Genomic DNA, 144,179 nt, shown 5'->3' on the forward strand with positions numbered 1-144,179 from the left:
GTAGTGTGTAATTAATATCTGCATGTAAACTTTGTCTGATTCTGGCTGCGTGTAAATATATGTATATAATGTATTTAGAGGAGAACTTCTTGCAAACAGATCGATTTTGACATTAATGAAGTGTAGAATTTTAAGTGTTTTTATTTCGTTTGCTTAAGGATGTATTATGTCTCTTTAGTTTGGTAACAATTAAAATATACCATGTGCAAAATTGATCTTATGTAACAGGTTATGAAAACCTGAGTGCAGTTGCCATGGCGATAGCCGGGTACCAAGAGGAGCAGCAGACAATGTGGCGCCGTACATGTGGGTCCCTGATCCAAACGGTCCACGACCCCTACCTCCGTGCAATGTTCTGTTTCCTCTCGAGTGATAAGGAGAACTATGATGAAATTCTGGTACAACTTTTGCTATATATATATTTTTATTTTATTACCGGAGGGCAGGATAATATACACTAGAATTGGTGTTGCTGAGTTAGATGTTGTGGCAACTATTTCAAAGCGTTCACTACTTTTTTGAACATTTATTTTGATGTATTTGAATAAACCTGCAAATTAATCACAGGCATAGGCTGCCAATATCTGTGTTTGAACTCCATCATTAAAGACAAGATTTTAAGAAGTCTACAGCTGTTTAGAGATTATAAATATTGATGGGTGTATTTTATATTGCTTATGGTATTCTTGTTTAGGGGTGCTATAAAAATAAAGAAGGGATTTACTGAAATATATATGAATCTCTCGAGACATTGTCATAGGAAAAGGGTGCTCAATTTAAATAAAAGCTGTTGTTGGAATGCTTTCGGACTGAATCATAATTATATGAATCACAAATTTAGGACTTCTGTCATACAGATGTACTGACCATAAATTATGAAATTTGAACGGATTCCTATCAGTACTTATAGCCTGTGTTTGGTTATTAGCATACATTTTGATGTATCTGTTAGAATGTGAAGTAATTTTCAAAGTTAAAACACCTAGCAGATACATGAAAATAAGCTTTTGACAAATATTGCGTTACAGCGATTTATTTAATTTCTGTATTGCGATACGATACATCCTGACTTCGTACAGTTAACACAGGAGTGATTTTTCTTCACCTTCTAACCGATATTGGGACCTAAGAGCAGTTCCTTAACTCCATGTCAAGACGGCGTGGTACATTGTACATGTATTTCTCTATATCTGGCAGATTTAGAGATATATCGTATGTGGTGTGCAATGTACCACAACATATATTGTGACAGGCCTTCTCAATTTTGTCATCAGTCTGTGTTTCAAGTGTTAATAAATAGGTCTAGGGCTGCAAATATATAGCCAATACCATACAGAGATATCTGATTATGAAAGTAGTTATAATGACACTGGCTGACCGCCCCTTTGGTTGTTTGTTGCAGGGTGACCACAACTGTATGCCGGTGGCTGACAGAATAGCTTTTGCCTGTATATACCTCTCTGACCAAAAGGTAAGTTTTCTTCAAATATTGACTGGATTGTTCTGTCAAAAAGGGCTTTGTAAATCCTGGTCAACCATAAATTTCAAACTTTAATATCTGAAAGCAAGTACTCTCAGTGGTATTTGTACTTCAGCTAGTAATGAAGGTACCATGTATAGAGGTTTTTTTACAGATGTTCATCATGGTCTTAAAACTGCTAGCATTCCTTGGGGGTGAAATTGGTGTAAAGGATCATGGGTAAAAAACAAATTTTGCCATTTCACACTGCCAGTAAAACACACAAAATAAAAAACTTCAACAAGGCTAACATACATATTGCTGTGCTTTCATTGTTAACTGAAATCTTAAAACATGTTGTTTGAAGTACAATCACTTAAAAACAGGTACCGTGGGTATTCCAGATTCATTGCTTGTAATACATGTGTACCTGTAATAAGGTGGAGACTGTTACTGTTAACATTGTTGTTTGTTTCTACAGTTAAAGGAGTACGTGGACAACTTGAGCAGTATGATGAAGGACGAGGGATGTTTGGACGGCTTACTTCTCACTGGTATGTAATTAATTAACATGCTATCTCCTATAAACACATGGAATATTACAATTAATTTATATTCTTATACTGGGTAAGATTTGTATTTGGGCTGGATAAAATTCACCTTCGATTTGTGTGGGTAAATTTGACTTTTTTGTGCTGGGTAAAAGTAGCGAATAGATGAGATTGAAGTAGATACAATCCTGTTTGTCCTCTGAACCTACTTGAGGACTTATATGGAGGTACTTTGTAGTTGTAATTCTATATATCATCTCTCCCTACCCCAGGGCTGACATTGGATGGCGTGGAACTACTACAGAATTATGTGGATAGGACCGGCGATATCCAGACTGCCGCCCTCGCTGCCGTCTTCACATTTCCTTGTGAGATGTCACACAACGAAAAGGTCATCACCTGGATAGAAAGGTCAGATATGTATACTACTCCCCGTGGATAGAAAGGTCTAATATGTATACTACTCCCTGTGGATAGAAAGGTCAGATATGTATACTACTCCCTGTGGATAGAAAGGTCAGATATGTGTACTTCTCCCCGTGGATAGAAAGGTCAGATATGTATACTACTCCCCGTGGATAGAAAGGTCTAATATGTATACTACTCCCCGTGGATAGAAAGGTCTAATATGTATACTACTCCCTGTGGATAGAAAGGTCAGATATGTATACTACTCCCTGTGGATAGAAAGGTCAGATATGTGTACTTCTCCCCGTGGATAGAAAGGTCAGATATGTATACTACTCCCCGTGGATAGAAAGGTCTAATATGTATACTACTCCCCGTGGATAGAAAGGTCTAATATGTATACTACTCCCTGTGGATAGAAAGGTCAGATATGTATACTACTCCCTGTGGATAGAAAGGTTAGATATGTATACTTCTCCCTGTGGATAGAAATGTAAGATATGTATACTGCTCTCTGTGGATAGAAAGGTCAAATATGTATACTTCTCCCTGTGGATAGAAAGGTCAGATATGTATACTACTCCCTGTGGATAGAAAGGTCAGATATGTATACTGCTTTCTGTTGATAGAAAGGTCAGATATGTATACTACTCCCTGGGTGTGGATAGAAAGGTCAGATATGTGTACTGCTCCCCGTGGATAGAAAGGTCTAATATGTATACTACTCCCTGTGGATAGAAAGGTAAGATATGTATACTGCTCTCTGTGGATAGAAAGGTCAGATATGTATACAACTCCCTGTGGATAGAAAGGTCAGATATGTATACTGCTCCCTGTGGATAGAAAGGTAAGATATGTATACTACTCCCTGTGGGTAGAAAGGTCAGATATGTATACTACTTCCTGTGGATAGAAAGGTCAGATATGTGCACTGCTCTCTGTGGATAGAAAGGTCAGATATGTATGCTACTCCCTGTGGATAGAAAGGTAAGATATGTATACTACTCCCTGTGGGTAGAAAGGTCAGATATGTATACTACTTCCTGTGGATAGAAAGGTCAGATATGTGTACTGCTCTCTGTGGATAGAAAGGTCAGATATGTATGCTACTCCCTGTGGATAGAAAGGTAAGATATGTATACTACTCCCTGTGGGTAGAAAGGTCAGATATGTATACTACTTCCTGTGGATAGAAAGGTCAGATATGTATACTACTCCCTGTGGATAGAAAGGTCAGATATGTGTACTGCTCTCTGTGGATAGAAAGGTCAGATATGTATACTGCTCCCTGTGGATGGAAAGGTCAGATATGTATACTACTTCCTGTGGATAGAAAGGTCAGATATGTGTACTGCTCCCTGTGGATAGAAAGGTCAGATATGTATACAACTCCCAAGGTCAGATATGTATACTTCTCCCTGTGGATAGAAAGGTAAGATATGTATACTACTCCCTGTGGATAGAAAGGTCAGATATGTATATTACTCCCTGTGGATGGAAAGGTCAGATATTAAAGTATCAAGGCCTTTGGAATTCCCCATTAATTCCCCATTAGAATTAGAACTTGTTCATGTATGCATTTTTAGGTCACCTGAGACAAAGTCTCAAGTGACCTATTGCGATCGCCTTTTGACCGGCGGCGTCGTCTTTGTGCGTCCGTAAACAATTTACATTTTCGACTTCTTCTCCAAAATCCCTGAACCAATTTCAATGAAATTTTGCAGAAACCTTCCATGGCCAAAGGTCAACTAAAATTGTGAATTATATGGTCCCCAGCCCCCAGGGGCCTGAGGGGCGGGGCCAAAAAGGGTAAAATTGACTAAAATTTCAAAAATCTTCTTCTCAAGATCCAGATATGGTAGAATCAAATTGTGAATTTCTTGACCCTGGGGTCTCACGTTTCCCCCTGGGGAGGGGGTAAACTTTACTATAGTTTATATAGGGAAATCACATTTTGGACCAACATTTGTTTAATTGCCATTGGAAGTAATTCAATTTGGGTAAGCATTATCAGTATTGGATAGCAGTTTGATGGTATGCACATATCAGCCCTGACTGACCCCCAGGGGCTGATGGGTGGGGCAAAAAAGGATTGAAATGACTGAAATTTCAAAATCTCTTGTATAATTTAGCAGTAGGCAGTTCCTCTAATAATAAGGTCAAATAATAAGTGCTAAGTTAAAGATATCCTGATAAAACTTGCAGTACATCTGCATCACCCACAGATGTACAGTGCACTTTTTAAACTGTTAAAGGAGAGACATAACTTTTTATTCACAAAAACACATCTTTAATGTCATGCATATATAACTATAATTTTGTTTTCTCAGAAATGCTTAAAATACTATTTCTTAATGTGTTCAATGGTTTGTGTATTGCAGCTATAGGGAACTTCTAGACCGGTGGAAACTCTGGCACCAAAGGTAAATAACATTGTTAAACTTATGGAGTCATCAATGTTAGTAATACCTGAAATCTACGAAGAAGATATTTAAAACCATGTTTACGAAATAGTAATAGCTGGGTCTACAACTAAAAAGAAACTTTATTCATTTACAACAATTCTAAAACAAATTACATAACTTATATTAATCACTCTTGTTGGACGGATGTTAGCTTGTAGGGGTGGGTCTTCATGTGGGAGGAAACTGGAGTATCAGGAGAAAACCCATGGTAATTGACCCCATACCTTTTCACATCTAATCGGGGAACCAAACCCTGGACGTTTTGGTGAAAAGTGAGTGTGTTATACACTGTGCCACCCAACCGACCTAACTATAAGTCGGCATTGTTCTTAGTTACTGGAAAGGGAAAGAACTAAGCTATTAGTCTTTTTCATAACACCAGTCTGATAGCATTTAAATTCTGTAATACCATGCTTTAGATATCTCCTCTAATCAAGGTTTTACATGGGAACCACTAGTACTACATGGGCAAAACAATTGTTTCTTTGGAAGTGTATACCCGAATGTTTAGATTTGTTTCGATAATGTATTTGACCGTTGTGCTTTTTTCTACGCTACAGAGCAGAATTTGACATCATACGTCACTCCAGTGATAGTCACAGCTCAATGCGACACAATCGGCCCCAGGCGTATGTTAGCTGTAACTTCTGTGGGAAGTCCATAGCCTGTAACACGCAGGCTCCTTTCCGTCTCATGTCACGCTCCATGATGTCCATGTCTGCCAACAAACCAAAGGTATATAACACACCTGTATTGTCTACTGTACAGACGGTTTCAAGATTTAAGCTATTTTTAAGTAGTTATGTGTATGTCTCAGAAGTCAAAATACCTATACCTGATACAAGTAACAAGTAACTGTCTTTTTAACAGATTTGTATGCATAACAATTTCCATTTTTTGAATATTNTAAAAAAAAATAAAAACTGGTTTGTCATCTGAATACAAGCTGTACACATTTTTGAAAAGGATATATTTTTCATATTTTTGCACATCATTTTTCACTCTCAGATAAGCTGTTGTCCAGGCTGTAGGAAGCCTCTCCCAAGGTGTGCAGTGTGTTTGACTAACTTAGGGACTCCCTCAGGATCCACACTGTGTCAACAGATAGAACATAAAGGTCAGTCACAGCTACAACATAAAAGTCGGTCTCACTACAACATAAAGGTCAGTCTCAGCTACAACATAAAGGTCAGTCTCGGCTACAACATAAAGGTCAGTCTCACCTACAACATCAAGGTCAGTCTCGACTACAACATAAATGTCAGTCTCAGCTACAATATAAAGGTCGATCTCACTACAACATAAAGGTCAGTCTCAGCTACAACATAAAGGTCAGTCTCGACTACAACATAAAGGTCAGTTTCGGCTACAACATTAAGGTCAGTCTCGGCTGCAACATTAAGGTCAGTCTCGACTACAGCATAAACGTCAGTCTCAGCTACAACATAAAGGTCAGTCTCAGCTACAACATAAAGGTCAGTCTCGACTACAACATAAAGGTCAGTCTCGGCTACAACATAAAGGTCAGTCTCGGCTACAACATAAAGGTCAGTCTCGACTACAGCATAAAGGTCAGTCTCGACTACAACATAAAAGTCAGTCTCACCTACAACATAAAGGTCAGTCTCAACTACAACATAAAGGTCAGTCTCGACTACAACATAAAGGTCAGTCTCGACTACAGCATAAAGGTCAGTCTCGATTACAGCATAAAGGTCAGTCTCAGCTACAACATTACAGTCAGCCTGAGCATAAATTTCTGTCTTTCTGTCTGCAACTTAAAGTTCAGTCTGACATCATAGAGGTCGGTCTCATAGAACTTGAATTTCATGTTCTCAAAATATGACATAGCAAGTAAAAAAAAATGGAGAAAAGCAACTCCTGAATCAAGTATAACTGTAAAGATACTGGTCCTGATTAGTGTTGGTCTGCGAGGCAGGATGTCCTCAGAGCACAGCTATTTGGTGACAGCTACATGGTGATGACAGAGTAGCATGCTAGGCCGGCCGTGGTCAGACCACAGCTATTTGGTGATTATATCAGTCCAAAACCAGTCCACACCAGTATCAATGTAGTTATGGAAACCTGGATTCACAAGTTGCTTCTTTCTTTTATCTACTTGCTTTGCTTTACTTAACCCTTTCACCACTGTAGACCATAATGGACTCGTCCATATCAATGCATGGACGAGTTTACTAAAGTTACATAGGGGTGAAAGGGTTAAATATGGCTAGACAATAAGAGTAGCCCAATAGTCTGAGACTAGTGAAATCTCCAGCTAAAAATCACTAGCCCTATAAACAAGTCAACTTGATATCGCTCATCTTGTTGAATAATATTGGGTTAGTGGAATTTGTACAAGGACTAGTAAAAATTGGAAACTACTACCCCAATTGACTAATGGTATTTAAAATTAGTTTCTAGCCCTGCTTTAAGAGGGTTTCTGTATATCATCAGGTATCCTCCTAAAACTTAGAAGATGCAGACTTTTTCTACACTTATTAGATGTTGGTTCTTCACTCCTGAAATATGGAAAATAACACATAGTACAATTTTGCATTTCTCATTACAACTTGTGTAATTTAACAGTTTTAAGTTGTTAAACATTTGTTTCAGACTTGGAGAACAAGTTGACCCCATTAGACGACTGGTTTACCTGGTGTCAAACTTGTCGCCATGGCGGCCATGCCTCACACATCACTTCTTGGTTCAAGGATCACCCACAATGCCCTGTAACAGGATGTGACTGTAAATGTGCAACTTTAGATCCTATTGGACGACTGAAAGCTACTTCACCACTAGTGCCTGCTGGGAAGGCTTGACCTTACATTGCTCTAAGAATTGATATCCAGAGTATTCGACAAGATGTGCAATACAAAGTTCCGTAAACTGTTCAATATGTCTGTTGATATCCTATATGTCTCTCTTCCGATTTAGGTCAGACGGCTATATATGGGTGTCATGGCCCAATATGGAAATTGTAGTGAACATGGCGGCATCTTTAGTAATACTTTATTTGGCCATGCAGCCATATATAGAAAGGATAATTGAGATTACATCACACGTGATCTGTCATGGCAGTCATTTCTAAAAAAAATCCAAGACGGACTTGACTAATTTTGTGAAAGAGTTTTTTTATTGGTAAGGATTAGTTTTACAACAATTATGCAATTTTAAACCTGTGTCATTTCATTTTAGTAATTTCCATGTGCGAAGTGTCAATATTTCCTTTACCAATTGATTATTTGAAAATACATGTACCCTGAAATGATTGTTCAATAGTTTTAGTTCCGTTATCAATAAGTTATGTACAACCAGCTGCGTTCTAATGAGTTCTGCAACGCGTATAACTTTGGGAGAGCTGAAACACATTTTTTTTCTTGCTGTTTTTTTTCCGCCTAATTAAGTGATTAAACAAAGCATACATACATGAGAATGTAAATCTGAATTGTCACATCAATCTTATTCAAACATTTTAAAGGGAAATAACTCTAAACACAAATCGACATGGTAGCATATGTATTTTAATTGTAAATTGACCAAAGAAATTTGCTGTTATGTATTATTTCTGACCATAGTCCTAGCAGATTACTTACTGGACCTGCTGACCATTTATCAACGTTTAGTTGACATCCTCAGTTGTTGTACCTTTATAACAGTTATACCTAATAACAGCTGTTATATACCTTTATAACAGCTGTTATACATTTATAACAGTTGTTTTACCTTATAACAGTTGTTGTACCTTTATAACAGTTGTTATTATATCTTTACAACAGCTGTTGTACCTTTATAACAGTTGTTATACCTTTATAACAGTTGTTATACCTTTATAACAGCTGTTATACCTTTATAACAGTTGTTATACCTTTATTACAGCTGTTATACCTTTATAACAGCTGTTGTACCTTTATTACAGTACAGTTGTTATACCTTTATAACAGTTGTTTTACCTTTATAACAGCTGTTATACCTTTATAACAGCTGTTATACCTTTATTACAGTTGTTATACCTTTATAACAGCTGTTGTACCTTTGTTACAGTTGTTATACCTTTATAACAGCTGTTATACCTTTATAACAGTTGTTATACCTTTATAACAGCTGTTATACCTTTATAACAGCTGTTATACCTTTATTACAGCTGTTATACCTTTATAACAGCTGTTATACCTTTATTACAGTTGTTATACCTTTATAACAGCTGTTGTACCTTTGTTACAGTTGTTATACCTTTATAACAGCTGTTATACCTTTATAACAGTTGTTATACCTTTATAACAGCTGTTATACCTTTATAACAGCTGTTATACCTTTATTACAGCTGTTATACCTTTATAACAGCTGTTATACCTTTATTACAGTTGTTATACCTTTATAACAGCTGTTGTACCTTTGTTACAGTTGTTATACCTTTATAACAGCTGTTATACCTTTATAACAGTTGTTATACCTTTATAACAGCTGTTATACCTTTATAACAGCTGTTATACCTTTATTACAGCTGATATACCTTTAGAACAGCTGTTATACATTTATAACAGTTGTTTTACCTTTATAACAGCTGTTATACCTTTATTACAGCTGATATACCTTTAGAACAGCTGTTATACCTTTATAACAGCTGTTTTACCTTTATAACAGCTGGTATACCTTTATAACAGTTGGTATACCTTTATAACAGTAGGTATACCTTTATAACAGTTGTTATACCTTTATAACAGTTGTTATACCTTTATAACAGTTGTTTTACCTCTATAACAGTTGTTATACATTTATAACAGTTGTTGTACCCTTATAACAGTTATACATTTATAATAGCTGCTATACCTTTATAACAGTTGTTATATCTTTATAACAGTTGTTATACCTTTATAAAATGCTCATTCCTATGGAAAATAATGCAACATTTCAACATGTTTTTGTTTTCAAATAATGGCATCATCAAATAGTTGAAGTTTCCTTTTCGGGCCTCATATTGAGTTTGCCAAATGTGACGTAATAAATGTTGTTACCTCGACCTCTTAGGTGCAGTCAGTAATGACTTACCGGTATGTAAAAAATATTCAGGATTTGTAAGAGCACCAACATGATATTTATGTAGCTAATAGATTTTAAAAGGTATTGCAGAGTATTTACGACAGGTTTTGTTTCGTGGGACCCTTCACCAAATACTTTTTGGTTTAACAATACATATTTTACCCTCAACCTTCATCAATAATATCACATAATAACCACTTGTAAAAATATGTATCTTTATGCGTAATGATCAAATCATTTTTTGATTTTTTTCTTCTTATCTATACTGATTATAAATGACATTTGGGTTGTTGTTGATGGCACACAGTGGGTACCTCAACAGGGACATGCAACATGAATCACCTTCCCTGTTATATAACAGATAAGATTTTATCTGTAAAATTCAAATACGTTATACAATGCTACAATCCTGTTCTCCCTATCTTTGTCAAACAAATAAGGGTGAATGAAGTTTTAATGTCCTGTATTAACAGCACAAAAATTGGTAAACCAAAATCAGAGACAGATGAGTTATGGTGTACATAACACACAGCCAGCTATTTGTCTGTGGCTGGAGTTTGTGTATGCCATCTTGGCCCTAATTTAGAGTTTAATATTCCATGTTTAAAAATTCCCAACCAAATATAGTACAAAAAATAAAGGTAATGCTAATCTCACCCACCACACCCACCACACCAAAGTGTGTAATGTTATATCATATTCCATACAGTAACTTTGTACCCTTTTATAACATCATTGTAAGTTTAACGATAGTTTTGAACAACCGGGCCCAGATCATCCGATTAATAAGTCTGTCATCACAAGCAGCTTTTCATATGATTTAAGTCGTAAACTCACCTCATTCAAGAAATATTTTTTACAGCTATGCAAAAGTTACACTTTAAACCCGTGTCATTTCATTTTCTTAATTTCCATGTGCGAAGTGTTAATATTTCCTTTAACAATGGATTATTTGAAAATACATGGACTTTTAAATGATTGGTCAAAGTTTTTAGTTTTGTTATCACAAAGTTATGTACAACCATCGTTCTAATGAGTCCTGCAACTCGTATTACTGTAGCAGTTAGGACAGGACACTTGTGTAGACCAGGTAGCTCAATGGGTTAGAGCGGAAATATTACCATGTGAAGTGACTCTCGTTGATTCCTTTTGTTTATTTCATCTTCATTATTTCTCATAGAAGTCCCACAAGGTATGGTTTTCTTTAATTTTCAGAAATGATTTATCAAAGCTATAGTCATGTCGAAAAACACAATCTCCATTACATATGGTAAAACCCCGTTGTAATGCCACCCGTTAAACCTCCAAACCTGCATACCGCCATTAATTTACTCAGAACCGATTTCCCCAACGTTAATGCACCCAGTTGTAACGCCAAACTTGCATTCCGCCATCATATTTCCAACACAAATGGTTAAAATCACACTAATTTGACCTCGTTAAATACCACCAATTTGAGTCAAGTACAGGTATATCCTGATGAAAGGAATGTTACGTACGTGTGTACATTGTATTGTTACACGTGACTGTCGACTGACCAGGTAATCAGCTGTATGTTTTGCATGCTCAATAATTTACATTAAATTACATTTTTGGAAAAACAACGTATTCTGAAGTAAATTATTATTTTTTTAAAGCTTAAGTTCAGTTGATGTGTGAACACTTGGGTTTAAAACTGTACACCTGATATACCGCCAAACTTGATATACTGCCAAAATCACAGAGGACAGAAGGTGTCGGTATAACAAGGTATAACGAGGTTTTACTGTAGTTCGATTTTATGGGGTACTACGGTATACATGAAAGTCCACATAGCAAATGTAAAGTTATTTCATAATTCTCCACATGCATGTATCATGTTTACAGAATCATTTAAAGTAAAACCGTCTGATATTGACCACTCCCAAGGCAGGTTAAATTTGTTAAATATTGACTGATAAGTGTGAGATGGAAAGGAAGTTTCATATTACAAAAGCTTTTGTTTAAGTTATTTTAGCGACTTACAGGTCTGTATGTATGCACAATGATATTTAATCACAATCATAATTGAAGTGCTTTATGTCCGAGGATTTTTAAGCAAATTCAAATCTACCTATTGCTATAAGTGTAATTGTGGGTAAAATGTGTCCAAATGCTAGGTGTGTGTGTGGGTGTAACAGCTGTGATATTGATTAATTATTTGTTGCTGTGTGATCAAGGCCAAATGTATTTGCTGTGTAATTTATGTGAATGTATAAACAGTGAATAATCTTTTGTGGTTGTTTTATTTTCTTGATACAATACATATACACCTATACCTTTCACATAAATACTCGCAGACAAAAATAAGGGTAAAAATAAATCAAATGTTTGTGAACTTCCAGCCAATATTTGCACAAGTTTTTAATAGATTTTTTAACAAATTACAAACATGGATGTATCATGACGATGTATAACATATATAACTCTTGGACCTGTACCCCACATGTCAGGAATACAGCAAGGGATCAACGGTCAAATCTTATAGATTCCTATATCGGGGCTATACCTTTTACAGGTTAAACATTTTCTTTTGAATACTGTATAACACGAAATATTCGTGGATACTTTCCTTCGTGGTTCGACGCCATTTAGATTGACGTTTCGTGGTACAAACTTTCGTGGATATCCTTTATTATCAAACAGTAGACACCTTATCATTCAAATTTGTTGTATTTATGTTCGTGGTTCCATAGCAACCATGAAAACCACGACTGTTTATACACAACGAACATTTCATGTTATACAGTATGAAACATCATATAATAACATAGTATCATCAAATATTTAACTAGGACTTCTGGTTTTAAAATTTCTTTGAAGGAAAAGTGGACAGATGTCACACCACAGCATAATAAGTTCACAAGAAATTTAAGGAGTGTTCAAAATTGCTTCTTTGAAAGAGGTACACATGTGTATGTACTCAATGAAAAGTAAAAATAATATCCTGTTAAGAAATAAGTTTATTTACAAAGTAGACACCTTATCATTCAAATTTGTTCCATAGCAACCAAGAAAACCACGAATGTTTATACACAACGAACATTTCATGTTATACAGTCTAGTATGAAACATCATATAATAAGACAGTATCATCATTATTTAACTAGGGACTTTGGTTCTAAAAGTGGACAGATGTCACACCACAGCATAATAAGTTCACAAGAACTTTAAGGGGTGTTCAAAATTGCTTCTTTGAAAGAGGTACATATGTGTACTCAATGAAAAGTAAAAATAATGTCCTGTTAAAAAATAAGTTTATTTACACAATAGTTACAAATGTAATGAAAAAACACTGCTCTTAAACTGTACAAACACATCATATCAAATTGTATCTGTTCTCTTTTTCACTGTTCCAACGAACTCTTTGTCCAGCAAATCACAAAGTGTGTTGATATTCAGTCCATAATAATTACTAGCACATGTTATTTTTCAAGATTTGTTTTACACATCTAATTATTGTAACTGGTACAAACGAGTGTTTTTTTGTGAAGCCATTCACAGAAGGACAATCTCTGTAGTGATGTGTCGGGCAGTTGATCTGATCACCTCGATGAAACAGTATCTATGTGGGTCCACCGGTCATACTTATTCTTGTACACCTACGATGTAGTGATGTGGTAATGTGTCAGGCAGTTGATCTGATCACCTCCATGAAACAGTATCTATGTTAGTCCACCGGTCATACTTATCCCTGTACACCTACGATGTAGTGATTAGAAAATCGGGCACTAAGTTCAACAGCATTGTTGTACAGCTTCATATCTGAAACAAACAGAATTTCAATCACAAATCATTCATGTTGAAAGCTTTGTTATAGTAACTTACATTTTTATAAGATAAATACCTAACGTAAGTGGTGATGCCTCAGAATTCCAATAAATTACTGCAAGTTTATGCAAATTTACATAGGCTAACTGATGAATAACGGCTTTGGCCAAATGAAACATAAACTTGTTCATGATATTCTCATACTTCACCAATAATATCATATTCTGATTTATAACAGTATATCCTGACCCTTTCACCCCTATGTAACTTTAGTCAACTCTTGCATGCTTTGATCTGGATGAGTCTATTATGGTCTACAATGGTTAAAGGGTTCATTTACATTGCACAGATCAAGTCATTTACATATTACGAGTGGCATTAGTAAACTATCCAGTTATCAAAAGGGGTCGGCGGAACTGAATATTCAAAAATATTTAGTCACTTCCAGTAGCTAGTTACCTGCATACATATGTAACAATAGGTAATAAATATATTATAGACATGAACAATTACCAAATGCGTCGGAGGTTTCCTGGGGGAAGGTGATGTAGTTTTGACAGGAAATGGCATTGTTAGACACAACCTGACCTTCGACCTCTGTCAGGCCAGCAACATATTCACTCAACTGAAAGAAAGAACAAACTTTAATAGTCAAAATAGTGGGGCAGGATGATAAATGTTGATGCCCGAGTCTGTGTTTGAAATTATATTTTCTCATGGAAACCCTTTTTTACAGGAAAGCGCATCATCAGTACTCGGAGTTGTGCTCACTTACATTGTAGGCTTTCTTCACTAATGGAATATGTAATTGAAGGCACAGAGCTGGGCATCTGATTGGTCTAAAGCGAAAAAACAACCTGACCGATCAGTAGGCGGACACCCGTCATTTGAAGATTACAGAGGCACAACGCAGTATATATATTGACACCTCTCTTCAAAGTTGGTCAATTTGACCATAGCATCGTCAAAGAATTCTTTTGAAAGTCATACATGTAGTTCTAGAAGTTTTTATTACCCTAAACTGAAGAACACTTTTGATGAACAGCAAAGGATCAAACTAGTCTTCTTGTATCATCAACAAGGTTATGCATACCAATCGCGATCCTTCAATTTATTTGTCACATATTCAGAGGTGCAGAGAGTGTAGATGAGCGAAGTGGTATATATATTGATAGTGCCCACTCTGATTTCTTTACTAACCCCCCAAATTTTGTTTAAAAAAAAAACACTTGAGAAAACAGCGTCACCATACGCCAAAAGGTAGATCTATATATAGAGGTTTAACACTTTTGACAAATGCCATTGGCATAATCAGACACATCCGATAAAAAATAACTGATCAGCGGCACCTTGTGTTGTTACTCCAACAATGTTAGAGGTTTAACACGGCGAGATACTGTTGACAGGCGACGCGTAACCTCTAACTGCCCGTAGCTGATTTTCCCCGATGCTGACGATCAAATTTTCACAGTTCGGATTTAGAAAAAGTATAGCGTGTTTACATACATTAAAATGTTCAACAGGGTCAAATAAATATTACTTTTCATATCCATTGCCATGATTAAATGAAAATAATTTCATGTCAAAGGCAGTGATTTCCCAGTTAATACAAAAGTGGATTGCATGCAATGTTAACAAGCGGAAAACAAACAAACTCGGTATCATTTCATTCCGTTTGAAATCCCCTCTTCCTTTTTGTATCAACCCAAGAAGCCATATATTGTAAAAGTAGGTCAGAGAAGTGATACATCGACATTGACATGAATTTTGAGTGTTCTATTTCGTAATATACTATATATTTGTGACTATGGCATACATATGGGACAACTATTATATAAACCATGAGTAGACATCGTTGTCATGAACTGTGAACCACTTAAGAGAGTTTTTCAAGCCGGATTTCGGGCGGAATCTGCATTAACCCTTATCCCGCCATTCACTCATGTGTATACACACCACTGCTGTGTATACAATTTGTGGTATACCTCCCACTGCCAAATAAACAACAGCTATATTAATCAAAATTAATTATCTGATTAAACCAACAATAACTTTTTATCTTTATAGAATCCAAGAAAATATATATTAAGTGTTTTGTTCAGGAAGACTTCTTCTTTTCATATCAAAAGTAATTTTGGATATCTCGCTTACCTTTCCCGAACTACAGGTTAAAAAGCTGAGTTTTGTGTGTATTTTGTATGTAATAAAGATGATTTACATCTAATAAACAGTTTATTTATTACCATTACCTGAAAAACAATTCCAAGTTTCATAATCAAAAGTACTTAGTATTCTGTCGTAAGAGTCGTCCGTATATTGACGTCAAAAAGAAGAGAGAGAAAAATGAATAGGGTCGCCGTCACCTGGAATATCTTTGTTCAAACCGGGCCGTCCCGTGAATGGGGCATTTTTGGAGGTACGCTGTGTTGTCGTCGTCTTCAGGAATGTCCACGTCTTTATATGATCAAAGTCAATATCTTGTACGATTTCTGCCTCACGTAGTAAATCTTCAGGTCCGAATCCCTAAAAGTCATTGTCAAATATATCGCTGATAATCTACAGTCGTTCGATTCGTCTTCTGTCAGTTTGTCGTCCGCCATTTTTCCGCGCTGTCAACAAAACCTTGAATCTATGCTCTCGCGGTCATGGTGGCTTAGTTTATAAATAAACTGTGGGTATCACGTAGTCAGCCAATGAAATTAAGGTATAAACGAATACGTCATCATTTCTATGTAAAGCTAGCAGTGATTTTCTCAACGCAGTTCCGTACTTAAAACGGCAATCCCAGAATCGACATATGCCGCGATCGGCAGTGGAAGGCATGTTTTGCGGAACGACATATGCCGCGCTTGGCAGTGGGAAACGGGTTTATAAAAACGACATATGCTGCACTTGGCGGGATAAGGGTTAAAGAATTAGTGCTTTGGAAATAAGCAATCGGCAAAATCATATCCGATATAAAAAAGACCGACCAGCGGAATACTTGTGTTATAGGAGTAAGTCCGAATTATTTTGACGTTTTATCATTTTATCATATCGGTCTGTCGTCGATTAACGTCATAACTCCGGCCCTCAATAATATGCGGGAAATATGCGACCCGCGTCCGGAGCGCACTTCAAACTGATATTTTAGAAACAAATCGTCACTTTCACACACATGTCGCACATGGATCGAAAGATCTATTCTTCTATCTAATCCAATATGGCCACCACGGCCGCCATTTTGAAAAACTATTTCAAACTTAAAGTCAAGTTCTGTTGGCCCGATTGAACTGAAACTTGATAGGAATGATCGACTCATGGTCTTAACAAAGTGTTGTTATTTTTCGGGTCAATCACAAATCCAATATGGCCGCCACGGCCGCCATTTTGAAAAACTATTTCAAACTTAAAGGCAAGTTCTGCTAGGCTGATTAAACTGAAACTTTGTAGGAATGATCGACTCATGGTCCTGACAAAGTGTTGTTATTTTTCGGGTCGATCAGAAATACAATTTGGATGCCATGGCCACTATTTTGAAAATACCTATTTCATACTTAATTATTTCCTCTTCTTTATCATTTCTGTCCACAGGCCACACCATTTACTCATAAAACATCAAATTCCTTTGATCTGTTGGCAATTTATGGAAATTTATGCCAAATTAGTCAATATCGGATCCTTTTCACTATTCTCAACTAGTATATATATAGTTGACAACAAATGCAGGACAGACATCTCCCTGCAGGGTACAGTATAAACTTTCTATTATCTTTCTTTTAATGGAAAGCATTTATCATTTATTTATAACAAAAGAACAAAAGCCTTGTTTCGACATACATGATTAAAGATGATGACAAACTGTACTTGATAAGTTTTGAATGGTGAGGCTATTTAACTGATTTTTATTTTCAATTTTCCATGTAGAAGAAAAGTGAGTAAATTCCACTTTAACAGTTTTTATGGCCATTCAGCAGGGAGTTGGGCTAGCTTTTTACTCACCGGTTCCTGCGTGTTGACCCGTATATCTTGACCATCACTTGTTGTCAGTGTGAATGCCTGTCCGTTTTGGTCAACCTAATAAATTATACAATGTACATGTATCATAATTGTAGCGTAACTGGACTGGGTCAATCGTGGAATTGATTATATATTTATCCAAATCTTATTATCACCAACAGTTTCTGCCAGTAGAGTCCTCCGTTTTGAATCGTTCAAAATTTCACACCTGAGGGAACACCATATTCGTAGGTGACTTTAATATCAACAAGTCGTACTGATCTGGACAGAAAACGATTTTTTTATCCTTATTTTGAAGAAATAAGAGCAGATTTGTATCAATAAATAATCCATTAATTGATATGGTTGATGCACTTTATCTATACTTTCACTTTCTAGTATAAAAATCAGAAACTTTTTATTTCACTTTTATACACACTTTTTTTTATGATAAACAACTCTTTGTTAACCAGTTTTACATGTGTCCATATGACGTTCTTATTCATCAAAAGTTCAGACGCTTCAACCGTCATGGAAAATATACAAACTTTTCGATACTCGACTGTTTCGGTACCAAGCACATGAACTTGTTGGTTGAGGGGGGTCAGGTGAGAAAATCAGAATATTGCCGATTATTGGGATCCGCGACGTACTGCTACGTATCTAACTATAGTACAGGTTAGAATCCTAACAAACTTACATCTTTGGCCATCCCTAATACGCACACATTCCGTCCTTGAAAAGATGGAAGCATGGAACCATTTACGCGAGTCTTTGAAAAGTCAGCCATGGTGGAACAAAAGCTGCGATGTGTTTGTCACTTTTGCAGGGTGGATTTCGCGGGATTTTGTAAGGAATCTCTGTCGTACATGCGATTGAATTCAACTGTTCGACTGTGTTATCAAAGGTCGTACGTGACCGAGATTAATATATATATATATAAGTTTAGAGTCGGTGACGTCACTTGCTCTTTAATGTTTATATTTATAAATAATTATTTGTCGTGTAACGTTAAAAATGTGTATATGATAATTAATGTGATTACATTGAAAAATAAATAATATTAAAGATTCAGTATTTTGTGACATACTTTTTTTATTCGATGGACAACCGGATTGCATACACATGTTGGTAGGTACCGCCCTTGTATTATACAACACCAATGAACTTCCGGTGTAAAATGAAAGTAGAAGTTATTTTTAGCTATGTATGCGTCACTTCGCAGTTTGACGTCACTAAACATAACAGGGTGGTAATCTTGACTGGCCATTGAATCATCATTTTAGTTTAATGTGATATAGCTCGTCATCATAGAATATTATAAAACGCTATTCACCGTTCATGTGAGAGCTGATAGATCTTTAAAGAGCCAGAGATTGTGGGTTGAATCAGTTCTATGAAATGGTTAGTGACAACATATTGTGTTGGATTGGATACATTTTTTACATGTTACTCAGGTAGACAATATATAATAGACATTGGTCGTTTTCATTCACAGAGTTAAATGTTCAACTTCAGGAAATCGAGACAGAGTGACTTATTGTTTTCAATCAGACTGTCAGATCTGCACTGTCCAGTGCCAACAAAAATCTATATTCATATTTTCTCATGGTCACCTGAAGTTGGAGATTGAAAAATACTAAATATGACATACCCCATCTTAAGAATAATTAAAATAATGCCAACATGATCTAAGAAAAGGGTTATGACCTCAGACCTGGGCTCAGATGATGTCATATTACTATCCTGTAACATACAATGGCTGGCTATTATTCTTTTATCAGGTATGATTATGCTATCTGTGATGCTTATCAAAAAAGTTCACTGTGTTTGACCTCTAACAACGTTGGAGTGATGAGTTACCTATTGATTGACAGCACATTGGCTACTTGTTAGTGTCTCGCAGGAGGGGTCGACCTAGTACTTATATCATACTTGGCCACCTAAAATCAGGTCCTAATATTTTGTGCCAAATTTTATAACAGTGTATGCATGTATAACATTTCTCTGTGTAATAATAACTTGATATATATGTTAGGCCTTTCGTCATAAAGTCAATGTATAATTTTTCTTTTTCAGATGACGATATAATTAGTACAGAGATGAAACAGAAGCAGAACAGATTTTAAGTGTGCCTAGATCATGCAGGTTTCTATAAACATTTTAAGTTATGAATCAGGCTCAAGAAATGTTCTCTTCTCTAATCAGACCACTTACTAATAGGATAAACAACGCAGGGAGGCGTGTCACAAATAACCCCCCTGAGAGGGGACAAACACAAGACAATGAAGAAGATGGTTTTTTGGTGGTTGGTCAGAGCAGAAGTGAAAGAACAACTGTGAGAAATTGTGATTTCACTGGAAATATAAATTCTCCACCAGACTACCATAGTCTGATACAGGTAAATAAATGCATTATGTTTAATTGTATATTTTGTAACAGACCATGCCAACATGTTTTTTATACATCAATTAGTTTTATATGTTATTACTACACTTACCTCTTATGAAATTAGAAATGTTTAAATTTAACCTTGAACAATCATTAAGTCAAAGTACCCTCCTTTGTTTTTATTAAGTTGCAAATACAACAAAAGTATATTCCCACAGTCATGAGTATTGAAATGTGAAAGCATATTTAGATGTAAGATAATGCTAGAGATTTCTTTTAAACAGACAAAGCATCAATTCACAAACTTTAAACTGAACAGTGTTGACTATCGGTAACTCAACACCCACAAAATTTCACACCACACCTAATTTACTCACTTTCGAGACGTAATTTCTTTTTCATTCTTTCTTTTCTTCAGAATCAGGTTACTACAGACAGCAGTGAAAACCTTCCGTCCTACACCCAATACTGTCGTTCGCTGTCCACGTCCTCCAGCATGAGCATGGAAACATCTCAGTGCACAAACTTCAATCAAAATGCCGCAAATGGCAATTACATGGGAGACCAGGACGACATGCTCGGCCACAATACCGCCGTTTCCGACGTCCCCTTTGTGCTGAATCCTCAAATCCAAACCATGGTTGACATTACACATGGCAATGTGCCTTGCTTACATCAACATCCGATTAACCTGTCCAAGTATTCGTATGACTTCAGTCTGGAGAACTCTATGATTAGTGACACAGACAAGTTTTACTAGATGTACCTGTGATAGATCATTCTGACCGTAAATTACCATACCGGTAGTTTTTGATTGGCTGTTATAAAAAATCAATCAAACAAAGGTATACTGTAAAATCATACATTTTCATGGGACATTTAATTTGATCATTTCGTGGATAATAAAAATCCACGAAATTAAATCCCTACGAAAAAATAAATTTGGTATGTTATAGATAGGGGAAAATTAGAAATCAGTGAAATATAATGTCCTTGAAACAGGTGAGTATATGAAAACCACGAAATTTTTACCCCACGAAAATAAATGATTTTACAGTACATATGTTGGCCAGTTTCCCAAGCAAATGAATATACTTTTTAAAACATCAATATGTAGATTGATTGTTTCTCCAGTTAACCCTTTCACCACTGTAGACCATAATGGACTCATCCATATCAATGCATGGTAGAATCTACTAAAGTTACATAGGGGTGAAAGGGTTAAATTAACAAATTCATTAATTGTTTATGATTATTTATAACATGCATAATATGGTACAACATACATTTTTGTTCGAAATCTGACTAAATAGTGTTGCCCAGTCAAATATTCGCCCATTTCCGATAAAGTCCATGTTAGTGTAAATATGCCCTTCACATGTAGTTACTATATACTGCATGTTGCTTGCTAACATTTGTTGTCATGATAGATTGGGGAGGGCAAAAAAAGGCGAAAGTAAAACTGTGGTGAAAATTTCCTGGTTTATAAGTTGACAATGGTCACAGAAATCGTATATATATGTTCAGAACATTTGCAATACCTCTTCTGTGATGTGAAAGATAAATTTATTTTAATAATAATTAATAATAATTCGAGGTTCTTATATACCGCTTTATCACAATCTAGTTTGTAGGTCTTCTGAAAGTGGTTCATAAATTATTATCCATGGTTATAGGGCCTTTGCAACCAGCGAATATCATTCTCAACACCCTGGGGAGCATACAACCAGTGCTTCCATTTCGGCACTCACACCTGGCATTGTACAATTCTAGCACTACCCAACCACATACTCATTTACAGCTGAGTAGACTGGAACAAGCGGCGGAAGGTATCTTGCTCAAAGATACAACACAGTGCCGTGACGTGAACTATGCATGCTACAAGCTGTGTCTGTGAAGGGGCGTTATTTTACCCACATACTATTTTATCATTAACATACACTGTACAGGATGTCTAATTGTTTTACAAGGTCTTTACTTTCATAGACTGGCTACCAGCCCCTTAGGTTATATGAAGAATTTCTCTGCTGCATTTTACTACTAGCTTATCTCCCCCTAGAATCAGACATCCAAGTGATCAAATTTTTTGAGTTAAACTTTTTTCTTAATAATTCAATATTCTAGAGACGGGGGCCAGTCTATTGCTTTCACAACAACGACTTTTTGGCAAAACATACACACCATGGTCAAATCAGCAAATATAGACAAAGAAAATATGCGTGTGTTGTGTGTATGAATGGTGTTATCACGTACTGAATATATTAGTTGCTGTTTGGTGTACTTGGTGATAGGTTTACATAAATGTCTGTGACACTTGTACCTATTTCCCTTTGTCTTCTCTGTTCATTGTATATAATAACATGCTTGAACTGACATAAAAGAAAGTTTAAACTAAAATGACATTTGCCAAAACAAAGATTTTCAACTGTAATTGGAAACACTCCAAAGAGAAACAAGGTTATAAAAAAAAAAGTGAAAAGTTGTGATGCAAAAGTTGATTTGCTAATATGACAATGTTAGTTTTATATCACATTGAGGTATACCTGGTACAACTACCTGTGTTTTATATCCCTACTTATAACCCTATATTTTATTTTTTATATTTTATTTTAAATTGATTTGTCCGAACAGGTTAATCTTCCAAAACTTTGATCTTGATAAAAGTTATCACTAATGGGCTACCTATATGGAGCAGGCCCAGCATATTGACTTTCTCCACTAGCCTCACTGTCACAAAACATTTCTATTTTAAGAATCTATATATATATCATTTTAAGAAATATGCTTTCCTTATTGATAAATAAAAAAAGGTAATTATGTAAAAACTTTGATAAACTGTCCTTTTTTGCAAGAATTAACCACAATAAATCGCCTTACACTACTTTGGTGTCCAATTAATACAATCAATACAATTTTTGAAAAATTTACAGATTTGCTTTACCGGGTAATCAGGTGTTATCAGCCTTTTGCCACTTGGAAAACATCCCAGGATTGTGTGTGCATGATGTGTATTCTGTTCTGTTTTGCAATGAGACTGTGCTTCCAATTTTTTAGTGCTAATTCGCTTGATTAAGTCAAATACTTCAAGCAAAAAACACTGACTCTGCAACACCCACCCAGACCATTTAATGGCGGTCTGTGTGGAAGGACAGAATTTTATACCACTTTGCCAAATCTGCTCAAATTTATTCATTGAAATCTTTTCAATATTCACACTAAATATTTCTTACAATTTGAAAAGAAATGTGAAAATTCCCATAGATAGTTCCGTTGAGGTGGTCAATATATAAAATATCTATAACATATCTGTTTAACAGTGTGGTTACAGTGACTGCTGATAATGAAGCCATTTGCTGAATTTTTTGCTAACATTAACTCATACTTCGTAATGAACTATTCCACCCTTTGAATTGGAAGGATTCAAATGTGTCTTCAGGGGTGAATGAGTTAAATAAGGTATCTGATACCCAATGGAGATGAATATCGAATTAATGCTTTTTGTTTTAACTTACTGATGATCTTATCATTAATGATATTAAACGTTTCAAATTAGAAATTATGTCCTTTGTTTTGTGATTTATTTTGACTCAACAAAATTTGGAAAATAATTAAGAAGTTTAAATATTAATACAGTATAATGTTAAAAAAGTATATTTAACAGGAAAGTGAAAAGATTTTTTTCAAATGTATACATACATATGTACATACTAAAAGGACTATGAAGGAAAAAGTCTTTCTTTATGTAGCAGAACTGGACCAGGTCAATGGTTGGTGACCTTGTATCTCAATTGGTAGAGCGTCCGTCTAGAGTTCGGAGGGTCTCGGGTTCAAAACCTTGTCTGGCCAATACATTTCTCTTTCTCCTGTTACAGAATTGGCAAGACTTCTTAACCCTTTTTCTAACACTGGGTGAGTGTTTGACATGGGGATACACAAATCTGGGTTGCTAAGTTGCTAATATATGCTTAAAGATACATTTTACACTAAAAGTGGTGTCTGTAGGGCCTAAGGCTTAAAATGAAGGGAGGAATGTAGCAGAATTTGACTGGGTCATGTGTGGGCAACCAGGTAGCCCAATTGGTAGAGCTTCCATTTAAGAGTTTTTAGGGTCCCAGGTTCAAACCTAGTATGGCCATTGATTACTCTCTCCTGTTACAATTACACCAAATTAATAACAAAAGTTAAGAGGTTAGTAACAGACACTTTTTCTGTTTGTTTTTCACCTGATTGGATATTTTCCTGAATGTTCTATGACACCGATCTGTATCATGAAGATCAAGGTCACAACAATTAACTCAATTCACCCCTGAAGACACATTTGAACTCTTCCAATTCAAAGGTTGGAATAGTTCATTATGAAATTTCGGGGGTGAATGAGTTAAGAGACTGCTTGTCTGGACCACTGCTCTGCTGAATATTAATATTATTAAGTGTCTTAAAAAAGATTGTTATGATAAAACAGTACCACATATAACTCACAGGTCTGTGCCCTCAGAGTCAAATTCACAGCAAGAGGACAAAGGTCAGATTGCTGCAGTGCTAGTCCAAACGGAAGGTACCTATCTCGTGAAGCTTCCATAGACGGTAGTAAGATAACGAAACGAAGGCCACACATGTCTGTTACCGCAATATCAAGGTTAGGGTCACATCAATGGATCAACCATGTTTGTGGAAGCAGATCTAAACTCTCTGAACAAGACGTGGTCACCACTTCTAACTCGGCAAAGGGGTTTGGTGACAAGCATTCACTGTTGAGGACACCACGTAAAAGATGTGGATTAATTAGGTTGCCTTACAACCGACAGCTGTAGGGAATTTCCCTTTAGCTCAGCTGGAGAGTCGAGGGTTGCGGGTTCGAGGCCCAGCGACGTCCTTTTACAAATTGGTGCCGTTGACCCTCCCTGTTCAAGGTAGGAGAACCCTTGGCGGGGAGTCAAAGAACCTGGGTTGGTGTTTGAAAAAAGGGGGAATAGTGTAAAAGATATGGATTAATTAGGTTGCCTTGCAAGCGTCGGCTGTAGGGAATTTCCCTTTAGCTAAGCGTTAGAGCATCGGGCTGGAGATCTAGAGCCAAGGGTCGCGGTTTCGAGCCCCAGCGACGGCACTATCTTTATCACTTTTCTCGTTCTACTACAACCACTTTATGTGGATTGTGCAGGTGTGTCGTTGTTGACTTAGAAAGTGTGACGTCATACCCGAGTCTCCGCTAGGGGACCTGGCCCCAAGGATTGCGATGAATAATTCTTCATTGGCTCTGAAGACTTGATTTCTTTTGTTTTTGAAGAATGTAGATATTCTAGTGAAGACTTGAGTCTACCACTAGGTGGATGGAAGTTGATCCACAGGTACTAGCCTCGTCTGTCAATACACCTATAATATATATATAATATATATGTTATAACGTCACGCTACCACAATTGGTACAATTTTGAGGGTTTTTTAGTCATATTTAAAAATTCAGATCTTGTATCTGGAACGTTTCTTGATTCCTGACAAAGACTACCTATGGTGGTTCATTTTCAAGAAAAGATGTATATCTAGGTAATTTATCTTTGAAAATAGAACGCTAAACTCGGAGTGAGATTTCGTCCGTTTTTCGTCCGTAAATAGTACCCATATTGGTACACCATATCACAGACTATCGAAACTGTTTTTATTTCTACAAGTTGATGTGCCGATTACAACAAAATATATTGCTTTTATAGATACCATACTGAACTATATTTGTATATATTCACTTTTATATTATCCGAATGTAAGGACCAGAAATCAACATTTAAACATGCTTATATTTAACCCCTTGAAAATCCTCCAAAATTTCGTCGACGTACGTCGTTTTTACTTGTTTTCTGATATGTTTACTTTGAAGTCATCGTGTACTCTTAAAATGTTCCTGAAAACAAAACTATTCGGCAGAAATGCTGATAAATATCTATTTTGTTATACTGTCAAAGAAAAATGCTGAAATTTAATTTTAAAGTACTATTCGAACAATTGTCTGACCGTGTACCAATTGTGGTAGCGTGACGTTAGGTGTATTGACAGACGAGGCTTGTACCTGTGGTTGCTCCAGAGTACTACATCAGACTAACAGGTCTTGAAAGAAAGGTACTGCCTCTTCCCTCTAGCCCTCATTCATTCATTACTAAACGGCATTGACGATTCCACAAAAATCGTAAAATCTCCCTCGATTACAGAACTGGACTGCGGAGGTTTATTTGAGGTCAGCTGACTCATTTCCTACCAGAGTGTGCGAACATATCATCGAGGATAGTATTGGGCGCTATTATAGCCGATGGTTCACTGGCAATGTCTCATAATTACCCACACATCAGTGAAAATTATCATCATCCATGCTCTACACATACATTTTTTCTTGGAAAGCAGTGAAAGATTTTTTAAACGCACCGTGGATAGAAGAGATTAACAGATGGATGCTTCTAAAATACATACAAAGCTAAGCCCATAATCGACCTCAAATACGTTCAACAGTTACGTCATTTCATTATCATTTGCTTCAGAATTGAATTTCAACAGATTAGGAGCTGGAATTTGGTCGTACAATAAGGGCACACCCCTTCCAGGAGAAGTCTAGGGTTCTTTTTGCGACCATGGGAAACAATTTTCGAAAGAATTAATCTGGGTCTGTCGTTGTTTACTTCGTCAATTTTGTGAAAATCAAGTGTTCTCCTTGATATTGGACAACATTTAACACGGTTGATTCTTGAAACTTTGGTATCCTCAACTTTCAACTCTCTGGCGGATCTCATGCCTCGATCTCCACCGATTCCACGTCAGTCCTTCAGGCTAGGTTAATTTGTCTTGCTGTTGTGGCGTATCTGGAAAACCTTAGGGAAGGAGCCGTATGTACTTTACTCCCTTGCTTTGGAATGTTATTGCAATATCAGGACCAGGTCGTTAAATCACCTTCATGTTTTGTGTAGACATTTTTTCAATCATAAAGCCCAGTTCTCTCAGAATAAACCTTGGATATCCCCGTGTTCAAGACAATTCATAGGACTTGGACAGATTCTCGTTGTTTTGTTGCAACTTCCTTGAAATTTCGCCCATTGGTCTTTATGTTTCCAATGTCAAACGAGATGTCTGGCGTTGTTTACTCTCTCTAGTTTAGAGTTCTGTTCATGAAGGCGTTCCATCCTTTTTGAGGGCACAGTGATCATTTCTTCCTACATGGCCGGGAACTGTTTGCTCGGACTCCTGGAACTGCTGGTCGTTGTGTAATAGTGGCAAATATCCTTAGTCAGTCAAACTTTATATAACATGAACGACGACGGCATCCGCCTTCACAGGTGGGTATTTTCTTTGGATGGCTCGCTAAAGCAGGCTCTTTGCATGAGATGGCTCGCTAAAGCAGGCTCTTTGCATGAGATTGCTCGATATTATCTTCTTTTCTGTTGTCCAGATGGATAACCTGTTCTTGGTATCAGAAGGTAAGCGAACATTCACGAGGCTTATATTTGCTTAAACATGGTACATATTGTCTTTGAGATGAACAAATATGTTACGTGACTAATGCTATGTGATAAACAGATGTTTTCTTGTATATCCCTATTAAAACATTGAGACAATCCCCCTTTTCTGGACACTTATTTATAAGTGTTCCTTTTCTGAAGAAGGACCTACAGTTTAACGTCTTGTTCGCAGTGTAATCCTGGCACTTAGTGAATCCTCGATTGGCGTTTGTTACTTATCAGACATCTGGCTGTGAACAGGCAAAGTATAATGCGTTCCGTGGCTTTTCTGATTCTCCGGTCTGTCAAGGAAATATCTACTTGTTGCATGTCTGTATTTTATGTTCCAATCCATTTGTTTTGTTGAGCAAAGGATGTTTCCTCTTACTCAATGACAAGTCTGTTCCTGGCTTACTTCATTGGCCTAAAACAGCGCGGTTTCCTTCTTTGTCATTTTAATGTCTTTGTCTAACGTCCCTCGAGATTGAAATCCTGTATCAGCCTATATCAGATGCTTACTAAGATACCTCAATCTTTACATAAGTCTCACGATAATCGTAAGGAATTCGATTTTTCCCTTTCTTGACAGTAACATCCCTGTCCTTCACCTACAATGTTCATATGTCGCAATTGAACTCAATGGTTTGCTCCGAATATATCACTATTTCCGTGATAGATGTCGACTGCTGACGGACATACTAACAACACAGGATTTTGATAAATGTAAGTTGATGAAGATAATGTGTATTTTTAAGGTTGCCTTTGTGATTTCATTTGAAGAAAAAATGTATTCTCTTATGCGATATAAAAGTCGACTTTTTATTATTCTCATTATCTTGTCTTGTTGTTTGTTGTCACCACCCAGGTTTTTTGCCTCTAGGACATTGCTGGCATTCTCTCTTGTTTTCTTAAACCTGATTAAAACGTTTCTTTCGATTTTTCAAACGAGAGCAGATTGACTTTTCAATTTAAGCTAATTCTAAGTTGATCCGTCACCCTATCAGGTTGTCATACAAAGGAATCAATTTAGCATATTTGAATTTTAATCGTGCCAATGCCAGCGAGGCTCTTTTCTTAACGTGACATTCTAATAAGATGTTATGTCTGCGATCTGGTGCTTCCCAGTATCTTTCTCCAGAGTCTGTAAAAATGGTAGTTTCTACTCCTGCTTAACGCTCAGCAATTTAGGAGTGGGCCGACTGGTTCGCCCGTTGTCAGTTTAATGTGACCGGGTGGGGTGTCCTGCTGGGTGTCTTCGGCAGTATGTTTCAGTGAGGTAGCACCATAAAGTCGGCATCAGTTCCGCGCTATCACAAGGAAACAAACACGAACATATCACAGCCTCCCAAAACGCACACACATACACTACACGGATGCATTTTGCACACAAGGGAGGCCGTCCTGAAATGACCATAGCTGTTGATAGGACGTTAGACAATACTAAACCAAACCAATCCGGGTACGTGTCCTGCAGCCTAACTTCGATTCTCTATGAAGGACACCTTTAGGAATGTTCCTAACATTTCCATTTCCACTGTTTTATTTGGTGCAACATTTCTACAGTTAGTATTGTACAGTGACATGTCAATTATAAATGTTAACTAAATATTTTTCTTTGTAAAATATTCACTAGCTCATTCTGTATATCGTATTTCGATCCCTCCTTTTCCTGAGATTGGTGATACCTTTTCGGCCTCATGAGAGCTTACTCTGGACACATAATACATTGCCGCTGTTTGCCAACTGCTATCAATGTTACTAATTATGCTGAACACCACAGTCATAATCAAGAGAGATCTGATAACTCGTTACGGTTACTCGGGTGGGCAGGCAAAAATGTAACTATCGGTGATGATATTGCAAATAAATTACCGGTCGTGTTTCCAAGTAAAGTTTTGAGCATATCTGTGATCATAGCATTGGACAGTGTTGAAATAAAATATATGACCAAGTGTAATAGAGTTATATTGCTGGCTGTCAGTGCGCCGGTGCTGGCCATATAATTAATTGTCTTATGTCAGATAAGGCTTAGTATATGACCTGTCGGGGTCAGGGGATGCTGAACTGTATTCCATGTCTATTTGCACCTGATATTGATATAATATGATATTTCACTGTATCTATGTCATTTGCCAATCCCAGATCAGGCCTTTGAGCTAGACACACGTCTCTGTTAACCCTTGAGGACTAAAACAACATTAAACACAACGATTGGTGTTTATTATTTGTATCCGAGAGACTTGGAGGGTAACAGACAGGACAAACATGCATGACTGGCACAGTCATGTTCCTGAAACATATTGCAAATTGTATCGGAAGTGTTTGGAAGGAAACATCCGGGATCTTACATAAGTCGTTACACTGAGCACAAATTGTCTTTATATTTGATCAACCGTGTTTATTAAATAAATGTAAAGCTAAGTTTGCTACAGACCTATCCTTCATGAGACGTGACCAGAAGTGTGTGTCTGAACAGGTGTGCCACTATTACACATGGCGCAGAGTAATGTAACACAACTTGGGTAGAACTCTCGTTCTTTAACACGAGATCTGGTAGAGGTTCCTGGTCTGATAAACATACAATCACACGTATATGATGCCAGGTTCTTTCCTTTTCATCTACTTTACAAGCATATACATGTTATACTGTATTACAATACGAATACAATAATCAACTGCACAACTTACACATACGTAATATCTATATGGGTGTTTATCAATACTTGTTCATAAAAGCTTCCCGTCTTTTGTTTTGGACATTTAAAGGTCCAAAAGATCTTTTGCATTTTTTTCCACTCAGCAAATTGCACAGGTTCTTAAGGTATGTCCTTTTGTGTATGAAATATCCATTTACACACGTTAAACCATTAATATCTAATGCACAGGAAAAATCAATAAACACGTGACTACCCGTATTACAGTAAGAACTAGGATAAAATGTTATAGAATATATGGATCCTCAGGCCTTTTTGTTAATATGACTTTGATCCGAGACAAAATATCATCTATATGTTAATAAAACCACTTCCTTCGACAAATATGTATCCAAAAGGTTGGAGGAGAGATGAAACAAACACAGTTAATATTTTAACGATGTTTAATCAATGAACATACCAAGAAAGAATTTTGAGGAGAGAGAAAACACACTGAGTTAATATTTTGACGATATCTAATCAATCAAGATGTCCTGAACAAGATGTGGTGCACCTTGTTTACATTGAATCGTTCCAGGATAATAAAAAATACTGCAACTCATTCTATATCACGAGTCTTCCCTCATTTATAATGTGTAAACATTCATTTTTATTCCTTTGATCATGGAATATCGTTTGTCCGCTTCAAAAGAGAAAATAGTTCAATAATGGGACAATGTTCAAAAAACACATATAGCCACAAACAGTTTAAATAGATTACGTCAAGGGCGACCACATCAAAGACATGTACTGATTCCTGATAGGATTTGTATGGACAATTGTCTCACTGGCCAGGCCTACATGTCGTAGTAGTGAAATCGAACTGCAACTTCTTTGGGATGACTACGTTTCGAATCATCACATGTCACCGAGTAAAATCATCAACAAAGTTCCATTTCCTTTTCGATACCACGAGTCTACTTTAAAATGGCAAAAACGTGTGTAACGATCCAATCAGCTGACATCTATCCATTTCTTATTATTATTTTCTAATCTACTTATTGAGCAACAAGCGTTGGTTCAGAATTAACCCTTACAGTTGAGTATTAACAGCACATGTGCAGCTGACGCAAGTATAGACACTTAAAGTTTCACTAAACCAGAGCTCTTATCTCAAAGAAAATCAAATAGGGACACAAAATAAACTAATATTGCGACATTTCGAATGTCACACTGTCAAGGTGACATATGTTTGATTGAAATTCGTTATTAAATGTACCCCCATATACTAATGGTGTTATCACATGCCGTTCAGATGCTGAAGTAGAATATATTGTTCGTCGCAATGGTCCTAACTACTATCGAACTTGTACACTTCAAATGCTACATCCTCTTTTTGTGATGTGACCAGCAGCTCGTGTCTGTGCGGGTGCACCACTATGGCGCAGGGCTTGGCGATGCCGTTTAGTCTCTGCATAATTACTCTGGTTCTTGACCCCTCCCACGAAATCTGGTGGATGTTCCCGGTCTCGTACACACACACGTATATGTTGCCATCTTTATCTAGACCGATTCCACGTGGTTCCCGCAGGCCCCGACATGCGTAACGGAAGGCCTCGGTTCCATCCTGCGCCCGACAAACAATGGCGTTACCGTCCCGGTGACAAAACGTCCGCTGTGAGTTTGAAGCCGCTACGTAAGCACAGTCCCCAGTTTTCGGGATCGACTTGAGTTCCCTGCCCTCAATAGAAAGAAGTTTCACGTCATTAAAAGTGCCTGTTAGTATACTGGTACCGAAGACAGCTATGCCATACGTAAATTCCGGTACACTAATTTTGTCAACCGTGGTAAGGACACCACCTTGTATGTTACATCGCAGGATCGTCTTGTTCAGGTGCATAGCCACCAGTACCTCCCTGGCCTTGCATCCTCGGGTGACGTCAATAGGCTGGCCCTCTAACACGTGATCGCCCATGTAATCATACGTCTCGTTAAACAACACAAGACGGTTGTTTTTACAATCGGTTAATATAACACCTTCTCCGTCAATGTAGACGCCACCAGTCAAATGGATCTTGTAAGCTCCTCCGAGACCAAGACAAGCAACGGACTTGACCATAGACAGATTCGCTGTCAGCACGTCCAAGGTTTTAGTCGGTGATGCGGGTGATGCTGGCGATGTTGGTGGTGAAACCACCGGAACTTGCTGGACGTCACTGAGCATGTCTGAGCCTGCCCACGTATCGGCTAAAGATGGTGATGTAGGCATCACATTGAGAGTATCAATCAGTGTAGTGACGTGTGTGAGCACATCTTGTGACGAAGAGGATTTCGACGTCGACACATCAACTCGTCCTAAACTGGTCAGAGCATGAAGGATTTTGTCTAATCCTTCGTTCACATTAAGTATGAGATCAACATCGTTGTGTATGTCCTTGACCTTGTGATGTAGTCGCCGGAAGTGGCTAGATATCTGGGAAATCGTTTGTTCCCTACCTATAAACCTCTGAACACTCGATCCTTGTGTGTCCAGTAGAGCCATATACGTATTGCAGTTTTCCACATTTGTGAAAAACCCTTTCACAAATTTTTCGCGATTCCATAGGACTTCACTTTGCGATCTGACCACGTGATCAACATTTTCCTGAAATCTAGTGAATAAGTCATCAAGAGTATTTTTTGATCTTTGAACGTTTGCAGACATGGTTTCCAAAAGTGCCTTTTTTCTCAGTTCAAGCTTTTCCCTGTTATTTTCACTTTCATTCACTAGTTTTCCTGTCTCCTCTTTCATTCTACTCCATTCTGACTGCTGGGAATAAAGCTTCGTCTTTGAAACTATGTTGTCAATACTTTTGTAGCGTTGACAGGATCTGTGGGAGAGAGTGATACACATGGAACAGCAGAGCGAGTTATGGTCCAGACAAAACAGTTCCAGCCGCTTCCCGTCATGCTCAGGACAGGTTTCATTGACACTAACCACTGGGCTATAGCTGGTACGCGCGTAGTCCTCCCATGGGATAGTGGTGTGCTTGGAAGACATTTTATTTTTCCCGTGAGCATCACCGCACGTCTTGCATATCGCTTCCATACATTCTCTGCACCAGACATGCGCCGTGACCTTCTGGTCGTCCCTCAAACAGGCGTCACAAGCCTTTGCCACCTCTGACCTACTGCCATGTAAACCTGGGTTGTGGAATGGGAGGTTTACAGGCAGAGAGGTTGCCCATTTACTTGCAGGAGCCGTGGGCTCCTTGGGTAAAACAGGATGGTCACAGGCAGGACAGGGGAAATACGTCTTTTCCTGGCTGATCACGCGCTCATTTCGGATGTATTTGTCGATACAGAGGAAACAAAAGGCATGGTAGCATGGTAATTCTCTAGGATCCATGCAGTCCCGAAGACACAGCATGCACTTGAATGACGAAACGTCGGAGTATGTGTTTCGCGCCGCCATTTTTCCAATCCACAACACGACCTGGAAAAAATGATAAATACAAATATAGAAGAGTATTTTTATATTTAGTAGAGTAACTGTAGGTCGAGAGGTAAATTCGTGGTAAAGAATAACATTCTGTAACGAGCGAGATATATTTGGTGCAGGGGCCATATATTCTATGACGAAGATTATAGGACAAAATCTGCAACGGAAAATTCATATGTGGTACGAGAGCCACTATATATGTAACGAGCGAGATATATTTGGTGCAGGGGCCATATATTATATGACGAAGATTATAGGACAAAATCTGCAACGGAAAATTCATATGTGGTACGAGAGCCACTATATATGTAACGAGCGAGATATATTTCGTGCAGGGGCCATATATTCTATGACTAAGATAAATAAAACAACCCGGTAAAGCAAATCATTACCTTCTAAGCCTGGCGGAGTTGAATCAAGGCGGGTTGTACCGTCCGTTCCGTGAAATACGCTCTGTTGAGTTTAATCGGGACGGGTGTGGGTACTGTTGTACTGTGCAACAATACACATATGCCACTGTCATATAGTTATACGTAAAAGGTGCCAAGTCAAACTTCAATTTCCACGAATAACTAACAATAAAGCCAGACACCACTATCCGGCACAGCAGACTGGTACTAATACGTACAGCACACATACGTATTAAACTGGTTTGTAACATGAATAACCTAAAAATAGACCAAATTTCCTAGCTGTTACGCCTGTATTGGGAGATACCCATTTACGTACGGTTTTTACCGACAATACCTAATGTGCGTGGTGTATGACCTGAATACACTATTAGGTTAGACTTATGTCAGTTCCTAATAACAATTATTTTGGGAAAACCCGATTCATGTTACATTCGGATTTACCGGCTTATCTTGATCACAGCTATCTGTCACGAATGAGAAAAAAAAAGATACTTATGCACAAATATAATAATAGTAAATTATTATGTTTATTTTGTCTCATTCGCGATAGGTAGCTGTGATCTTAATTGGGACTAAGCATGGATAAATTTATTCGTATATATTAAAGGGACATACCGTTAAGAACAATATTTCAGTTATTGAATGTGTAGGATCCCCATATTCATAGTCCGTTCCAAATGTCAAGTTTGACCACTTAAATTGTTCAGGAAAGCCCTGTTAAAAAAGCGCCGATATGCACTTACAAAATTATTTAGTATTTGATATCAGGATGACTGCATTTATACTTCAGATAGGTATATAGAGTTTAAATGTTTCAATACAGTAATTAACGCTATTCAACCTTACTTGCGTATTTTTTATGGATTATAAAAGGATAAATAAGATATTTTAAAGACAATAAATGCACACCAACGAGTATAGTGTCATGTGCGTGCGTTTGTTTGGGTTTTTAGCCAGGGTCATGTGAGGACGAGTGCCTAGGGAGACACCGCCTGAAACAGAAAGTAATTAGAAAAGAAAGAAGACAGGAAAGATAGAAAACAAAAACGACCACGGCCCAAGTGTTGTAATGACGGTAGCAGATCAATTTTGGTCTCTTTAATTTCATGTCCCGTACGAAGAAGACAATTTAAGGAAGAAAATCCCCGATTCTTCTGTAGTCCCACATTAGTCTCCCTTTACGATACACATGTCGCGGGGGTACAGTAGGAAAATTCTTCTGTAGTCCCACATTAGTCTCCCTTTACGATACACATGTCGTGATGTTACAGCAGGTCAATTCTTCTGTAGTCTCACATTAGTCTCCCTTTACGATACACACGTCGCGGGGTTACAGTAGGAAAATTCTTCTGTAGTCCCACATTAGTCTCCCTTTACGATACATGTCGTGAAGTTACAGCGTCTCTTTAATTTCATGTCCCGTACGAAGAAGACAATTTAAGGAAGAAAATCCCCGATTCTTCTCTAGTCCCACATTAGTCTCCCTTTACGATACATGTCGTGAAGTTACAGCGTCTCTTTAATTTCATGTCCCGTACGAAGAAGACAATTTAAGGAAGAAAATCCCCGATTCTTCTCTAGTCCCACATTAGTCTCCCTTTACGATACACATGCCGTTGGGTTACAGCAGGTCAACTCTTCTGTAGTCCCACATTGGTCTCCCTTTACGATACACATGTCGCGGGGGTACAGTAGGAAAATTCTTCTGTAGTCCCACATTAGTCTCCCTTTACGATACACACGTCGTGGTGTTACAGCAGGTCAATTCTTCTGTAGTCCGTCATTGGTCTACCTTTACGATACACATGTCGCGGGGTTACAGCAGGGGAATTCTTCTGTAGTCCCACATTAGTCTCCCTTTACGATACATGTCGTGAAGTTACAGCGTCTCTTTAATTTCATGTCCCGTACGAAGAAGACAATTTAAGGAAGAAAATCCCCGATTCTTCTGTAGTCCCACATTAGTCTCCCTTTACGATACATATGCCGTGGGGTTACATCAGGTCAATTCTTCTGTACTCCGACATTAGTCTCCCTTTACGATACACATGTCGTGGTGTTACAGCAGGTCAACTCTTCTGTAGTCCAACATCAGTCTCCCTTCACGATACACATGCCGTGGGGTTACAGCAGGTCAACTCTTCTGTAGTCCGACATCAGTCTCCCTTCACGATACCCATGCCGTGGGGTTACAGCAGGTCATCTCTTCTGTAGTCCGACATTAGTCGCCCTTTACGATACACATGTCGTGGGGTTACAGCAGGTCAACTCTTCTTTAGTCCAACATCAGTCTCCCTTCACGATACACATGTCGTGGTGTTACTGCAGGTCACCTCTTCTGTAGTCCAACATCAGTCTCCCTTTACGATACACATGCCGTGGTGTTACTGCAGGTCAACTCTTCTGTAGTCCCACATTAGTCTCCCTTTACGATACACATGTCGTGGTGTTACTGCAGGTCAACTCTTCTGTAGTCCAACATCAGTCTCCCTTTACGATACACATGCCGTGGGGTTACAGCAGGTCAACTCTTCTGTAGTCCGACATTAGTCTTCCTTTACGATACACATGCCGTTGGGTTACAGCAGGTCAACTCTTCTGTAGTCCGACATTAGTCTCCCTTTACGATACATGTCGTGAAGTTACAGCAGGTCAATTCTTCTGTAGTCCCACATATGTCTCCCTTTACGATATACATGCCGTTGGGTTACAGCAGGTCAATTCTTCTGTAGTCCCACGTTAGTCTCCCTTTACGATACACATGCCGTTGGGTTACAGCAGGTCAACTCTTCTGTAGTCCGACATTAGTCTTCCTTTACGATACACATGCCGTTGGGTTACAGCAGGTCAATTCTTCTGTAGTCCCACATATGTCTCGCTTTACGATATACATGCCGTTGGGTTACAGCAGGTCAATTCTTCTGTAGTCCGACATTAGTCTCCCTGTACGATACACATGCCGTTGTGTAACAGCAGGTAAATTCTTCTGTAGTCCCACATTAGTCTCCCTTTTCGATACACATGTCGCGGGGTTACAGCAGGTCAATTCTTCTGTAGTCCCACATTAGTCGCCCTTTACGATACACATGTCGTGGTGTTACTGCAGGTCAACTCTTCTGTAGTCCAACATCAGTCTCCCTTTACGATACACATGCCGTGTGGTTACAGCAGGTCAACTCTTCTGTAGTCCGACATTAGTCTCCCTTTACGATACACATGTCGTGGTGTTACTGCAGGTCAACTCTTCTGCAGTCCAACATCAGTCTCCCTTTACGATACACATGCCGTGTGGTTACAGCAGGTCAACTCTTCTGTAGTCCGACATTAGTCTCCCTTTACGATACACATGCCGTAGGGTTACAGCAGGTCAATTCTTCTGTAGTCCCACGTTAGTCTCCCTTTACGATACACATGCCGTAGGGTTACAGCAGGTCAATTCTTCTGTAGTCCGCCATTAGTCTCCCTTTACGATACACATGCCGTGGGGTTACATCAGGTCAATTCTTCTGTAGTCCGACATTAGTCTCCCTTTACGATACACATGTCGCGGGTTTACAGTAGGTAAATTTTTTTGTAGTCCAACATCAGTCTCCCTTTACGATACACATGCCGTGGGGTTACAGCAGGTCAATTCTTCTGTAGTCCGACATTAGACTCCCTTTACGATACACATGTCGCGGGTTTACAGTAGGTAACTTTTTTTGTAGTCCAACATCAGTCTCCCTTTACGATACACATGCCGTGTGGTTACAGCAGGTCAACTCTTCTGTAGTCCGACATTAGTCTCCCTTTACGATACGCATGTCGCGGGTTTACAGTAGGTAAATTTTTTTGTAGTCCAACATCAGTCTCCCTTTACGATACACATGCCGTGGGGTTACATCAGGTCAATTCTTCTGTAGTCGGACATTAGTCTCCCTTTACGATACACATGCCGTAGGGTTACAGCAGGTCAATTCTTCTGTCTTCTGTAGTCCCACATTAGTCTCCCTTTACGATACACATCCCGTGGTTTTCCAGCAGGTCAACTCTTCTGTAGTCCGACATTAGTCTCCCTTTACGATACGCATGTCGCGGGTTTACAGTAGGTAAATTTTTTTGTAGTCCAACATCAGTCTCCCTTTACGATACACATGCCGTGGGGTTACAGCAGGTCAACTCTTGCGTACCCCTACATTAGTCTCCCTTTACGATACACATGCCGTGGGGTTACAGCAGGTCTATTCTTCTGTAGTCCCACATTAGTCTCCCTTTACGATACATGTCGTGGAGTTACAGCAGGTCAATTATTCTGAAGTCCGACATTAGTCTCCCTTTACGATACACATGCCGTGGTGTTACATCAGGTCAATTCTTCTGTAGTCCCACATTAGTCTCCCTTTACGATACACATGTCGTGGTGTTACAGCAGGTCAATTCTTCTGTAGTCCCACATTGGTCTCCCTTTACGATACATGTCGTGAAGTTACAGCAGGTCAATTCTTCTGTAGTCCCACATTGGTCTCCCTTTACGATACATGTCGTGAAGTTACAGCAGGTCAATTCTTCTGTAGTCCCACATTAGTCTCCCTTTACGAAACACATGCCGTGGGGTTACAGCAGGTCAATTCTTCTGTAGTCCCACATTAGTCTCCCTTGGGTTACAGCATGTCAATTCTTCATCTTTTCAATGTCCCCTAAACAGAAGAAACCAGGGAGCCTGAAGTTGGGTCCTAGTTCTTTGTTCCCAGTTCCGTTTAACATAAACATGAACATGAACATGAACATGAACATGAACCAGACCCCAGTTTCGTATAGTCTACTTCGCAAAACGGATGGTAAAAGGCGCGTAGTTATATCTGAATCCAGTACAGGAATCGAACACACAACCTTTCACACGAAAATTAAGACTACCATAGCATCTACAAAGAAATTAGTCTGATACGGAACTGAGATTCAAACTCCAGTTACGTTTTTCCTTAAACGAAACTGGTAACCAGACCCCAGTTCCGTATAGTAAACGTATATGTTTTTTGTAATTCTTTCCCTGTCTACCTCGCAAAACGAAAGGTCAAAAAGTGCTGGTTATAACCGAATCCACTACAGAAATCGAACCAACAACCTTTCACAAGAAAAGTAAGCCTCTATAAAGTAATTCGTCTTATACGGACGGACCTGAGATTCAAACTCCAGTTACGTTTTTCCTTAAACGGAACATGGAACTAGGAACTAGGAACCAACTTCAGGCTCCCAAGAAACCAACCCCGAGTCTGCAGGTGGGCACCACATTAGTCGCCTCTTATAATCAAGCAGAAGGATACAGCAGGCCTATTGGATGCTATGACCCTCTATAAAGACGACAGTTTCTCCATTAGTCTGAAGTTACCCATGTGTAAATGAAATTGAACCACTTAGATATGGGACGGGGTTACAAAGAATACACTATTGTATATTAATGTACAGATATCTCTGTTGACAGCGTCGTCACGTCATGTCCCTATCACATTGATATATGTTACAGTGTGTGGGTCTACAGTGTGACAAACAGTGGAGATAAAAACAGAATTTGGTTTGTAAATATTTTCATCATCATAAGATACATGCACAATCCAATAAACATTTATAATCGGAGTATAACTAATGGTCGTTCGAATGTGAAATGTGTATCGTTCCGGTCAGTCGGACCGCGATAAGTTTAGAGTAGCCGTGGGCACATGTACGGACAGGGACGTAGATAAACTATCGGATAACAACGGGCGGAAGTACTATCAACTTTAACCAAGCACATTTTACAATTTCTCGTTATATCATTATCTGTAATGAACAATGTTTATGAAATATGAAAGTCTACAATGTCATTTAAAACTTATGAATACATTCATATTAAGTTAATTCACCGCTCCTGTCGATTTAGATGCTATCTAGTCACAAACGGTGTCGATTTAGATGCTATCTAGTCACAAACGGTATGATCACTGACTTAGATGACTAATTCCGTTGTATGACAAAATAAACACTGGATACTCCCCAAACTGGTGTAATGTTTACGGCACTGATATTGCCACGGTGATACTGTTGTGCATTTGAAAAAACAAATTGATAATAATCAAAGGTTTTTTCCCGATAGCTGCAGACAGGGATGTAAAGACTGTCCGATTGTCGTTTGCAAACCTTTCTGAAATACCCAAGATATGTCCAAACCTTTTAAAATGTATACACGTTAATAAAAAATCGAACCATTAACAATTCTTCTAAAATAATATTTTTCTGAAAACTGTTCATTACTGATCCACTCAACCAACGTAAACTTCAGTAAAGTAAAGTTGACAATGCTTCAAACACACCTGTTGATTGAAGATAAACAGGTTGACGAGTAAGGGTACAATGGCCAGCGACATGTACGTAACGTACCTATGCTTTGATGACGTATGTATGGCGGAAACATGAGTTAGGAAGGAATATACCCTGTACAGGACCGATGCTTGCATTTATACTACAGTAGAAATTACGCCAACTGGACTTACATTGGGAACATTTTGTGTACATGACCCCGTGTTAGAGGCGCGTTTACCTGGTGTCCGGATTTACACGTGGGAAGTGGGCGTGTTTGAATCTCAAAAACACAGGTAAGTGTATCACGTGTGTTCAGATACAAATATATAACTATGTTAGTATTACATAAATTATTGTACATTTCACTAAACTAATGTACAGTGTTGACTATACACCGCTGCTGAATATTGCGAACTAGGTAAACTATTTTGTATACGCCGTGTGGTGCTGTCTTCCGACTCAGCTTAGATAATTTCTCTAACTCATTAGGTAAATCGTCAGACTAGTGAAAGCTGTCCCAAGTTTGACCTGTAGCACATGCATTGAAAAAGATAACATACATGCTAACTTTTTGAAATTTCCATGGGGAGATTGTGCATGCTCAAAATTAAAAACATAGATACAATGTGTGTATACACTCTCTGGAGACAAAATATAACAATTTTCTCATCGCTCGCACGTAGATACATTCTCGAGTCTACCTGCGGTGGCCTCTCGATTTTATCCACGTGCTCGCGATGAGAAACTTTTCTCACGACAAACCCTGAAAATAAGGTGATATTATATAATTCTCTTACCCTGGACAGGTGTATCCGCACCTGTACCGGTGTGAGATTAATAGAATCTCTCACCCCCTTAGATAGGGGAATCTCAACCCGAGTGGGGAGATTCTTATATTGCCAAACACGAGTGTTTGGCAACTTAAGAATCTTTCTCCCGAGGGTTGAGATTCCCATATCTACTCACAATGCTAAATTCAGGATTGACGTGACGTTGAAGGATTGTTGACGTGACTTCATTGTATTGTTGAAGTGACGTCATACCGTTGTTATGAATAGGGGAATCTCCCGTCTCAAGCCTATGGTGAGATAAGGAAATCTCACACCGGTAAAAGTGCGGATACACCTGTCTAGGTTAAGAAAATTCCTTTAGTCTCAACCTGGGGTTCCCCTATTCATAACAATGGTATGACGTCACGTCAACAATACAATGACGTCATGTCAACAATACAATGACGTCACGTCGACAGTCCATCAACGTCACTCCCTCGGGGAAAGTTTCTTAAGTTGCCAAACACTCGGCAAAGCCTTGTGTTTTGCAAATTAAGAATCCTCCCACTCGGGTTGAGATTTCCTAATACCATCCCATAGGGGCTGAGAGATTCTATTAATCAGATGACAGATTGTCATCCAAGTAAAACAATTATTGATTTCCAATATCAATGAATTATTCACATTTTGTTTTCAGAAATTTCGCGACGGCCTGGAAGTAAAAGCTATTATGGGACAGAAAACGAAAAAGCGTGGTGTCTCTTCAGGAGTCAGAGGTGTTCCGAAAGGTTCAGGACACACACCAGAGAAGGAAAAAACGGTAAATGTCCTCCCGTCCACAAGGTTCCTTCTAGGTATCATTGTGTGTTTGGGATTAGCAATACTCTTTGCCCTGCTGTACCCTCAAATATCAGGTCCAGCTTCCGATAGGGTAGCACGGTTGGAACCAGAACAGCTGGAGACAGACAGTGATTCTTGGACAGTGCAGGATACCGCTCATCTGAAAAACGACGACACGGATGACGTACCTGTTTTGAAGCAGAATGATCCAATGATAGATGAAGACATTGAACCAATAAATAATGCAAAACAAACCGTCCCCTTAACGAGGAAAGACGATGGTAAGATACATTTTACACAGGAAACTAAACAATCAAATGAAGAAAAACAACACCATCCATCTAAGGACAACGGTTCATCAACTCAAAGTACGTCCAAGACAAAAATAAAATCCTCTCCAGGCAAGAACAAGAAGAAGTCGAAATCCTTAAAGAAAGAAGCATCCTCTAAAAGTGCCTCTAGAACAAAGACTGACGCATCTTCGCCAACCTCTACACCTTCAGATGAGGAAGAATTACCAAAGGAGGTGAGGGACTTCAAGCCTACATTTCAAAAGACAATGAAACCGAAAAAAATATTCGCCGACGGAAGGAGACTTCCACCGATAGAACTGTTACCACAGAAACCAAACAACAGTAGCGTCAAGTAAGTATATACTGCTTAAACCAAACAACAGTAGCGTCAAGTAAGTCCATACTGCTTAAACCAAACATGATGTTGTTGATGATGATGATGATGTATTAAGATGATAATGGTGTATTACTATTGATGATGATTGACAAGGCTGATGATGATATCCAGTCACGATGAGGATGATGATGATGAAAGATATGACGATGCAAGAGACAAACCAGGCAAATGGGAATTGTATGTATGTGGGTGTATGTGTGTTAATGTATTTATGTAATAAAAATGTCTTTAAAAATAAACAAATTATAAAAAAAAAAAACCAGTAGCATCAAGTAAGTCCATACTGCTGAAACCAGACAACAGTAGCGTCAAGTAAGTCCATACTGCTGAAACCAAACAACCGTAACGTCAAGTAAGTCAACACTGCTGAAACCCTAAACAACAGCAGCGTCAAGTAAGTATATACTACTGAAACCAAACAACAGTAGCGTCAAGTAAGTCCATACTGCTGAAACCAAACAACAGTAGCGTCAAGTAAGTCCATACTGCTGAAACCAGACAACAGTAGCGTCAAGTAAGTCTATACTGCTGAAACCAAACAACAGTAGCGTCAAGTAAGTCCACACTGCTGAAACCAAACAACAGTAGCGTCAAGTAAGTCCATACTGCTGAAACCAAAAAACAACAGCGTCAAGTAAGTATATACTTCTGAAACCAAACAACAGTAGCGTCGAGTAAGTGCACATTGCTGAAACCAAACAACAGTAGCGTCAAGTGAGTCCATACTGCTGAAACCAAACAACAGTAGCATCAAGTAAGTCCATACTGCTGAAACCAAACAACAGTAGCGTCAAGTAAGTCCGTACTGCTGAAACCAAACAACAGTAGCGTCGAATAAGTTGTAAGTTAACAGCTTTTACCACATAAACGTAACAGTATCGAGTAAGTTTCAGTTAGCTGTAACCATAGGAACATTACAACACCAGCATCAAGTAAGTTGTTACAGAAACCAAACAGCAACGCCAAGTAACTGTATTGAGTTGTAGTTATTAGTTAGTTTCGACCGCAGAAGCAACAATATAATAATATAGCAATAATACAAAGAGTCGAAGCAATCTGATCAGCAGCAGCGTCAAGATAGTCTCTTGTCGACCCACTACTGCGTACTTATTAGCTGTTACCACAGAAACCAAACAACAACAGCGTCAGGTGAGTCCCTTGTCGACCCACTACTGCGTACTTATTAGCTGTTACCACAGAACCCAAACAACAACAGCGTCAGGTGAGCCCCTTGTCGACCCACTACTGCGTACTTATTAGCTGTTACCACAGAAACCAAACAACAACAGCATCAGGTAAATCCTTAATCGTCTCGTTCTTTTGTAACTTAAACAATGACGAAAACAAACATAACGTTAAATGGGAAGAAAAGCAATCGAAAACGACCCCTAAAATTAATTTAGTCGTAATTTAGTCACATAAAAAAGCACATTTTGTCGATCCATATGAGTAAGTCTTGATAGATCATAGGCACTTAGTGTTCTAATAATAGCTAGAAATGAGCGGGAAAGCACAATATATTTTGTATAGGTCCTATGCCGTTACAAATAATTACCTCACAAAAGTCATACGTGTTTCGTTTGTTTTACTCATTTTTAGCCGTATATAGATAGCACTGTTCTACATGTGTCGCATAATGTACACAGGTTTTGGTTTTCACTGTTGATCAGTGTTATTTTCGCGGTTTCCTGATCGTTTGATATGAAGCATTACTTGGTTAGAATTGTCCACTGTCTTCATATTCAATTAATCGACTTAAATCGATAAGCCCGCTATATAAAGGTCATTGATAGCCAGTTTTCTCATCGCCTGTCTTGTGCTATTTCCCTGGAACTATGGATATCGTGATGACGTCGTAATTCCGCTGTTCCAGGGTGTTCCTTTATGACGAGTTCTTGTCGGAGGCTGAATGTGATGGTCTCATGAAGGTCCATGACAGTCACGTGACACAGGCCAACAAACATGATCCTTTCGTCTGCTTCGATTCCATCAGCACACTTAGACAACACCTCAAGGCCAACAAAGTCAAGGTCAAGGTCACTCCACAGGACTTTATGCCAGGTACTATTATGATAATGATTATTTTTTCTTAATAACGTTGACACTTCATCACATATTTAAACTATGTTGATTGGAGAGTTAGAGTTTGAAATGAAATCTTACAAATATGTTTAATGTAAATTAACTTTAAACTTTAAACGAATGCTTTGTTTAAAACATGTCTTTAAACTACCATAGGAACGCTCTGTGTGAACGCCACGTTCTCAACCCAGTTGAAGTCGTGGCTCCACTCCAACTGGAGCTACAGTACGGCGTTCTACCCCGGCGAGAGCAGGTTCTCCAAGGTGTTTGAGTACAGGGTCAAAGAGGCCACCGGCCTCCTTCCAGAAAATGGCGGGAAGTTCCAGCTCACGTCATACCCTCTCGGAATAGGTGAGACAAGCGCTGAAAAAGTACAAAATCATTAATTTACATCGATCTGGGGACAAAAATTCTTCATGTTTGCAGTTTGTACAGTGATCTGATTATATTTAACATTTTATCTTCAACACCTTCTTTGATTAGTCTGTAATACGGTTTTTTCCGTTGATAAGGTAATGACTTTGGCGTTTTCGACTTAGTAGCGTGCGATTGATTTGGCGTTCCCTATCTACACATGACGCAAAGGAGTTGCATTACATAAATTTGTGAAAAATTGTTATCTTTTAACGAAAAGTACTCAAAAGACAACGGAGAGTGAAGTAATGAATATCCATACTTACAAAGAACGAACTCCACCCCCATCCCACCGACTACCCCCTACCGACTACCCCCACCCCTCACCCCGCAGTTATAGGTTTGTTGAACCGTTTTACTAATGAATGAATGCATTTTTCATATCAACAGGCTACAAGACACACACAGACTGTATCGAAAACTCAAATGATCAAAGAGACCGCATGGCCACTATACTGGTGTACCTTCAGGACGTGGAGGATGGTGGGGAGACCATGTTCCCGGGTAAGTAACAGAGTTCCCTTCAGGACATGGTGAAGGGTGGGGAGACTATGTTCCCGGGTAAGTAACAGAGGTGCCTTCAGGACGTGGAGGAGGGTGGGGAGACCATGTTCCCGGGGAAGTAACACAGCTCCCTTCAGGACGTGGAGGAGGGCGGGGAGACTATGTTCCCGGGTAAGTAACAGAGTTCCCTTTAGGACATGGGGGAGGGTGGGGAGACTATGTTCCCGGGTAAGTAACAGAGTTGCCTTCAGGACGTAGAGGAGGGTGGGGAGACCATGTTCCCGGGTAGGTAACACAGCTCCCTTCAGGACGTGGAGGAGGGTGGGGAGACCATGTTCCCGGGTAAGTAACACAGCTCCCTTCAGGACGTGGAGGAGGGCGGGGAGACTATGTTCCCGGGTAAGTAACACAGCTTCCTTCAGGACGTGGAGGAGGGTATCTGAGAAGTCCATGGTTAATGCTCTCGAAATACGTATTTCTCTGTAACCTTATAACCTTTATGATAGAATCGAACGCTCATGGATGGTTATTTGTTTGGTTCCTTAAATTAAAAAAACTTACCAATCGCAAGGGATAAAGACCGTGATTCCTCTGCTTAGATTAGAGCCGGTAAAGTTTACCTTTACTCTGCCGCGCGATTCCTTCTTATCTTTCATTTGTCTGAGATCACCCGTTGGCTAAATTCCGTATCACCCCGGGGTGCAAGGCGGTACACTTGAGTACATGACTTTTATTCTGTCATAAAATAACTAAGGCTGCTGAGTAGAAATGTTATATCGGAAACAGAGCCTTGGATTTCGAGGACTGGAGGAGGGCCTGGAGAACATGTTTCCGAGTATGTTACAGATATGTATTTTAAGGACGTTTAGTCAGACAGGGAATCATAGGTCAATAACAGTACTTATGAAAAAATTTCCTGTCGTTTTAGTAAACATAATATATCGGTTTTTCAAAAAGAAGTCGAGGCAACTTTAGTTATTATAATAAGTACGATTTTATCAAATAGAGAACATCGGATTATGTAGGCATATTTTGGGGCCGCCTTGCAATGTATATCATATATCTATTGGCACACGTTCGTTGCATATCAGTGATATGACTAATTTTGTCTACCTGGATGAAACAGTTTTAATTATAAAAAGCTGTGGGTCAATTTTCAGAACTGGGCATATGGGTAAAACCACGGAAAGGACGGGCGCTCGTATGGAACAACATGAACGAGGACGGCAAGTGTGAGCCGCTGTCTATCCATAAGGCCGCTAAGGTGGATCAAGGTCACAAGTACATTCTACAGAGATGGTGAGTTGCGTATAGTTATCACCACGGGGACCACATAATTTACTATAGTCACATTTTGATCTAAATTGAGGTGTTCAGAGTAGTAAAAATGTTTTAGAGGTTTATAACAATTTTCGGTAAAAATGCCATCCCCAGTGATGATATATGCGAGGTGTTCCGAATATTGATCTAAACCCCTTAGCACCTTAAACGTGTAAAATTACTCTGAGCACCTCATGATAGATTAGGGCAGTATTTTAACAAAAAATTGACATAAACCCCTTAATGTGTAAAATTACTTTGAACATCTCAATTTAGGTCCAAATATAGAGGTAGCTAATTATCAGGTCCCTGTGGTTGTTCAAAGTACAGCCCGGACTGCTAAAAACATATTTATATTAAGAACACTTCATTGACGGTACCTTTTGATTTTACCCATTCAAACTGAAGTTGAAATATCAAGATAGTTTAATTAAGGCTGTTTCTACAAACGTGTCGAATTAAGGCTGTTACTACAAACGTGTCGAGTTAAGGCTGTTACTACAAACGTGTCTAATGAAGGCTGTTACTAAAAACATGTCTAATTAAGGCTGTTACTACAAATGTGTCTGATTGAGGCTGTTACTACAAAGATTTTTTACTCTTTCTTGAAGGTATTACTACAAAAGTTTTTACTCGCTGGGTAAGCGACCACCGGAACCGGAAATACCACATCGAGCAGAATTTCAGGGACGCGTTTCTTGTGATGAATACCAGCACGGAAGTTGTCGATGGTATGACGAGTGGAACTACGACCATTTGGTGGACTATCTCAACAGGAAGGCCACACTTATCTAAATTTAAAAATCAAACAAACGTAATGGATATACTGCCTTCTGGTTGACCATCTCAACAATAAAGGAATAAAGACCACGTCTATCTCAATAAACAAAAAACAAAAACAAACATAATGGATCTACGACCATCTGGTGGTCTGTCTCAGCAGAAAAAAACACACTTATCTTAATAAAGGATTTAAAAAAATGCAATGACTTGATGTTGATGGGGTAACACGAACTAATCTGTTTGATTTTTCAAAAATGGATTCCAAATACTTCTCGAATCGAATAATTTCATTAACTTTTAACCAAAAAATTGGTTTCTTGAATTTTGAAAGAAATATTTTCTTTCGCAAACTGACAAACGGATGTTTTGACGACAACAATTATATTTGATAATAGTACTGTTACCGAGAGGTACTCTCTCGTGTTTATCGAATGTTAGAACGTTCATGTGGACAAGCAATCAGGAACCGTAAACGAGACGGAAAGTGCCGACAGTTCTCGATTGGTGGACAGGAAGTATCAGGAAGATAAGGGACAATGTACACACGCTTCACTTTGGCTGTGTTTTTAAGTCTTGACACGTTTATATAATAATTGTTGACATCGTCTTAAAGTAATAGTGAGCAAAATGGCAAGATCAGTAATTGCTGTTTTTGAAGCTAATGAACACATATGACGCAAACAAAATGCCGGATGAAGTTTGAGTTTAGCAAGGGCATAACAAGCATGATGGTTGAAGGCAATATCGAGCGCACTAAAGCATACTTGGCATGTGTAGGGTTGTACTAATGCAGTCAAGCTCAGCTAAATGAAATACAGTTATCGTTGCTAATTTAAAAATTAGAAACCTTTTAACAGAACCAGGAAGTACTATTTGACCGTTTTGACCAAAAAAAAAAATTGGTCACAAATATAACGAACAGGTTTGGCTTCCATCTCATCAGATAGTTTAAAGTCAGTTTTCAGTATTTTAAAATTGTGTTTTTAAAATATGTATGCGTTTGAGGTAGTTTCCGTATTTTGATTAAATATTTTTACAATCTACACTGTTTTACAGAACTTCTCTTCATAATTGGATTTTGTGTTTTATCATAAAGCCTCAATGTTCTAGTCTATAAAATGTACAGTCGCGCACAAGTGATAAACTATGTATATACTGTACATTTCTGCGGTGCGTTTGAATATTGGTTAAGCTCTGAAAACTTCGTTGCGGTTATATAATGACGAATATTTTTGAAGTATAAAGCATGCGTAGATAAATGTTAAATCATATGTTGCATTAAGAATTGTGATGACGTTACTGATATGTGCCATGACGTCATGGACAAGACTATTGTTCGTCTCTGAACAATAGCACGTTTCCCTAGTGACGGTAGTTATGCGCGCGTAATATTTCAAGCGCCAAGACGTTCTGCAATTGTTAGCAAAAAGCATTCTTAAAAAAACGTGATGTTTTTGTCCATTTTTATACCTGTTGTCTACTTCTTGACCGGTAAAAACAAAGGTAAGATACAGAATCATTTCTTTTAGGGAAAATCACAGGTAAGTCACAGAATTGCGTCTTGTTAATTCATAGGTAAAGGTTTTCTATTTTCGGTTTACTGAGCTGTCTTACTGATCACTCCCACACATAATTTGAAAAGTAATTTTTAAAGTTGTATTTTTCGGACAGAGTTATAAAGTATATATGTAAGAAAATGGACTGTTTGGCAATACGTTGTATCGTTTTTTTGTTTGCTTAAACGTTTTCATCTTAAGGCAAGTAGAAAAAGCCAATCTGATTAAAATCCTCTGTTACATGTACATCACAACCTGGAAAAGGGGGTGTTTTTACTGTTCATTTTAACTTTGAGCACGTTTAATGTACACCGGGACCTATATACTTACCGTTAGTTCTCGTGATTTGACCCCCAGAGCCTGTCGAGTGTTACCGTGATACGACCCGCCTGCTCTGTGACTGGTTCTATGATCGTCCCTCCACCTCCTCCCAGGCAGACCAATACGCTACGGTAACTGAAACATTGTTTTGATAACTTCCTACATATTCTAATTAAGAAACCGCTCAACGAGTGGAACTGTTTTCTAATGCCCAGTCCAATATGAAATATAAACTTTATTCATTTTACAACAATTATGAAACAAGTTATTTCATCTTATATTAATCACTTTTGATTGCCCGGATGTTAGCGCGTGGGGGGTCTTAGTGTGGGAGGAAACAGGAGTACCCGGTGAAAACTCACGGGGATGATCTTTTTGCGATTTCGCGGTTTAATAGAGTGATCGCGAAAATATGATCTGCAGAATAATATGAAAAGCGTGAGAATGAGTCGTGTTAATAAACGTACTAACATAAATGTCGTCATGAAATAGTGAGTATGTGGTAATCAATTATTGGCAGTAACCGTTTCTTATATACGTATACAGCTACATCTTCGCTAGCCAAAGTAAGGGCTACGATCTGGTACGATCTGGTCTTCCTACCGTACCAGATTGTAACCTTTGAATTGGCTAGCGAAGATGATATAGCTACAGTATTTTATGTCGTCTTGGGTATACACTGTATCACTATGAATATTTAATGATAGATTTCTGGTACAGGAATTCTTATCTACACCAGACTCAAAACATAATAATTGTTATAGATAAATAAAAAGATTTTTTTTTATTGTAACGACACTATACAGTCCATAAATTAGCTTTGAAGTTGTTCATAAATCAATTTTTACCCTGTGTCTATCCAATTCATTTCAAAACAGTTTAAATTCTTAACACAAACTACATTTTCCGGTAAATTATTCTACACATTTGCTGCTCTTAGTCAAAAAGCTATTTTTTCTCTTCATAATTGCACACTTTTGGGGTTATATTTTCAAAGAATTTCCTCCATGTCCTGATTGATTTGACACATCTTTCCGTAACTTCAAAAGATCAGTATTGTAATGTATCTATAAAATATATCAATTGTGATATACCAGACCAGACCACAGACGGCGTTGTCCCCCGAGGGGAGACACAGAGAACCAGACATGGCTGTCGTCCCTAACACTGTCTACCCTGATAGCGACCAGTTCTGGAACGACCGCTACAAACAGGTAGGCAAACAGTAAATGTTTTACAGTGTTATACTGAGATACAATGAAAATTCATCAACACTGTAGGTTTCGTTCTTGTGTTTTATTACGTTTAAGAAAAAATCCACAGATCCTGAGGGGGTTTACAGATTTTTGCCTTTGCTACGAAAGTATGCTAAAGCCCTATATCACCAGTCTTAAAATTTTCTTCATAACAAACTTCCAAAACGTCTTATAATGCCCATGTGCTGATCGATGTTCGTAGAGTTAAAAATAATGCAGTTGTTAGCTATGACCAATTAAAAATGGCCCTTGTGCAAGGTGACCAAAAGTACTCATATTCCACACATACATACAGGAACACACAAACATTAAGGGTCCTCGCACCACATTATGTTACACAAACATTAAGGGTGCTCGCACCACATTCTGTTACACAAACATTAAGGGTCCTCGCACCACATTAAGTTACACAAACATTAGGGGTCCTCGCACCACATTCTGTTACAAATGTTCTCTAGGTATTATGTACATAACATTCTAAACCATTTAAAAATATTACCATCATCATTGATGGAAGACAGAAATTAACGAAAAAAAAGAAACATACGAACAACAACTCATTTCACTTGGTCTGCTCATGTACTAAATAATCGTGAACACTAATATGATATTTTCAGCTGAAGACCGGGACCAACCTAAGTTGTACAACATTCCCCAACGACAAGGTCAACTCTACAGTAAGTGTGTGAACACCTCCGTCACAATATTTCCATCTTGATATTCCATGGGGTTACGATCACAGGGGCCTGAGAATTTGTTTCAGCTGTTGGACCTTAACTAAGGTGTTCAGAGTAATTTTACATGTTCTAGGGGTTTCTAACGACTTTCGGTAAAAATGACACCCCGAATGACTATATAACTGAAACATGTAAAATTACACTGAACACCTTCGTTTAGGTCCAAATATAGCTGTAACAAATTATCAGGTCCCTGTGGTTACGCTCACTATCGCTCCTTGAATATGTCATAGTTAAATCGAACACCTTGTGAATGAGACGAGAAGACTAGTTTGGACTTTTGATGTCTATCAAAATAATCTGTCGGTCGCGTAACGGTAAAATTGACTGCCTTTGAAGTCGAATGTCGCTCCTGTGTAACCTTCAAAAGACTGGTATCAGCCTAGCGATTGGTCATTTTTTTTTTTTAAATAGAGTCTTATCAATTAGGTAGCCGCATGCCTTGCATATTGCTATGACATATTCCAGGGGTGAAAAGAGCGGAAGAGTATCGAGGATGATATAGTTTCTGTCCCTTTGGTAACTTAAAAATAAACTTCAGTTATTTTACAACAATTATGAAACAAGTTATCTCAAATTATATTTATCACTCTTGTTGGCTCGGATGTAAGGGCGCGGGGTCTTAATTTGTGGAGGAAACAGAAGTACTCGGAGAAAACCCACGTGGTCGAGCAGGTGACCCCAATAGCTTTTCACGTCCGATCGGGGAATCGAACCCAATCGAACCCCTGTCGCCTTGGTGAAAGGCGTGTGCGCTATCCACTGCGCCACCGCCCACCCTAGTAGCTTGAACTATGTTCTATATGATATGTTCCATGTATATGTATTGTTAACGGGAACAATTGTTACTGTTTTACATTTGTCAAACTGCACGTGAATTTTAAAACATGCACGTTCACTTTTATACAAATGCTTCGCTGTATGAGTTAAATGTCATTATGTCATGGTGATATTCATAGTATTCAAGTTTTTAGTTCTTTCGATGGATGCTGGATGAGAATTCCAACATGGCCGCCAGGCTGAAAAATGTTTATGTTCACTTTTTTGACTAATAGGCATAGTAGACATTCATATAAAATGTGATTTTGAAGGTTTCCAAATGTAAGAGATCCCTGCTTGAATTGCAAAAACAGTCGAGATCGAGTATTCTCCCAACCTCTTTTGATTATTAAAGTTTATACCACATTTTACTTTTAAAACTGTTTTGAAATCAGGGCCCTGTGAGCATACCCAGAGTGTTGCCAGGGAGACAGATATGGTTCGGCGGCATGACCACTCCATTCCGTACCGCCATGAGGAAGCTGTATGCCGCGTCTTGTACTGATGTGAACGTTCCGTCTGAAGAAGGCAGCTCTGTAGATCCGTGCTACACTCCGCAGTACAAGACATGTGATGAAGCTGGTAGTGTGGCAGATCCACGTTCCTGTTGCAGCTCAATTGACAACTGCACTGGTCTCGACTGAACTTGGGAGTGGAGAAATGGTGAAGCACGTGCTCCACGTTTGCACTGTAGCTCTGCCGACAAAAGCGATTGGTTTGACTGAACAAGAGACAAAAGTCCGCTCATATGTACCATGATCTAAAAAATGGGGTTACGGACGGGACCAGATGTTTAAGTATGCTCTGAGAGTGTATTGAATCCGCTCTCAACAAGAACAATGCTATCAACAGTGATTTTTGAAATGATCCATATGGTAGTTGACGTTGTTCCGAAGCATGAGTTTGATACACGAGGATGTTGTTCTTCCCACCTTATACCAGGCCCTTTGAGTTTCAAAATGTCCTGCCCGTCCAGGTCACGCGCTGAAGTTGGACGGTTCAGGCTGTGACAGCGGCTGCGGTCCACGGGACGACGTCCTTAGTGCAGTCCTCGCTGTCCTCCGATGTGTGTTTGTCGTCTGCCATGACTGTTGATTAATGATAAACATTTCCCATCGATGGCTAAATGTATTACAGTAATATCTATTTGAATGCATATAATTATTCGCATTTGTGTACAGAAAATTATTAATATAGTTTTTAACGTGTGTCTGATAAGTAATCATCGTTTGTATTTTAAAAGAATGAAGAATTTGTAAAGAATTGGTAAATCAGGTTTCCGGTTACAGCGAATAAATACGAAGAAATACAAGCAACCTATACATGATATTCGTTTCATATATGTGTAATACGATAAGAAAGAAAGACAAATGTTAAACATATATTTAAATTGATAAATAAATATTTTATCATAAATATCTTGTTTAGTTGTGCCATAATCCAATCGCATTTTTGATACTTTTTTTTTCTCAGAATCAATATGAATTTTAAAGGCATAGAATTGTCCGGATTTCTCCGGAACCTTGAGTGAATTGGGTAGTGAATTATAATAACTGAAAATGACTTCGGGTCATGATCAGTGGGTGGGACTGCGGGACACTTGGTAAACTCATTCACCCATGAATACACAGTTAAGCTCTTCCAATTCAAGGGTTGGAATAGTTCATTATGAAATTTCAGGGATGAATGAGTTAATAGGACAACTGATTAGAGACATTGGGTTATTGGGACGGAAAACAGTGACATGGAAACATTGAACTCCATATCACACAAAACAGACACGTACATCCTGGCTTTATATGTCTCTGCACAAAAGCAACATGTGTGTTAAAATACTATTTAAACAACTTACACTTGAATAGATACATTGAGCTATAATGATCGCCCTGGTAATGATATTTGGTTTTCCAAACTGAGATAATGTATCCCGTTCTATCGTATATGGCATGATCACTGGGACCTGAGAATTAGTTACAGCTATATTTGGACATAAGCTATATGGTGTTTAGAGTATTTTTACACGTTTTAGGGGTTCAGATCAATTTTCGGTAAAAATACCATCCCCAATGAGGCTTATACACTCGTTTTATTTTACCTGTGTCAAAAATTATTTTAATTTTACACGTTTTAGGAGTTTAGTGTACTCGTATATTTTCGGTGGTATTTTGTTTTACCGTAAATTGAACTAAACCCCTAAAACGTGTACAATTACTGCTAACACCTGAGCTTAGGTCCAGATTATAGCTGTAACTAATGCACAGGCTATGCTTACTCTCCGCGTGCTGTTTGATTCGTTACATGAATGTACACAATGATGCTGTTATTTCTAATTTTATGGTATCAGCTGGACACTGAAAGATTGATTTGCTTAGTGTCATTTTCTTAACGTCACTGTTTAATATCCAATAAACAGTGTATCGTGTTACTGTGAAGGGACAAAAGTGGTATACACCAACAGGTAAACTAACTAATTAGGTGGGTTAACGTGATAGACGGGTCCAGATTTCACACCTGTTCAGTGGCCTGCTGTGATACAGGTGAGCATAGCCTGAGGCTGAGTGACGATATCTTTAAACAGGTATCACACATCACAAAAACTGGAGTTAAGAAATTGGGCTACATAACAGAGCACATTGACAGTGCAACAATGGGATCACCCCTTCCTGGGTTTGAATTTTGACCGACTGTAACTCGGTTTGCTGTGACCGACGCTTATGTAGTTGCAAGAAAGATAACTCTGATAGCAGATCGCCTTTGTGTTGAATTTTGAGCCGACTGTGTTATGATACATTGGTCCTTATCTGTGAATAGGCCATCGGGAGTTTGACGCGTGACGTGACGTATCATTTGATTTGTAAAGTAAAGTAAAAAATACTCATATATAGCAACCTTTTTCTTACTGTTCTGTTCCCAATAAACGCTCAAACTTTTATGACCGTATATTCTCTTACTGTAAAAACAACAACACTACAGGTCATTTTTAACAAGATATCACGACAAAACTCCTTCATGAAGCCAGTAAACTGTTTCTAAAATGTGTCAACACAGTAACTATAAATGACAAAACTCATGTAATATGGATAGGTAGTAATTAAAGTATATCACAGAAAAAAACCAGGTTGCAGATTACAGATAAAAAAATGACGGTATTCATGGCGATCGATTTCTTTTCATCTGCCAACAATTCACTTTGGTGCTGATCAATGGATTTTGAAAATAGTCCTAGACCTATATGTATATCAGATATGATCTTACTGGGGCCAGTTCGTTTATGCGGAACAACCGGTTTGTCCCTTTTTAAATATAACAATTTCGGGTATAAATTCTGACGGACCTGCAAATGTTTATGCAGGTATTGCAAGGCTTTGTCGAGGCTTGTCTGAAAGCAGCATCAGATTACTAGGTCCGACCCTACTTAATAAACAACTGTGGTCCGACCGGTTCAACCGTTAAACGAAAACGGCCAAGGTTTCTGCTCTAATGTAAAAAATGTGCATCAAAATACAATTGTATTTAAAAAATAATATTAAAACAAAATGTAATTAAACAGTGCAATTTAATTGTAATTTAACACCAATAGGTAGACCAACAATAACAAGGGATCTCTGTTTGCCAGTGCTTACACATTTATGCCATCATACCATCATCTGAAATAAACACAATCAAAGTTTTCCCCCTTTTTTGTATCTTAAAAAGTGATATCCGATTGTGAAACATTGTGATCAAAATTTGACATCTTTTATTTTGAAATAGCTCTCAAATTAATATGCAAAATTTATCTTAAAGCCAAATTGACATGCGCTAATAATAAATAATGAATTAGTATATTTTCTTTTTTCTTTCTTTTTTCTTGATTATCCCATTAAAACATACTTCATTTAAATTGTTGATGGCTTTTCTACATGCTTGGCACAATATAGAAGGGGTGCAGGGGGAATAGGATTTTCCCAGCCAAATCAAATATTTTAGTTCAGGATATTTCATTCTATAGATAGTCTGATAATATATATACAAATAGACAGTAGGCAACAAGCAAAGCCCCTCCAATGATAAACAGTTCAAACACATCATATTAAACAAGGGACTATATAGAGTCATGACTATTTATATGTTGATATCCGCATTAAACAACATTATAAACAATATTATGAGAAGTTCTTTATACACAACCAATAAACTTGTCTATGTGACGTTTCGATGACTAGTACGATATGTACACTGTCACCTTCATCAGGCAAATGACCAGTGGAGCGTATGCACACAAAGGTGTAAAATGTGTACGAGTTGTCCACAAAATCGATGGCGATTTCGGCTACGCTGTAAGCGTATGTACTACATAGTATGATACATCCATACTAAGAAAAATATGTATGAAAATACTTTCTCCGTCAACCACTCTAGGTTTCCTCACTCCCAATTCACATTTTTAAAATTTTGATTACCCACTACAATGAGTAACACCCTAGACGTGATTTCATTGGTCAATCTTTTAATCATGACGTCAGGTAACAATGTTTTGGGGCGTCATCTTCCATTGTGACGTCATGTTCAAAGCAATTCGGTTTCCCGATCTGAAACAGACATAATGACATAACGTTATGTGGTTTTCTAAATAAAAAATTAACGTTATGGAAATAAAAATGTCCCCCAACTCGTAATGGCTGTAGGGTTATCATGGTTAGTTAGTTAACACTCGTTAGTGAGTTTTCAAAATGTAAAGACACTCGGTTAAGGTCTTGTGTTTATACAATTTAAAAATCAAATAGTTCGAGTGAGATAAACACATGATGACCAACCAGGAACCTCTCTGTTAATTATACGCAATGGTTTGATAGATATGAACACCATTAATTGATTTACTACAGAAAGATAGATGCTCCCCTATTCCTACTGAGTTAAATATAGAATAATCACTCGTGGACTATAACTGTTTTTACCAGCGATACACCTGTATGTCAATACTTTGATTGTTCATAAGAAAGGTAAAAAAGTTTGTTCAGTGGCTGAATATTTGTGGTACATGTATATGATGCTTTGTCACATATCTGCACAGAGATTTTCAGTAAACAAAAGTATCAAAAGCTCAGCTTTAAATATCCAATGAGTAACAAGGACGACAAGAAATAACGCAAGGCCGTAATACTAAATAGTTTTTTGTTACAAAAACGCTGTATTAAATCAGTGTTTTTCGTTGAACTTAAACAATGAAAAATATTCATAGTTCATAGAAAATAAATTTCAAAACATTTTCATTGTAATTTAAGACTCTAATGAGCAAACAATTCTATCATTTGATATCGGACAAACTAACTATGGTCTACTTTTATTTCAAAAATAAGTACACGTATTCAGTGTATACGTTTTGCCATCTGATGCAATCACCCAAGAGATTCGGAGTACGTTGCTATGGACGCCATGTGCTAGGCTAATTTAGGCCTGTTCAAAAATAAAGATACAAAACGTGAATGTAGTATCATTGTACGGTACTACATGTACTTATGAGAGTTGAACCATTTCGTTCGCAAGCGATGCCCAAAATACTGTGACCTTATATAAATAGCTGTTAAGCCAAATTTCAGTCACTAACGTATTTCAGTAAACGTGAATGTAAGAAACGAAATCTGATCAATATTATGCTTATGACGTTAGTGTTAAGTGACTAGAGAAGAAACCACTATCGAAAAGGTTACGAAATATAAGTATCTAAATGATTGAAAAGCTTCTTGTATTGACCATGCCAATTTAAATACCTCGATATATACATTTGTTTTGACATAAAGACACGTGAAACGGATGTTTACATGTCACTGTTGTTACGGTCTGGTAGGGGAGATAACTGTAATCGTCTTTGTTACTTTTATAGCACAGTTTGACATTGAATCCATGAAATAAATATATGAGTAGGTCGTGCTTTGACAATTTAAGTTGAAAGATGTCAAATAAATATAACCCAAAGATAAATATGCGTAGTACTGTATGCATCCAGATAAATTTCACGTCTCGTATGCCGAGGAAATATGGTGGACATTAACCAATGAATGAGAGGCATTTCAATCACGTGATATACATTTTTTGTGTGTTCGGGTTGTGTGTTGTTCATTGATGAATAGCGAAAGCATACTGGTTGTCGGAATAACGGGTTTTGCGCTCCCTTGCGGGACCAGGGGACAGTGAGGTTTTGTTCATAGGAAAAATAGCATTTACACTTTATAGTTTTGGAGTAAAAAGTGGAAAATGTCAGGGCAACCGCATCAGAGGGTTCGCCGAAATGCGTCCCCCATTCAGACTCACAGACCTATCAAGGCAGTGATTCCGTTCTCGTTGAAAAGCAGTCCAACGAGAAAAAGCCCCGTTTCGTCGCCTACTGCAGGTTTAATACTAACAAGAAGATCTCCAGATAGCAGGTCTTCACCAGAAAGAAAATCTCCGAATTCACCGAGTTTTAAAGGTTAGTATTTCACCGGTAAATTAGAGCGATACATTTCTTGGCAACATGCCCAAAGCTAGTGTCTTTGTCACAGTGGTAATAAAATGGCTTCATAGGACATGCAAATTCTCACAGAAAATATATGCTGATTGTTAATTCAAGAAATATGCTGAAAGACCCTACCTTAGATATATTTTTATCTGTAAATTAGAGTGTTTTATTATGACATTGTTTTTGCCATTCTTTAGTAATAATGAAATATCCACCTGTCAATGCAGACGACTTTCACAAATATTTCGCCGAACTGTGTAAGATGGCCGCACTCTTGTTCAGCTATATTTGGCATATTACCAAACTCCCGTTATGTGTCAATTGCTTACTCCTGGGTAAATATATACGTTGCTTTGGCATGCGTCCAGAAATTCATTTCTGATATAAAATTAACATGAGAAAAGAAAAAAAAGAAATGATTACTTTGTACCCTCAAACCACAGGAATCAGGATCTCGTTTCTCTGCTCAAACTGAGAGAAAAGAGTACATATCTTTGAATTTGATTTCTGGCATAGGATATTCATAAGGAATATGACTCTACAAAATTATTTATTATTTTGCAAAAGGTAACAGTTGATACATTTTTTCATTCTTTGAAGAAAAAGTCTTTCTGATTACTATAACATCTATACCATTACCAATTATTTTGGAAAGTTGAAAACTTTCGTTTATTTAATTCGAATTTCTTTTTTGAACTATCAGAGGTTTTATGGATTATGTTGGTTTTGTATGTGCTTGATATTGAGTGATGTCAATGTCTCAAGAGGCTTTGAGCTAGATTTCAAAATGGATTTGATCGAGTTAAATTCTTGCAATGGATTGATTTATTGCAATCTGGAAATTGTTTTTTGCCAGATTCTATGTATCCTTTCCAATTTTTTTTTTGTTCCTGCAGATTCCACCAGGTTTTAAATACACGTCACAGGATAGCGGGTCATGTGTTATTCCGGAAAATAATGCTAATCAAACTGCTGTCACAACAATATATCAAAACACTTGGCAATGGTTCCCGGCTACTCTGACATTGATAAGGTCACAATCGATACTAAGCCCTTTTATGACGGATGTGATACTTCATCCAATTTTGCCCAAAATTACCAATCTACCTTTATGACAAAATGGTTTGCTACTTATTTATTTTTCACTGGAGGTTTGTCAGTATACTGTAACCGGGTGGGATGTACTGCTGGGTGTCTTCGGCAGTATGTTTCAGTGAGGTAGTACTATAAATTCGGCCTCACTTTTCAGTCCCTTACAAGGAGACAAACACGAACATATCGCAGCCTCCCATAACACACACACATACACTATGCGCATGCATCTTGCACACAGGGGATCCAGAGGCCACACTTAAATGACCGTAGCTGTTGATAGGACATCAAACAATACTAAACCAAACCATATTCACTGGAGGTGAAAGGAGGCAGGACCCAAATCAGATCAGTACCTAGATCGGATCACTTTTTACAAAAATACTTTTGAATCAATAATGTGTTAACAGATCAGTTATAACAATGATGTAACCTTACAATAGATTGCCATGTACCATTTTTTGTCTAGATAGATGCATGATTAGTTTGTAAGTTAAAATAACACCAGAAAACGTAATTCAAACTCAAAAGTCAGTTTTTTCACTGTTTTGTTTACGCATGAATTTCAAGCAACTTCTATGCGGTTTTGTCCATCATAGAGTAAAAAATCCTGAGAATATAAGTGACAGTTCAATGGATATTTTACATAGGAAAGCTCAAACCTTTCAATTTTCGGTTATAATCGATCATCAGCTGAGCCCATCACTACTTTTGAGATTGCCGATTCAATTCACATGATTTTTTCTGGAAACTTGTATCTTGAAAATAATGTATGGTGGAATGTATTGAACCACTTCAAAATGTGGCAGTGTAATTTCTGTGGAGACAATGAAAATGCAGGGTGACATTACTATGCAAGGGTGTCAATTCCACTAGACTGAAGCCTGAGGGGGGAAATATAGATTTCGTGTCAGGACTAGTAACTCATTCACCCCTGAAGACACATTGGAACTCTTCCAGTTCTGAGGTTGGAATAGTTCATTATGCAATTTCAGGGGTGTATTAATTAAGCTCTTCTAAATTTGTTGTGAAAATATTTGTCCGACTAGTATGAATTTCCCAAAATCTGTGTGCAGTGCAGGCTATAGTATTCTGAACATGGTTGGAATGCCACTGTTTTGTGAAAAAAAATGATAAAAATGTAAAGGAATCAAATGAAACTAATCAAAGGCAGGGTTCAAAATTTCATAATCCAGGTGTACTGCATGCCTACTGGTGTGAATATAAGGCATTTTTTTCTGATTTCCACAAGGTTGAGCTATATTTTTATAGTAAATTTGAAAACAGTTGCTAACACGGACATAAATTCTACGTGCAGCAGGTATCAGGCTACCGAAATAGTACACCCATGAAAAAGAAAAAATACATATTGGTAATCTAACATAAATTTAAGGATTGTAATGCATGTATATAATGTATTGTTAAAATAGGATGGTGAGAAATCCAGTTGATTACCGGTAGTGCTGTATTCTAGACCTCCATAATGCAGGGATCCCCCACCCCCCCTGGGTTTTAATTGTAAGGGGGATTTTTCATGTGTTTCATGAGAGGGGAAAATTTGGAAAATGGGTGAGATATTTTCAAGCATGTCATTTTTGAGCAAAACTGCATGCGCCAAATGCAATTCCCCACCCCCCGGAAATTTTGAAATATAGAAGCTCTGTGACTGTGGTGCATTCTGAGTTTTTTTCAGGGAAAATGTAAATGAAAATGTACAAGTTTTACAGAGCCTGGGCTGAGAATGTTGTTGAATTAAATAACTTGGGATATATTCGGCTTAAATTGCTGAAATACCTTTCTAAATCTATATGTTCTACGTTGGGCATATCGAGGTCTAGATCATCTTAACGCTTCACTTCGATAGACGTTAACGAGCAAGCGTCAGAGTGATGATTCGGTTATACAAGTTATTACTGTACTTCGGCTATGAATTCTCTAAAAACATTATTAGTTTTAAAGTTAAAAACGAAAGCCTTATGATGATATTTAATGAGATATTTAATCCCATTTAGAGAAATTTATCGCAATATTTCTGAAAAAGAGGGGTAAATATCGCGATATATCGCGGCCCAGAGTGATTCCTGATAATGTGCTACTATGCATCATAATTGGGCCAAATAAAATGAAATGTGTGTTTTGAGTTCCCGACTGATTCTACTTTCTGACCCCAACACGGTATCATTCTGTTCAATTTATTTCAATTTTGTTTTTCCCAGATTTTACGAAAATAGTTTACACTTCATTATTTCCATGAACAATGATTTGTTACTTAAGAAATGAGTCAGAATCTTTTTAGAATAGTTCCTGATTAAGCAGATACATTTGGTTAAGATGGGCAAAACCTGATGAGGTCATGAGCATTGAGTAATGGCAGAACCCAAGGTGTGCAACAGTGAATATAAGCAGTAACCAGTGTGTTGTGATAGATCTCTGACGTCCAGATCTGTTGTGCATACATGTACGCTTGCATTGAAATCATCACGTACATGTCTGTCTCAAAGCATGTGATAGAAAGTGGATAATCTGTTTACCGTCATTACAATGGCAAGGTTCTGATTGAAGAAAATAAAAATAAAACAGGATTTAAAAAAATAAAAGAAAAAAATGTACAACAGAAAAAGATGAGATAAAAAAAGATCAAAGGAGTGTAGTACGTAATTATAAGAGCGTCATTCAAACAAGTAAGAAACCAAAGCATGCATCATTGGTTAAAAGTTTCCATTAGTTTACATGAGCCATGATCAATTCAACTAATTAGTTCTGATTGACGAGTATTTCCTGTTATTGTTGATCATGACAATATAATGATGTATACATACATAAACGTTTTTACTAAAATAGCACATGTATACATGTTCTATTTCTGTCTTTATCAGAAGTAAAAAATAAAGTAAAAATAAATTATCCATTTATCTGACCTACTTAAATTGTAAAGCTAAACACAATTCATTTGACCTGAATGTTGATTATTTTTTTGGTCCTTTAATATACTATGCATAGTTGTATACCATTATTTATGGTACGGGGCAAAGAAGTAATTCCAACAGTGTGGACAAGTTAAGGTTGTCAAATTTTCGGAGCAATCCGCTCCTTTTTCAAGACACAGTGAAACAGAACAGTTACATGTACATATACATCATATTACAAGAAGATAGAATTGATATACTATAATTGAAAATATAACTATTTATGGTACCATATATACATGCAACATTATACAACTATTCCTGTATTGTTGCTATGTGGTGATTTTACTCATATGAATTAGCGTTAAACATGAAAGTGTGTTCATACGCTGGAAGCTGATACGTCTGGTTTAGATGTGACTTGGTGCTACAGGATGCTACAATAATTAGAAGGGAATGGATATGTAGTCTTGGGGACATCCTGTGAATCCAAGCTTAAGCTGCAAGACATCTGTAGGCAAATATAACCATCAAACTTGCATGTTGTGCATCCATGCTGTAAAGGAATTTTTATGTTGGATTTGTTTCCAAAAAGAATTGCTTGAATTGGTTTTGTTTACCATGGTAATTGCCTAATTGGTACGTATTGCGTTGCAAGGTGAAAGGTTCCTTTTTTCTGTTCATTTTTTTGTATGCAGCAAAGTATTGAAATGAGTACCATATAGAGGCTCTTCAAACAGTTTAAACATTTAGCTCAGCAACCTAGAAGATGTTGTCAAATCCTTTGCTCTGAAACCAAAGTGATGATCGAACGGTTATAAGATAACGGAGCATCCCTTGGTCAGTTTGTTTGACGCCATTTTTTTTTTTTCCAATCACAACATGTACATTTAAGGCCCCCCTAAATGTTAGGTCCATTAACTCATTCACCCGTGAAGACATATTCGAACCCTTCCAATTCAAAGGTTGGAATAGTTCATTATGAAATTTCAGGGGTGAATGAGTGAAGAGCATCTGAAACTTGTTTTCATACACAACACTTGTGTACTCACAGCTTCTCACTAGAACTGGTGATTGGTAAACAGGCCAGGGCTCCTGTATTATACCATAGATCTACAACAATTGCAGTACAGGATCGTGTAACGAAACGAAAGGGAAATACAGAAATCACTGCGGTATATCTTTTCACCCCTTCTTGTCATGCCGTATCAATATAATTTATCAATATGCTTGGAAACTATGCCATCTTGTTCTTGAACTTCAGTCCAAATTGGTGTTCTACCTTCATTATCATGTATGAGCGAAGATCATCAAGCAGAAGCAGACGTCTGGGTGACAGGACAGGTGCACATGATCGCAATCAGTTGACTGTTCTAAAGGATCCCTGCCCTTCTGCCATTTTTCTTATATATACATACAGTATTATATTACCTCCTCTTGACTTCTGTTTAGATATAACTGGTACTAGCACATTTGGGCTTGTACACTTCTGTTTTCCAGCTGGTAACTCATCAATCAGTTTCAGCGATGGTTTAACAGTCTGAAGTCCAGGGTTCGAATCCCGGTCTGATTATACTTTTCAAAATTGATTTATCAAAGCTAGAATCATGCCGGAAAATAAGTTTTGAATGCATTGTTTAATGTTTTGGCAGGGAATCCTTACTGGGCGTTGATCATGACTCCTTACATGCCACTTCTACAGCTGCCTAATAGTATAAATGCTAGATAGCTATAGGTAGATGGCAGCCATTCCTAGGTCCATCACAGCTTGATTGGAATTTCTTGTTTTCTTTTGACTTTGCATTGCAAACTTGTATTCTCCTTGTAGCATTGGGCTGAAAATTAAACTACTAAAGTACAAGTCCACTGACAATCACTGGGAAATTCTATGCCTGCATTGCTTCATTCTTGACCCGAGGGCTTGATCATCAGGATCTGTTCATACATATACATATGTATATTTGTATAGTTGGTTTCGCCGTTCTATTCATTATTGTGACCACAACTAATGAACTATATATATATAGCTATTGAGTCATTGCAACAGCCTGCCATGTATTAATATTAGGTTTGAATCAAACTTGTAAGTTGTATTGCATTGGTGCGTTATGTAGAATATTGTTCATGACCAAGTTGAGTTTATTGGTGCAGGTCATTCAGTACTAGTGTTATTGTTATAAAATCTCTATGAATCGGTTTTCAAACAGGTGGTTGATTTTCAAAAATAGCTGGTTAAATGTTAACATACTGAAAGGTTATATTTATATATAATATAGTATAGTGAAACAGGAAAGGAAAAAGACATGGCAAGTCTTTTACTGGGATATCCATCGATCCCAACTTCAGACGGCCACTACCTGGTCACCAGCATATGACCTAGTCAAGTTCCGCTACACTCCATTCTACTTTTTCTAAGTCTTTGTCCCTGAAGACATCACTGTAAATTTACAATGCAGGTTTGGGTATCCCTTACCATGTATTCACTTAGTACTTGTACAAGATACAAGAAACTTTATTTAACGTCGCATACAGGTAAACAAGGAACACTAGCTCTTGAAAGAGAGCTATTATTGCGACATTTGTTGCAACATTTGGTCACATGCACCATGTACACTTCAACAGGATTCTAGATCAGGATTATAAATCAAGCTGAGACCCTCAAACTATGAACAGACACTACCATGGCCAACTGATCTATCTGCAGGTTGCCGGCTAATGACCCAGCCCAGTTCTATCATTACATCAGTATCAAAGTAGTTTCTCCTCCATAAAATAACTGGCTTAAAGTTTATGAAAAGCATTGGGTTTTTTGGCAGCAAATTAAACTGTGATTGGTTGATGGATTGGAATGGAGACAGTTGGATTTTAACTAATGATAGCTGACTGCATGTTGGTGAAATTTGATTACCAGTAAGCAATCCATATGGGCCCTAATTTTTGTAAGCAATTCAGAATCAAAAGCATTGCTTGTAAGATAACAGATACATTAGTTATAACCAACATTTCTTGAATATTCTCTGAATGTTACTGTCCTAAAAATCAAATTGTGAGGTAGTTACTCAAACAATTTTCTTTGGCCCAATTTACAAGTTTTCAGTTGTACTTATTTTAGTAGGTACCATTATACCAGTTAAATGACGACAGAATTCAAATAATATTTCGTGAGTCAGAGCGTAGGGCAATTTTCTTAATACCTGTCCTGGACTAGATCAAACATTATACCCTAGTGTACATGTATATGTCCGGCTACCTTTAAATACATGTGTACACAAAAGATCATAACGTCAAAGGATCAATTATGTGTAAATTAGTACGACCCTTGACCGATTTACAGAAGTGGTAAATAGATCTGGAACGATTTATAATTATAAATGTACAAAACAAATCATACTGGTGTCACATTCAATTACAAGTGGGTGTGTATATAGTGGAGTCTTCATGATCAAAACAAAGTTATACGGTCAATGATAATGTATGGGTAATTGATCTGTAAGAATTATTTGTAGGGCACCTGGTTTTAAAGTTAGGGCACCTTGCCAGTTCAACATGTGTGAATTGCAGGGCATTCTGTATGAATACACCTTTTGAGAGTATGTTTTTGACTCCCTAAAATGAGCTTTGGCTCTTGACTGATCTATATATACATTGTATGCCATTTGTTTTGCCTCTCCAAAATCCAGGAAAATATTCCTGGCTTTGAGGATGGTAATTCTCGCATGCGATCTAGATCTATACATAATATTTTGATTGGCTCGTCATGACAGGGACTTAGTTCATGAAACTGTAGCCCAGCAATTGTAAAATAATTTATAAACAAGCTATATATCCTCAAGAAATAGCATCTATCCTTTGATTTACGATGATCACATTTAATGTCAATACCTACATATAAGATGATATACATGTACATGTATGCAAAGGTATAATCTAGATTTCTACTATATTATATACTGGATATATATATATATAATGACAATTTTTATTGGTAAATAATTATAACCAGCAAGTATTATTTGACTATAAACCATAATTATATAAGTGTGCATTACACAATTGCAAACGTGAATAAGTCAACCATGTGCGACTGGTCTTGGATGAGTGGCTTTAAAATTTGTTTAGTAAGGAAACATTACATGTATCTAATTGTTTCCATATACACCTTTGTACTTGTAATATAAAATATTTATAACTTTTTCTAAATGTATACCTATAATATATTTATAACTTTTTCTGAACTATACCTACATTATGTATAGTAGCAAACTTTCAAAATTGCAACTTCTCTGACCAAGCTGAACCATATTTTATTCAGACCTATATGTTTAAAAACATACACAATCTACATTTGTATATATGGTTGATCAGTTTACAATACTTTCAAATGCTTTTGCAATTTTACTGGGTGTTTAGTAAAACCTCATAAATATCATGAAAGATTATAAGCTAGTTATAGGGCGTACTTCTATAAATTGAGTATAAGATTGAAGATCTATTTAACCGTATAAGGATTCACAAGAAATTGGAAAAAGCAAAAGCAAAATTTGTATTTGAATTTACTGTTTGGTTGTTTTCAGTAGAGAGACCAAAGCCAGTAAAAGCCAGTGCTTCGTTGCGGCGGACAGGTTCACTAGAGGCAATATGTAGTCCAGCTGCTTACCTCAAGGGACAGTGGCCATCAGGAGATCTACTGTCAACCAGCCACTTTATGGTAGATAAATACACACAGGTGAGTTCTAGGAAGTAAACCAATAAAGTAAACCAATCATTAACACACCTGTATTACATTTGTACAAAAGACGATTAAGATGACTGGTTAAATACGGTACATACTTTACTTTGTGTACATGATATGGGTATAGGTCACATGTTGGGTAGGTCATATGTTGGGTACTTCACTGGTTAAATACGGTACTTTACTTTGTGTATGTGATATGGGTATAGGTCACATGTTGGGTAGTTCATATGTTGGGTACTTCACTGGTTAAATACGGTACTTCACTTTTTGTATGTGATATGGGTATAGGTCACATGTTGGGTAGTTCACAGGTTAAATACTGTACTTTACTTTGTGTATGTGATATGGGTATAGGTCACATGTTGGGTAGCTCACTGGTTAAATACGGTACTTTACTTTGTGTATGTTATATGGGTATAGGTCACATGTTGGGTAGTTCACAGGTTAAATACGGTACTTTACTTTGTATATATGTGATATGGGTATAGGTCACATGTTGGGTAGTTCACCGGTTAAATACAGTATTTTACTTTGTGTATGTGATATGGGTATAGGTCACATGTTGGGTAGTTCTCCGGTTAAATACAGTATTTTACTTTGTGTATGTTATATGGGTATAGGTCACATGTTGGGTAGTTCACTGGTCAAATACGGTACTTTACTTTGTGTATGTGATATGGGTATAGGTCATATGTTGGGTAGTTCACAGGTTAAATACGGTACTGTACTTTGTATATATGTGATATGGGTATAGGTCACATGTTGGGCAGTTCACTGGTTAAATACGGTACTTTACTTTGTGTATGTGATATGGGTATAGGTCATATGTTGGGTAGTTCACTGGTTAAATATGGTGCTTTACTTTGTGTTTGTGATATGGGTATAGGTCACATGTTGGGTAGTTCACCGCTTAAATACGGTACTTTACTTTGTGTTTGTGATATGGGTATAGGTCACATGTTGGGTAGTTCACTGGTTAAATACGGTACTTTATTTTGTGTACATGATATGGGTATAGGTCACATGTTGGGTAGGTCACATGTTGGGTAGTTCACTGGTTAAATACGGTACTTTACTTTGTGTATGTGATATGGGTATAGGTCACATGTTGGGTAGTTCACTGGTTAAATACGGTATTTTACTTTGTGTATGTGATATGGGATTAGGTCACATGTTGGGTAGTTCACCGGTTAAATACGGTACTTTACTTTGTATTTGTCACATGATAGGTAGTTCCTTGTATACATAAGTATGGCTAGTTCAGAGATCAAGTACGGTACTTTTCACGTTTACTGTACTCCTGGCAATGTACGTCACAGGTGAGATATGCTACTCATGGTGCATATAAACAATAAACACGGCTAGAGTCAGGTGACGAAATTCTTCAAGTACGTTTGAATGTTTACCTGAAATTTATTGATTTGAAAACTGAAAATTTATGGGTTGTGTTCATCAGCTTTTCCTTCATTTGTTTTGCTTTTGTTATTAACAGTTGAATATGTACGTGTAATAAACTAAAGCTGATAAGCTACATATACACAGGGAAAACCTGAAATGTCAGAAATCAATATCTTTGTCAAGAAAAATGACTCAATTTGAGATTAGAATCTGTCTTCATTAGTTACCTGTAGGCGAGACAAACTACAGATATACGTGCTTCATAATATGTACTTGTATAGAAAGCAGAGAAGTTGAAGTACAACATAATTCATGTTTATTCACTAATGTGTTTGTCCCATCCCATTTTACAACCCTCTCAATATCACTATATTGATCAGTGGAAATGTGTTCAAATCACTGAAAAAAGGGAGAGAACGTCGCCACACCTTCATTGATCTGCCTCTCCAATCCATTGCCAGTATTGATCTCCTCAAATAGCTATCACTTATTCAAGTGGAATGGACTCTGTCATGATGGGAATTCCATAGCTGGATCCCTGGAAGTGGTTACATACTGGGGATAAATGATAAATCTACATTCCATTGCCAGTAGATATACATGTATATAGGATCTGATACGTCGGAGATCATGACTCTGAAATTTGCATACTCGGGCTGTACGGCTGTTAATTTTCGCCATTACCACATGCGTTCACTCAACCGTGAACTGCTATAATATAATGGTGATCATTATTTCATTAAACGTTTTTTTTATAGCTTTTTGTCTAAAATTGATCATGATTTTACGCCATATGGCGTATGTACATGGCCTGTTGTCATCAACATCACACTAAAAAGTAGATGCCAAGCTCAATGGCGAAAGGGATCTTGACTAAATGTGGTGAATTTATATTTAGTGTTGTATGTTTAAATGAAAGATGTGACCTTTTAGGGGTGGGGTGGGCGGTAGGGGAAATGGGGTAAATGTTTCAGAGATAACATTTTTAGGTAACTACAATGTACTTGTGTTATAAAGACACAATTATTTCCCAAGACATGACACTTGTTTCCCTTAATCTTGTCTATGGTCTATGAATACTGCTAACAACAAGAGAAAACGACTCAATTAGTGGCCGGTATAAATGTGATATAGCTTGATGTTACATCATGTTAATTCAGGCATGCTGAGGCACTGCACCAGATCATGTAAAAGATATATTAATTTCCATTAATGAAAATTTCCCAGGAAAGGTATTGCCAGCTATTGTTTATTTTATCAAACATTAATTTGTCATAGCTGTATATATAGAGAGTGGGAAAATATAATCAATTCCAAAGTTAATTATCCTCGCGCCGATAAGGGGAGCTAATCAACGAGAGGAGACATATAATGTTTGGGGAATCACCAATGGTACTATGTTTATTGATTAATGTATGAATATCGAGGCAAAGTTTACCATGTTATCATTACACAGGTAAGTCATATGGCTTATGTTAAGGAAATGTCATTATCAAATGTTGTAAAATGATTATTAGACATGAAATATTTTTAAAGGTATTTTCAATTTTGATATTAAGAAGGTACATACAGGGATAATCCTGGATGGGGCCATGAGGCCATTGACCCTTTGTAACTGAATTCGAAATTGACCTCCATACTCCATTTTAATTTTAATTTTACATAGAATGGCCCCTCTTAATTTTGATATTGACCAAAAAATTGCTGAAAATGGCCAATGTACTGCTCTTAAATTCCAGGATTTTCTCTGTGCATAAATACATATTCCTATTTCTATTTCTAAACCTGCTGTTATGAAAATCAAGGTTGAAATTCTTGATACAGATCAATGTTAACATTAGTGTGATTCTGAGTCCTAAAATTTGGCAATCAAATTGAAGCTACATAATCTACATGTACAAAAATTATCTTCAAAATTTAGTTTTCATGCATTTATATTATATAATAATTATAACATAAGATATGTTTTGACATATATATACTGAAAACAAAAAATTAGACGAAGGTTCAAATAATAGCAAAAACTGAATATAGTAATACACTGTATTGCGGGCTGTGCAATGTATAGCCATGACCACTATAACCCTTTATCATATGGAAACTTAGCACCTTTATTTATTAAACACGTCTTGGTTGCTTGGTTCTCACATCTTTATGTAAACTTCCTGGCTTAAAATCCAATATGAAACAGCTACAGGCTCTCCAGTATGTAGATATGAAAGATTGGATTTCAAATTTTATCCGGAGTTTTCACACCGACAATGTGCCATTGTTACGTATCTTTGACAAATTCAATTTCAAATGAGAATTTTAATGTTGACCTTTCTTACTGTGTGACTCAATATTCCTGGGTAAACACTGGCTGTACTGACTGTAGGTGGGTGTTGATTGTTTGCTGGTGTGATTAGTGTCTCGTACAGTATGTGTCTGGTACACTTACACACTTTTACTGTAGAACTTGTAAGCATGTGGAAGGTGATCAGACTCAAGTTGAACTCCGTGTTTACATGTATTCCTCATAACTACACCTTCAATAAGGTCTTGTTAGAATGTGAGTGTCGCCTTTTATCATTTCAGACAGTTAGAAACTTCATTTTTTTTAAATTTCTTTAATAAAAGATGTTTTTGTTTGGCAAACAGTGGGTTTAATGATTCTGACTGTAATAATGCAAATTTTATATAAAGGAGTTTGGGCGTCATTTTTTCTTTGGGTAAATCATTTGGTCTCATATTTATATAGATATCAAAAGACTGATTCTACTAAAATCCTACAGACAGCTCCCTGACATAACTTAACAACTATATTAAAAAATAGCTAACTATTGATCATGAGGACTCGCTGTAAAAAGACAAATCTGATAGATCTGCTTTGAAATAAGTTTTAACAACCAACATGCAGTCATTAGGCCAAAAAAAAAAGATGTCTGTTTAGGGTTCCCGGCCGACCCTAGCTTTTTACCCCCGACCCAAAACTTTTTAATGAAAAAAAAAAAAAAAAAAGCTCTGTGTTGGCGCTAAATGTCATCATATGGAGCACAATTTGCCTCCAATTGAACCTTGTTTTTGTAATTCTTTGTTTTACATACAATAGTAATCACATGACCACAAGGTACATAAAGATATACAAAAAAAAAAATTCCGACCTACCTACCCTTGTTTTTTTTGCCCATGCAACCCTAAACAGACTATATTTTTTGTTTGGCCTTATGAATACTTTTTTAATCATACAGTAATATTTCTATTTAATGTACAAATTTCCATGTATTGGCCATGTCAGTTCCTGCTATAGAAGGACCCAGACCCTAGAAGTGCTATAAGTGTGTTTTTGATATATTGACAGAGATGGTATGTCTATAAATGCTGGAAACATTTACAGACTTGTAAAGTGAAAATTACATTTGTAGTACTGTATAGCGGTTATATTTCGCGTTTTTTTTAATTTAGCTATATTGGCACTTTGACTAATAACTGCGAATTCTAAACACCAACGAAATTATCGAAAATGTTAACCACTTTTACGGACCTTATCACAACATGTTGAAAATACTTATCACCCCACGTTGTTATGCAAACTTAAATGAACTCAAATCAGATTCTCACCGGACAACTGGGCAGTCCATATAAAAACAACACTTACATATGTGGCCACAACATATTTATGAACAGTGTTTTCAAACGGTTTACCTGTATTTCGAGGTTTAACCCAGGATGACACTCATAGTACTTGGCCTGGGTGCACAGCTAAATTTAATCCCCGCGAATATGTCCTGAATATGAAACAGCGAATTATTGAACCCGCAAATTTAAAGCGCTATACAGTAGATTAGAAAGTATGAGGTAGTACTTCTGTAATTTGTGATTTTGAAAAAAAATCCAATTAAAAAAGGTAGGGATTACCTGTTGGTTTATAATGAGCTGTTCACTGTACGTGTAGGTGAAGAAATGGAACGATGTTGTGATTATATTGCTATGAGATTCTTTCACAAAATCTCTTACCTATATATATATTAACCCATCCACCCCTAAAGTCACATTTGAACCTTACCAAATCAAAGACTGGGCAAGTACACTTTAGATATTTAGGGGTGAATGAGTTAAGGCAGCAGTTGATGAAAAAATCATTTGAATATATTTATTAATATAAGTAATTGAAGATTTGATGGTAAATCTGGTACTGAGCCAATTCAGCAAAGCATCTTTTTAAAACACTTCAAGGTGACATCACAGTTAACTTTAATCTTGAAATGTCCTCCCCCCTTGTGACAAGATCTGTAATTGGTATCTGGTGGTATACCATGTATATGGCTTGTGACTACATACATGTAAAAGTAAATTCTGATGGTAATTGAATAATTTCTAGTAAAAACTTGTGTATAACATGGTATACATATGTCTTTTATTTTATCAATTCTGGTGACATAGTGTGGATTTTGATTGGTAACTTTTGGTTGTACATGTTTAACCCTTTCACCCCTGGGATACTTGAGTAGACTCTTATACCATACATTCATCTGATGAGTCTATTATGGTCTACAGTGGTGAAAGGGATAACGTGTGTAGGACTTGTACAGTAATTGCTAAGTTCTGGTGGTACATGTGACTTGTGTTGTAATCGTTACACATTTTCTGTACTTACAGACAGAGATCCCTGATGAGCTAGAAGTACAACACAGGGGACAGAAAAGTAACAAAAAGAAGAGAAAGAGTCACCGGCGGTCGGCATCATTTGGACACGGAGACCAACTGGCTGTGAGTATGACTACATTAGTCATTGAACTAATTTACATCTAATTTTAAGTTATTTTACCAATGGACAGGTCTCCTTTAAGTGTAGATTTAATTTGGCAACGTCATGGAACCGAGCAGGTTAGCTGCACCAGCAGTTGTGTCATAAATCCCTAAGTTAAGGATTTTTGCAGTTTCCTAAATATTCTTTTGAATTTCATTTAACCACCAAAGTGTCTAGATCTGTCTACAGAACTTAAGCCTTTTTCACTGGCATACAGTGGAATAAAGATTTGTGAATCTTGATGGTATTAATTTTATTATAAACCAATAAACAAATTGACGTCGCTGTGAAATGCTGAGAATTGTAAACCATTTTTCCATTCTTATTTCAATGGAACGTTCAAAATATGGCATTTCTCCAAACTTTTATTTTATAAAATCCTATCATATTTTTGTCTTGATCAAAACTCCTTTTACTCTCCTGTAAAATCTAAAACACTGCTGTTTTGGGTTTTCAATTTAGACATTGCTCAGTGTTTATCGAATATTATTTCAAATTTGTCGACTTGCTGAAAATGCAATAGTGCAGGAAAAGAGGAGATTTTTCAGGGAAAGAAATATCAATCTAATTATGTCCTCAATCTGACTACACAGCGGCAGAATCCTGTGTAAAAAGGAAATCATCAGGCTGTTGTCCGTCCCAAATTGAATTTTATTTCACTGTACTTTTTTTTACCTAACACGACAAAGCCAGCAGATTTGCTTCACATTGCATGAAATTGAGGCATTTCACTCTTACCATTAATTCAATTTCATACCTATCCATATATATCGTGGTTGTTAGGCTGGTATGGATTTGGTCGGTGAAAGCATGGCCGCATTCAAGTCAGCTCTAATACCTCTGAAGTCACCCGTACAAATTGAATTTCACAGGCATGGTATTACGGAGATGCATTTCAATGAAAGGCAGCTTTCATTTGAAGTAAAAAATAATTGTAACGAATGTTCATTTTGATAAAGTTGGAATAATACTTTGTACAGATAAGGACCTGGTTATCTCCTACTGTTTGCTAATGCATGTTCAAAATGATATTTTACAAAAGCTTTTCAGATTAATGACTCATGTCTGATAGTGATAAGTTCACACATTGACGTAAAATAGTATAACAAAACCTTCATTTTCAAAGAAATAGTTTGGCAAAGCTGATTATAAGGCTCAATATTACATCAAGATTGACGATGTTGGGAAATCTGCTGCTGGAAAATGTGATTGAGTCCTGCTGATATGTGTCTACAGCAAACTCATTACTATGTTTATACAGCTAACTTATTCCTATTGTATGTTTATACAGCTAACTTATTCCTATTGAATCTTTATACAGCAAACTTATTCCTATGTTTATACAGCTATAACTTATTCCTGATATTTGTCTTCAGCTAACTTATTCATATTGTATGTGTCTACAGCTAACTTATTCCTATTGAATCTTTATACAGCAAACTTATTCCTATGTTTATACAGCTATAACTTATTCCTGATATTTGTCTTCAGCTAACTTATTCATATTGTATGTTTATACAGCTAACTTATTTTATCATTGTATCTTTATACAGCTAACTTATTCCTATTGTATCTTTATACAACTAACTTATTCCTATTGTATCTTTATACAGCTAACTTATTCCTATTGTATGTTTATACAGCTAACTTATTCCTATTGAATCTTTATACAGCTATAACTTGTTCCTGATATGTGTCTACAGCTCACTTATTCCTATTGTATCTTTATACAGCTAACTTATTCCTATTGTATCTTTATACAGCTATAACTTATTCCTGATATGTGTCTACAGCTAACTTATTCCTATTGTATCTTTATAGAGTTAACTTATTCCTATTGCATCTTTATACAGAAAACTTATTCCTATGTCTATTCAGCTATAACTTATTCCTGATATGTGTCTATAGCTAACTTATTCCTGTTGTATGTTTATACCTGTAGCTAACTTATTCCTGTTGTACATGTCTATACAGCTAACTTTACTGTTTAAAATTAAGAAAGTTCCATTAATTTTGTTGTATGCTGATACAACTGACTTATTCCTGTCACAGATGTTTATGTTAATCTAATAGGTTATAGTTAAACCCTTTCCTGTTGTTTTGTGCTCACAGTTGATTCGCCAGCGGTTACAGCGATCCAAGGAGGGTAGTAAGCAACAGAATGAGTTATATAAGCAGCCTGTCCCGGGCAATCACCTGGCTTTGTCGTCAACGGCCCCAGCTGTGTTACAGAGCTTTACCCGCACCTCAAAGCCACTCGGGATCCCTGCTCACGTCATCCCCAAAACAAACATCTCGCGGATGCAGCGAAACAGTGTCGAGGGCCTCAGCATGGTCAGTATATCTACATTTTCTGGTCTCTCTTTTACCGTTCAGACCTCAAAAGAGATGTTCACGCTTTTGTTTCTGATTCATTAATTGGAACAGGTAATTGCAATATTGTTGTCAGCGATGAGATATTTTGTTGCAATATCTTAAAAGTTGGTGATAAGTGAATAAGTTTTAAGAAGTGTTTAAAAAATGGGCAGGGGTGCTCATTACAGTAAAAATGATAAGCTGAGGTTTAGAGGTAATTAAAATGTACCGCCCTTTTCCTGTTAAGAGTTTATATCACATGACTTCTTTCCTTTTTGATATGTTCCGTTCCTTTACACTCCTCCCATCCCGCCCCGTCTCTGTCTGTTGTCTCTACCCCCTCCCTACTCTCCACATCTAAACAAGTTATTTCTCTATTCACTTCCTTCTGATTTGTAAAAACAACAATTAAGCCAGAGGAAATGCTTGCTAATGGACTTATTGTTACCAAACAGCTGACACATTTCCAGTAGGTAGCGGCATGCTGCAGCACAGAATGAGCCTGTGTCAGTGTCCTGTGTCTGGTGTCTTGTTCTAGTGTGATTGGCTGGCTAGTGTACATGTTGTAACGCTGGAGATGACTCAATGTGATTGAGATCTCAGATTGCATGCGTTCTAATAGTTAATTCTGTGGCCAAGACATAAATTTGGAAACTTGAAAAAGGTCAAGGACAATCTTATTCAATTTAACTCTTTATTTCTTTAACGAGGATTACATACAGCCTGGATGCTACTAGATGCTTTCATCAGCATATATAACAAATGTACAATGACAAAATATGACACAGATATGAGACGGATCTTATTGCAGCATTATGTCACAATCCTTGTAAACATATATGGCTTTGTAGTAGGATTTGCGTCCTAATTCTATGAGAGTTTTTTTCAAAATTTGTTTTTATATTTCATATTTGTTGTATATCTTCATTTCAAGTCAAAACTAATACATTGCCGTAGGATTTGTTTTGATGTTAATTAAAACGTCTTGAAAAGATTAAAAAAAAGAAAAGTTCTGTAATAGTGTTTGTATATATATATTCAGCTAACAGTCTTTTTGGTCAATATCGAGGTGAATTTATTACTTGAATATGTTTAAGAAATGAGAGAATTTCCCCTACTCCCCCTACGCTACAGTTAGACGGTACAGCCTGACTAAGGAAGTGTCAGTGACTCACAAACTTCTAGATGGAGTTGTCGTTTACTGAATTAAGTTATAGAATAAAACATTACATCTTTCTCCAACTCCCCTCACATCTCACCATTCCTACAATAACGTGTAGATGGTCCAGTCCTGAGTCCTCGTTATGCACAGACATAGTGTTGAAGGCCTAAGCATGGTAAGTTCACTATCATTTCAATGTTACACATTTTCACATCCTCAATAGTTTTATAGCAGGTCCTAGAAATACAGGCTTTTGTTGGAAGTTTTTTTCCGAAAATGACTCATATGATTATTTTGGCATCCACATCTCATGTAAAAAGACTTTCGGTAAATGTAATAAAACTATTTTTCTAATTCAGTCTAATTTGCTTCATAAATTTTGTATGCATGTGTATGTGTGTTTTGGAACCTGTAGGTTTTGTCAGATAGGGAAGTTGACATGTCTATTAACAGATGGAGTCCCACATGTACCGTCAACCTAAGTAAGATACACATGGACCCGTCATGTTCTCAGGGTAGTTTTAACTCATTCACCCCTGAAGACACATTTGAACTCAACCAATTCAGCGGTTGGAATAGTTCATTATGAAATTTCAGGGGTGAATGAGTTATTATGAAGGTAGATAGAGTAGCATGGTTTTCTAGTCACTTGTAACATTTTACTTTATTAGGACTTATGAACAATGCAACTGAAATATTTGCAATTAAATGTTAGAGACTTTCATCATAGCATAAGTCTCTAAAACAGCTCTTCCATTAGTGAAATACTGGTAATTAAGTGTTGTATATCTTATATATCCTGCAATAAGCCCAGGTGGCTAATGCATAATCTCTAGTTCAAAGTATCGGGATTGGCTTATACCTGAGACAGCGGAACAGTGGGAAATGAAGATGGGTTATTAATGGTCATTAAATTAAATGAGAAATGTTAATGAGTTAGGGGATGACAAACAGGAAATGAGGATGACAGATCAGAATAATTAATTTCGACTCGGATATTGATTTAATAAACTACCAATATACTGAAGTTACCTGTGGGTAGATGAGCCAACACCAACTATAGAAATGATGTCATGTCAGACAGTGACACCACAGTCACTGTGCTGGTACATGCATTTCTGGAGATATTTCTACGGTGTTTCAGTGCATTTCGGTTAACTTACAATATTTTAAATTTGTTTCATGACAATGTACAAGGATAGAATGATTGAATATGTTTACTGGCAATGTAAAGATAGAATGATTGAATATGTTTACTGGCACTGTAAAGATAGAATGATTGAATATGTTTACTGGCACTGTAAAGATTGAATGATTGAATTCAATATGTTTAACTAGGTAATGGTAATGTAAGGGTTGAACTATTGAATATGTTTAATGTCAATGTAATTATAAGGATTCAATGATAATAATAATAGTGCTTTATTTATAGAAGGTAGCTCAATTAGTTACAAAACTATTCTCCCTTGAGGCCATCTCTCATTGCATAGATTTGAAATACAATTCTAGCATAATTACAGCCAAACATGTTGCTGTAAAATGTATAGTAAATTAATTGTACATGGCCACAATGTAATTATATTATCAATACTTAAATATGAAATCAAGAAGCTATACATAGTAATTTACAGACAACATTGCAAAGATTGTAATCTTTCTAGTACAGGAACTTAATAACATGGAGGGTACAGCAATATGGTCATAATACAAGATTGAATTCAACATTTTTTGCTGAGTAATGACAATGTTAGGGTTGAATGGTTGAATATGTTTACTAGCACTGTAAGGGTTGAATGGTTGAATATGTTTACTGGCACTGAAAGGGTTGAATGATTGAATTCAATATGTTTACCCGAGTAATGTCAATGTATATATATATAGGTTGAATTATTGAATATGTATAATGGCACTGTAATGGTTGAATGAAGATGAGAGATGACAGATAACTGTGATGTCTTACAAGGTGTTAGACAAGAGATATAATGCTGACAGTGTTAAAAGGTTGTAGACCAGGCTGATGACCAAATCACCTCACTACACTGTAGGACAGACAGGGGGAGGGTGTAATGGAGAAACGATGGAGTTAGTAATGGTTGTATAACCACAGGCCATGATAATGGGCATATATTCATGAAGAACATGTAATTGTACAAAATCAATAGTGTTGTTAGCTGTTCATCAGCCAGGTAGCTGGCTTGTGGTAGACAGGTAGGTACACAGTCAACTTCAGGCCAAACCTATCTAATCCTGTGTTGATCTTCTTTCTTGTTTGGCATTTTTTTAAGATAGTCAATCTTAGGCCAGACCAATGTAATGCTGTGTTGATCAACTGTCTTGTCCAGGGAGCTGGTTTGTGGTAGATACAAGTGTACACAGTTAACTTCAGGACAAACCTATCTGTCGCTGTGTTTATCATCTGTCTTGGCTACATGTTGGTAGCTGGTCATGACTTGTTGTAGACAAAGGTACATAGTCAACTTCAGGCCAGACCTAACTAATCCTGTGTTGATCATCTGTCTTGGCCAGGCCAGACCTAACTAATCCTGTGTTGATCATCTGTCTTGGCCAGCATTTTTTTTGAAGGACGCATAGGTACACACTCAACCTTAGGCCAAACTAACATAATGCTGTCTTCTTGTTGTTTGTATTGTCTTTCTTTGCCAGGCATTGTGGCAGACATTAAAATATATACCAGTAGGCTCACAGTTGATGTTAGGCCTGACCAACTTAATGCAGTTGTCAATATTGATGAGAAAAAAGTATAGCAACATGTTAAGTGTGAACTTTTCGCAATACTTTATTACATATACATCAAAACCTGTATAAACACTAAACAAACCTTCATCTCTTGTAAAATCGGATATTGAATCGCTGATGGATCAAGGTTTAAAACATTTGGCAAAAAGATAAAAGAAAAGTTTAATCTTGACAATGCATAGTTGACGATACAAAAGATTTCGGAAGATCAATATTGGATCTTCTTTCATTAAAGAAAATTGGTGGGCAAAACAAACCTTCATCTTGATATCAGTGTATCATATCAGTGCCATATTTAGTGTATTTCACCTGATGAAATAGTCATTATCAGAAATTAGACAACTGTCGGCACAACGTCATAGAATTGGGAACAGTAGTCATGCTCACAGTGAAGATGGCAGCACTGGCAGATTTGCTGAAGGTCAAAAAAACAAAAGTTTCCCATGAGTGATCGCAATTACAATGTATTTACAAAAACTGAACAAAACTGTGGAAATGTCTAATAGTCAGGTGAGCTGAGTTTTCTGGTTGTAGCGGCTAGCAATTTGAGAAAGGGTATAGGTTAAATACTAACATTTCACATCTAAATATAAATAGTGACTTTTCCCACAGATATTAATGCATTGTTAGATGCTGATAAAACTCAGCTGCCAAAGCAACTAGCACTGTTTTTAAGGTGTTGGTATTTGAAGCAATGATGGCCGCAAAGAACAATGATGCAGAAACTAAGTGGGAGTTTGAAAATGAATCATTCACTCAGTATCCCCAGTGACCATCCTTGTGTTCTCACATTACAGTCGTAACATCTCCAATGACCACCCTTGTGTTCTCACATTGAAGAGTCGTAAGATCTCCAGTGACCACCTTTGTGTTCTTTCATTGAAGAGTCATAAGATCTCCAGTGACCACCCTTGTGTTCTTACATTGAAGAGTCATAAGATCTCCAGTGACCGCCCTTGTGTTCTCACATTGAAGAGTCGTAGGATCTCCAGTGACCACCTTTGTGTTCTTTCATTGAAGAGACATAAGATCTCCAGTGACCACCCTTGTGTTCTCACATTACAGAGTCGTAACATCTCCAATGACCACCCTTGTGTTCTCGCATTACAGTCGTAACATCTCCAATGACCACCCTTGTGTTCTTTAATTGAAGAGTCGTAAGATCTCCAGTGACCACCCTTGTGTTCTCACATTACAGTCGTAACATCGCCAATGACCACCCTTGTGTTCTCACATTGAAGAGTCATAAGATCTCCAGTGACCACCCTTGTGTTCTCACATTACAGTCGTAACATCGTCAATGACCACCCTTGTATTCTTTTATTGAAGACTCGTTAGATCTCCAGTGACCACCCTTGTGTTCTAATATTACAAATTTGTAGCATCTTAAGTGACCACGAAGTCGTACCATCCCCAGAGACCGCCCCGCCCGCCCTTGTGACATCATCACAACCCTGAACAAAGTCGTACCATCCCCACAGACCGCCCCGCCCTTGTGACATCATCACAACCGTGAACAAAGTCATACCAATCCCCAGAGACCGCCCCGCCCGCCCTTGTGACATCATCACAACCGTGAACAAAGTCGTACCATCCCCAGAGACCGCCCCGCCCTTGTGACATCATCACAACCATACACGAAAGTCGTAGCATCCCCAGTGACCACCCAACTATAGAAACATTTCCTGAGTTTAGAAAGGGCAGATTACATCCTCTCATTGATTTTGTAGGGACGTGGCTACAGGCCCCACCATCAATCTCTTCAGTAACAGCTTTATAGCCATTTCCAGTACTATGCCGCTAGGTGTAGAAGTAAACCATTTACACTCATAGTCATGGCCATCTTCCAAGAAATCATTTTACGATCCGGATGAAATTAAAAGCCAAAGGAAGATTGGCAATTATTGGTACAGTATGTTTTGGTCTTCTTACCATATAATCTTATAAAAGTCAATCTTGTGTAGAAAATATATTGATTAGAATGTCTCAACCCCATGCTGTTTAATCACCCTTTTAGGTCTGATTATCTCCCTTGTTTTTTTCATCGCGTTCATCGTGAGCCATCTGAAAGTAAGCTTGTTATCTCTTGTTAAATCGGATATTGAATCGCTGATGGATTAAGGTTTAAAACATTTGGCAAAAAGATAAAAGAAAAGCTTAATCTTGACAATGCATAGTTAATGATACAAAAGATTTTCGGAAGATCAATATTGGATCTTCTTTCATTAAAGAAAATTGGTGGGCAAAATCAATAATATACCATGCACAACGTAATCTTGTCTGTGGAGGAGTGCTGAATTGCAGCAGCTTGTTTTAGTGGACATTTACCATGATGTGATCAGCATTCTTAGTCTTCCATAATTCATGATGTATATAAATAGTATAATTTTGTATCAATTATATTGAAAGCAATTCAAAATGTAACCAAGCCTTAAAGAAATTAGGCTCCACTTCCGAACCAATGTTTCATTTCAAAGCATTTTGTTAAATCAATCCGATGTAAAGGGAATTGGACAACAGGCAAAGCCTCTACCACCACACATAACCCTCTAAGAATACTGATATACAAGAATGGCGCTTAGTGTCAGTAAAACTGCAGATTTTGATGAAATCAAATTTAAAATTTCCTTAGTAAGTGTTGATTTCGAACCCAAACATTAAACTTGTTCATCATCAGTATGTCATATGTTTAGTTAGAGAGAGGCAGATGGTCACTCTTTGTTATTAGCTATACATAATTAATTATAATTTGATATTTTATGTCCAAAACAGAGGTTGATTAATTAATCATTACTGAATAACAACAGACATTGAGTGATATTTTGTACAGGTTGTATCTTCTTTAATAAAGAGAAGACAAAGAATTTCAATCTGTCTACAGTTATGGCTGACATGGAATGTCAATCAACCTACAGAAATGTCTGACATGGAATGTCAATCCACCTACAGTAATGGCTGACATTGAATGTCAATCCACCTACAGTAATGTCTGACATGGAATGTCAATCCCCCTACAGTTATGGCTGACATGGAATGTCAATCCACCTAAAGTAATGGCTGACATGGAATGTCAATCCACCTACAGGAATGGCCGACATGGAATGTCAATCCACCTACAAGAATGTCTGACATGGAATGTCAATCCACCTACAGCAATGGTTGACATGGAATGCCAATCCACCTACAGTAATTGCTGAAGTGGAATGTCAATCAACCTACAGAAATGTCTGATATGGAATGTCAATCCACCTACAGGAAAGGCTAACATGGAATGCCAATCCACCTTCAGTAATGGCTGAAGTGGAATGTCAATCAACCTACAGAAATGGCTGACATGGAATGTCAATCCATCTACAGTTATGGCTTAAGTGGAATGTCAATCCACCTACAGTAATGACCGACGAGGAATATCAATCCACCTATAGTAATGTCTGACATGGAATGTCAATCCACATACAGAAATGGCTGACATGGAATGTCAGTCCACCTACAGTTATGGCTGAAGTGGAATGTCAATCAACCTACAGAAATGTCTGACATGGAATGTCAATCCACCTACAGCAATGGCTGACATGGAATGCCAATCCACCTACAGTAATTGCTGAAGTGGAATGTCAATCAACCTACAGAAATGTCTGACATGGAATGTCAATCCACCTACAGGAAAGGCTAACATGGAATGCCAATCCACCTACAGTAATGGCTGAAGTGGAATGTCGATCAACCTACAGAAATGTCTGACATGGAATGTCTATCCACCTACAGTTATGGCTGACATGGAATGTCAATCCACCTACAGGAATGGCTGACATGGTAATGGCTGAAGTGGAATGTCAATCCAAATGTGGAATGTCAATCAACCTACAGTAATGTCAATCCACCTACAGGAATGACTGACATAGAATGCCAATCCACCTATAGTAATGGCTGAAGTGGAATGTCAATCCACCTACAGTAATGAAAGGAATGTCAATCCACCTAGAGTAATGGCTGAAGTGGAATGTCAATCCACCTACAGTAATGGCTGACATGGAATGTCAATCCTCCTACAGTTATGGCTGAAGTGGAATGTCTATCCACCTACAGTAATGACTGATGTGAAATATTGATCCACCTATAGTAATGGCTGACATGGAATGTCAATCCACATACAGTTATGGCTGAAGTGGAATGTCAATCCACCTTCAGTAATGACTGATGTGAAATATTGATCCACCTACAGGAATGGCTGACATGGAATGCCAATCCACCTGTAGTAATGACTGAAGTGGAATGTCAATCCACCTACAGTAATGGCTGAAGTGGAATGTCAATCCAAATACAATAATGGCTGACATGGAATATCAATCCACCTACAGTAATGGCTGACATGGAATGTCAATCCACCTACAGTAATGACTGATGTGAAATATTGATCCACCTACAGGAATGGCTGACATGGAATGCCAATCCACCTATAGTAATGGCTGAAGTGGAATGTCAATCCAAATACAATAATGGCTGACATGGAATATCAATCCACCTACAGTAATGGCTGACATGGAATGTCAGTCCACCTACAGTAATGGCTGACATGGAATGTCCATCCACCTACAGTAAAAGCTGACTTTGAATGTTACTTTTAGTACTGGTTATGGCAGACATAGAATATTACTAATATCAGTCTAGAATCGTGCAATAGTAGGAAAAAATGAATTATAATTATATATAGATATACTATGTTAGCCAGATAGGCAAGTAAGTTCCGCAAATATGTAATAAGGTATGTAAATACAGTACCTTATCCTGGAGGCGCTGAACCAGTACGAACATTAATTCACGGACGTTGGATCTCCCACCTCCCGTATTTCTACTTATACGGATACGTAAATACTGTATGTTAAAATGCAGTAACTTAGCCAGACATGTAGATATGGTACATTAAAACACAGAAACTTAGCCGGATAAATGTATAGCGAAATACTTCTGTATGTTGGCCAGGTGGATTAAGTAGGGTACATCTAAGATGATTTATAAAGGACAGGTTTCCTGACATATTTCAAAATGTCGGTGCCGTTTTGGATTGAAGTTTGCAGGAAGTGGCAATACTGATACATTAATGGTATTATGAAACATATTTGTTGCATCATGAAAATACAAATTATATATATATAGATATAGATATCATATGACTAGTGTCAAGTATGTCTGGACTTGGGAGGGTGCCTGGAGGAGGTCGGGAGAATCAATCTGGGAACACTTCCATAACACATCGGACTAATGGAAAATTACACCAGTTACCACAACATACAAATGTGAATGGTAAAAATCTCCACATGTTGCTGAAGAGTTCTGGTTGTAAACAAGATCGTAGAACATATCTTCTACCCATCATCGTGATGAAAGTGTTAATTCTTACACTAACCTGTTCTACTAACGTGTCAGTATACAAATAGCACTGAGAGTACAGGAATCAGGGATGACTGCCAGGGCCTCAGTGTGAAGTCATTTTAACTGCCTGTAGAGGTGGGACTGGATCTGACAGTCACACCAGGCCAGCAGATGGCATAATGCTGGCAGCTGGAACCCAGCTTTTGGCGGGAAATGATTAGACTTTGTGTAACGATTCACTTATGCTTTAGTGAATTATATCACTAACTCCTGCCTGATACATTATTGGTGAATATTGGTACCGTGATACCTTAAAATTGGTTATATAATGAGTTGCCCACCTTTCCCTATCCGATCAAAACATATTGATGATCTCGCTTGAGACCACAGTTACTATTCATTAACGTCTTGGCAGTTTTCAAAGCCAGTTTGCATAGCATGTAAAATGTTCCCTTAGTGTTGCTGCATGGCAATTTATTTTTGTTTCAAGAGTTTAAATCAAGCTAGAATTGTTAGTGTCTAACAGAGAAAGGTTTTATGTTCTGTACCAAATTAGGTATATAGTGAATATACTCCACACATCAATAAATTGTTAAACTTCAACAGGTGGTTATATATGTTGTGTACACTGTGTAATACAGTTAATGATGTCTAGACGTACAATGTATATCGTGATATGTATTGCATCATGATAAATCGTGGCACTATTGCATCAAGATCTTGTATCTTGATATGTATCATACTGGTAGTTCCTAATGGGATGATAAATGTATAGCACTACAAATATTTGCAAATCAGACGTCATCCTGTGTAAGTCGGTTCTCATAGAGGGATGACGTCATGTCAAAGCCTTGTCTTTATGGATACCTTACTCTAGGACAGGTGTCATAGCTGCCCTGGAATAATTAACTGTCCTCAAAAGACTGGTTTCTCTGTCATCAAAAGACTGGTTTCTCTATGTCCTTACCATCAAAAGACTGGTTTCTCTGTCCTTACCATCAAAAGACTGGTTTCTCTGTCTTTCACCCTGATTTTACAGACACACAATGATGATTATGATCTGACCAAATTGTTCTATCCCTGTAGATATCAAGACAAGTTTTTCGATGTGGGTATTCTTAGTTGTTTTGATTTCTTTATTTTCTAACATTGTGTACATTATTACAAACAAAATATTAGCTCTGAAGATCTAGAGCTATAACTATGATGCCAACACAGACATCTGTATATGGTATATACATATGTACATGTAGATATGTGAAAATATGAAATACTCATACTGTCTTCCCTATGCCTTACTAAAATAGTCTTCTCCATGTTATACGTACAATGTATACCCTACTACAGGTATATTCACAATACTACTACCCAGTCAGTATAAAGTCAGCAGGGAAAACATTTTTATTTTTTCACATATTTACATACCAGTTTCACATATTTACATACCAGTTTCACATATTTACATACCAGTTTCACATATTTACATACCAGATGCAGATAGATGCCTGTGGTGTCACTAAGGAAACATATGCTGCTCTGTTGATTTATATGCTATAATTAAAAGTCTATTATTCATACTGACACAAGTATCTGTTCCTTCTTGGTAATGAATTATGGATGTAAATGTATATGTTGCTTTGTGCTATAGCTGAGGGCTATGTCTTTTTTTTCTAATATCATACATGTATAATATTCAAACACTTACATTTACTAGGTATTGATGAGGGCTATTGATATTGGGATCAATTTAGTCAAAGCCGTCACCCTGTCCTGGGGCGGGTGGGGATTTACCAGCCTGACAATTATACTGTAATGTCCTACTATTATCCTTATGTTGAGAGGATAGTACGCTTATAATGGTCAGATGTCTTAATCCCCGTCACAAATCCTCTCATGTTTATGTTAGTATGTGTAATTAATACACAGCGCATACCTATGTAATAAATATTGAAGGTTCATGCTGTATGTAAATAATAAGAATTGAAGGAAAACACATTTCTCAATTATTTACACTTTGTGCACTGAACTATTTCTTGTGGTAAGGTGTAGCGCACACACATGCATTACATACAAAATTTTAGTACATTTGTTTATAGATGTGTACGCTACTGTATTTTTCATTGTATTTCAATGATCACTATTTAGTGAGGGTGAAGAACGAGTTAAATGTTGTGTTTCAATATCTGGCAGTAACTTCAGTAAGGGTGCAGGCCTAGGTTAATAAAGCTTAACTCATTCACCCCTGAAATTTCATAATGAACTATTCCATCCTTTGAATTGGAAGAGTTCAAATGTGTCTTTAGGGGTGAATGAGTTAATCTTGCGTAGGCTTTCGTTTTGTTGGTGCATGTCGATGAATAATGAACACTCCACAATGTCTGAGGCTACAGAGATATGTAACGAATTAAAAACAATACTAGGTATGCTGTGGAAAGTTTGAAAGAATAAATTTCTTTTAGCAATAAAGGGTATAGATTACTAGTTTATTAACCACTTTTAGTGGTATTTTGACAAATGCAGCTTTCATTCAAACATTTAAAATTAAATTGCATGCACATGCCATATTATTGTCATGATCAGTTCTACGCTAGGTTATTATAATGTTCATGCCAAGCAACAAGTAAATTTCATGAGTTTTTAACCCTTTCACCCCTAGGTAACTTAAGTAGACTCTTTAACGATACATTTATTTGGATGAGTCCATTATGGTGTACAGTGGTGAAAGGGTTAAGAAATACATGTATATATCTTTCTTCTTGAAAAAGTTGAGTTCCAGCAATATCTTGATCTCAAACTATTCCTACTGTTTTGCATAAACTCTTATAATTTGAAGTGTATTATCATCAATGCATTGCTGTTGTCCTGTGCTATATTTGGGCCTGTGTTCATGGCAACCTCTGGCTAAAACCCCTCCCTAGCTGGTCCTTTAGTTACCATGAATTTTAATGACATTATTCAATGTCTGTTTCTGGGCTTTTTAAAAATAAGTTATTTTCTTCTTAAGAGTAATTTGATTTGAATTATTTTAAAAGATTAATGTAAGTGTAATGACTGTTGGATAGCATGGAGATAACCTTTTGATATGCAAACTGTAAAGGTCAGTATAGACTAGCGCTGGTGGTTGGGGAATGGGTGATAGCTATAATATCACCAAAATATGTTTACAATATTATGAAACAGGTATTCTCAGTGATTTTGTGAACAGTAAGTTAAGGAGTGTCCAGAAGGAGTTTTCTATTTTGTTTGTTTGTATGTGGTTTTATGTCTTAGCTTTGCGACAGCTAGGGTCAGTATTCAGAAGAGTTTTTTGGTTAAGTTTATAAATACTGATTTGGGATAGTCCAAGAGAAAGTCATTTTGGATCCCTGTAGCCCTGTCACAGGTGTTTGTCATTGTGGATCCCCAGAGCCCTTTTACCGGTGTTTGTCGTTATGGATCCTTCAGCCCTGTTACAGGTGTTTGTCATTGTGGATCCTTCAGTCCTGTTTCAGGTGTTTGTCATTGTGGATCCCCAGAGCCCTGTTACTGGTGTTTGTCATTAAGGATCCCCAGAGCCCTGTTACAGGTGTTTGTCATTGTGGATCCTTCAGCCCTGTCACAGGTGTTTGTCATTGTGGATCCCCAGAGCCCTGTTATCGGTGTTTGTCGTTATGGATCCTTCAGCCCTGTTACAGGTGTTTGTCATTGTGGATCCTTCAGCCCTGTTACAGGTGTTTGTCATTGTGGATCCCCAGAGCCCTGTTACAGGTGTTCGTCATTGTGGATCCCTCAGCCCTGTTACAGGTGTTTGTCGTTATGGATCCTTCAGCCCTGTTACAGGTGTTTGTCATTGTGGATCCTTCAGCCCTGTTACAGGTGTTTGTCATTGTGGATCCCTCAGCCCTGTTACAGGTGTTTGTCTTTGTGGATCCCCAGAGTCCTGTCACAGGTGTTTGTCATTGTGGAACCCCAGAGCCCTGCTACAGGTGTTTGTCATTGTTGATCCCCTAAACCCTGTTACCAGTGTTTGTCATTTTGGATACCTAAACCCTGTTACCAGTGTTTGTCATTGTGGATCCCCAGAGTCCTGTCACAGGTGTTCGTCATTGTTGATTCCCTCTAGTCCTGTTTTTTGGTGTGTGATTGTGGATATGCCGAATCTAGTAAAATGTGTCTTTCACTGTAAATCCCATCAATTCTGGGTGTTGTCACAATGGATACCCTGGGGCCCTATATTCTGGGTATTTGTGACTGTACATGTGGATTTTTTGAGTTCTGTAATAGGCTGTATTACAATTTGTCAACATCAATATTCAGAGAATGATATTCATGAATAACAATCAGTACACTGACTGCAAGTCGTGATTGTGCCTAGCCTGGTTATTATAGCTGCTATACAAGTCCTGAATCTCTTTGGATAATTATTCTGACAAGAAGACAAGATTGGTGAAGATATAGTGACTAGTTATCATAATTATCCCCCTTTATTGACACATTCTGTAGCTGTTGTCCCCTAACTTAAGCTTACAGATCAGGTTTTTCGATGTATTAAAATTGTTTATGCAAAGCTGCATCAGACTTATCAAGAGATCATGGTCACTTGAGGTACGTATTTGTTTCTTATCGACTGAAATCGGATGTGGAAACACAGTACAATATCTCTTACATGCCTTACATCATACGCAGAGTATTAATTGTATAAAGGCCAGAAAGCTATCTAAGAAAAGGTAGAATACAGAGTTGTGGCAAATGGAGGCACGGCAGTTTTATGTGGTAGGATGCCGGGCTTGTGACCGAAGGGTTGCGGGTTCGAGTCACGGCACGGAGCTGTAATGTATCTTTGAGCAAGATACTTTACTCCGCTTGTTCCAGTCTGCTCAGCTGTAAATGAGTACGTGGTTGGGCAGTGCTAGAATGGTTGAATGCTAGCTGTGAGCGCCGAAATGACAGCACCGGCTGTATATATATATATATATACTCCCCAGGGAGTTGAGAAAGATATTGGCTGGTTGCAAATGCCCTATATATAACCACGGATAATAATTTGCGAACCGCTTTGAGACGACCTACTACTAGGTTGTGATAAGCGGTATATAAGAACCTCGAATAATTATCATTATTATTATTATTTATAATACACATTCTCTATAGTGTTACAATTTTGAGTAGATAGTTTTACGTAAACAGTTTCTTAATATGAACTGAAATTTATTCTTGTTTCAAACATGACAGCTATCAACATGATCGCTGAGTCTTGAGACACAAGAAGATAAACATTCTCATCTTAGATTTTGATTAATTAATATTGATTGTCTATTTTTGATGTGTATTTTATGCAAATGATACACTGTTGCTGTCGTAAAATTGCATTCCAACTGACTGTTTTACCACCAGTACCAAGGTGGGAACATAATATCATTCTTTTGACACACTGTTTATAGAATTTATGGACATGCTATGTCAAAATTTTGAATTCAAAACATCTAATGTACAGGGCCCATATTCATGAAACTGTTCTCATTCCTGATCAAGCATGGATTCTGTGCTCAAGCCTAATTTCTTGTTCCGGTTATAAACAATAAAAACAAGATTGATTTTGTGAATGATTTGGAAAATATTTGAAGGGTCTTAAAGTGGAATACTGTTTTCAATGTTTACGATTAACTTTTCGATTGTTTGACATGATTTAAGAGGGTAACAAAAAAGCTGGTTTGAGCACAGAATCCATGCTTGAGCATGAGAACGGTTTCATGAATACAAGCCCTGGTAATTTTGAAAACAGGATGAAATTATTTGTCTGTGTTCTGGACAATAAAACGTGTCTGAATTACAACCTGTCTCGTTTGTGTCAACCTCACCCTGAGAGTAACTATTTAAATCTTGTCATCCCTACACCCATGTTACAAATAAATCAACATGTTAAAAGCATCATAAATTAAATGGCAAGAAAATAAAAACAAATGGAAAAGAGGAAGCTTGAGGGCAAACTCAATGTAAATTGTTTAATGTTTAACCCTTTCACCACTGTAGACCATAATGGACTCATCCAGATCAATGCATGGGAGAGTCTACTAAAGTTGCATAGGGGTGAAAGGGTTAAATCTGAGGGGATTTTTTTATAAATGTTACAAATTCTGCTCAATGGGGAATGAGCCATTATCTTTTAAATTATTTCATTTGGGCCCATCTATTCTTACTAACATATTTTTATAGAATGAATTTAAAAATTAACTTGTCAGACAAAACATATTTGGTTTCAATTTAACATTTCTCAAACTGTATTAACCAAAGTGTTAGTCAATATGGAGGAAGTGCGAGGACATGTAAGATGTTAAGCTTCCTTTCTCCGGTATTCTGATACTTGTACTCTCGAAGCCTCCGGGAATGTCCTTCTACAGGAAGACATCTATGGTAGATTATAAGGCAACTTTGACGGGGAAATGTTTCTTCATCATTCATCTAGATTTATGTAAAAAATGCCTTATACCATCTCCAGCAGATCTACACAAAAGTTTACACTATTCTGTACAGGAGATCTATAAATAAATATGTGTGACCTATATCTTGATAAACACAGGAAATTGTGAGTTACGAACTTACTGATTATAAAGTAAAACAAAAGCTGATCCGCATCACCCACTTATATGATAGGAGCTGTGTCGTGGGATAGGAAATGTGTGTCGATTGTCACTGATATGAGTTGGGCTTTCAGTGTCTAGCTCAAAGTTATTTTTTTTTTTTACAATTTCTGAACTAAACAGTTTGCTGTGCAATGTTCCTATATATGCTGATCCATCATTCCTACGACACCATCATCTCTCTATCATCTCCACCACAAATCATCTTTGTCTGTGTCCTTCGTCCTTATATATGCCTTCTTAAACAATCTGATCTGATGTATTCCTACACCTGGTTCTATCTCGTGGATTTTTACCATGTTCTGTTACCAGACTGCTTCCTGGTTTAGGGATTGTTGAGCCATTCGAGGGTGGGGGTCCCTGCTAGCTGTCTGTCTGTAATTCAAGCACCGATTCATTGTTAGAGAAACACACATTTATTAGGAACCCCGGTGACCAAACAGTTCCTGAAGCCGAAAATTCCTTGTCGGGGACAAAAATGAAACTTAAAGATTGTTCACAATTCCTTGTTGAGGAAACATGACAAAATGTAACTTGGAACACAATGGTAACTTTAAGATTGTTGACAATTCCTTGTGGAGGAAACACAACAAAATGTAAATTGGGACACAAAGGTAAATGTAACTTTAAGATTGTTGACAATTCCTTGTCGGGGACACAAAGGTAACTTTAATATTGTTGACAATTCCTTGTCAGGGACACAATGGAAACTTTAAGATTGTTGACAATTCCTTGTCAGGGACACAATGGAAACTTTAAGATTGTTGACAATTCCTTGTCGGGGACACAAAGGTAACTTTAAGATTGTTGACAATTCCTTGTCGGGGACATAAAGGTAACTTTAAGATTGTTGACAATTCTTTGTCGGGGACACAAAGGTAACTTTAAGATTGTTGACAATTCCTTGTCGCGAACACAAAGGTAACTTTAAGATTGTTGACAATTCCTTGTCAGGGACACAATGGTAACTTTAAGATTGTTGACAATTCCTTGTCGGGGACACAAAGGTAACTTTAAGATTGTTGACAATTCCTTGTCAGGGACACAAATGGAACTTCATTATAACCATGAATTTTGTAATTGCAGGAGATTGAAAAACTAGTGCTGAGACCGGCATACATAGAGGTGACGACTGATGAAGATCAGGTAAATATAATCCCATAAATGACAATGGTGGCTCAGTGTGTGCCTATAGAGGTCTGTGTGTAATAACTGTGTGCATATAGAGGTCTGTGTGTTATAACTGTGTGCCTATCGAGGTCTGTGTTTAATCACTGTGTGCCTATATATAGAGGTCTGTCTGTAATAACTGTGTGCCTATATATAGAGGTCTGTGTGCCTATAGAGGTCTGTGTGTAGTAACTGTTTGCCTATCGAGGTCTGTGTTTAATCACTGTGTGCCTATATATAGAGGGCTGTGTGTTATAACTGTGTGCCTATCGAGGTCCGTGTTTAATCACTGTGTGCCTATATATAGAGGTCTGTCTGTAATAACTGTGTGCCTATATATAGAGGTCTGTGTGCCTATAGAGGTCTGTGTGTAATTACTGTGTGCCTATAGAGGTCTGTGTGTAATTACTGTGTGCCTATATATAGAGGTCTGTAATAACTGTGTGCCTATTATATAGAGGTCTGTAATAAGTGTGTACCTATAGAGGTCTGTGTGTAATTTCTTTGTGCCTATATATAGAGGTCTTTAATAACTGTGTGCCTATTATATAGAGGTCTGTAATAACTGTGTGCCTATATAGGTCTGTGTGTAATAACTGTGTGCCTATAGAGGTCTGTGTGTAATTACTGTGTGCCTATAGATGTCTGTTTAATTACTGTGTGCATATAAAGGTCTGTGTTTAATTACTGTGTGCCTATATATAGAGGTTTGTAATAACTGTGTGCCAATAGAGGTCTGTGTTGAATTACTATGAAGGACGTTGATCCTGCTGTTTATGACATCAAAATAAGGAGAGGATTATTTCTATACACCTGTCATAATTATTATTAGATTATTTCTATACACCAGTAATAATTATTATAGGATTATTTCTATACACCTGTAAAGATTAATTAGAAAATGGAAGTCTCACCTGGTGCTGACTACTATAGGTCATTAAACACTAAGATCTATAAATGGCATTATAAACTCACCATAACAGAAGGCCTAGCTAGTGGAGCATTATACTCCAATACAATGGTGGGGATTATTAGGTATACACAGGTATAAATGAAGTCTCTGCATTATCAGTGTAAGGTATATATTTAAAACAAATAATTGAATTGAAGAAACTAAATAAAGTTACACATTTAAATTATGAGATAGTGTTTTGTTTACACATTTTTGGCTAATTCTGATCAGTCATAATTTTTTTAAACCAGCTAATTTACATGTGTGATTTGCGTATTTACATGACAAATTGAAGTGCACTTCATCCAAAATGTTCTGAAGTCTGTTTAGGTAACAACAGAAGTGAAGTAGTGAAAAGGTGCAATGATTATTTCTGACGTAGTTTGTGACAAAAATGGCATCATAAACTCACCATAACAGAAGGCCTAGCTAGTGGAGCATTATACTCCAATACAATGGTGGGGATTATTAGGTATACACAGGTATAAATGAAGCCTCTGCATTATCAGTGTAAGGTATATATTTAAAACAAATAATTGAATTCAAGAAACTATATAAAATTACACATTTAAATTATGAGATAGTGTTTTGTTTACACCTTTTTGGACAATTCTGATCAGTCATAATTTTTTTAAACCAGCTAATTTACATATGTGATTTGCGTATTTACATGACAAATTGAAGTGCACTTCATCCAAAATGTTCTGAAGTCTGTTTAGGTAACAACAGAAGTGAAGTAGTGTTCTGATGTAGTTTGTGACAAAAACGACTCATTCTAAACTTGTTCTCACTGTGGTGTTGGGAGACAATGGAATGCTGAGATTTTGATTGATTTTGTCCTCCCGATATACATATTAAACTATTTCTCTACACAGGTACATGATATTCCTGACGGGCATCGTGCACCAGTAAATGACATTCTGATGTTACGCGGTAGTGGAACCCGTAGCGTCGACACACAGACCCCGTCGGGCTGTATTGATGATACAGGTAGCAATGGCAGTCGTTCCCAGTCCATCAGTCCTGCCATGCCGATCATTCCCGGACACTTGGATACCTCCCGTCCTTCCAGCATCACAGAGTCCTCCCCGCGTGAGGGGGACCGGCTGGAAAAAGGTGGGCTTAAACATAATCACACAGTCATTCTGGTCTCAATAGCTTCTACATACATCAGTGTTTCAATTGATCTCTTAAAATCTCTTCTGCTACCTAAATAAGTCTATTTGGTACATGATATTTTTATTTACAATTCAAAGGGGTACTTAGCCATGGATATCTATATAGTATCATATTAACACACCCAAACAGCTAGACTAACTGTAGCCGTGGATATCTACATAATATTGAGTTAATATATGAAACAGCTAGACTAACTGTAGGCGTGGATATTTACATAGTATTGTGTTACTACATGAAACAGCTAGACTAACGTTAGCCATGGTATTTACAAGGTATCGTAACACATTTTTACTGAAAGCATAATTTGTAATTTCAACTGTGTTGTCTAGTGAAGGTCAGATAATGTAAATTTTGTCTAGGGAAGGTCAGATAATGTAAATTTTGTCGAGTGAAGGTCAGATAGTATCTATTTATAATGATTCGTTTGTTGCAGTCGAGGGTGAAGGTTGTGAATCTCCAGACAATTTGTTTAAAGTTGTGTCCAGTCCACGCCCAAACAAGTCCTACGCCTTTGTCAGGGAGCCTCCAGATGGTTGCGAGAAGGTTAAGGTTATAGATGAAAATGGGTATGTATACCAGGATGAAGTGGTTCACAAATCATAAATTAGGAAGCTAAATTACCCTGCATTTCATGTGCAAGTTTATGTCTTTTTTCTTTCAAATGTGCTTCATTTAAGGATAGCTCATGATTGAATTAAAATCAGACTTATTGTACAAGATTGCACTTATATTTAGAAAATGGAAGTATTTTGGATTTCTTGTGGAGGCATTATCTGTAAATTACCCAGGAAGGCTATCACATCCTTGATACTCCAGGCGTTGCTAACTTACCTGCTCTGCATCCTTGAAATATGTCATAGCAAAAATTGAAGGCTAGCTATTTGATTGGCGCCAGGTCAAGAATTCTGACGAATCGCTAGGCTGATACAATGTACCTGTCCTTTGAAGATTTCAGAGGATCAACACTCGACTTGAAAGATGGTCAATTTTACCGTTATGCTGCTGCGAGATTATTTTGATGTAAATCAAAGGATCAAACTAGTCTTCTTGTCTCGTCAAGGTGGTGCATACTGAGTCTTCCATTTGGTCATGACATATTCCAGGGGTGCAGAGAGCGAAAGTGAACATATCTCCTGGAATATTGAGGATAAGCAGGCATATTTCATAATCCCATGAAAGGATTCGGAGGGATAAAGAAATCATGCCACAGCTTGGATTTAAAGATCCCCGTACCACTGCTAGCTAAAAACTGTCATTACACATTGGAAACTGTATTTCTAAAATAATAATTGCTTTGATAAATTGATTCGGGGGGAAAAATATATACCTTATGGTAACGAAAGAAAATATAATCAACAACTGTGTCCTGAGTTTGAAAAGTTCAGCTGGGCAAAAGCAGTGGGATTCGAACCAAGAACCTCAGATTATTATAACCAGCTTGGCTTTGTGGTCAGTAGAAGCGTCTCAAACCAACTGTGCTGTAGTTAAATCCAAAACTTAATTAAGGGGAGGTTACTGTGAATAAGAAAAAAACAGTGCAGTGGGACAGGGTGCCTTAACCCTTTCACCACTGTAGACCATAATGGACTCATCCGTATTATTGCATGGCAGAGTCTACTAAAGTTACATAGGGGTAAAAGGGTTAAAGTATAGTTATTTGTATTAGTTTTTGCCTTATCCTGAGATAGTTTAAACAAAGTATGCTAATAAACATGTAGATGGAGAGTGTTTACTGTATTAACTATTGATTATGTTATTTGCTTTTACAGGCGACCCCCGAAGCCATCTATAAAGGCGCCACTTCTCTATTGTCCTATCAAGCCTTCACAACTAGTGCTGAAACCCAGGGAGGATTCCGCATTCTGTCCACTTAGCAAATGTTACATTTCTCCGGAAATCATAGTGAAATCTCAGGCCACTGGAACCACGTAGATGACCACTAATGGGCAGTGGTCAAATGACCACCATCCCACCTCAATGTTTAATACTTGTAGAACATACACAGAATGACTAGTACTGGTATTGGTAGGAGTTATCCCCCTTGACTAAAGGTGCTTTCCATTGTTCAAGTGAAATAGTTGGTAGTCAGACATTTAGTTTTGTTTTCCTATCATGAGTCTTGTTTTGACTTCAGTTTTATGGTTTTAACATTTTAGATAAATAAAATAATTCAATTGCATCTAAGACATGCATGGCTGTAATACAAGACAAACATTTCCATGTAATAATGGAAAGCACCTTGGAGCTTGCCACCTATATGTCTGTGTAAAAATTGTCTCCCTTTACAGCTTGAAATGGGTGTATACACACAGGGTATGAACTAAAAATATACCAATTTGTAGGATTATAAAATTCAGTTATCTGAGATAATCAATTTCAGATAATAAGACTTAATAATTCAAATTATTTTCTTGTTTTTGAAAAATAATAGTCACAAATATAGCTTCAGAAAAACATTTGAAGGTAGGCATTTTTAGAATTTATTTTCAGTAATTTTTTTGACAACCTGTTTTAGACAAATATTACTCGTAACAAGTTTTTGTATAATACTTTGATTGTATATATTGAGTAATGTCTGGGTTAATATCTGACATGTTAATAGTTAAAGCGTGTTGATATCATTCCTAATTCTGATAATTAGAACAGTGTTAATTGGCAATTAAATGGCAATTATGCATGGTTTGCTTATCAGAAGCCATACGAGTTGATGATTGATTTGAACAATGTCGTTTTCAGGTTTTTGTTATATAAATATGTGTATGAACTTGTTTTGTTGTTCGAAAATGATTATTGATAGATTTTAATGAGTTCTATTTGTTGTAATAGAGATAGGGCATTACTAACAGATATAGGATGTTTAAACCTGTTACGTTAGATTTATCGGTGTTGTTACAAGTCTTGGTGCAGTGTTATGTTTGGTGAAATTATAAAACCACCCACGTAGTCTGTTAATGCTTTTAGATTATCTATGAAATATTTTTTGCGAATCCTGTGCACGATAAAAGAACATTATTTTTACTATACAACAGACTGAACATGGCAAGCTAGTCAAACGGGAACTTGTTTTACAATGTGACATGTCCAATCTCGGGAGTTGTCCGGTGATTACAGGGGCATTGTTCTAAGTGAGGGTGTCTGAACCCAAATACATGTGAATCTCAGATAAACAGGTGTGTGTCCTCAATCAGAGGACTTAAAAAAATCCTATCATATCATAAACATTGTCATCCAACGAGTTTATATGCTTACTGACATCTGTGAACGGTGAGTTATGCCCTTTGATGACTCGGTGAGTTTCCCCATTAGAAGTCGGTGAGCTCTGTCCCTTGGGTTATCTGAGCTGCCCCCTGATGATGCAGTGAGCCGTCTCATCCGCAGTCAGTAAACTGTGTCATTTGCATGTGAAATTAGTGAGCTGTTTCCTTGTGGAATCAGTGAGCTATTTCCTTTGCAGGATCACTCAATGTAGTGTGCCCCTTGGTGACTCGGCAAGCTTTATGCACTCGTGGTGCTGTCTTGTTGGCCTGGCATTCTGTCTGCATTGGTGACTCGGCGAGTGTATACATTTGTAACCTTGTGAGCTGTATACCTTGGTGACTCAGTGAGCTGTATCTCGTGGTGACTCGGCCAGTATATACTGTGGTGACTGCGAGCTGATACCTTGGTAACCCGTTGAGCTGTATATCTTGGTGACTCAGTGAGCTGTTTACCGTGGCGACTCGGCCAGTGTATACTGTGGTGACTACGAGATGATACCTTGCTAACCCACTGAGCTGTATACCTTGGTGACTCAGTGAGCTGTTTACCGTCGTGACTCGGCCAGTGTATACTGTGGTGACTACGAGATGATACCTTGCTAACCCACTGAGCTGTATACCTTGGTGACTCAGTGAGCTGTTTACCGTGGTGACTCAGCCAGTGTATACTGTGGTGACTGCGAGCTGATACCTTGGTAACCCACTGAGCTGTATACCTTGGTGACTCAGTGAGCTGTATACCGTGGTGACTCGGCCAGTGTATACGGTGGTGACTGCGAGCTGATACCTTGGTAACCCGTTGAGCTGTATATCTTGGTGACTCAGTGAGCTGTTTACCGTCGTGACTCGGCCAGTGTATACTGTGGTGACTGCGAGCTGATACCTTGGTAACCCATTGAGCTGTATACCTCTGTAAGTCACTGTGCAGTCTATTGGTGACTCGCTGAGTTGTCCCTTGGTCAGCAGATACCTTCAAACATGCCGGAGTAATGTTACAAGGAAGGATATGTAAGGTGTGCAGTACTTGATATACCTGTATTTAACTACACTAAATGGCTTTAGTGGTCCGTCGTGGCCAGTGTGTACTTGTTGGTAGCTTTCTCATCCTCAAGGTCATTCTCTTATCCAAGGTCAGTGTTTAATAGCAGATGCAAAATATATTATGGTTTATCAATTAAGGTAAAGGGTAACGGTAAATTCAGCTACATTAGAAATATTCCATAAGAATCACATGTTGCGATGCATTTTACTCTGTCATAGTTGTTCGAACTTTAAATATTTAAAAACAGAAATTTAAAAAAAAAACTATACCTAGAGCTGCTGTTATTATGTTGGAGGATATGAAATATTTGAAATCCCATAAGTTGAATTGTACATACACGACTTATGTCAGCGGGGTGTATGAATATGATTCAAACTTAGTGCTTTAAGCTACAATGTGTTATCTTTTGAATGAAACTTCCTCAGGCATTTTTCATGTTGATCTCAACTCTGTCTTGTCCCAGACTAAGACAATATTCCATGTTTGAATTCCATGACAATTTCTATACAGTCTTGCCTTCTACCCAGCAGTAAATATGTCCTTATTGATCTAAAAAGCAGGTAGATCTTACAGACAATCCCTGTGAGGTTTTATTTGTATTTCATTGTGTGATATGACCTTGGGGGGAAGGAACAGTTCATCAAGGAACATACATTTCTCTGTGCCGTCCATAATTGAAAATTTTACGACCTTTGATTTAACTTTTACAATTATTGTGTAATTATATAATTATGGTCTATTATTGTGAATGTGCTCTGTGGGGTACATCATAAATTAAAGTGATGTGTGTGTGCCCTCTGGGGTACAGTATAAGTTATACAGATGTATGACTTATGGGGTACAGTATAAGTTATACTTGAGAGTGCATGTCCTGTAGGGTACAGTATAAGTTATACAGATGTGTGTTTGCCCTGTGGGGTACAGTAAAAGTTATACAAATGTGTGTGTCCATGTAGGGTACAGTATAAGTTATACGGATGTGTGTGTACCCTGTGGGGTACAGTATAAGTTATACTGAAGAGTGTGCCCTGAGGGGTACAGTATAAGTTATACTGATGTGTGTGTACCCTGTGGGGTACAGTATAAGTTATACTGAAGTGTGTGCCCTGAGGGGTACAGTATAAATCATTCTGATTTGTGTGTACCCTGTGCGGTTCAGTATAAGTTATACTGAAGTGTGTGCCCTGTGAGATACAGTATAAGTTATACTGATGTGTGTGTACCCTGTTGGGTACAATATAAGTTATACTGAAGTGTGTGTGCCCTGTTGAAAATATTGGGTTTAGTCAGTATGAATAGCCCTTATATATTTGTAATATGATTGTACAGTTTCCTTGACATCTATGTCATATATATAATAGAAATGCAACTCTCACAATTTAGCATTGTGCATTTTCTTCCAAGGAATTTAAGCATGATAGTTACTTGAAATTATTTGATATCTAACTCACATAGGATTTAATTTTCAACTACGTTTTACTTCTAAGAGAAATTTCATCAAGATTTAGTCAATGTATCACCTTGGCTTAGGCCCTGTACCCACCTCTCTCCCATGGTGGACTGTATCCTTTAGGAACAGTTCATTATGATTTCGGCTTTGGTGGATGTCGTTAAAGCTTTAAACTGGTGCCGACATAAACATATTTCAATGTTGCACCAAGTGGTGCTGATGTAAACACAAACACATTTCTATCGAGCACCAAGTTTTTTTCATGCTTCAGTTGGTGGGTTTTTTTCGCCAAAAAGAAAAAGAAATTTAATCATATTGATAAGATCATGATAATTATAAAAAGTTAAAATGGTCAGAAAAATTATTACTAAGGTACTAGTAAATTATCAATATAGTCCTCAAAAATATCCTTTTTTATTCTAAAGGTAATGTACAATGTTATATAATATTAAATATTTAATTCTGTAACATACACATGTATGTGATTGTTTAGGACGATTCTCATGGAGGAATTTTACTGTGTGTATTACTATGTAGATATGTCTGTTACTGTCTACATAATGCTAGTCCTGGCCAGCTCTGCCAAACCTTCTTACCCTAGCAATGATGAGGGGATCGTGGATTTGGAGAAAGATACATATCTAATCAGCATAATTTTATCAGATTAGCTTACAAGAAATATTCAAAATGTATTTTTTTGGAGAAATATCTGAAAATTTAAGAAAAACATTTATCGTGTCCATTTTGAATTTCTATTGATACAGTTAAATTTTGGTGAATTTTTGATATTTTGACATTATTACATGTAACAATGTTTCGTGTTAAGTTGCGTATAAGGTTATTAGGGGTTTAAACAACCGAGCCCTGGTATAATAAACGTTGTTTTACTCCTATAAAACCCTATACATTGTAAACGGTGACGAGGTTTCGGGAGCTGTGCCTAAGAACCGTGGCCTATTTGGCCATCACCAAGTATCTGTATGATGTTTTAACATTTTGATCGTTCCAATGTGAGTACAATTCTCAACAGGCAATGCATTTAGGATTTGTTTATGTAGATGACTATATATATACATGTCCAGTCTGTGTACGGTTACTAGGTAACGGATATATAGCACAAGGTGTGTATTTGACCTTGTGTGATTATACGAAAGGTCACATCAGCAATGTTGGAGGAATCGCTTTATCAGACATCGGTCAACTGGCATAATGCACAGAAGAGTTTGAATAAACTCTTAAATACATTATCAGATGGTTTTTCAACATTTGAGCACAAGTCCTTTTTCGTATCTGGACTTGTCAATCATAATAATCATGACATCAATGAAATCTCGACTCTTACATATTTGTTACTTGAAAAGTTACTCTTTGTTTTTGCTTGTTACTATTTTCCTGTTCATTGTTACTGTTTATGCTAGTTGGATTAGATCCAGATTTTCTACTCTTTTTGCCACTGTTTTGTTCTGTATAGATTTGATTTTATAGGACAAAATATTTCATTCAAAGATTTCTATCGAGTCTCACTTAATCATAGTCAACATTAAGTCTCATTGGACAAAGAAATTTTGCTTGTCCTTAAGTAAAGATCTTTAATGTTCAGACAGTAAAATGAGAAGTGGAAAGGCTGGTTTTGGTGAGGCTAGATTTTATTGAGGACTTGGCATTTCTATTCCAGTGTTTTCCAAAATGTTATTTGTTTTTGAATTGGACCAGTCATCATCATTGCTTGCCCCATTTTAATGTCGCCATATTATTGAATGCACCTACTTAATTACCAATGTCGGCAAATGTTACCTCCAACTTTATTAAGGCGCTGATTTAGTATCTTTTCTAGTGATAAATAATTTGTTATTTTAAGAATTAAAAACAGTTTCCCCATTATTATTTTGATTTGATGGAATTTCAACTTAATATGTTGGCTACTGTGCTGAAGTTTCTATTGCACATAATCCACTTGCGTTTCTAGAATCTCCCTACTGCTAATTAATATGGTCCTTGCACTGTACAGCTGGACTTTCACGAGATCTGATGAGCGAGGGATAGCTCACTTGCTCAATGTTTTTGTTTTTTCTTTGCTCAGGCAGCTGAAGCCAAATGCCGTGATGTTGGCAACATGACCCTTACAGAACTTTTAAGTGTTTAAGTTTGAGTTAATGGCAGATCTGGCGGTTCCCTGGCCATTTGATACATTCCTTTTAACAGTGGGTCCGATATACTGGAACAAAGTAGCACAAAGGGAGTCCTTCCAGTCAATAATTCCATGTAGAAGATAATTAACTACAACCGAGATAAGTGTTACGATTGTCTAAGGATTGTCTCCCTTAGTTTAGCCTACATAAAGGAGGATTGTCTCCCTTAGTTAAGCCGACATTAAGGAGGATTTTCTTGTTTAGTTTAGCCTACACTAAGGAGGATTGTCTCCCTTAAGTAAGCCTACATTAAGGAGGATTGTCTCCCTTAGTTAAGCCTACATTAAGGAGGATTGTCTCCCTTAGTTTTAGCTTGCACTAAGGAGCATTGTCTCTCTTAGTTTAGCCTACACTAAGGAGCATTGTCTCCCTTAGTTTAGCCTACATTAAGGAGGATTGTCTCCCTTAGTTTAGCCTACACTCTGTGGAATCTTTTCGTTTCTGTTTGTTTTGTTGGTGGTATTTTTTAGATCTTGGACGGTGCATTCTTTAGCCAAACTAGTATCATATTAGCATAATTTTTCCTCTTACAAAGTGCTTTGTAAAATTGATTTTAAGTCCAGTTTTCATTAACAGTGTTGTTGTTTATAGGGATTGACTGTTTTGAAGCACAGGGCATTATTTAACAATGCCTTTCCCCCTAATACTACATTTTAGTAATATAAGGGGTGAAAGACTTGTATTTCTGTCCTCTAGGTTTAACAAATTTCATTTTTGTAAGTTTTTTGCTATCGCTGATATAATTATATTTATGCTGTGAATAATTTGTCAATAATTTAATTACAAAATGACTAGTAACGGTTGCATATTAGGTAGTTCGCGTTTGGGTAGTCTGCCTAGGTAGCCTAGTATTTGTGATATGTTGATGTTGAAGAACCATTCTCATTCACTAGCCTCAATTATTCTACTTATAAAGCTCAAATGCTGGTGAACACACAACTATACATGTGTAATATCAATATTGCGTCCATACAAATGAACACAAATTCTGTCCAAGGAAGGTATTGTCTCAGACTACGTAATACAGTATTGTTTTTCTAATTGAAGAAGTTATTTCAGATCTTGCCTATCTAGAATGTTGGTTGGGTCGTCTTTCTCTTCAGCCTCCCTTATATGGACGTGCTGGATCTTCTCACACGAGATCTTGTACTACGTTTATTTGTATATTTATTAACATGAAAATTCATGAAATTTCATCAAAATGGCTTGTTGATTGCTTCATGTTATTGTAGGGAAAATGCCAAAGAAACGTGATGGCAATATTTTAACAATTTAATGCCAAATGTTTTTATATGCTTTAACTATATAATGAGGAAATAAATCTCTAAAAATATGCAGAATTTAAAGTAATGAAATGAATTTTTAAGACAAGTCCAACCAGAATATCAAGGGTGTGCCAGGATGGATGTCACTAAACAATTTAACATTGTAGATGGGCCAAAGCTTGTAGAATGATTTTGAAATGGCTGACGTAAGCCTCATCAGACGTGTTTACTTACTTTTCAGTATTCTGGTGATATATTTGGCATGTGTTACTAGTGCACTGTATATTGATTGGAGATGGCTGAGAGAGGGCAATCGGATGTAAAATGGCTCAAATGTTAGCTTTAACTGTTACCATAGGTTTTACTTGTTGATTTAATAATTTGCTAAATAGGGTTTAATTGAATATATTAACTGTTGAGAAATCCTTTGTATAGAGATAGAGAATATGTGAGTCTTCGACAAACTTGTCATTTTCAGGGATATTATACAAGGTTGCCCTAGAAATCATTTATCTCTACATGGTTGCAAGATAGTGGAGGCATTTCAATCTTATCTGATCTGCTTGTAGGGCGAAAATAATTTCTCTGTTACATATTTCATTTAGATAAATCCATGTCACTCTTTTTCATTCTACTTTTGACTGAATTCGCTTTCTTCTCTAGACACATGAGATATATACTTTCATCAATTTTGTACAAATGTTAGAATGATGAAAAAAATTAGCAGGAAATTGTAACAAATTCATTTATATTACATGTACATATCTCTATGTAAAGACGACATTTGTTCTGTAAATGTTCTCGGTATAGATAATTCAATCCAAGCACACTGCTAGTGCATGTACATATATGATCAGGCTAAAAGTGCTGTGTGGCCTTTAAGGATACCTGTCCCACTGCATTGTGGTGTTTCGTATATATAGTTACCTCCCCTTAACTTCCGTTTCGATGTAACTTTAGCAAAGTTAGGCCAGGACACTTCCATTGACCAGGGCCATTTTCGTTTATCGCCGTCCGAAAATAGGGTCGGACCCAGTAATCTGATGCTGCTTTCAGGCGAGCCTTGACAAAGCCTTGCAAGGCCTACATAAACATTTGCAAAAAAATGTTACATTTAAAAACGGACGTACCGGTTGTTCAACATAAACAAACGGGCTCCTGGTATCTCAATTCATGGTTATAGCCATAGTTTAACAATCTGCAATCTCAAGTCAAGTGTTCGAAACTCGGTCGAGCACGGCTGAATATTTTTTTCTCAGATCTTTCATCTTTAATATTTCTCATAAAAGTACCACAAGGTATGGTTTCTTTCCAGAAATGATTTATCAAAGTTATCGGTATAGTCGTACCAGAAAATAAGATTTTCAAACACTTACAGACTCTGGCAGTGGTACAGGGATCCTTAATTGCTATCTAACGCATGCTGTTACACAAGTTTAAACCCTGGTAAATTGGACCATGATAACTATATACTTTGTACATTTTGTTAATACTGTAATTTTAATACATGTCTTTAGCTGTATTAGTAATAAGTTATTTATTTTATATTTACATTTTGTGCACAAAAAACTTAATATTTTGTTAGTGTAGACATAAGTAAGTTGTTCGTTTACAATAACGGCGTTCTTTAATTAAATGACTTGAGCCATGATAAAATGCCATAACTATTGATGAAGTTGGCTTTGTCTAATTTTCTGCCTCTAACGTTTATTTAGTCATCAGTTTAGTTTGTTTATTTATATATAAAACTGATTAAGAAATAAGTTACTCCAACTTGTATCCACGTCCATGAATGACTTTTATGGGGTGAAATACTGAATCGGCACTGTAGATGCGTTTAAGAGTTACACTCTTAAATATGTCGATGCAAAACTTCATTCCTTCATCCACCAGATTTTAAAGTAAACATTAAATAATGAATATTCATTACTAAGGAAATTTTCATCACATAAATTCTTGTCTTATAGATGAACTGCTTAGTTAAAGTACTCAATACAGCATATTCAATGCAATATATTTCCATACCAATGTCCTCATTTTTGTGTTTTAAATTTTTACATCCAATTCAAAGAATGTCAAAAATTCTGTCAGTAGAATTGTTTCCAATTAATGAAAACACTCTGGAGTGTATGTTGTCACCAATAACATTGGTCAGTATGTAGTGAACACTACGATAGCACAGCATGTATATGTTCATCTTCAGCTCATTGAGTAATTCAAACTAGCTTTATGGTTGAACCAGTTTTAAATGTTCATCTATCAGAGTAGAAAATGTATGTCCATCTTCAGCTCATTGAGTAAATCAAACCAGTTGTATGGTTGAACCAGTTTCAAATGTTCATCTATCAGGGTAGAATATTTCAAGAAATGAATGTCTGTTGAAACTGCTATTTTCCAATATATAATACTATAGTAGGATTTCTATGTAATACTGTCAAGAAAACATGTCTTTTGTTAAATATATCAACTTTTCGCCGAATAATCTCCTTAATGACATGTCATTGTATGTTTTATTAGACCCTTTTCTTTAAAAAAGAAGCTACTTGTGTAAAAATAGCCATCAAAGATATCGCACTTCAGCTTTTCATGGTTCATCTATTGTTTAAAATATTTTCTACCTTGCTAAGAAACAATGCGTTTTTATCCCTAAAGGCAGATAGTACCAGTGTTCTGTGTTGTACAGTGCATTGCTAATAAGTAAGAGTTTCAATTTGTTAGGTTATTCTTTTACTAGAGTTGCTTGCCCATTTACATTAGCGAAGAGTTATATGAAAGAAATATATTATGATTTTCTTTTTCACTAGAACACATCTACCACAAAGATTTAATCCCCAGACATCTTGGTCCTACATCCATGAGCTTATCTTGTTCTGCCAGTCATGAAATTTGTTGGGATAATATTTTTCTGAAACATTCCTGAGAACAATTCAACAATATGTTGACTCCCTAAAGGGGCCCATAATCTACAATTTACAAAACTGTTTTTGTATGAATAAACAAGAAATAACACCAGTTTAACAGAAAAAAATACTTTTCAATACCAGTATATACAATCAAACTTGTATCTAGGGACCATCCTTGGGAAATCCAAAAAGTAGTCTCTTAATGGAGGTTTGATCCACAATGAAATTAATTCAATGGGGAACATAAAAATGGCCTTCTAACTCAGGTGGTCCTTTGAGGTAGTCAAGGCAGGTTTGACTGTAGCAGAAAAGTTGTGGCACGCCCTACCTTTAACCCTTTCACCACTGTAGACCATAATGGACTCATCCAGATCAATCCATGGTAGAGTCTACTATGTTACATAGAATTGAAAGGGATAAATACATACTGTACAAAGAACAGATTTTCACCCCAATCTTGTTTGGACTTGGGGAAAGAGCCGAGTTGTGTTTAACTATTTCTTGCTTTTTGTGTTATTTTAAACAATAAGTTATTGTGACCATACATTATATATCACATTCTTCACACTTAGTCATTAATTTATATTGATGTTATTTTATGAACTTTGCCATGATTTCTCTGTTGACATGGAGTACCAGTGACTCGTGTAAATACAATGGTCTTACAGACTGGTGAAGATATTTGTTTTTGACAATGCAGAATAGAAAATAAAATGTTATCTTTTCTACATACATAAACTTGTGTTCTGTTCTGTGTTTACCAAATATAATACTGACTGGACACCTGATGATTTGAACTCACCTCTACAGATTTCAGGCATCAGCCTTAGCTGACGATGTGTTTGTGTGAAATCCTTATTTACCAAATCAGCATGGAGGAGAAATGATCCTCATCAGTTATTTAATGGTATGACAATTTTCTAACTAAATATATAAAAGAAAATTAACATGAGAGAAGCAGCTCCTGAATCCAGGTTTCCACAGCTGTATTGATACCTATGCTGACTAGATTGGACCTGCTAAGCCGTCGGAGTACATCTATTTCTTGACTGCTACATGGTGATGGGGAAGTAGCCTGCTAGGCAGGCCGTCATCAGAGCACAGCTATTTAGTGGTTGTAACATAGTGATGGTGGTGTAATAATGAAAATATAACAAGAGTCGCAAAGGGCCTTAACACTTAGATGAGTTCAAAAACATCAAGATGTTTCTGCCAATCAAATGGCACTCCATTGTGTGAAGCAGAGAGGTTTGTAATTATCAATTATACATCAGGCGTCATTCTGTGGAGTAATTCTTGAGAAAAGAAGTTAAAAAAATATCTCTGCCAATCAGAGGCCAGGACGCCCATCTTGAATTTGTGGATTGGCACCAAATGTAAGAACACATGTTCAGGACCAAATAATGAACAATTGTACCAGATTTAAAGTCAATTGCTTGAGCAAATCTTGAGAAGAAATCGGGGAAATCAGCAAATCATGGATCAGGGTGGCCATCTTGGATTTTCAGATCAGAAAGAAACTTAGCAACACTTGGTCAGGACATCATAAGGAATATTTGTATCAAGTTTGAAGTCAATCGCACAAGTGGTTCTGAAGAAGAAGTCGAAAATGTTTAATTGTTAACGGACGACGCACGACGACGGAGGAAGACAGATAGCAATAGCTCACATTAGCAAAATGAGCTAAAAACTGTTTATAGCCCATAGCATGAAAATGCTGAAATGGGTCATAAAATGAGTTGACTAAATCACAAGAAATTGATTATCCATTTCTATGAAAAATATTTACTGGTTTTAAAAATCAAATACACCTGTTTTTACACATGAATTCAATTACTGCATACATACATTCTTTGACTTATACATGCAGGAAGATAACAGAAGGCTTCATATGGGAAATTATCAATTTTCCACTTGGCAATATCTGTTTAATAAATTCCTGTATTAATAAATTCTATGACTTGTAAATCCAGGAAAACTCTTCGACATCTGCTGCCTTGTAAGCCAGACGACCGGCAACAAGAGCCTGGCGACACGCGTCACTAAAAGACAACTCCTGAAGACAGATGGAATAGACGATTGCTTGAAGGAGTCTATACACATATATTGCTGCATTAGAGTGAGAGTTGAGAGATATCGTCAGCCATCTTAGGTTTCTTTGTAGAGACATACATAACAATCTCATCACGTTTTCTCGTTGGAGTAGATTGACTGTAAGCGGTTGTGTAGTGGTTTAGGCTTTGGGAGTCGTATGTTACATGCGACAAGCTCTTCTCTCACACACTGACCGATAGGGCAGCTGTAACCAAAAGAAACATGATTTTTAATTAATTTGTGAAAAGGGGAATTATTCATTAAAAACGAAAAATTGTAACAGGCCATCACTTCTAAACAATATACAGAACCAACAGGTAGACAACAGGGGAAATGGAAGTGAGTTAGGAGCTGTGATACACATTACATGGCCATGTCTTAATATGGGTGACCTGACCTGGAGGGGACTCAAACTGAGATGATTATAAACCTTACCTGGCTAGGGCTTTAGTAGGGATTGCCTTCACTGCCTGAGGATCTGGCTCTATCCCTGTACCATTGAGCAACTTCTCCATACCATTCCTGTAAAGACATACAAGCAATAAATCAAAGGGACATAACTCTTTGAGTCCAAATGTGTCTTACAGTAATAACCAAAGATATAGCTGTGTCATGCTTGTTTTCAATGTATAAACTTTATTCATTTTACAACAATTTTGAAACAAGTTAGTTCAACTTATATAAATCATTCTTGTTGGCCTGGATGTTAGCACGCAGAGGTCTTAATGTGGGAGGAAACCAGAGTACCCGGAGAAAACCCACGTGGTCGGGCAGGTGACCCAATATCTTTTCTAATCCGTACGGGGAATTGAATCCTGGCCACCTTGGTGAAAGGCAAGTGCGCTATCCACTGGTCACATATGATGAATAAATTCAGCTGATCAGTTTTTAAAAGTTTGAAAAACCCTTTTCTTCCCCATTATACAAGCTAGCAGACACCAATATCGTTACTTCCAGTCAAGGAAATCTGTCTTCCCTTAGGATATAGACGAGGAGATTCCCCTGTCATAGCGATTGTATGATGTCACATCAGCAATTCATTGACATCACATCAACAATACCATGAGGTCAAGTCAACAAAAGCAGATCACAGAAGATAACGCCAATCTGCTGGAAATTGTGAAATCAACGATTGTTTTTCATGAAATAACAATAATCATTCCCCACTTCAGGAGCACAAGACAGAAAAATCTCAACCCTATCAATCTCAAATCTAAATCATTTAAAAGTGTGACACTACCTACCAAGCAATCATGATCCCGTTGTCAGTACACAACTTAGGTGGTGGACACACAAGATGGTAGCCACTCTCCTGACAGACAGCCTCAAACCCCTGTCTAAATATCTGGTTACTGGCTACACCTCCGGATACTACCTAGACAAGAGAGAGAGAAAAATTCTGTTAGACATATTCATCAACCTTAACCCATCCACCCCTAAAGTCACATTTGAACCTTACTAAATCAAAACTAGAAAATGTCTGTAAGACATAAATGCTCCCGCTGCCATGTGAAATTAGTTTCAGTGTTCTATAAAAAGTTACAACCACTTTGATCTTGATACCCTGAAACATGCACACACACAAGGTACTACACTTAAAATTGATAAGTTGATTTTAATATTCATATGTTTTTTCTGTATGTTATTACCATCTCCATAACATATTGAATGAAGTTGCTAAGTGTTTAAATTGAATCAGTTGATGATTTTCTATATATAGCAACAGTGAACTTGGCCTTGACCTTGGAACCCTGAAACACAAAGGTATACCCATATTTGACTTTTGTATAAAATTTGACCAAAACTTGTGATAGAATGAAGTTGCCAAGTGTTTAAATTGAATTAGTTGATGATTTTCTATATATAGAAAGTGTGACCTTGGCCTTGACCTTGGATCCCTGAAATACAACGATGTCAGAAGTATACTCATACTTGACCATTGTATAAAGTTTGACCAAAATCTGTCAAAGAATGAAGTTGCTAAGTGTTTACATTGAATCGGGACGGGACGGGAGCATAAATGTGGGGGCATAAAAAAGACTGGGCAAATCCAGTTTAAAAATGTAGGGGGTCAATGAGTTTAGCATGTATAACATATTTGTTTAGTAACTAACATCATTTCGTTCAAATCCTGGATGGAGATTCTTTCTCTCATTGAAACCTTTTCCTTTGTTAGGACAATTATTGGAGAGACTGGGCCTGGTAAGTTGTGAGAAAATGTGCCCAATCCTTTAATTGTTATTCAACAATGACATATGTTTGCATGGACTATAATACTATCCAGGTTTTAAATGAATTCTAGATTTCAAAGCAAATCAGTAACCATTTACTAGTAACTCACCAGCAAATTAAGGATTATTGGGCCTTTACAGGGGTTGGTACCTTTGGTTGGGAAGGGGTCTGGAGGGTCACAAAGTTAATATGAACGTTACAATGTCTTGGCTGTTACATGGTGAATGTCGACTGTTTTGTTATGACATTTCCGAAAGAGGGCAAGATTTGTGAGAATAGCTCAAACAGCTACGTAGTAGCACATGATGCTTCCTGGGATGAAAGGTAATACCCATCAATACTAATGTGTCAAAGAACCCCCTTCGTGATTAAGGGACATTCTATTCCCTGAAGGGGGAGAAAGTTTCCATTTAATTTTCACCACATGTGCTTGATCATTTCTTAAATAATTCATTTGAAATCTGTCGAACAATTTATGATGAGTAGCGATTTTGATATTGGAACAGTTAAATTGCCCTGTTTGAGGTCCTACACCTCTAGTTCTCCCCCTTGGACGGCTAAAGCCTTCATTATACAATGAAGTAATTTAAAATATTTTATTAGATTTGACCCCTGTGACCTTTAATGCAGGTCAAGGTCATTTATTTGAAATCTTTGATAAACCTCAACCCAGCTACCTACTAAAATATTATAATCCTAGGCCTAAAACATGAGAAAGTCATCTGAAAATTTGAACATATTTGACCCCTGTGATCTTGAATGGAACTCAATGCAAGTTGAACTTTGAAAAGGCCTCTATCACAGATACCTACTGGTCTAATACTTTTACTCTAGGTCTAATTATTGTCCTGAAGAAAATGTCAAAAATGACAGATTTAATGGAGAATGATGACAGAATACAACAGTTGGCAGTTAGTAATGTGACCTAGAATCAAACACGGTCAGGAAGTCATTACTCAACCCTGTTATGAATGTACAGTAAAATAGGAGGCATGGGAGTCTAGTGGTAGGACACCGGGCTCGTGACCAAAAAAGGGTTGCAGGTTCGAGTTACGTCATGGCACTGTGTTGTATCTTTGAGCAAGATACTTTACTCCGCTTGTTCCAGTCTACTCAGCTGTAAAAGAGTATGTGGTTGGGTAGTGCTAGAAATGTAGAATGCCAGCACCAGCTGTATGCTACCAAGGGAGTTGAGAAAGATATTGGCTGGTTGCAAAGGCCCTATAACCACCGATTAAAATTTGTGAACTGCTTCAAGATGACCTACACACTAGGTTGTGATAAAGCGGTATATAAGAACCTCAAACTATCATTATAAACAGAGGTGCAGGACAATTTAATATTGTCTGAAGTATTAAAATACCTGTTTTTAGCGGCAATTTACTGTCTGTAAAGGAGTTACACAAAGAGATAGACAACACCATCGATAATACACAAATGTGGATACCTACCAGTGTTGGTTGTTCGCTAACAATACCCTTCTGCTGACAGTACAGAAACCCTCTCTGCAGCCTGCGAAGGAAGTGCATCATAATACTGTGTTGGAAACTTGCACAAAAGTCAGATACATTTGGGATGACATCATCCTCGCCAAGATCTGAAATTATCACAAAATCAAATTCATCAGTGTACACTAAATCTATTATTTCACATTAGTTATGAAATTGGTATTTTCAAAAGTAACTTTTTTAAAAATAAATTACTTCATCATTAACAAGTGTACTACAGACATTACAAGACACATTCTCAACGTCACCATGGGAGTAAAATTATGAGTTTATGACATTGACCTTCAAGTCTCAAGAAGATTGATGTAAAAAATAATTGTGTGATTTTTTTATGAAACTTGGTTGAAGTCATGAATTGTTGGAAAATCTTTTCCCATCGCCACGCCGCCACATACAGATTCTGCAGCTATGACCTTGACCTTGAAATTTGATCTTGACTATCAACAGATTTTGAGAGACTGATGTCAAGAATACTACTATCAAATTTCATAAAATATGGTTGAATTCAGGAACCACCGGATTAGCTAAATGTTGGACAAACAGACCAGCGGACAAGCCAAATGTTGGACAGACGAACCAGCGGACAAGCCAAATGTTGGACAGACGGACGGACAGACGGACCAGCGGACAAGCCAAATGTTGGACAGACTGACCAGTGGACAAGCCAAATGTTGGACAGATGGACCAGCGGACAAGCAAAATGTTGGACAGACGGACCAGCAGACAAGCCAAATGTTGGACAGACGGACCAGCGGACAAGCCAAATAAGAGGGACCAGCGGACGCCAAATGTTGGACAGACAGACCAGCCAAATGTTGGACAGATGGACCAGCGAACAAGCAAAATGTTGGACAGATGGACTAGCGGACAAGCCAAATGTTGGACAGACGGACCAGCAGACAAGCCAAATGTTGGACAGACGGACCAGTGGACAAGCCAAATGTTGGACAGACTGACCAGCGGACAAGCCAAATGTTGGACAGATGGACCAGCCAAATGTTGGACAGACAGACCAGCCAAATGTTGGACAGATGGACCAGCGAACAAGCAAAATGTTGGACAGATGGACTAGCGGACAAGCCAAATGTTGGAAAGAGGGACCAGCGGACAAGCCAAATGGTGGACAGACGGAGCAGCGGACAAGCCAAATGTTAGACAGACTGACAAGCGGACAAGCCAAATGTTAGACAGACTGACCAGCGGACAAACCAAATGTTGGACAGACAGACCAGCCAAATGTTGGACAGACTGACCAGCGGACAAGCCAAATGTTGGACAGGCTGACCAGCGGACAAACCAAATGTTGGACAGACCGACCAGCAGACAAGCCAAATGTTGGACAGACGGACCAGCGGACAAGCCAAATGTTGGACAGACTGACCAGCGGACAAGCTAAATGTTAGACAGACTGACCAGCGGACAAGCTAAATGTTAGACAGACTGACCAGTGGACAAGCCAAATGTTGGACAGATGGACCAGCGGACAAGCCAAATGTTGGACAGACGGACCAGCGGACAAGCCAAATGTTGGACAGACGGACCAGCGGACAAGCCAAATGTTGGACAGACTGACCAGCGGACAAGCCAAATGTTGGACAGACTGACCAGCGGACAAGCCAAATGTTGGACAGACGGACCAGCGGACAAGCCAAATGTTGGACAGACTGACCAGCGGACAAGCCAAATGTTGGACAGACTGACCAGCGGACAAGCCAAATGTTGGACAGACGGACCAGCGGACAAGCCAAATGTTGGACAGACTGACCAGCGGACAAGCCAAATGTTGGACAGACTGACCAGCGGACAAGCCAAATGTTGGACAGATGGACCAGCGGACAAGCCAAATGTTGGACAGACGGACCAGCGGACAAGCCAAATGTTGGACAGACTGACCAGCGGACAAGCCAAATGTTGGACAGACTGACCAGCGGACAAGCCAAATGTTGGACAGATGGACCAGCGGACAAGCCAAATGTTGGACAGACGGACCAGCGGACAAGCCAAATGTTGGACAGACTGACCAGCGGACAAGCCAAATGTTGGACAGACTGACCAGCGGACAAGCCAAATGTTGGACAGACTGACCAGCGGACAAGCCAAATGTTGGACAGACTGACCAGCGGACAAGCCAAATGTTGGACAGACTGACCAGCGGACAAGCCAAATGTTGGACAGACTGACCAGCGGACAAGCCAAATGTTGGACAGACTGACCAGCGGACAAGCCAAATGTTGGACAGACTGACCAGCCAAATGTTGGACACGGACCAGCGGACAAGCCAAATGTTGGACAGACGGACCAGCGGACAAGCCAAATGTTGGACAGACTGACCAGCGGACAAGCCAAATGTTGGACAGACTGACCAGCGGACAAGCCAAATGTTGGACAGACGGACCAGCGGACAAGCCAAATGTTGGACAGACTGACCAGCGGACAAGCCAAATGTTGGACAGACTGACCAGCGGACAAGCCAAATGTTGGACAGACTGACCAGCGGACAAGCCAAATGTTGGACAGACGGACCAGCGGACAAGCCAAATGTTGGACAGACGGACCAGCGGACAAGCCAAATGTTGGACAGACTGACCAGCGGACAAGCCAAATGTTGGACAGACTGACCAGCGGACAAGCCAAATGTTGGACAGACGGACCAGCGGACAAGCCAAATGTTGGACAGACGGACCAGCGGACAAGCCAAATGTTGGACAGACTGACCAGCGGACAAGCCAAATGTTGGACAGACTGACCAGCGGACAAGCCAAATGTTGGACAGACTGACCAGCGGACAAGCCAAATGTTGGACAGACTGACCAGCGGACAAGCCAAATGTTGGACAGACGGACCAGCGGACAAGCCAAATGTTGGACAGACGGACCAGCGGACAAGCCAAATGTTGGACAGACTGACCAGCGGACAAGCCAAATGTTGGACAGACTGACCAGCGGACAAGCCAAATGTTGGACAGACGGACCAGCGGACAAGCCAAATGTTGGACAGACGGACCAGCGGACAAGCCAAATGTTGGACAGACTGACCAGCGGACAAGCCAAATGTTGGACAGACTGACCAGCGGACAAGCCAAATGTTGGACAGACGGACCAGCGGACAAGCCAAATGTTGGACAGACGGACCAGCGGACAAGCCAAATGTTGGACAGACTGACCAGCGGACAAGCCAAATGTTGGACAGACTGACCAGCGGACAAGCCAAATGTTGGACAGACGGACCAGCGGACAAGCCAAATGTTGGACAGACGGACCAGCGGACAAGCCAAATGTTGGACAGACTGACCAGCGGACAAGCCAAATGTTGGACAGACTGACCAGCGGACAAGCCAAATGTTGGACAGACGGACCAGCGGACAAGCCAAATGTTGGACAGACGGACCAGCGGACAAGCCAAATGTTGGACAGACTGACCAGCGGACAAGCCAAATGTTGGACAGACTGACCAGCGGACAAGCCAAATGTTGGACAGACGGACCAGCGGACAAGCCAAATGTTGGACAGACGGACCAGCGGACAAGCCAAATGTTGGACAGACTGACCAGCGGACAAGCCAAATGTTGGACAGACTGACCAGCGGACAAGCCAAATGTTGGACAGACGGACCAGCGGACAAGCCAAATGTTGGACAGACGGACCAGCGGACAAGCCAAATGTTGGACAGACTGACCAGCGGACAAGCCAAATGTTGGACAGACTGACCAGCGGACAAGCCAAATGTTGGACAGACTGACCAGCCAAATGTTGGACACGGACCAGCGGACAAGCCAAATGTTGGACAGACGGACCAGCCAAATGTTGGACAGACTGACCAGTGGACAAGCCATATGTTGGACAGACGGACCAGCGGACAAGCCAAACTTCGACAGACGGACCAACTATTCTTTCTTGTTGGAGGTGGTCTACATATAAGGCACCTTCCTGTTGTCAGAATAAAGTGACCAGGTGGTGTGTCATAATTCTTTGTCCAATTTATAAATTCTTAGTTGGATGGCACTTTGAATTGACATTAAGCATCCTCAAACTTCCAGCAGTTACGCTCACTTTTGCACTCTGCATTCCTGGAATATGTCATGACAAATCGTAGGCTCTGTAGGTACCACTTTGTGGATGAAATACAGTGGACTAGTTTGGTCCTTTGATGTACATCAATAGTAGTGCGTAATGGTAAAACTGATGGGCTATGAAGTCTGGCATTGCTACTCTATAATCTTCAAAGGACAGGTATCAGTCTAACGACTGGTCAGATTTCTACCTGAAACCAATTAAATACCTAAATGCCTGCCTTTATGTTTGTTATAACATATTCCAGGGCCCGTATTCATGAAACAGTTCTCATGCTCAAGTATGCACTTTGTGCTCAAGCCAAATTTCTTGTTCCCGTTATAATTTGTTTTTAAATCTTATTTTGTCAATGACTTGGAAGACCATTGGAAAGACTTAAAGCTGAAAACTGTTTTCAGTGTTAACATATGACTTTTTGATCGTTTGACATGATTTAAGCGAGTAAAAGAAAGTTGGGTTGAGCACAGAATCCATGCTTGAGCATGAGAATAGTTTCATGAATACGGGCCCAGGGTGCAGAGAATGTAAGTGGGTGTAACCTCTGGAATATTGAAGATGGACATTGAGTGACACCACCATCAGTTGCTACACTGTCATGACATATGACCTGAAATGTTGATCTGGATAAGTCCATTATGGTCTACAGTGGTGAAAGGGTTAAGTGTGACACAACCTACCAGTGAATGCAAAGAAAGAAAAAAAATCTATAAAAACCAAGTTATAACAGATTGACAACTTGTATGTATAGTATTACAGAAAATCTTATTGGCCATAACAAGGAGAGGGATTGTATAGTCTTTGCCTGCCTGTTACCCCATTCATTTTGTAAGTAAGATCAATACAATAAAATATTCTAAAATGAAAAAAAAAATAAAAAAAAAATGACAATAACAAATATTACAATCTTACAAATGATCTGAGAGAAATTGTCTGACAAGTAACTTACTATGTTTTAGTCTTTCAGCCTCTATCCAACGCCTGGCAAATGATCCAATCCCACTGAAACTGAAATCACAGTTTGGAGTCTGAAGGGTGATGCCTGGGCATGTGACTGCTTTGTGATTACCTCCCCTGGCCATCCTCTCTATGGCTGCACCTCCACTCAGTCCCTGGCACTCTGGCAACACCTTAAGGTTCAAGCACCTGGAAGTCTAGTGCGAGAAAATAAAACGAACTGACCAGTTACTCCCTACGATTCCCCAGTCTCCCTTCATCTACAACTAGGATTTTTACACTTAAATATATAACCAATGCTTTTATCACAATATGCCAAGGAAAATGTTGACATTATAAAACTTCGTTTCGCACTTTTTTCAGCATTTATATATCAAACAAAACTGCATTGGTACAGAGAAAATCCTGTCCTTAAAAAATAATCTTGCAATTGATGTCTCCTGGCTGTGATGTGTTCCCATAGATTAGTTAAACTTTAGTTTATTGCTCACCTTGTCCAGGGCATCTCCAGGTGCAACGTCCACTGTTTTACCAAGCAACTGGAAGTCTTCCACTCCTTGGGCCACTGTCAACAGTGCATGACCGCCACTGACCAAAAGTACCAGGAATGGAAAATCTACCCTGTATAAGACCATAAGAAATTGAAATGTTAATTGAAGGCTAAATGTTAAAAGATGATAAGAGATCCTAGAAGGATCTTGGCACCCACCATGAAAGATCTTTATCAAATCTACAAAAAAATGATCTTTTACCTTCTTTGCTGTTCATTTCCCTTGCAGGTACAATTACCCAGTCCCATATTGGAAATCCTAGACATGAATTTTGTACATTAACTTAAACCTGGTAATGTCATACCATATTTGCTACTATGACAAAAGTTTTTTTCATTTTTTCAAGAATTGCTTTTATAAGAAGTGCTGTCAATGATGGATAGATTCTCACTAGGCCCAGGGTTATTTTTAACAATACAAAAACAGAACTGTCAAAATTTAAGATGGCTGCCAGGTGTCACCAATTCTAGTTTTCTTATCAGTCCCAAAGTTAAATACGTATTTGGGACCATGTGATTTGAGAAAGATCCCTCAACTACTTTCTGAGAAGTAGGACTTACAAACTTTAACTCTTAAAATTCAAGATGGCTGCCTCTCGACCATCTTTGTTTTCTGACTAGTCTCAAAATTCTTGATGCATAACTAGGGACCAAAGGGGGAACCTTCATGTGAAACTTGAGAAAGATCTCTCCACTTCTTTCTGAGAAATAGCAATAACAAACCTTTATTCTCAAAATCCATGATGGCCAGCTGACGGCAACATATTTTTTATATGGTCAGTCTCAAACAAAATATGCACAACTAATTAACGTCCAGGAGTAACTTACATATTAAATCTGAAAAAAGATCACTCCAATTAATACTTTCTGAGAAACAGCGATAAGAAGAATTGTTTAAGGACAGATAGATGAACGGATGGACCACAGATTATGGAAGAAAGGCAATGATGGTGTGCCAATTCAATAAAACATAATATAAGATTTAATTTTAGACATTTCTTATACAATTAATAGAAAGAAATTTCAGGGCCATTTAACAGCAGGTGTCTGATACAGGATAAAAATTCTTTTTACCAGACACTTAAAATATTATTTGGAAAACACAAACAGCCAGCTCCTTGTGTCAAAACTTCAAAACCAACAATTTCATTTAAAATATTGCGTAATTTTATAGTTAGTGCATTTGTAATTTGGATGCACTTAATTTATTTTAAATGATTTTGACAGAAGCACATTACCTTCTTAATACACAGTTTCTTCAAATAAAATTTGAATTCATAAATATATTCATATTTGCTAATTGCACATAAAATAATACCTTCAAATAAAATTTATGTAAATATTTTCATATTTACTAATTTCCAATAAAAATTTCAGTGTAGACAGAATACAAAATGTATTAATATATATGTTAATATTTTTCATTGTGTATATGTATAATGTGTTTAGTATGTGTTAGACGGTTAATACACATTAAGCTAAAACCTCATCTTGCAGATGTACAAAATTCTGTTTGGTACCCTTTGATTTGATCTCAATTTAAACAAGAGGTGCATAGGGCCTGTATCTTACCTGGATACATAAGCCATCGTGGCAAAACATTTTAATCAAAAGTAATAAAGTAAGACTCCAAGTGTGGGGCCAGAACCTGGGCCAATACTGATAGCAAGCCTATAATATATTGTGTTAAGGTGGCGGTCTGAACTGTTTCTAGTTATAACTAAAGATTAGGTCATAACTTAGACCGCAGGGGCAGATCAACCAATCAGAAGTCAGTACATGCTGAGCAATATGGTTAAAGGGTTGGGATCTCAACCGTTCCCATCTTATGGCCCAGGCACTATGTGTATAAGTAAAGGGGAGATCCCAGGGAGGGGAAATCAAGATATCATGGTCTGGGGATCTTAAACGTTTCCATGGTAAGACCCAGGGAATAAGTCCCCAAGGGCAGGGTCAGACCCAGGGCCAATACTTCAAGCATACATGTATTTATCTCTTCATAACCAGCAAGGATTAAGGAATACAGACTGGTTATAAAGAACAGACTCCTGGACAAATCCTCATGACATGATGGTATTTGTCTCTTCATGCTCAACAACTGTATTAATGGTTCTTGAGTGAGAACTACTGTATACTGGGAAATTTTTGTCCAGTCAACCATTTGCCCTACGGCCATAATCCAATTTTTCCCATTGTTGATATCACCCTTCACATTTGATAACTATGGTTATTATATCACAAAAATAAGCCTTTTAGATTCTGTTGATATGCCCAGCAATTATGCATATGGTTACAGGGTTGGGATCGCAACCGTTCCAATGTTATGACCCCAGGTACTATGTGTCCAATTGAATGGGAGACCCCAGGTACTATGTGTCCAATTCAATGGGAGCTCGAGACCCCAGGTAATATGTGTCCAATTGAATAGGAGACCCCAGGCAGATAGCATGGTGTGGGGATCTTAAACATTTCCATGGTAAAACCCAGGGAATAAGTCCCAAAGGGCAGGATCAGACCCAGGGCCAATACTTAAATCATAAATGTATTTATCTCTTCATGACCAGCAAGGATCGAGGTGTATGGTTATAAAGAACAGACTCCTGGACAAATCCTGATGACATGATGCTGTTTGTCTCTTCATGCTCAGCAACTGTATTGATGGTTCTTGAGAGAGAACTACTGTATACTGGGAAATTTTCAGTGAGTATAAGTACATTTTTGGATCATTGCCACCTGTGGATGCTGAATCTAATATCCGTTTCATATTTTAAGATGGAAAATCATTTAAAGCAATATGCCCCCTACAATATAATATGTTACCAACAAAACAATGTGGAAATATTCTGTTCAACGATTAAGAAGAAGTCATTTGAAAAAACTGTTGACACATGCTTTGGTAGGGCATAAGCCAAAAAGGCCTGGCCATATTAATGGCACAATTAAGTTGAAAAGATACACATTTAAATATTGAACTGATTCCAGTTGGCATTCATAGTGGATATAAATGCCAACTTGAGCAATCAGCATTAAGGGTAATTGCCACTACTGGTTTACCTGTTGTCAGTATAATGTGATCAAGTTGAATACTGTGTGGAGTGCCTGGGCGGCATGATATTTCAGTGAGGTAACACTATAAAGACCCCTTAGACATTTTTAGTGAGGTAGCACTCTTAAAGACTGCATCAAATCCACACTATCACCACGAAACAAATACCCAACACACAGTGTAATGTATGTGTACATCCTTAAATTACCTTCGCTGTTAAAAGGCCAAAATCAAACTTAATGGTGATCACATGTAGGCCATGACATTTATAGTTCATATGAATGCAATATGAATTTGGTGAAGTTACAAACATCAATTTGACAGACCACTGGAATATTATAAAATATGTACCATGTTCCAAAAACTTACCTGTGTGGGTAAATTCCCCAGTACCAGAATACCTTGTGACACCAAGCTAATTTGATTTTCAAATTTCAATTTATTGTTGATTCTTTAAATACACAGAGGTGTTCGGACCCATTTTGATGTTCTGAGATGCAGATCTAAACTCACATATAGATTTTACTCAAATGAAATAGAGCAGGTTCACAATTGGATAATATAATATATATAGTACATTGTACATGAACATAAACCTCACAGAAACATTGAGTAATTCCCAGTACATGTCAATCCAATGATTTTGTTTCTAAACAGGAGTTGTTTGGATTCATATTTAAAAGTTCTTATTTCAAACTTTGATAAACAGATGTATTGAAAATGTCCTCCATATCATTTTTGAAGGTTATTTATATAAACAGCAGTTTTAATAGGTCCAAGGATGAACTATAGACACAAGTAAATCTTTAAAGTAATGCATACCTGCAGTAAGACATGTTTATTCACTATGCAGGACTGAACAGTACACATATAATGAACATTCAGTGCGTTTATCGATTCGTTTTATCTTGTATTTCAAATCATTTTTTCCTTATCTGTACTCCGAATACCTTTTACCCAAGACCACCATTGTTATCTAACACTTCCTGTTAGGTACAGATAAGTAAGTTGTTTTAAACGCACATTATACCACGGGTAGTTTATATAGAGGAAAGCAGGATTCAATGTGTTTGTGTCAGGGGACCTGAGAGGTAAGAATATATTCATTAATACTTATATTTAATGGATGATACAAGCACTTAATATCCAAATATTTAAATGTAAATACATGTCGTTCAAAGGAAGCAGAGCAGTCTAAAATATATAAAATAGACTTTGTACATTAAGAGAATACTATTTTAGAAGAAGTGGTGGTGCTGTGGTTAGTGTCACAGGTATTTATCGATTAGGTAATTTCGTGACGTAGATTGTAAGCCTGGGCAGGGCACTACTTTCCTTTCTACTATGTGTTAAATTTCAGTGTAGCATATCAAACTAGAGGAAGCTGGCAAAGTAACAAGATCTACAGTTAACTTGTCATATATTACAGAGAGTTCATCTTGTACAAATATAGTTAAGAAATTATTATAAGTACCGGTGGTTATAGAAGGTAAAATTGAGGAATTCTTCTGTCTCTATACACTGTTATTATTATAAATGGTTTATTACCATATTGGTCCTACTAAAGGCAAATTGTGGCATTGTTTTGTTGTGCATGGTGAATGAACCAGTGTCAATCTACAATACCATAATGGTGATATGTTAGGTGTGGTCTATATTATCGTTATCATATAGGCCATTTAGCCTCTGGTCACCTAATAAATACAGAGTATCAATATAATTATGTTGATCTATAGGTTTAATACATGGACTACGTCGTACATGTAGTTATGTGGTGCTTATAAACTGATTAATTGTGCATAATATTTATGTATAATTGATACAAGTGTCGTCATAATTTCCTTGAACTACATTGTAATATGAACAAAGCATTAAATGAGTACTAATCTTAAAAAAATTCTAATGAAAGTGAATAAAAGTTAACCATAGAACATATATAGTATTGCATAAAGACGTACTTAACAAAATGTTCTCACTATATTTCAGGCAGAAAAAAAAGTGAAATTTCACTGAGAAATGACTGAAAAATAAGTTGTGGATCATCAAAAACATACGGTGAAAGTTTTGGTTTCCACCTGATAGGAGACAAAACAACCACAGAGAACAAAGACAGAACAGGAAACAATGACATCAACAGAACAGGGACAGGAAGTGGTTCTACCGAACACTGAATCAGAAGTAACAGCACTGAAACACTCAACCAATCTGACACAAGAATCTTTAGACAGTGAATCAAAAGAACATTCTCCATTGGAACATCCAACGAATCAGACACAAGTAATGACTTACATAGAACTAGAAACATCACCATCAACAACGCATGGCCAGGAAGTGGTGTTACCGGAAACTGAACAGGAAGTGGTGTTTCCACATCCCAAACAGGAAGTCGCATCACCTAATCCAGAACAGGAAGTTACACCACCTCCTCTTAAACTGGAAGTGGCATCACCTCATCCAGAACAGGAAGTTGCAACATCTCATTCTGAACAGGCAATGGTATCACCTCATCCCAAACAGGAAGTGGCATCACCTCAACCTAAACAGGAAGTAGAAATACCTCATACAGAACAAAAAGTAGATTTACTAAAACAAAACAATCAGGCACAAGAATCAGTGACAGAAGACGAAGGTAAAAATTCATCCAATAAGGTGAAGGATGTCACCTCTGTTGCTAAGGCTTTATCTACAGAGGACCAACACCAAAATGTCCAGGAGTGTCTTAAAGAAATATCTGATTGCTGTCTTGTTCACAGATCTGAGCAGATTACTCTGTTTTGTAAGTCATGTGACAGACCTGTGTGTTCTCACTGCATCATAGACGGTGACCATAGCAACCACAAGTTTTGTAAAGTTGGTGATGTTGTCAGCAGTAAAAATCTTGAATTGACAGAATTATTACAAAGAAATGGCGAGGAATTATCTAGAGATCTAAAAAACAAAATCAAGGGCATTGAAACACAGAAAGAGAAAGTGATAGGGAATTGTCAAGAAATTTCTGAAGAAATTTCTAATCACAAAGCAAAACTAGCGCTAGAAGTGGAAAGATGGAGTGGAGATCTACTGTCTTCGGTGACTGGTCATCTTCAAACACACACCCAATGCCTTGACAGTCAGATGGTACAGTTACAGACAGTTATCTCCATCATCAAAATGTTTACAGAGAGTCCAACTTCCCTGAAGAACCTTGATAATACAAAGCTGCTTCTTGTCTTAGAAATGCTTCACAAATCCTCTGACCAATCAGCCACATCAGCTTTAGAGATGGAGAAACCACTTGTATTTACACCTGGAGAAGCCTGTATCCATTGTGAAGGAAGACTATACGGACATGTGACTGGGCTAGACATAGAGGTGGTATCTGACTCTGACAACACGGAGGGTGTAGTCGTACCTCCGGGGAACAGCCTAGCCGAGGAAACTGACGACGAATCAACAGACTCCGACAGTGTATATGAGGATGCAGTATCAGATATGAGATACAAATTCAAAGATAAACCAATTGATAGAATTGCTCCAATTAGAAACAGAACTGCATTTATCCTTTCTGAGAGGAAGCTTTACCTTATAGATTTAAGCAAGACAAACAAATGGACAGAGGAGCCTAAACCACTCATGACTGGTGTGGTTCAAATCACTCAAATGACTGAACATGGAATATATGTACAAACAGCATCCAGTACACTCATCAACAGAGTTACAGCACAGGGCAACATCTACCGCTTTGCTGATTTACGTCAACAAGATGGGAAACTTAAATTGGGAAGCATTGGAATAGCAAAATCTGGAAATGTAATTTCATGCACAGGAAAACCCATTGAGTATCATGACTACATAGCAAATCAAATACTTTTTCATGAATGCAACAAAGATGGAGTCTTGCTAAAAGAAATTTTTAAACAAAACCACTGGTTTTCCGAGCAGATTTGTGATATTGTAAAGACAAAATTAGCTGTGTTTTATCTTGATGCACCTTTTCATCCTTCAAGGCCAAACATAAAGGATACAGGATTTGTAGTCAATCTTCTAAAGAAAACAAAATATTACGGAGCAATAGGTAACAACCTAGCACATCAGTTTTATCCACGAGGGATGTGTCAGGACGAGGCTGATCACCTTATAGTGTCCGACTACTGGAACCATGCTGTACATCAGTTGACCCCTGAGGGTCAATTCAGAAAGTTCCTAATGAGAGAAGAGGATGGTTTGACACACCCAATAGCTGTTGCTATGGACACGGATAACTGTCTGTGGATTGGTCAGCAAGATGGAACAATCCATATCATCAACTATGTGCCATAGGCGTATTGGAGATGGAGACAGTTGGACCTAATTAACACACATCAGATGCAATGTAACTCAAATGTTTAGACATTGAACTGAATTGATGTCCCAGGCCATCATGCATTTACACTCTCTACACCCCTGAAATATATCATGAAAAAATTGAAGGCTCTGTGTGCGCCACCTTGTGGATGAGACGAGGAGACCAGTTTGATACATCACAAGATTCTGTCAGTCATGTAATCGTAAAATTGACTGGCTTTGAAGTCAGGTGTCGCTCGATCCCCTGTAATCTTTAAAGGACAGGTATCAGCCTAGCGATTGGTCAGGTTTCTACCCGAGACCAATCAAACAGCTAGTGCCAATTCAAAGGTTGGAATAGTTCATGATGAAATTGCAGGGATGAATGAGTTTAAACAACTGATTCTCAGGTCACAAGGGTCAAGAAAGTTTCATAGCATTGGTTGAGATTTCTTTTAATATATGTGTGTGTAATTAGAGTAGAGATCTCAATGACCCTGGCATTATTTTGGGGCCAGACCTTGGAGCTAATCCTAGTAGCATGATTATGTTCATCTTGTTAATTGAAAGCTTAATGTTAAAAGATGACAAGAGATCCTAGAAGGATCTTGGTTCTTTATAAAGATTTACAAAAGATGATCTTTACCTTCTTGGCTCTTCATTTCCCTTACAGGTACACACACATACTATTACCCAGTCCTATGTTGGAAATCCTAAACAGGAATCTTGTACATTAACTTAAACTTTATAATTTTATATTTTATTTGCCACTATGACAAATGCTGTTTTATAAGAATTGCTTTTATAACAAGTGCTGTCAATGACGGATCAATACGGACATGTTTTTTTTTAACAATACAAAAAAATTACTGTTAAGGGGAACCTTCATGTGAAATTTGATAAAGATTTATTGTCCCCTTCTCTCTGAGAAATAGCAATAACAAACCTTAATTGTCAAAATCCAAGATGGCCATCTGACGGGAATGGTTTTTTTATTTGGTCAGTCTCGAAAGTAAATATGCTCAACTAGGGTCCAAGAGGAACTTACATATCAAATTTGAAAAAGATCGCTCCAGTACTTTCTGAGAAATAGCAATAACAAGAAATGCTTCAGGACAGATGGATGGACAGACGGACCACAAATTATGGAAGAAGGGCAATGATGATGGGCTTATAAAACATAATACAAGTATAAGATTAAGTCTAAGACAATTCTTGTACAATTAATATAAAGAAATTTCAGGGGTATTTGATAGAAACTTGTACTATGTTTCAGGACCATTTAATAGCAGTTAGGTGTCTGATACAGGATAAAAATTCTTTTTACCAGAAACTTAAAAATATCATTTGGGAACCACAAACAGCCAGCTCCTTGTGTAAAAACTTCAAAACCAACAATTTCATTTAAAATATTACGTAATTTTATAGTAAGTGCATATGTAATTCGGATGCAATATTATTAATACAAAACTTAAACAAACGTGAAAAACACATTTCCCAGTAAATATATTAAATGTGTATATTCTGAGTATTATTACTTTGACAGACAAAATTTATTTAAAATGATTTTGACAGAAGCACATTACCCTCTTAATACACAGTTTCCTCAAATAAAATTTGAATTCATAAATATATTTATATTTGCTAATTGCACACAAAATAATACCTTCAAATAAAATTTATGTAAATATATTTATATTTGCTAATTTTTATGACCATTTCAGTGTGGATGGAATACAATATGTGTTAATATATATGTTAATTTTTTAAATGTGTATATGTATAATATGTTGGGGATGTGTTAGACGGTTATACCATTAGTAGAATATGTGGTTTTGGATTAGTAAATAAACTTTAAGCTAAAACCCCATCTTGTTGATGTATACAATTTTCTTAAATCTTTAGTACCCTTTAATTTAATCTCAACTTAAACAAGAGGTACAGAGGGCCTGTATCCTACCTGGATATTTAAGCCATCATGGCAAAATATTTTAACTAAAAGTAATATACATATTGTAGTAAGACTCCAAGTGTGGGGCCAGAACCTGGGGCTAACACTGTTAGCAAGCCTATGATATATTGTTTTAAGGTGGCGGTCTGAACTGTTCTTAGTTATAACTAAAGATTAGGTCCTAACTTAGACCATAGGGGCAGATCAATCAATCATAAGTCAGTACATGCTGAGCAATATGGTTAGAGGGTTGGGATCTCAACCCTTCCCATCTTATGGCCCAGGCACTATGTGTACAAGTAAAGGGGAGATCCCAGGGAGGGGAAATCAAGATATCATAGTCTGGGGATCTTAAAAATTTCCATGGTAAGACTCAGGGAATAAGTCCCAAAGGGCAGGGTCAGACCCAGGACCAATACTTAAATCATAAATGTAATCATCTCTTCATGACCAGCAAGGATTGAGAAATACAGACTGGTTATAAAGAACAGACTCCTGGACAAATCCTGATGACATGATGGTGTTTGTCTCTTCATGCTCAACAACTGTATTGATGGTTCTGGAGTGAGAACTACTGTATACTGGGAAGTTTTTGTCCAGTCAACCATTTGCCCTACGGCAATAATCCACTTTTTCCCATGTTGATATCACCCTTCACATTTGATAACTATGGTTATTATATCACAAAAATAAGCCTTTCAGATTCTGTTGATATGCCCAGCAATTATACATATGGTTACAGGGTAAGGATTTCAATTGTTTCCATGATTTGACCCAAATGTTAAGTCCTTAGGGGCAGACCCTGGAATCAATCCTGGTACCATGATTGTGTTCCTCTCAGCTATATAGATTTATATAGGGTTGGTATCTCAACTGTTCCCATGTTATGACCCAGGGAAGAAGTCCTCTGGGACAGGGGAGAACCTGGGACCAATCCTTGTACAATTACATGATTCATGTATTCATTTTGAGAAATCAGGTACATGTTTGTATATGATATTTATTGGTATTTATATCAGTCCCACAGAGGGTAGTAGTACATTTTTACATCATCGCCACCTGTGAATGCTTCCAATCAAATATGTCTGCTATCCATTTGGTATTTCAGTACTATGTACAAGGTAGCACTCTAAAGACGTCATCAGATCTGTGAAAGTTGTTCAAGTGTTATCGATGAGTAATTTCTAGGAAACATTGTCTTCCTTGCTACAACTGTGTATCACAGTTCAGACAGATTTTAATAGACTTCATTACACGTGACCAGTAAACGGTGTGATAAATGACATACATTATATTATTCTCATCATATCACCGAATTAACAAGAGGCCCAGTATCACTCACCTGAATATGTTTAAAATAATTGGTATGAAGTAAAGATATAGCACTCCATGGTAGGTGCTGTAAGTACATATGAAATTTCAGAAAGATCCATCCAGTAATTGAGATATAGCGAGAACAAACTTCAAACAGAGCCCCACCCCTTCTGCCCCCTGGGAGACCACACCCACTGCTTATACAAAATAGGATAAAATCCCTTAATCCCTATGGTAGAAGAAGGATTTTAAAGGTTTTACCTCTATGTCCCCTATTGGGCCCCGCCTCTCTGCCTCCAGTGGGTTAGACACAGTACCATTTATACAAAATTGGTTCCCCTTCACCCAATGATGTTTCATACCAAATTTGGACAAAATCCTGTCATTCGTACAGAAGAAGAAGGTATTTGAAGAATTTGCTATGTTTCCCCTATTGGGCCCCTCCCTTCTGCCCCCATGGGGTCCACACTCACTGTTTATAGGAAATGGAGTCCCTTTTGCCCAAGGATGCTCCAGACTAAATAAGGATAAAATCCCTTAATTCATATGATAGAAGAAGGATGATAAAGGTTTTACTTCTGTTTCCCCTATTGGGCCCCGCCCCTCAGGTCCCAGGGGGGCCACACCCACCGTTTATACCAAATTGGTTTCCCTTTACCCAAGGATGCTCCACACCGAATATGGACCAAATCCTTTCATTCCTACAGAAGAAAAAGGATTTTAAAGAATAATTTGCTAATATTTCCCCTATTGGGCCCCACCCCTCAGGCCCCTGGCGGGCCAGACCCGCGGTTTATATAAAATTGGTTTCCCTTCCCCCAAGGATGCTTCTGACCAAATATGGACCAAATCCTTTCTTTCCTACACAAGAAGAAGGTCTTTAAAGAATTTGCTATTTTTCCCTTATCGGGCCCCACCCCTCACGGACGACGGATGCTACGGTATGGCATAAGCTCACCATGGTCCTTTGGACCAGGTGAGCTAATAATGTATTTTTGTGTATATTTATCGATTAGAACTTTAGTGTACAATGTATAAATATTATTAATCTATTGGATGAGTCAAATAACTGTAATATTTGCATGTCATTGTAAAATATTGCTTGGTATCTGAATGTTTCCACAAATTGAATGTGTCATTTGTTTTAATGACATTTAAATTCTTGTAATTAAATACTAAATACTATATTGTTGTATAATTATGTTTCATATAATAAATTATGTGTAGAAACTGAAATATAATATTACTTCCGAGACATACTTTTTGTTATTATATTAATTTTGAAGTATTCCGTAAACATGCAGGTGCCACCTGACAAGCAGGCATTATTGCAACATCAACCCCCATATGGATAACAGTATAGTGGAACATTTGTTGCTGGTAGGCTGATGATGTAAAGTCACATGGCAAATGTAAATATATACTGAACAGTTATATATTTTATTAAACTCATGCGGAAAACCCATTTTTACTGTTTCCTAAATAGCGTTGCTATGGTATAAATATGGTTGCTATGGACGTTTTTGGTAATCAAATGACAATACCAAATTATTTTTGTCTTCTTATCATAATACACTTCAATGACAATTATTAGATCAGCATTTCCAGGTCTAAAAATGTTAAAACTGAAACGAAACAAAAACGATAAGAAGGAAATCTGTACATTTCTGCCATAAACATAATCAACGTTGCTAGGGCTGTTGCTAAGGAATGCAAATCCCCATTGATAAAAAACCTATGTTTAAAACCTTTTCCCATTCATATAAGTATGTGGTATAAATATGAAAAAAATTCAAGACAGGGCCAAAAATGACCCTTCGTGAATCAGTCTACTCCTTTACAATTAATGTAATTAAGGTAACTGGAGTCTGATGAAGATTTTTTCAAACTTTTAACCATAATCCCTATTTGGGCCCCACCCCTCCAGCCCCTGGGGATGAGGCAGGATCTTATTTTCTCATACCATCTTATTGTTATCTGGCATCATAATCATTCCAACCAGGTTTGAATAATTCCCTGCTGAAAATGAACAAAATATACCCAAAAGTGTTATTTCCCTATATAAACTATAGTAAATTTTACCCCCTCCCACAAGGAGAACGAATGGCCCGGGAATACTGAAATTTACAATTTAAACAAAACCCTGATTATCTTTTTATACCTGCAGAGAAATTGACTAGTTCCACTGATTCAAGAGAAGAGTTTTGAAATATTAGTTAACTTTCTCTTTTGGGCCCTGCCCTGGCCCCTGGGGTTGGGGCAGGAATCCTAATTTTACATTTTGAAACCATCTTCCACCAAGGATGATTCTCACCATGTAAGAATAATTTCCTACTAAAAATGGACAAAATATACCCAAAGTGTTATTACCCTATATAAACTATAGTCATTTTTACCCCCTCCCCAAGGGAGAACAGATAGCTCGGGGTTACTGAATTTACAATTTAGATAAAGCCCCTGATGATCTTTCTATCCATGCAGAGAAATTGACTGTAGTACCTCTGAGTCTGGAGAAGAAGATTTTTGAAATATTGGTTAATTTTCCCTTTGGGGTTCTGCCCAGGCCCCTGGGGTTTGGGTAGGTATCCCAATTTTACAGTTTTGTAGCCTCATCTACCAAGGATGATTTTGACCAAGTTTGGAAAAATTCAATCCACTGAATGAGGTGATACCAAGCTTATTTGATTTACAAATTTCAATTTATTGTTGATTCTTTAAATACACAGAGGTGTTCTCAGATGCAGATCTAAACTCAAATTTAGATTTTGCTGATATAAAATAGGTCCGGTTCACAATTGGATATAATATGTCAGGCGCGTAACAACCTATGTAACAAAAAAAGCCCAGGCTTACACATCATTTTAATAATAAAAAGGCGACAAAGACAATATGATACAAAATATTAAAAAGCAAAATATTTGTAAAATAATAGGGGAAAATAATATTTTCTTGCTTTAAAATGGCCATTGAAACTGACGCCAGAACACGGGAGAACGCGTCTCAGGCATTCTAGAAAACAAAAAAATCTCCTGGGGGAGACCCCCACAACCCACATCGATGGGAAGGGGTAAGACCCCCTAGCTTTTGCTTATCTGTGACATTATATAGGTCTATTGAGAATTTCACATCATAGATACACTAAGTTAGATACATTCATTTTTCCCCGTCATGAACTTATAAAGTATGTTTTTAAGAGTAGTCCTAGGTCTATCTTCAGTAGGGCTCCTGTATATATATGTAGATCTATACATATATCTAAACATCGATATAGGAGCGACCGTCATCTTATGTTCTGAGAAATGTTGATGATATAAAAAGGGTTTGGTGGACACAACAGCAAAAAATCTGAAATTAATCTGTTTATATTGGCTCCGACATTTTAAATATCTAGTTAATTCAGATTCATCAGGAAAGAGATATGACGCAACGGATATTTTCGAGGAATTCCAACAATCGACAAATTTTTGGCGTAGAGAAAATAAAAGGAGAGCTGTCTTTCGCATTTGAAATACATTTGAATTTTTGCGATGCTTTCCAATAACAAAGTGAATGAATCAACCAAAATTAAAAATTAAAACACTCAAAAATGTATCTAAAAAGCCACCAGATGGCACAACAGAGCTTCTAGATCTAAAAAAAATCCGGTAGGGCATGCCCCCGTACCCCCCTAGAATGGATTCGCGCCTTTGGCGCTCGCATACCCACCTTTGGTGCGACTTTCTGCATGCATATCGAAAAAGCCCAGCTACGCGCCTGCCTCCCATACCCTCCCCCTCCTCGCGCTACGCGCTTCAGTGTGTTGCCTTCGGCAGCACATTTCATCATTGGGCTTACACATTGAAAACCCATTTGTTACGCCCCTGTATGTATATAGTGTAACAGGAGAGGAAAAGTGCACAGGCAGACCGGGGCTCGACCCAGGACCTTCCAAACTCTAGCATATAATCTACCAATTGAGCTATCTGGTCGCCAACGATCAATCCAGTCCAGTTCAGCTACATTCCTCCCTCCTTTAAGTCTTCGCATCTGAAGACACAACAGTTTACTACCCAGTGAGGTTCAGGTATCCCCTTGTCAAGTATACACCAAATGCTTGAAACAAGGGTTGGACACAAGCATCACTGCAACAGGAGAATGAAAATGCACAGCCAGACCGGGTTCAAACCTAGGACAATAGTATATGGACATAAATCTGACTATTCCCTGTGCATGTGATTCAATTCATTTTGTTTCTAAACATGAGTAGTTTGATTTCATATTTTAACAAGAGGCCCATGGGCCTTAACGGTCACCTGATTTATGTAAAAAACTGATAACTCTACCAAGTTTGAATTAATTCCAATGGAAATGAAACAAATGCTGTCCAAAATGTGATTTCCCTATATAAACTATGGTAAAGTTTACCCCCTCCCCAGGGGGAAACGTGAGACCCCAGAGTCATGAAATTCACAATTTTGGTAAAGCACCTTAAGACCCTTCCATCTATGAAGAGTATTTGATTCTACCATATCTGGGTCTTCAGAAGAAGATTTTTGAAATTTTAGCCAATTTGACCCTTTTTGGCCCAACCCATCAGCCCCTGCCGGGTTCAGTCAGGGCTGATTTGTGCATAATGCTAACCAAGTTTGAATTAATTCCAACGGAAATTAAACAAATGCTGTTCCAAAATGTGATTTCCCTATATAAACTACAGTAAAGTTTACCCCCTCCCCAGGGGGAAACTTGAGACCTCAGGGTCATGAAATTCACTAGACTTTGTCTCATGTGACCTAAAAACTTGAAACTTCAAAACTTTATGGTCATGTTGGAAGACATGTTTTAAGTCACTCTGCTGGACAGAACACTCAGCACAGATGCACAGCAAACATTCCAGATGATACAACTAGCATTTAATATCCAAATATTTAACTGTAAATAGTTTAAAGGAAGCACAGCAGTCGGAAAAAAATCAAATGGACTTCATTCATTACCGCATTTTACCACAAATAAGCCCCCACTAGCAAATAAGCCCAAACCATACTTTGGTTACAGTAATGTCCTGGAAACAGGGTGGGTGCCTACAATTAAGCCCCCTCCCTAATTTTGTCTCTTTTAAAACAATTTTGTTAGCTTTTGTCCCTGAATATAAGCAAACTAGCTAACTGGATGTAATAAAAAATCTGCAAATAAATATGTCATTGAATTACACAATAGTAAATACTATAGTGTATGTCATCGATGTCCTCTACATAAATGTGATTCTGTATTGGTTTTTGATAAAGGATTGATTAATAATGTATTCAAGAATTAACTAAGGATGAATATTAAAACAAATCATTATGGAATATGGCGTAAAACATGAAAAAAATTCACAAGATATCTAGATGGCTGTACTTAAACCAAAACATAGCTCTCTATTGCTGAAAGAACACCATGCTTTCCTTTTGTAACGGTTGAGTGCAGATTTAAATGTAAAACGAAACGTTTCTCTTGTATCCAATTGCAAATTCTTTACATACATGGACTGTTTCAAAAAAGAAAATTATAAAAACATTTTAAAATACATTTTAGAGTTGTTACAGACAGGCAATATCATTTTAAAATCAAGAAATATTTTTGTATTGAACATTTCTCTCAAAGAAAGTTCATTTTAAATTGCCATTTTGAAATTTGTATTAACCAGTAAACAGCAGCATCCTAATTTGGAGACTTTTATCCATAATAAGGAAGTACAATATTTTGTAAGAAGTGGTGGTGCAGTGGTTATATAGTGTCACAGGTATTTATCAATTACCAGGTAGGTAACTTTGGGCTGTAGATTTAGAGAATAAAGTCTAGGTATGGCACAAAGTAAAGATTATCTTCCAATTTTTACTATGTTTTTCTATGTGTTAATTACTGTGTAATATCAATCTAGAGGAAGGCTGGCAAAGACACAAGGCTGTTATTACTATAGTACTGAGTGTATGATGGAAGGTAATCTAACTTCTAACCATATTTGACCTAAAAAGAGCAAATAGTGGTATTGTTTTGTGAAGCAAGGTGAAATTACCCCCCCCCCCCCGCCCACCTATTCTGTGAGTGAGCCCTACAATGTTATTTTATTTTCACGTAGAGAGCAATAAATTAAAGTAAATAAACCTTTTCTTGACTTTCATGAAAATGAAGAAGTCATTGATTGATTGAAAATGTCATGCTTCTGAACTCTAGAGGACCGCACTTAACCAATTGAGCTAACCTGGTTGCCGCGCAGTGATCAACCCCGTGAGTGAGTGAGTCCAGTTTCGCTAAAGCAATTTTTAATTGAACCCCGACTTCCATGATAGTAAAGTGAACAATTATTATTTAGGTATTTTGACCCCACTTAAACATCCCCACGCAGCTCTTCATTATTTTTTTAATGAAGGTCACCCAATTCAAGAAACCTGCAAATCAAATATCATATGACCTTTTTATAAGCTTTTTAAAGATTTTAAGACCAAAGACCATATATGACTTATGATTCTTTAGCAGTTTAAATAGTTTAGCATATCTGACCCCTTTGACCTTGCATGAATAAAGTTCTAGGTCATAAAATTAATTAAATGGTTTTGATAGTCCCCCACCTCAGCTTAAACTACTGGTCAGATAATGCCTTCTGGTTTTAATACGCTGTAAATGTTTGAAATGTCAATTCGTTAATGAACTTTGACACAAATGAGGATGGTAATAGGCCATTTATGCCTCACAAGATTATCAAGATATATTTTTTAATCTTAAAGTTTAATACGTGGACCATATGTTGTAGTTGTGTGATGCTTAAAATATTTACATGTACATCATGTTTACGTATATTAATAGACATAATTGGAAATTTCCATTGTAATATGACCAAAGTGTTGAAGGATATTAATCTTCAAAATTTTCTAATCAAACAAGGAGAACAAGGGGGGCTCACAAATTTCATCAGATCATAACCGCATCAAATCAATACAAATATTAATTTTTCCCCATCATCATCACCTGGAACTCTATACCCACAGACATCGCCCAATCGCCTGATCTAAATTCATTTAAATCAGCAATTGCAGGCTTCAACCCTTTTCCTCTATACTAACTTCATGTATACTTCTGGAAAATAGTTTCATCATATACGAAAATACCATAACAAAATAGTTTTTAACTGCCACCTCTAGGAACCTCTCACAGTGACAATTGCACTCCATCAAGGAGATCTGTCACTTAATGGAAGATGATGATGATGAAAATGAATTATTAACCGTAGAACATATATATTTGTAGCGGAACTTTTCTGGGTTGATCCTCGGGGACCAGGTAGCTCAATTTGTTGAGCATCCGTCTAGAGTTTGGAGGGTTCCGGGTTCAAACCCCGGTCTGGCCGTACATTTTCTCTTTTTCCTGTTACATGTTATTGCAAGAAGATATACTTAACAAAATGTTCTCATTTTATTTCAGGCAGAAGAAAAAAAAAATGTGAAACAAAACAACCAAAGAGAACAGTGATATTCATTAAAAAAGAGCAGGGTTTAGTTTTATCATAACACAGACAAAAGTCAACAGAGACAGAACAGGAAACAATGACATCAACAAAACAGGGACAGGAAGTGGATCTACCCAACACTGAACCAGAAGTAGTATTACTGGGACACTCAACCAATCTGACACAAGAATCTTTAGACAGTGAATCAAAAGAACATTCTCCATTGGAACATCCAACGGATCAGACACAAGAAATGACTGACATAGAACTAGAAACATCATCATCATCAACGCATGGCCAGGAAGTGGTGTTTCCTCATCCCAAACAGGAAATGACATCACCTCAACCAAAACAGGAAGTAGAAATCCCTTATACTGAACAAAAAGTAGATTTACTAAAACAAAACAATCAGGCACAAGAATCAGTGACGGAAGACAAAGATATGAATTCATCCAATAAGGTGAAGGATGTCACCTCTGTTGCTAAGGCTTTATCTACAGAGGACCAAAACCAAAATGTCCAGAAGCGTCTTAAAGAAATATCTGATTGCTGTCTTGTCCACAAATCTGAGCAGATAATATTGTTTTGTAAGTCATGTGACAGACCTGTGTGTTCTCACTGTATCATAGACAGTAACCATAGCAACCACAAGTTTTGTAAAGTTAGTGATGTTGTCAGCAGTAAAAAACTGGAATTGACAGAAATATTACAAAGTAATGGCGAGGAATTATCTAGAGATCTTAAAAACAAAATCAAGGGCATTGAAACACAGAAAGAGAAAGTGGTGGAGAATTGTCAAGAAATTTCTGAAGAAATTTCTAATCACAAAGCAAAACTAGCGCTAGAAGTGGAAAGATGGTGTCAAGATCTACAGTCTTCAGCGACAGGTCATCTTCAAACACACACACAATGCCTGGACAGTCAGATGGTACAGTTACAGACAGTTATCTCCATCATCAAAATGTTTACAGATAGTCCAACTTCCCTGAAGAACCTTGATAATACAAAGCTGCTTCTTGTCTTAGAAATGCTTCACAAATCCTCTGACCAATCAGCCACATCAGCTTTAGAGATGGAGAAACCACTTGTTTTCACACCTGGAGAAGCCTGTATCCATTGTAAAGGAAGACCATACGGACATGTGACTGGGCTAGACATAGAGGTGGTATCTGACTCTGACAATACGGAGGGGGTAGTTGTACCTCCGGGGAACAGCGTAGCCAAGGAAACTGATGATGAATCAACAGACTCCGACAGTGTATATGAGGATGCAGTATCAGATATGAGATACAAATTCAAAGATAAACCAATTGATAGAATTGCTCCAATTAGAAACAGAACTGCATTTATCCTTTCTGAGAGGAAGCTTTACCTTATAGATTTAAGCAAGACAAACAAATGGACAGCGGAGCCTAAACCACTCATGAGGGGTGTGGTACAAATCACTCCAATGACTGAACATGGAATATATGTACAAACAGCATCCAGTACAGTCATCAACAGAGTTACAGCACAGGGCAACGTCTACCGCTTTGCTGATTTAGGTCATCAAGATTGGAAACTTCAATTGGAACGCATTGGAATAGCAGAATCTGGAAACGTTATTTCATGCACAGAGAAATCCGTTTTGCGTGATTACAGAGTAAATATAACATATTTTCATGAATACAACAAAGATGGAGTTTTGGTAAAATGTATTGATTCTAAACAATATTCCGAGTTTTCCAAAAAGATACAATCTTGTGATATTGTAAAGACAAAATTAGCTGTGTTTTATCTTGATGCACCTTTTAGTTCTTCAAAGCCAAACATAAAGGATATAGGATGTGTAGTCAATCTTCTGAAGCAAACAAGGTATTATGGAGCAATAGGTTACAAACCAGCACATCAGTTTTATCCACGAGGGATGTGTCAGGACGAGGCTGATCACCTCATAGTGTCCGACTACTGGAACCATGCTGTACATCAGTTGACCCCCGAGGGTCAATTCAGAAAGTTCCTAATGAGAGAAGAGGACGGTTTGACACACCCAATAGCTGTTGCTATGGACACGGATAACTGCCTGTGGATTGGTCAGCAAGATGGAACAATCCATATCATCAACTACAGTATGTCCCATAAGTGTATTGGAGATGGAGACAGTTGGATGAAATTAACAAACATCAGATGCAATGTAACTCAAATGTTTAGCCATTGAACTGAATTGATGTCCAATGCCATCCTTAATACTCCAGGGGTTACACTCACTTTCGCTCTCTGCATCCCTAAAATATATCATGACAAAATCAAAGGCTCATTGTGTGCCACCTTTTAGGATTGGACCATGATAACTATATACTTAGTTATGAACTATTCCAACCTTTGAAAAAGCAGCTATGGAGTTGGGATCTCAACCGTTTCTGAGTTTTGATGCAAGAACAAATCCCAAGGAGCTTACAGGACCTTGGAGCAATCCTGGTGGCATAACTTTGTTTATCTTTTCCTACCAAGCAATTGTATACAAATGTACATGGCTGTGGGTTGAGAAATTCAGTATGATTTCTACTACAGTGTATATGACCCAGTGACTAAGTTCCACGTGACAGGGCTCTACCTCCGGGCCAATACCACTGTATTTGTCTACATAATATTAATGTGTAGCAGTTGCATATATGGTGGTTTTGTAAGGATCTTTAATGTTTTTATGTTATACATACCTGTGATGACTTTTTGTTCTGAAGTAGGGAGATTGGATTTTTAGTAGGGAGATTTTTATTTAATAATCATCCATTATTACCCTATTTTTAGGGGAAAGAACATCATATATGTTTTCAGATTCTCGATCTATTAAACTTAAAATCCAGTGACTGAAGTCCACAAAGACAAGGCCGGACCCCAGGACCAATTCTGGTAGCATAATTATGATTGATACTTCAAGTTCAGCATTTGTATATCCTATGAATTGGAGATCTCAACCTTTTTCATGTTATCACAGAGTGACTAATTGTCCCTGAGAGGTGGCTGGACCCCAAGGTTAATCCTAGTCACATCAATGCATTGTTTTCTCCCTGCTAAGCAAAATACACTCATGTATCCGTAGGGCTAGGTCTAAAGTGTGACCCAGGGATTAAGTTCCTAATTTCCATCCTTCAAGTTCCATGGGTTACAAGCGTACTCAGTGAGTCTCACTTGTGGTATCTGTAGGGGTGTCACAATACGCCAAGAGTTTATCACAATATATTGCAATACAGAATGAATATATTGCGATATACATATCCCGATATATTGTCATAGGAAGGATGTGCTCAATTTTATAATAAGTTGTTGTCAGAATGTTATATCAAATTTAATCATATATGATATGGATCACATAGATTTGAGATTTTTGTCAAACCAACAATCCATTACAAAATTTGAACTATTAAAAGCCTGCTTTATGCTCATTGGCTTTTGAAAAATATTGCGATACAGCAATATTTCATCTCTGTATTGTGATACGATATGATATGTATTGCGATATACCTGTTTTCCAATATAGTGTGACAGCCCTCATGAGTTATCTGTTCCCCTGGTTGACAAAATTGAAGGATTTGTATGAATTACCTTGCGGATTGTACAATTAGACTACTGTATAGCGGTTATATTTCGCAGATGTTTTAATTTTGCTATCTTCACACTTTGACTGGTATCTGCGAATTCTATACACCAGCGAAATTATCGAAATTGTTAACCACTTTTACGGACCTATTATCACAACATGTTGAAAATACTTATAACCCACTCTGTTATGCATGCTTAAATGAACTCAAATCAGATCAAACACCAGCGAAATTATCTAAAATGTTAACCACTTTTACGGACCTATTATCACAACATGTTGAGAATACTTATAACCCACTCTGTTATGCATGCTTAAAGGAACTCAAATCAGATCAAACACCAGCGAAATTATCTAAAATGTTAACCACTTTTACGGACCTATTATCACAACATGTTGAAAAATACTTATAACCCAACGCTGTAATGCAAGCTTAAATGAACTCAAATCAGATCAAACACCAGCGAAATTATCGAAAATGTTAACCACTTTCACGGACCTATTATCACAACATGTTGAAAAATACTTATAACACAACGCTGTAATGCAAGCTTAAATGAACTCAAATCAGATCAAACACCAGCGAAATTATCGAAAATGTTAACCACTTTTACGGACCTATTATCACAACATGTTGAAAAATACTTATAACCCATCGCTGTAATGCAAGCTTAAATGAACTCAAATCAGATCAAACACCAGCGAAATTATCGAAAATGTTAACCACTTTTACGGACCTATTATCACAACATGTTGAAAATACTTATAACCCAACGCTGTTATGCAAACTCAAATGAACTCAAATCAGATCATCACCGGACATCTGGGCAGTCCATTTAAAAACAACACATACATATAAGTGGCCCCAACATATTTATGTGTACACATGTACAGTAGGTGATTAATTGATAACGGTTTACTCCTACAAAGATACATACACATTTTATTTTCTTTCGGATGACGACGCTCTGGATCAGTGTTTTCAAACGGTTTACCTGTATTTCGAGGTTTAACCCTTAAATGATGACACTCAAAATACTTTGCGCAACACATGGGATTCGGGTGCACAGCGAAATTAAATCCCTACGAATATGTACTGAATACGAAACCGCTAAATATTGCCCCCGCGAATTTAAAGCGCTATACAGTAATTGATCCTTTGACTAACATCAAAAGAATCATTCAGCAGCATATCAGTAAAATTGACTGGCTTTGAAGTGGGGGTGTTGCTCCTTTGTAATCTTCAAAGGACAGGTATCAGTCTAGCAATCGGTCAGTTGTTGGCACATGTGTTACGTAAGGCAGGTGTCTAGTTTTTATGAAACCAATCAAACCACTAACTTTGTGCCTTCGTAGTTACGAGTACGTAGTTAGTGTAACCCTTGGAATTTCTGACTTAAAATCAGATTTCCAAAGGCATGTGTTCTACCAGTTTCCAGTGTTTTAATTTGAGTATACTGTAACCTCCAGAAAATTTCAAATTTCTAATGAGTTTGCCAAGAAAGAAAAAAACAGAATAGAAAGCATGAACAATACTTACGCCTGAGCTTTACACTTATAATTACAACGTACAGTAAGACATCACATATATTGCCTTATATATATACTATTATTTCTGGATACTTACTTGTGGATCATTCTGGCTGTAAGAGCATGAGCCTCCATGTGGTGGATCGGTATCATTGGCTTCCTGCAACAAAACAAGACAATATATATACTGATTTATGTGACTTGTTTGATATTTGTTTTCCTTTCATATAAAAACAAGAGGCCCAGGGGCCTTAATAGCTCACCTGGTATTTTATTTTCAATTTAAAACCTGCTGAGTACCATACAGGTTTATCAAAGGAGTACAAGACACAAATAGTAGCATTTTAAAGGAAAGAGTTGGCCAGGTGAGCTAAAAACTCTATTGAACAGTTTTAACTTCATACAGTCTTGTTAAATTTTATAAATAAATATGTAACTACACTTTAAATACTTACCTGTAATACCAGACCTTCGGTACCTTAAAAATTCCTGCATAGAGGATGCCTATAATACTGCATTAATGTATTTTATCCAGATGTTGAGTGAAAGATGTGTAATAAAACACTATCCGAAGATGTAATAAACTTCAGTAACGACCTACCCAGATTTAGCTACGAGTTCCTTGGCATAGTTAAGACCAACATACAGACAGGGTGCTAATCCTGGTTTAGTTGTCACAGCAACGGCATCCAGATCCTAAACAAAACGTACAACATATTGCTTTCAGCTTAAAGACGAATCATCTTTTATAAGGACAGGATTATTAATCCTTAGAGTTTCTTTAAGATGTATGTATATATGACTAAATAACAGTTGAGGTATATGGGTTCGTTTTTAACTTTTTAGTACAGCAGTTTGATATAATTTCATTTAAATTTGTACACAATTATTGTACCTGTGTGCTTATCATTTATAATAGACAACAGGTAAGAAATCCAGGGATTTCAAAAAGATTTCAAGTTGTATGTATCCTGAACACAAATTGGGTGGTTAATTTCAGTACATTTCATAGTACTCCATTAACATTCTTCCAATTTTAATTTTTCATGAAAGTAGCCGGTGAAATAACAGTAGTAGATGGGAATTGTTATTGGCTACTGACTGCAAAGGTAACCCCTGAGAAATATCCAAAATATGGTCTTCAAAAATGTTATTAAGTGAAGATTGACAAACTATCTTGCCTGGAGTCTGATATTGGCGGCACTAAGGGCTGTGTCTACCACTGGACCAATGTTTTGCTTGTGAATTCTCATTGCAATATCAGGCTTTGCTCCTCCATATCTGAATGTAATAAATTTGTATATATATATAACATGTCTTTGAACTTTATTGAATGATTGAAACAAGAGGCCCAGAGGGCCTGTATCGCTCACCTGGATATATGTTTAAAGCACTTGATTTGAAGTAAAGATATAGCAGTCCTTGGTAGGTACTGTATGGTTTGCCTCTATTTCCCTTATTGGGCCCCACCCCTCTGCCCTGGGGGCCACACCTACCATTTATACAAAATTGAGTGCCCTTGGTCCAAGGATCCTCCAAACCAAATTCGGATGAAATCCCTATGGTAGATGAAGGATTTTAAAAGTTTACCTCTATTTCCCCTATTGGGCCCACCCCTCTGCCCCAAGGGGGGGAGGCCACACCTACCATTAATACAAAATTGAGTCCCCTTAGACCAAGGATGCTCCAGACTAAATAAGACAAGAGGCCCAGTGGGCCTGCATCGCTCACCTGGTATTAATCTCACACTTGTAAACTTAAAAGTGGACTAAATCACAGCTACAGGCAGAATATCAGTGTGACCTTGAATGTCAAACAATGACATTAGGTTGAAAGTGGGTCAAGGTCATTCATTTGAACAAATTTGGTAGCCCTGATTGCTACAGCCCAAAAATCAGTACCCTGGGCCTTTTGGTTATTGAGAAGAAGTTGTTTGAAGATTTTAAAGACATTTGACACCTGTGACCTTGAAAGTTGGTGAAGGTCATTCATTTGAACAAACTTGGTAGCCCTTCATCCCAGCATGCTACTGGCCAAATATC

General features: G+C 37.5%; 9 protein-coding genes across 12 annotated transcripts in view; 6 read left to right on the top strand and 3 right to left on the bottom strand.

Annotated features, from left to right (window-relative positions):
• Positions 1–8,068, top strand: part of LOC110464362 (WD repeat-containing protein mio-B-like) — an 8,934-nt gene extending 866 nt beyond the window's left edge. For both annotated transcript variants that reach the window (XM_021519548.1, XM_021519549.1), the window contains exons 2-9: positions 229–398; positions 1,403–1,471; positions 1,941–2,013; positions 2,283–2,421; positions 4,800–4,841; positions 5,444–5,618; positions 5,892–6,000; positions 7,500–8,068. In XM_021519548.1, the coding sequence (XP_021375223.1) occupies positions 229–398; positions 1,403–1,471; positions 1,941–2,013; positions 2,283–2,421; positions 4,800–4,841; positions 5,444–5,618; positions 5,892–6,000; positions 7,500–7,705 (983 nt within the window). In that variant the 3' untranslated portion in view covers positions 7,706–8,068. The remainder of the gene's footprint in view (positions 1–228; positions 399–1,402; positions 1,472–1,940; positions 2,014–2,282; positions 2,422–4,799; positions 4,842–5,443; positions 5,619–5,891; positions 6,001–7,499) is intronic.
• Positions 8,069–13,181: 5,113 nt separating this feature from the next.
• LOC110464375 lies at positions 13,182–18,590 on the bottom strand. The gene is made up of 4 exons (XM_021519567.1): positions 18,391–18,590; positions 17,694–17,768; positions 14,226–14,337; positions 13,182–13,706 (listed from the first exon to the last, which is right to left on the bottom strand). The coding sequence occupies exons 1-4, from the start codon at positions 18,478–18,480 to the stop codon at positions 13,630–13,632; spliced, it is 354 nt and encodes a 117-aa protein (XP_021375242.1). The 5' UTR covers positions 18,481–18,590; the 3' UTR covers positions 13,182–13,629.
• A 323-nt stretch (positions 18,591–18,913) lies between these two features.
• Positions 18,914–21,057, top strand: LOC110464350. The gene is made up of 3 exons (XM_021519532.1): positions 18,914–19,094; positions 19,770–20,091; positions 20,500–21,057. The coding sequence occupies exons 2-3, from the start codon at positions 19,861–19,863 to the stop codon at positions 20,839–20,841; spliced, it is 573 nt and encodes a 190-aa protein (XP_021375207.1). The 5' UTR covers positions 18,914–19,094; positions 19,770–19,860; the 3' UTR covers positions 20,842–21,057.
• Positions 21,058–30,643: 9,586 nt separating this feature from the next.
• LOC110464376 lies at positions 30,644–34,350 on the bottom strand. The gene is made up of 2 exons (XM_021519568.1): positions 34,060–34,350; positions 30,644–33,661 (listed from the first exon to the last, which is right to left on the bottom strand). Exon 2 carries the CDS (start codon positions 33,638–33,640, stop codon positions 31,538–31,540), a length of 2,103 nt encoding a protein of 700 aa, XP_021375243.1. The 5' UTR covers positions 33,641–33,661; positions 34,060–34,350; the 3' UTR covers positions 30,644–31,537.
• Positions 34,351–40,420: 6,070 nt separating this feature from the next.
• On the top strand, positions 40,421–47,998 carry LOC110464377. The gene is made up of 7 exons (XM_021519569.1): positions 40,421–40,685; positions 41,860–42,647; positions 44,566–44,753; positions 44,931–45,125; positions 45,579–45,692; positions 46,853–46,991; positions 47,624–47,998. Exons 2-7 carry the CDS (start codon positions 41,893–41,895, stop codon positions 47,805–47,807), a joined length of 1,575 nt encoding a protein of 524 aa, XP_021375244.1. The 5' UTR covers positions 40,421–40,685; positions 41,860–41,892; the 3' UTR covers positions 47,808–47,998.
• A 1,186-nt stretch (positions 47,999–49,184) lies between these two features.
• Positions 49,185–53,844, top strand: LOC110464378. Its single transcript, XM_021519570.1, has 5 exons — positions 49,185–49,298; positions 49,709–49,803; positions 50,770–50,886; positions 51,546–51,605; positions 52,880–53,844. The coding sequence occupies exons 1-5, from the start codon at positions 49,244–49,246 to the stop codon at positions 53,126–53,128; spliced, it is 576 nt and encodes a 191-aa protein (XP_021375245.1). The 5' UTR covers positions 49,185–49,243; the 3' UTR covers positions 53,129–53,844.
• Positions 53,845–58,534: 4,690 nt separating this feature from the next.
• LOC110464317 (protein FAM117B-like) lies at positions 58,535–99,102 on the top strand. Its single transcript, XM_021519468.1, has 8 exons — positions 58,535–58,932; positions 67,535–67,686; positions 73,732–73,842; positions 75,995–76,216; positions 93,230–93,289; positions 95,141–95,381; positions 95,878–96,010; positions 97,214–99,102. The coding sequence occupies exons 1-8, from the start codon at positions 58,719–58,721 to the stop codon at positions 97,374–97,376; spliced, it is 1,296 nt and encodes a 431-aa protein (XP_021375143.1). The 5' UTR covers positions 58,535–58,718; the 3' UTR covers positions 97,377–99,102.
• Positions 99,103–109,181: 10,079 nt separating this feature from the next.
• LOC110464320 (probable tRNA N6-adenosine threonylcarbamoyltransferase, mitochondrial) overlaps positions 109,182–144,179 on the bottom strand; it is a 39,613-nt gene continuing 4,615 nt past the window's right edge. The window contains exons 2-10 of the mRNA XM_021519474.1: positions 143,319–143,418; positions 142,739–142,833; positions 142,235–142,297; positions 118,900–119,029; positions 118,401–118,605; positions 113,328–113,473; positions 110,889–111,019; positions 110,080–110,166; positions 109,182–109,849 (exon numbers count right to left, since the gene is read on the bottom strand). Coding sequence (XP_021375149.1) covers positions 109,735–109,849; positions 110,080–110,166; positions 110,889–111,019; positions 113,328–113,473; positions 118,401–118,605; positions 118,900–119,029; positions 142,235–142,297; positions 142,739–142,833; positions 143,319–143,418 — 1,072 coding nt within the window. The 3' untranslated portion in view covers positions 109,182–109,734. The remainder of the gene's footprint in view (positions 109,850–110,079; positions 110,167–110,888; positions 111,020–113,327; positions 113,474–118,400; positions 118,606–118,899; positions 119,030–142,234; positions 142,298–142,738; positions 142,834–143,318; positions 143,419–144,179) is intronic.
• LOC110464319 lies at positions 122,860–140,285 on the top strand. Of its 3 annotated transcripts, XM_021519471.1 has the most exons (3): positions 122,860–123,095; positions 123,991–124,110; positions 137,060–140,285. In XM_021519471.1, exon 3 carries the CDS (start codon positions 137,128–137,130, stop codon positions 139,225–139,227), a length of 2,100 nt encoding a protein of 699 aa, XP_021375146.1. In that variant the 5' UTR covers positions 122,860–123,095; positions 123,991–124,110; positions 137,060–137,127; the 3' UTR covers positions 139,228–140,285. The 3 variants fall into 3 exon arrangements, with proteins under 3 accessions (XP_021375146.1, XP_021375147.1, XP_021375148.1); XM_021519472.1 differs by lacking the exons at positions 122,860–123,095; positions 123,991–124,110 and adding an exon at positions 135,247–135,347 and having other exon boundaries at positions 137,006–140,285; XM_021519473.1 differs by lacking the exons at positions 122,860–123,095; positions 123,991–124,110 and adding an exon at positions 135,251–135,329 and having other exon boundaries at positions 137,006–140,285.

Source organism: Mizuhopecten yessoensis, unplaced genomic scaffold (assembly GCF_002113885.1).
Source record: "Mizuhopecten yessoensis strain PY_sf001 unplaced genomic scaffold, ASM211388v2 scaffold10985, whole genome shotgun sequence".
Lineage (NCBI taxonomy): Eukaryota > Metazoa > Mollusca > Bivalvia > Pectinida > Pectinidae > Mizuhopecten > Mizuhopecten yessoensis.

Excerpts from the sequence above, each read along its gene's own strand:
- LOC110464375 (XM_021519567.1), bottom strand. The coding sequence starts at position 18,480 with ATGGCTGACTTTTCAAAGACTCGCGTAAATGGTTCCATGCTTCCATCT. Across the intron at positions 17,769-18,390 it reads TATTAGGGATGGCCAAAGAT|GTTGACCAAAACGGACAGGC; the intron begins GTAAGTTTGTTA and ends ATAATTTATTAG. Across the intron at positions 13,707-14,225 it reads GGAAACCTCCGACGCATTTG|ATATGAAGCTGTACAACAAT; the intron begins GTAATTGTTCAT and ends TGTTTGTTTCAG.
- LOC110464350 (XM_021519532.1), top strand. The coding sequence starts at position 19,861 with ATGAATCAGGCTCAAGAAATGTTCTCTTCTCTAATCAGACCACTTACT. Across the intron at positions 20,092-20,499 it reads ACTACCATAGTCTGATACAG|AATCAGGTTACTACAGACAG; the intron begins GTAAATAAATGC and ends TCTTTTCTTCAG.
- LOC110464376 (XM_021519568.1), bottom strand. The coding sequence starts at position 33,640 with ATGGCGGCGCGAAACACATACTCCGACGTTTCGTCATTCAAGTGCATG.
- LOC110464377 (XM_021519569.1), top strand. The coding sequence starts at position 41,893 with ATGGGACAGAAAACGAAAAAGCGTGGTGTCTCTTCAGGAGTCAGAGGT. Across the intron at positions 42,648-44,565 it reads CCAAACAACAGTAGCGTCAA|GGTGTTCCTTTATGACGAGT; the intron begins GTAAGTATATAC and ends CCGCTGTTCCAG. Across the intron at positions 46,992-47,623 it reads AAGTACATTCTACAGAGATG|GTATTACTACAAAAGTTTTT; the intron begins GTGAGTTGCGTA and ends TCTTTCTTGAAG.
- LOC110464378 (XM_021519570.1), top strand. The coding sequence starts at position 49,244 with ATGTTTTTGTCCATTTTTATACCTGTTGTCTACTTCTTGACCGGTAAA. Across the intron at positions 50,887-51,545 it reads GGAACGACCGCTACAAACAG|CTGAAGACCGGGACCAACCT; the intron begins GTAGGCAAACAG and ends TGATATTTTCAG. Across the intron at positions 51,606-52,879 it reads ACGACAAGGTCAACTCTACA|GGCCCTGTGAGCATACCCAG; the intron begins GTAAGTGTGTGA and ends TTTTGAAATCAG.
- LOC110464317 (XM_021519468.1), top strand. The coding sequence starts at position 58,719 with ATGTCAGGGCAACCGCATCAGAGGGTTCGCCGAAATGCGTCCCCCATT. Across the intron at positions 95,382-95,877 it reads GGGGGACCGGCTGGAAAAAG|TCGAGGGTGAAGGTTGTGAA; the intron begins GTGGGCTTAAAC and ends CGTTTGTTGCAG. Across the intron at positions 96,011-97,213 it reads AAGGTTATAGATGAAAATGG|GCGACCCCCGAAGCCATCTA; the intron begins GTATGTATACCA and ends TTGCTTTTACAG.
- LOC110464319 (XM_021519471.1), top strand. The coding sequence starts at position 137,128 with ATGACATCAACAAAACAGGGACAGGAAGTGGATCTACCCAACACTGAA.